The sequence below is a fragment of the Brassica napus genome, chromosome C6 (genome assembly GCF_020379485.1).
Source record: "Brassica napus cultivar Da-Ae chromosome C6, Da-Ae, whole genome shotgun sequence".
NCBI lineage: Eukaryota > Viridiplantae > Streptophyta > Magnoliopsida > Brassicales > Brassicaceae > Brassica > Brassica napus.
Window position 1 is genome coordinate 43105231 of NC_063449.1, and position 142012 is coordinate 43247242.

General features: G+C 34.8%; 16 protein-coding genes, 1 long non-coding RNA gene and 2 other non-coding genes across 19 annotated transcripts; 7 read left to right on the forward strand and 12 right to left on the reverse strand.

Annotated features, from left to right (window-relative positions):
- Positions 1–6912: 6912 nt before the first annotated feature.
- On the forward strand, positions 6913–7725 carry LOC106403352. Its single transcript, XM_013844192.2, has one exon. It carries the CDS (start codon positions 6913–6915, stop codon positions 7723–7725), a length of 813 nt encoding a protein of 270 aa, XP_013699646.2.
- Positions 7726–13105: 5380 nt separating this feature from the next.
- LOC125588548 lies at positions 13106–14766 on the forward strand. The gene is made up of 4 exons (XM_048759951.1): positions 13106–13314; positions 13399–14413; positions 14519–14689; positions 14752–14766. The coding sequence occupies exons 1-4, from the start codon at positions 13106–13108 to the stop codon at positions 14764–14766; spliced, it is 1410 nt and encodes a 469-aa protein (XP_048615908.1).
- A 2573-nt stretch (positions 14767–17339) lies between these two features.
- Positions 17340–20568, forward strand: LOC106405846 (auxin efflux carrier component 3). The gene is made up of 6 exons (XM_013846397.3): positions 17340–18667; positions 18744–19053; positions 19146–19231; positions 19632–19789; positions 19914–19990; positions 20082–20568. Exons 1-6 carry the CDS (start codon positions 17455–17457, stop codon positions 20146–20148), a joined length of 1911 nt encoding a protein of 636 aa, XP_013701851.1. The 5' UTR covers positions 17340–17454; the 3' UTR covers positions 20149–20568.
- Positions 20569–30878: 10310 nt separating this feature from the next.
- On the forward strand, positions 30879–33488 carry LOC106402435 (protein WVD2-like 7). The gene is made up of 8 exons (XM_013843168.3): positions 30879–31048; positions 31198–31833; positions 31913–32112; positions 32213–32302; positions 32392–32488; positions 32589–32660; positions 32746–32853; positions 33127–33488. Exons 1-8 carry the CDS (start codon positions 30992–30994, stop codon positions 33259–33261), a joined length of 1395 nt encoding a protein of 464 aa, XP_013698622.2. The 5' UTR covers positions 30879–30991; the 3' UTR covers positions 33262–33488.
- Positions 33489–34238: 750 nt separating this feature from the next.
- LOC106404500 (postacrosomal sheath WW domain-binding protein) lies at positions 34239–35064 on the reverse strand. Its single transcript, XM_013845226.3, has one exon. It carries the CDS (start codon positions 34909–34911, stop codon positions 34480–34482), a length of 432 nt encoding a protein of 143 aa, XP_013700680.2. The 5' UTR covers positions 34912–35064; the 3' UTR covers positions 34239–34479.
- Positions 35065–43584: 8520 nt separating this feature from the next.
- On the reverse strand, positions 43585–44398 carry LOC106404654 (formin-like protein 20). Its single transcript, XM_013845356.3, is given in 3 exon segments — positions 43585–44179; positions 44182–44221; positions 44223–44398. Coding segments are annotated over 3 exon segments (597 nt in total). The 5' UTR covers positions 44373–44398; the 3' UTR covers positions 43585–43772.
- Positions 44399–45656: 1258 nt separating this feature from the next.
- On the reverse strand, positions 45657–47050 carry LOC106402821 (chaperone protein DnaJ). Its single transcript, XM_013843617.3, has 5 exons — positions 46753–47050; positions 46564–46651; positions 46401–46465; positions 46235–46291; positions 45657–46141 (listed from the first exon to the last, which is right to left on the reverse strand). The coding sequence occupies exons 1-5, from the start codon at positions 46852–46854 to the stop codon at positions 45947–45949; spliced, it is 507 nt and encodes a 168-aa protein (XP_013699071.2). The 5' UTR covers positions 46855–47050; the 3' UTR covers positions 45657–45946.
- Positions 47051–48127: 1077 nt separating this feature from the next.
- On the reverse strand, positions 48128–48709 carry LOC125588549. The gene has a single exon (XM_048759952.1). The coding sequence runs from the start codon at positions 48707–48709 to the stop codon at positions 48128–48130; it is 582 nt and encodes a 193-aa protein (XP_048615909.1).
- A 3821-nt stretch (positions 48710–52530) lies between these two features.
- Positions 52531–54642, reverse strand: LOC125589098. The gene is made up of 2 exons (XR_007325291.1): positions 54013–54642; positions 52531–52665 (listed from the first exon to the last, which is right to left on the reverse strand). It is a non-coding gene; the product is annotated as an uncharacterized LOC125589098 (long non-coding RNA).
- Positions 54643–77944: 23302 nt separating this feature from the next.
- Positions 77945–84927, forward strand: LOC106406032 (putative 1-phosphatidylinositol-3-phosphate 5-kinase FAB1C). The gene is made up of 9 exons (XM_013846615.3): positions 77945–79103; positions 79327–80016; positions 80085–80571; positions 80661–81655; positions 81741–81867; positions 82318–82482; positions 82559–83812; positions 84055–84312; positions 84399–84927. Exons 1-9 carry the CDS (start codon positions 78721–78723, stop codon positions 84651–84653), a joined length of 4614 nt encoding a protein of 1537 aa, XP_013702069.2. The 5' UTR covers positions 77945–78720; the 3' UTR covers positions 84654–84927.
- Positions 84928–85456: 529 nt separating this feature from the next.
- BNAC06G32160D (uncharacterized protein At1g66480) lies at positions 85457–86462 on the reverse strand. The gene is made up of 2 exons (XM_013845474.3): positions 86063–86462; positions 85457–85983 (listed from the first exon to the last, which is right to left on the reverse strand). Exons 1-2 carry the CDS (start codon positions 86287–86289, stop codon positions 85623–85625), a joined length of 588 nt encoding a protein of 195 aa, XP_013700928.1. The 5' UTR covers positions 86290–86462; the 3' UTR covers positions 85457–85622.
- Positions 86463–87263: 801 nt separating this feature from the next.
- Positions 87264–90434, reverse strand: LOC125589099 (U-box domain-containing protein 10-like). The gene is made up of 3 exons (XM_048761336.1): positions 89998–90434; positions 89007–89123; positions 87264–88908 (listed from the first exon to the last, which is right to left on the reverse strand). Exons 1-3 carry the CDS (start codon positions 90298–90300, stop codon positions 87469–87471), a joined length of 1860 nt encoding a protein of 619 aa, XP_048617293.1. The 5' UTR covers positions 90301–90434; the 3' UTR covers positions 87264–87468.
- Positions 90435–97839: 7405 nt separating this feature from the next.
- LOC125589536 lies at positions 97840–97946 on the forward strand. Its single transcript, XR_007325718.1, has one exon. It is a non-coding gene; the product is annotated as a small nucleolar RNA R71 (small nucleolar RNA).
- Positions 97947–102403: 4457 nt separating this feature from the next.
- On the reverse strand, positions 102404–103724 carry LOC106402499 (myb-related protein 308). The gene is made up of 3 exons (XM_013843251.3): positions 103359–103724; positions 103068–103191; positions 102404–102933 (listed from the first exon to the last, which is right to left on the reverse strand). The coding sequence occupies exons 1-3, from the start codon at positions 103396–103398 to the stop codon at positions 102507–102509; spliced, it is 591 nt and encodes a 196-aa protein (XP_013698705.1). The 5' UTR covers positions 103399–103724; the 3' UTR covers positions 102404–102506.
- A 3572-nt stretch (positions 103725–107296) lies between these two features.
- Positions 107297–110146, reverse strand: LOC106405848 (multicopper oxidase LPR2). Its single transcript, XM_013846401.3, has 3 exons — positions 109764–110146; positions 107609–109063; positions 107297–107523 (listed from the first exon to the last, which is right to left on the reverse strand). The coding sequence occupies exons 1-3, from the start codon at positions 110004–110006 to the stop codon at positions 107470–107472; spliced, it is 1752 nt and encodes a 583-aa protein (XP_013701855.1). The 5' UTR covers positions 110007–110146; the 3' UTR covers positions 107297–107469.
- Positions 110147–117866: 7720 nt separating this feature from the next.
- On the reverse strand, positions 117867–119217 carry LOC106404831 (heavy metal-associated isoprenylated plant protein 20). Its single transcript, XM_013845495.3, has 3 exons — positions 118783–119217; positions 118601–118676; positions 117867–118441 (listed from the first exon to the last, which is right to left on the reverse strand). The coding sequence occupies exons 1-3, from the start codon at positions 118864–118866 to the stop codon at positions 118149–118151; spliced, it is 453 nt and encodes a 150-aa protein (XP_013700949.1). The 5' UTR covers positions 118867–119217; the 3' UTR covers positions 117867–118148.
- Positions 119218–127837: 8620 nt separating this feature from the next.
- LOC125589335 lies at positions 127838–127944 on the forward strand. Its single transcript, XR_007325523.1, has one exon. It is a non-coding gene; the product is annotated as a small nucleolar RNA R71 (small nucleolar RNA).
- Positions 127945–133054: 5110 nt separating this feature from the next.
- On the reverse strand, positions 133055–135070 carry LOC106406180 (beta-glucuronosyltransferase GlcAT14A). The gene is made up of 4 exons (XM_013846793.3): positions 134342–135070; positions 134043–134118; positions 133847–133962; positions 133055–133781 (listed from the first exon to the last, which is right to left on the reverse strand). Exons 1-4 carry the CDS (start codon positions 134823–134825, stop codon positions 133264–133266), a joined length of 1194 nt encoding a protein of 397 aa, XP_013702247.1. The 5' UTR covers positions 134826–135070; the 3' UTR covers positions 133055–133263.
- A 115-nt stretch (positions 135071–135185) lies between these two features.
- LOC106406181 (ELL-associated factor 1) lies at positions 135186–137189 on the reverse strand. Its single transcript, XM_013846794.3, has 4 exons — positions 136928–137189; positions 136471–136847; positions 136277–136319; positions 135186–135787 (listed from the first exon to the last, which is right to left on the reverse strand). Exons 1-4 carry the CDS (start codon positions 137043–137045, stop codon positions 135309–135311), a joined length of 1017 nt encoding a protein of 338 aa, XP_013702248.1. The 5' UTR covers positions 137046–137189; the 3' UTR covers positions 135186–135308.
- Positions 137190–142012: the final 4823 nt, after the last annotated feature.

Consider the following 142012-nt stretch of genomic DNA (forward strand, 5'->3'; position numbering starts at 1 on the left):
ACACTACGAAGTGTTATTGCCTATTAGCTATTCTTTTTTTTCTTTTGTGAAAATGCCTATTAGCTATTCTTTCATTTATTTTAGAAAACATATTATGTATTTTGAAAACTATTTTTGTTTTCCTGCTGAGATTTGGCATAATCCATGTTTGCTTAAAGAAGTGATTAACATCTTTAGTATGGGCAGGTCGTTCAGGAGAAAACCTGTAGAATCGCGGGTTTCAGTCCTTGACATTATAAACCGTTTCCAATCTTATTTTCACAAAAAAATTATTTGACATAGTGTTATATGTACTATAGTTTAGAATGTCATTCCCACAATTCAAGCTATATACATGCTAAAAAAAAAATTGTGTTTCGTGTCCTACAAATAAGAAAACATGTTACATATGCAAATACCCAAAGTTTATTTCTGAGACAACTCAGTGTGCCAGAGGAATGTGTGTTCGAATTACTGAATTAGGAAGATTTCCCATGTGCTTTTACGTGAGTTGATTATGGACAATGGACATGACGCGTGCATATCAAATGTCCCACCACTTTTTACCATGCTTTCTGACAATGTCCAAGTGTACTCGTCTCATTGGTCAGAGAATCAATATTATCGTTGATGCATTTTCTGGTGAAGAACAAAAAAAATTGTTAATGAGAAAATAGGTAGATGTGTAATGTGTTGCCGTGTGTTGAAAAAGGTCTAATGTGTTGCGGACCTCATTGACATAAATGATCGTAAATGTCTGAATTAGATTTTCTAAAACTGAAGGCATGTTGATAAGCATATTGGGATGGGACTCCTAACCCATAATTTTGAATTTTGTATCAAAATTTATTATTGCATATTTAATTAAATTAGAATAACAAAACATATAAACTTTTTTTTTATAACTTTGATGCGATCCCAAAGGCTTTCTAGACCTCCTGTTCGGGAACGCGCTAGGCGCTAGTCGGACGGTCGGATTGGGTCTAGCGCCTAAAGAGAAAATGCGGGCGGAATTTTTAGATTGTTTACTATGTTAAAAAACATGTTAATCTTTAATTGTGTATAACATTAATACATTTTCATGTTTAAGATTGTATAAAACACACAAATAGAATATATAAACTTAATATAGTGTATTTTTTGTCAAAATTATGAATATAAATTATATTTATAAAATTTTCGATCAAATAAATAAATAAAAATATTATTAAAAATAAAATAAAATTAAAAACAAAAAAAGACTAGATTAGGCGGCCGCCTAGGCGGCTAGGCGGTCTAGGCGGAAAAAATCGGATATCCGATTTTTTAAACCGATTTGGCATAAATCGGGACGGAAAAGTGACGCGTAGCGTCCAGGCGACCGATTTTTAGAACAAGGTCTAGACCCAATGACTAATCGCCAAGAGGCCCATAGAAATCCAGATTTTTTTGCCACTTAGAACGTCTATGGGTGGCCAAGGAAAATCGAACCCATGACGAAAGCTCTAGATGAAACATTTTTACCATTACGCCACTACCACTTGGTTCAAAACATATAAACCTAACTGAACTTAATATATTTTATACAAATAAACCAACTAAATGTAACATGTTGCGAAATATGTAACACAAAGATGTTCAACAAAATATTCAGTTGATTTTTAAATATACAGTGGTTATAGTAAATAATTTGTGTATAATTATTTTATATATTTATAATTATTACAAAAATTATTATGTTAATTTTTATGTGGAGCTTCAAAAACATCAAGACTGCCTCTGGAGATTAAAAAGTCTCAATCATGTAACCCAAAAAAAAAGATCAATCAATCTTGTACGTTATAACATGTGCAGTTGATGTTCACAACTCACCCATCTGTCACTCTTTTTGCCATTTGTTAGTGAACTTTTAGTCTTTGTCCCAGATTATTCATCAATAATTGACGATCAATGCCTTTTACTGTTCAATCCTTTGAGTGTCGATTTAAAAAGTATATGATAATTTCACCCTCTTTTTTTCAGTGTTTAAGTCACCAGTAGCCATCACTGATCACTTTCAGAATTACCTAAATCGCTTCAACTTCTTATTTAAGAGCTGGAACAAATACTGAAGGATTAGTAGATTTTACGGAATTAAAAAACAAAACTACACAACTGATTTGCATCAGTAAATGTTAAATTTCGACGAATGATTTAATCGTGAGTATAAATGTTTATGTTACGAAATTCGAAACACAACTTGCGACTAATATTATGAAAGACTAAAACTTAGTAAAATGTCAACTCTCTCTTTCTGACCCGATTCCCAATGTCGAATCCTTGGGCCTCTGGCCACCGTGCTTACACCTTGTTTCTGTCGTCTCTCGCCGTCGGTGAAGAGCAAAGCCATATCCTTCCCCTCCCACCCGACCCTCCGGACCCTGCAACCCATCTTTCCCTTTCCCAATACTCGCCTCTCTCCCCCAATCACCCAACTGCTCGATCCTTAACTGTTACTGCTAAGGCTCGTTCTAACCTCCCTGTTACTACTGTCCCTCCTGAGACTACCTCCTCAACTGGCATAGAGATGGTCATTGCAGAACCCTCTTGTCTAGTCCCACCTACTAGTTCTGAGATTCTTAGATCTGAAAGTACTGTTGTTGAAAACCCTCAATCTGAAAACTTTTATGTTCTCCCTCCGAAGAACTCCTCCCCCCTTCACACTAACAAAGCCTCATCCCCCCCCCCCCCCCCCCCCCCCCCCCCCCCCACCTAACCAACATCCCATAACCCAAACTGCTGGTGACGCTACACTGCTGCTTCTGTTGGCTACTGAAGACACAATTGAGGTGCTCCCCCTGTGTAGTTCCAGTACACGGCAAGCAAAGTCTTCCTACTGAGCCATCTCTGGTGGAAAAGATCCGAAGATTTGAAGACAAAACACTAAAACGGCTAGCACCAGTTACCATCTCTGCTTATGGTCGCCCTTCAGTTCTCATCATTGATGATGTGTTCCAAAAAGGTGCAGATCTTCATAAGGACTTCATTGTCTGTTGTTTCAATGGACGACCTCCTCCCTACAGCCAAATACAAAGTGTGTTGAATCATATGTGGAGAAAAGGTAGAAAACTGGAAATACACAACAATCGTGCTCAAAGAACAGTTTTGGTGAGGATTCAAAGTGTCTACCTCATGCAAAAGATCTTGGAAAAAGGATACTGGTACGTCGGAGACTCGATGTTCTATGTCGTTCAATGGACGTCTCTCCACTCTGCTCAATCCCTAACTCCAAAGTCCATCCAGCTCTGGGCACATCTTACTGGAGTTCCTCTTGATTTGCGCCATCAACAAGGACTAAGCTTGGTCGCCGGCCTCGTTGGTGAGCCAAAAGAGACAGACGACTTTACCAAGAACTTAGTGAGCTTAACTTTATCACATGTCAAAGTGGAGTTGGACTTGACAAAGCCAGCGCCTGATGTGGTGGAGTTTACTCGGGAATCAGGATAGGTTGTGGAAGTCTTAGTGACATATCCATGGCTGCCTCCTACCTGTTCTCACTGTAAGGAGCTCGGCCATATCACTAAAAACTGTCTTTTGATCCCTCTCCCTCAAAAAGCCCCGCCCCATCAAACTAAAAAACTCCCCACCCCTAGCCCAACTACCAAAACCTATGTGCCCAAACATCCGAAAAACTCCACTCCTAACTCTACACCTTCAACCTCTTCACCACCAACTAATTCCACTCCTTCCATCCCACCTCCAACCAACTCTGCTCCCTCTACCTCAACCTTTACTCCCTTACCTGCAGCCACTTCAGTCTCCCTCCCTCCACCTGTCCAAGAAAAAGCAATTACATTATCAACCAAATTCCTTCATCTTCCTTCTACTACCCGGGTTTTTATTGCTACCATCTCTGATTTTAATACAGAAAAAAGCCCTCCCAATTCTAGACTTCGACAATCCCTAAAGCGATCTCGCTCTGATCCTACCTTATCCCCACCCAACTCTTCTTTTTTGCCACCAGCTCATGTTGCCAAAGCCACAAATATTAACCGTCCTCTTGTTGCGCCTCTTCTCTTGACCCTACCATCTCTATCTGACCATAACCCCTACTCTCTTTTGGCTACTGACTCCTCCTTATTCCAAGGGGAGTTACCCTATTTATCTTAGATGTGTACAAAACTATTTTTTTGGAACGTCTGCGGTCTGAATGACTCGGATAAGCATACCCCTTTTTGTAATTGGCTAAAAACCCATCAACCTATTTTCGGTACTATCTTAGAATCTCATATAAAAGATCAGAATCTGGCCCAGATCATGACTTCTCTCTGTCGTGGCTGGAATTATGTTTCAAACCATCTCTAAGATGAAGATGGTAGAATAATTGTCATTTGGAAGGATCCAGTCAAATTCAAGTGCTGCATCAATCAACCCAACAACTCACTTGCGAAGTCCATCTCCTTGCAATTGCTCTTTTCATTTATACCGCAATCTATGCTTCAAACCAAAGAGTAGAGAGAGCTGGCTTGTGGGTTGAACATCTCCATCTACACCAACTACTGGACCTTGTGAACCTTCCCTGGATAATAGGAGGTGATTTAATCAGATAACACACCACTTTGAACATTCTCTCTTTGAGGGTAACTCAATTACACCTCAAATGACTGAATTCAGAGACACTCTCCACCAGATGGGAATGTTCGACCTTCACAATTGGTCTAACCACCAACCGGAGAGCCCCATTGCAAAGAAACTCGACCGTCTTCTTGTCAACTCGAACGTCATATCCCTTTTCCCAAACAGTGTCGCTACTTTCCTCCCCTCTGAAATGTCAAACCACTGTCCTTGTCTCCTAGACCTTGCCCACCAATTACCCTTAGCCGGAACTAAGCCCTTTAGGTTCTTCAACTACCTTACTAAGCACCTGCTCTTTCACCAGACGGTACTTGAGGCCTTGAACCAAGCCGGAAGCATGGCATTCACTCTCACAAATCTCTGTTGGAAGCAAAAAAATGTTAAAGGAGTGTTAAAAAATTTAACAGAGAGAACTTTTCTAATATTCAAGTGAGGGTTTTGGAAACTAACAGTTTGCTTCAAGATGTGCAGGTACATGCCTTGCAAACCCCTTCTACCCATCTGTTTGAAGAAGAACGACAACTCCATCAAAAGTGGTTGTTCCTGCGGCAAATAGAGGAATGTTACTTTCGACAATTGTCAAGAGTTAACTGGATGAATGAAGGAGATCATAACACATCTTACTTTTTCAGGATCTTTCAAACAAGGGCTAGTTATAACACTATCTGATCCTTCTTGCTTCCTTCTGGTGTGTTGTTGACTGACCCCCTCCAAATGAGTCTCCATGCAATAACCCACTTCCGCAACCTCCTTGGACCAGACCTGTTGTACCCACCAATCATACAATCTGGTCATAGCTGGTTTGCTGAACTGTCGGGATTCAGTCCATCAGAGGCCCACGTTACTGCAATGACCTCGCTGCCAACTGCGGAGGAGATTCAGAAACTAATATTCAAGCTCAACCCCAACAAGGCGCCTGGAACTGATGGACTCACTTCTGATTTCTACAAGTCATTGAGCATTCTAGGGATAGAGATGGTCTCAGCGATCGCGCACTTCTTTCACTACTCTTTCCTGCCTGCTTCAACAAACTCTACAATTCTTGCTCTTGTCCCAAAGCGCCCTGGAGCTTCAAGCATATCTGATTTCCGGCCAATAAGCTGCCTCAACACCCTTTGTAAGGTCATAGCTAGACTACTTGTCAGGAGGATCAAACTCATACTTCCAGAGCTTATTGTCCCTAACCAGACAACCTTCATAAAAGGGAGATTAATAGTGGAGAACACGGTGCTTGCAGGAGAACTTGTAAATGGCTACCACCGCAAGACAAGCCCTAAAAGGATAACTATTAAAGTGGATATAGCGAAGGCCTTCGACACTCTCTCCTGGGAATTTCTTTTCAGCTGCCTTGAAGGTCTCCAAATGCCGCCACTTCTCCTCAGCTGGCTGAGAGCCTGCATATGTACTCCCAACTTCATCATCGGTTACAATGGTAGAGTACATGGTTACTTTGAAGGAAAGCAAGGACTAAGACAGGAAGATCCCCTTTCTCCCTATCTCTTTGTCATCGCAATGAACATGCTCTCGCTAATGTTGAACGAAGATGCATCCGACTACAAGATCAAATACCACCATAAATGTAGTAAGTCCAAGCTCACTCACTTGTGCTTCGCTGACGACTTGCTGATATTTACGGATGGTTCCCTAAGCTCTGTTCAGCATGTTCTTCAAGTTCTAAAGGAGTTCGAACTGCGGTCTGGTCTCGCTGTAAGTGTACAGAAGTCTTCGTTCTATGCTTCGGGACTGTCTCAGCAGGAAATATATGTCATCAAGGCCTCTACAGGAATGCCAAATGGTACTCTGCCAGTGCGCTATCTTGGTGTACCGCTCTGCACAAAGAAGTTAACAATAGCAAACTGTGAGGCTCTCATACAACAAGTTAAATCAAAGTTCACTTCTTAGAGTGTTAAGACACTGTCGTTTGCTGGGAGACTACTCTTAATCAAGACGGTCATTGGTGGCATTACAAATTTCTGGTGTTCAACGTTCATCCTTCCTAAGGCCTGTGTAAAAAGAATAAACTCTCTTTGTGGTTTATTTCTGTGGAAAGGAAGACTCAATGCTAATCATTCGGCCAAGGTCTCATGGGAGGTGGTGACTAAAGAGAAGTCTAGTGGTGGTTTGGGGATAAAGGACTTGTTAACTTGGAATAAGTCGTGCTGTATAAAACTGATATGGTTACTGTTCTTTCAGGCGGGATCAATATGGGTGGGATGGTTTAAGAAAGAAGTTCTAAGAGGTTATCTATCTAACTTCTGGACTATGAAACCTTCTACTACAAACTAGTGGCTTGTAAACAAGATTTTCAAGCTAATAGATGAGGTTTATACTTAGATCAAGATGAAGGTTGGCAATGGAGAATCATGTCGATTCTGGTCGGATATCTGGTCGCCTTTTGGAAAGCTGTTTGAGTATCTACTCCCAAACCAAAGACCTGGAATGGGTATAAGACCATCAACGACTCTTGCGGACCTTTTTTTCAATGGTAGCTGGAGACTCCCTCCTCCACGCTCTGAGGGTATGGTGCAACTGCATATATTTTTGACAACCTTAAGTCTGACTGGGATGGAGGATGATTACGAATGGGTGGCCAATGAGAAACCGTCAACGAGACACAACACAAGTGGGATCTATAGGAAGCTGAGAGATAGCAAAGAGGAGGTACCTTGGGCGCCAATCATTTGGACTGCAGGAGGAATTCCACGCCACAACTTTCTAACTTGGCTATTTGTGCTTGATGATTGCCCTACTAGGGATCAAATCATAAGCTGGGGACTCCAGTCATACTCGGTTTGCCTTCTCTATAATCACGCGGCAGAATCAAGGGACCACTTGTTCTATCTCTGCCCCTACAGTTGGTCAATTTGGTTAGAAATTTCTAGAAGATGTCAACTACAACCGAACAAACACTGGGATCAATCTGTGATTCAATTGCAGTCTCTCCAAGGAAACAAAACAATGAAGCGTCTCACTTTGCTTTGTTGGAAATCGGCAATATACTGGATATGGCAAGAGAGAAATAAGAGGCTCCACAACAATCAATTCCGCGCCCCGGATGCGATCATTCGCCTTATCACTTGCCAGATCACGGATCGTATAAGCAGCTACCGACTCAAATCTCCGATCGCGTCATCGAGGTACATGCAGTTTTAGCTCTCGACAGAAACATAATTGTGAAAGTCGTTTGATTTCCTCACTTCTTTTGGGTTCTGGGCCTATCTGATCTTTTATGTTATGGGTTCAACTATGGGTTTTTTACTGATGTGGGACTATAGCCATGAATATATCCATGGGCTTGTAAAACATTTGCTTTCTTTATATATATTATGCAAGCCTTCAGTCAAAAAAAAAAAAAAAACTTGCGACTGATGTAGTATAGTTAAGCAGTTGAATACGAGTAGCAAGTATCAATTAAGCTCGGTTAGGATTATATTGCATTTTGTTGAATTTGCAACATCTAGAGGGTGTTATTGGTTTATGTATTTTAATGGATTTCAAAATTTAAACTAAATTCAGTGTTATTGGTTCTATGATTTTAAAATACACTGTTATTGGTTTTATGATTTTGAAACATATTTTAAAATCAAGTGTTATTCAATGGCAAGTATTTATTTAAAGATTTGATTTAGAATTGGAATTGAGTGGATTTTAAAGTGTTATTAGGGTGAAAATACAAAGGAACAAATATCAAATTGAACCTTGTTATTTTGATTGGATTTGTATTATTAGGGTTTCTCTGTTTTTACGTGGTTCCCCTTCGGTTACATCATGACACCATCACATGGGTGGTGAGATACCAATCGGTTCTCTGCTAAACGTTTGTGGGAAGCTATTAGGCCAAGACAAGGTCTACTCGTAGGGGCTTTAGATTGTTTGGCACAGTGCTGTCATTCCTAAGCATTTTTTCAAATGCTTGGTTGTTTCTTTTAAATAGGAATTCAACATTACTGAAAGTAAAAGCTTGGAATCAAGATACTGATAGAAAAAGTATTTGTCTACTTTGTGGTCTCTGGGATGAATACAAAAATCAATTGGAGATGCTGGACTAGTGTGTGTGCCAAAATCCGGATTTCAAGTGATACCAAGGGTCTGGGATCAGGCTGTGCAATGGTTACTCTCTCTGCCGCGAAACAGTCTTGCAATTGTTGCTATTATCCAGGTTTGGACATCGATAGGTTCATTTACAAGGTATGGAAAGAACGTAATAGACGTCGTCTACATGATAGGATGACTTGTCCTGAGACAGTAGTGACTCGGACTATCATCTGCTTAGTTAAGGACAAGGCCTACTTCTCTTGCTAACACATGATATTCTCTTGGAGATGATCTTCAATTCTTTTGGTCTTCCAGACTGTAACTTATGTGCAACAATGCTTCAGTGTTGTTTATGTCTTTCTTTCACTCAGATTTGTAATTCTTCCTACGTCATGTGTAAACGGCTTCAAACTTAAGCATGTTTCCTCCTCGTTTTAGTTAAAAATTCATTTGAGTGATTTATAACAATTCATTTATTTTGATTCTAAAATTCATACTATAGTAATTCTCAAATCCACTTATTTGGTTTGAAAATCATTGAATTTATCAAAGATTTCTAAATCTAAAGAGAATTTGTAAATCCATTGAAGTAGTAGAACCAATAACCCTTACTTAGGTTGTCAAAGTACATCATTAAGTCAATGGTCCAAGCATATCATCATCAAAAAATTAATATGATCGTTAATGCTCCTCCACCAACACCGTTCTTTTTTTTTCTCCCTCCTGTTGTGTGGTTGTTCGTGTGTCCTTTCTATCCTGTAACAGTTGATAAGTACATATCTCAAACATATTTGGAAGCATCAGTCATATATTAATCTAATCTCGTTATCGTTCCTAAAATTCCGTATATCAACGACGAAAACTTAGTTAGAGTTTGACTTGGAATCTAATTATTTGATGCATGAACAGAATTTTAATAAGCAAATATTATTAGTTATAATAATATTAAAGAGAGCATTTTCAATATTAAAACATGCGTACTTTAGTTTCTTTTTCTTCAAACTTACTTCTCTGTATATTAAGTTTACTACATTGGATACAAAAGGTGTGACATCTATTTTTGAGCCAAAAAATAGTGACATCTTTATGAAAAAATAGAATTTCAAAATATTTAGATAATAGAACAACATGAAACGATTTTTCTTGATCTGATGGTGAATTGGTGTTTTCTGATATAAAAATTGAGCAATTAGGGTAAAGTGTATATTTTTTTTTTTTGAAAAGAAAAAGTTAAACCCGGATCTATTAAAGACACAGACCTAATCTCCCGGTAGAAGGTGCAGCCCACGAATAGACCCCCTCCCGGGTATTCAAATGGGCCGAAAAGCAGTAGTCCATATCCGTGTAGGTGACCAGAAAAATGCGACTTAGTTTCGCATAGCAGGTGGATCGAACCTGAAATATGGTGACATCCCAGACTTTTTCCCTTACCATTTCACCACAAGCTATCAGTCAAAGTGTATATTTTTTTTAAATTAAAATATATTAATTCAACCTTTTTAAGGGCAATCGGAAAACTGACAACCCTAACGCGGAGGTTCCCCGGAGAAACATCAGAGATCTAGGTTACGGGTAAAGTGTATTTAAAAAGTATTGAATATTGTTAAAAAATATTATGAGGTTTGTAAAAAGATGTATTATGAGGAGTAATGGTCTGGGAACCAGGGTCGTTTGGACCTGACTGTTTAAGATAGGTAGGTGTGATAGACGCCACTTTTACCGGTTAGACTCTAGGACCTGCCGTTTGTTAGTTATTCTGAAAAACTTAATAGTTTACGTACTTTTACTGATCTTTCTGATGCAGCTCTTCTGGTAAAGCATGTACAAGTAGGGCTGGATAAATTGTCCGTAAATTTTGGTTCGATTTGTTATTCATTTCGATTCGAACCGATAAATCTAGATATTTGTAACTATACAAAATAAAGCAAATATTAATATGCAATATTTATAAAAACCGAAATAAATCACAAATACTAATATTTTTAGGTACAAATATCCGATCCGGTCCGATCGTGCCCACCCCTATGTATAAGTACATTGATCAAATGAGCTTATTCTTAAGGACATCTCCAATCCTACTCCTTTTTTTATTCCAAACTTCATTTTGGAGTAAAATCGTCTCCAACCTCGCTTCATATTCAACTCCAAAATGGAGTAATGACTAGGGTTACTAAATGGAGTAATCTTACTCATTACTCAATTTTGGAGTTGAACTTTTTTTATTTATGAAATGGTGCTTTTAATCTTGAATATTTTTATTTCATACTTATATAATATTTAAAATAATACAATAACATGATAATAAATAAAATACTCCACAAAATATTATTTGATGGTTTTACATAAAAGATGCATAAACTAATAAAAATCAAAACTAAACATAAATATTTTATAATTTTATATAATATAATATAATATAATACAAATAAGTGATTTAACAATTCTGTAAACTGTTTTTGGAATCGGTGAAGTATCATTCAATAGGAATAGATGTGTTTGTTTATCTTGTGGGTCAACATTTCGATTGATAATATTTGTACTTGTTAAACTTAATATATGCACAAACATCTGGATCAAGTACATAATTTAAATTTAAAAACAAAACTTTGTTTTCTTCTTTTTGTTCTTTTAATGCATTATTTTGTTTTTGAATTATAAAAATTGCATATGATAAAAATTACACCAATTGAAGTTGGAAGAAAATCTCTAACTGTATTTTTATTAATAAATATTTAATTTAAATAAAATATATTTTTATGAAAGTTTTGTAAATATAAAATAGTTAGGTTAATTGTTAAATTATTATAAGTTGAAGATAGTACTAACAATTATTAACTAAATAAAAAAGAAATCATTTGTGAATATTTTTTTGGAGTAAACAATTGAGTAATATATTGGAGTAAAATCCAACTCCAAAATGGAATTACATCATTTTGGAGTAAAAATTGGAATAATACATTAGAGATGCTCTAAGTAACTAAAAACCACTAACTTACCCCCAAAAAATACTGGAAAACTGCTTGCAATAATATATACCTATATATCTATATATATAAAAATATGTTTGCCTCTCTCCTAAGCTATCCACGTGGAAAGTCACTCTCTGACAGACCGACACATGTCCGTCTTCTGTGAAACGCGGTGCATCACTTGAGCTTATCGGTACTGGGTTTTATTTCTTTGGTTGGGCTTGAGTTTAACTTTGGGCTTATACTATGAACAATTGACATGACTTTTTACTCTTTAATATTATTGATGAATGTGTTAATTATTTTTTAATACATAGTCGATAAAAAAATACACATTTTTAATACATAGTTGTACATTGATGAATGTGTTAATTATTTTTTAATACATTGTGACAAAAAAAAAAAACAACAACAACCACGTACAACTAAACCCGATGAATGTCCCAACCTCAAAAGAAAGATTGTATAAGATCAAAAATCTCAAGACATGACATATAGTTTTGTACTAACAGCTTACCAACCAATTTAATTTACATAGTTCGTTCAACAGTAATCAAAGCAAATATTGGTAGCTTCATAGTCTATTTAGTATTCAAATACATTAACATGTACAATATTTAACTAATATGTATATTTTTATATGATACAAATTTATATTAAACATTCATTCTAACTGTTTAAATTGTTTTTAAATTTTTAACCCGCCCGTAGGGCGGACCGGCCCTAGTATCACAGATAATAGATACACTTTGTTTATAAGACGTCGTTTTCGTAATTATTTGTTTAGTAGTATTACTTTTTTCTTGTATATCTTTTTGTACTAGCTTGAAAGACTGAATATATTTCTAGTTAATGAAAATGGTAGCGCTGACATATGAATTGCTTCCAAAAGTTCCCTAAATCTTATGCCCATATTTAGGATTATTCAATTGGTTATTTGAAGCCAATTATTTAATATATGTATAGATTGATTCGATATAAGAAACGTACTTGAATAATTAACGACGACTGTGTATAATTTGGTTTTGTAAGGACGACATAATTTATTTATCACAAATCGTAATTAATCATTCGTGTTTGGACTTATTCGAGGAAGTTGTGTCCAGTCATGATTTATGCAACCAGAAAGATACAAACACACTAAGTCACAAGAAGGTCACGACATTCTTTGTCTCAGCCATTTATTCAAATGGGACTTTAGCTGTGTTTACCTATTAGGAAATTAGGATAATTTCCATTACTTAGAGATATTGCCAAATCATTCTAGGATATGTTCCAATTCTGTTTCAGGAATATTGTCCAAAACTCTTGTATAAATATGATGCACGATACATTGTTTATCATAAGAAAGTCTTTTGATAATCTTGTGGTGCAAGAGTTACATGGTATCAGAGCAGAAAATACTGAGACCTAATTTGTCTTGAGTTCAAGTTCAACGTCGTGTTCCTGGAGTTCGAAGTTCGAGTTTCCAGCAGTTTGTTAGTTTGTTGAAGTATTGGATCGTGTTCGTTGTGTGACGACTTTCGATCATGGTTGCAACAGAAGAGCCAGAGACGATGTCTCAAACCGGAGTCTCCGAAGGAAAATATGCTGAAGTTAAAACACCGTACTCTATCTATGCCTCCGAAAATCTTGGAGCTATGATTACATCGGTGGTGTTGAAGGGAGAGAACTACAATGAATGGTCTAGTGAGATGACGAATGCACTCAGAGCAAAGCGAAAATTGGGTTTCATCGAGTGAACAATACCTAAGCCCTCGCCGAATGATCCAAACTTAGAGATGTGGCATTCAGTTAACTCGATGATTGTTGGATGGATTAGAACATCGATTGAGCCTCGTGTTAGGTCCACGGTCACGTTCATTCAAGATGCACACAAGTTGTGGGAGAATCTTAGAAAACGGTTCTCAGTTGGGAACAAGGTGAGAATTCATCATCTTAAAGAGCAACTAGCAGTTTGCAGACAGGAAGGACATGCAGTTATCGATTACTTTGGGTGTTTGTCGAAGCTGTGGGAAGAACTGGACATGTATAAGCCACTTCCATCGTGTACCTGCAGTGCGATTGCAGAGTTTGAGAAGGATAGAGAAGAGAAGAAGATACATCAGTTTGTTATGGGTTTAGATCAAACTCGATTTGGGGGAATGTGTCAAGGAATCATCTCATCTGACTCGACACTTGACATTGGTGAAATTTACTCCAAAGTTGTTAGAGAAGAACAACGCCTCAACTCGATTAGAGAACACGAAACACAACAGAATGCTGTAGGCTTTGTGGCCAAGAAGGAGCTCGGATCAACCAATGGAGATCAGACGACGCCACATACAGATTCTGGAAGAAGAGATCGTGTTACTCAGTGTGCTCATTGCGGTCGCAGTGGTCATGACAAGGCAAACTGTTGGCAGTTAGTCGGTTTCCCGGACTGGTGGGAAGATCGAGCAAACAGAAGAGACAGAGGAAGTAACAGAGGTGGCGCCAGAGGTGGACGTGGACGAGGTGCATTCCCGTCCGATAGGAAAAGGAGCAGTGGAGCCAAGGCGCATGCTACCACATCTAACTCTTCGTCGTTCCCAGAGTTCACACAGGAACAATGGAGAGCACTGTCACAATTGCTTTCCGAGAACGCAAACTCTTCTTCCGACAAACTCTCTGGTAAGAGTAAGTTTGGTGATCTTATTCTGGATACGGGAGCTTCGCATCACATGACCGGTGAAATCTCGTTCCTAGAAAATGTCGAGAGCATAGCTCCGTGTCCGGTGGGCTTTGCAGATGCCAATAAGACTTTTGCCACGCATGTTGGAAGTTTTAAACTTTCAGATCGAATTGTACTCGATCAGGTGCTATTTGTGCCAAATCTGAACTGCTCTCTTATATCAGTTTCGAAGTTACTGAAACAAACAAACTGTTTTGCATTACTGACTGATACTTTATGTGTCTTACAGGATCGTTTCTCGAGGACCCTGATTGGAGCCGGTAGAGAGCGAGATGGGGTGTATTACTTTAAGGACGTCATAGCTGCAAGGGTTCATCGCATGGCTACTCCAGTTGTCAGTGCAGTGGATCAGTTACGGTGGCACCAGAGGCTCGGACATCCTTCATCTTCAGTTTTATCGGTTTTACCCATGTTTTCTTCAAAGAAACTTACTACCCTTGGTCCTTGTGACACATGTTTTAGGGCAAAGCAAACTAGAGAAGTATTTTTTGACAGTCTTAATAAAACGAATGAGTGTTTTGCTTTGATTCACTGCGATGTTTGGGGACCATATCGCACTCGTGCCTCCTGTGGAGCCGTTTATTTTTTAACCATTGTTGATGACCATTCACGTGCTGTCTGGACTTATCTGCTACTCGAAAAGTCAGAAGTACGAACAGTCCTTTCAAGCTTCTGCGAGATGATTGAGAAACAATTTAATAAAGCTGTTAAGATCGTACGTTCAGACAATGGAACAGAGTTTATGTGTCTCTCTCGATTCTTTCGTGAGAATGGGATCCTTCACCAAACATCGTGTGTTGGAACACCACAACAGAATGGACGTGTCGAAAGGAAACATCGACATATTCTAAACGTTTCTCGAGCACTCTTGTTTCAGAGTAGTCTACCAGTAAAGTTTTGGGGCGAGGCAGTAATGACTGCGACCCATATACACCTAGAGGTAAACGCATATACACTTCTTCCTCAAGATCACCATAAAGAAATGTGTTATGAACGTCCATTTGGTGAACTTCCCACTTCTTAGCCGCAGCAATGCGGAGAAGCATACAAACCGAGCCCATTTTGATAATTGGGGCAAATGTTTCTTCAAAAGTCTTATTGCCATACACGATCTCGTGTTTCAAAAGAAAAAAAGATTTAGTTGTCTACTTAAAAGGTAGTTTCATATAGGAATATAAAATAAAAATAAGACATCTATTCTATTAAAAGAGAAGTCATGACTTAATTCATGTGTGATTTTTTAATTTGGACCACCCTTTAGAAAGTTGTTAAAATTAATTTTTGTATAAATATTTAAATTATTTGAATTATTCTAAGACAAACAAATCAAATAGATATTCCAATATTTACTCTAAAATTATATCTGAATAAATTTTTTTTATATCTTTTTATTTACAATATAAATATATATATATATATATATATATATATATATATATATATATATATATATATATATATCATTTTTTATTAAAATAAACCTTTTAAATATTTAAGTAATTTTGTGTTTGTTTAACATAAATGTATATTCGTTTTTCACTTAAACAAAACTTTTAAATATTTAGTTAATGTCGTGTTTATTTTAAAATTAAATTTATATTTATTTTAACTAAAACGAAATTTTAAAATATCTAACTAATTTTCTAATTATAACTAAACACATGTACATTTTTGTATTAATCTACGATATTAATTTAATATAATATTTTTAATAGGTTTTTTGATTTTTTAGTAGTAAAATTTTTCAATTTAGAATTTTGTATCACATGATTTAAAATATGAAAAATTTAAAAAAAATAAATTAAATTATTGGATGTGAACTATAAAATTGTTGTGTATTAAAATGTTATATTAAACAATTAGTAATATGGTAAATATTACAATTAATCATGTAAAACAAATAATTATGTGTGTAAAAATAAAATAATCACCCGCACGGTTGTGCGGGTCAAGATCTAGTTTTAGTCTTATAATAAGGGGAATTAGATGACAATTTAACTAAATCAAAACGGTAATTCTTAATTCCTTATATCATAAAAGTTCAGATTTGAGTTTATCTGGAAAAAATAGATGACAAGCGACGTGTGTAATGAAGCGGAATTAGACCGTATCTTAGTGGTGAGACTAGGCTGAAGATTATGTTCCTGTAAGGAGTAATTGATTGTTGCCTACTTCAGTGGACAAATGAGTAAACCTAACAACATCATATAGAGACACTCGACGCCATTAACCAAATTCCATTTGAGCCATCTAATCCCTTGGTGGATCTTCTTTGTTTCCAGCCCATCTTGTCTGCATAATTTTTTAATGATTGATTTCTTTACTTTTTTTTGTTGAACACCAAAAAATTATGGGAATTTCGAATTTTATTTTCATATCCAGCTATTATTTTTTTATTATTGGCTAGGGTTTATTCGCTATTCTTCATATTACGAAAATGGATTCGTTCGAGATTGTGAAAGAAAAGTAAATTAAAATATACAAAAGCAAAGAGGAGGGGACAAAAGAAAAAAGGTATGTCTGTAATGCCCATCTCCATAAGTTGAATGCCACATGCAGACCTTCTTTTAAAGATCTAACTTAGATGCTATATCTGTACAAGTAAAACTGTTGCAGACTTCAGTTTTACAACTAACTTGCATTAGTATTTGAGGGATACAATTCTAGTGACTAGTTATGATAATGTTATATATTTGCATTTTATATCACGTTATTTTATCACCTAACACGTTGTGTTCTATATGTACAGCTAAAAAAATGTAATCAAGTGTTTATAATTACTGAGCCATACAGCAACAACTATCAGCGAATAAGAATAATATTTGCGCTAAACGATTCAATGTAACAGGTTACCTTTAGTCATTTACATAAATGAAACACTAAAGTCACTTAGCATATTTACCCAAATACACTTGTATGATTGTTCTCAGACGAGAGCAACTATATAAAAATGATGATAACTTTTACAAAAAATAAGAACTTAAAATATAATAAAATAAATAATTGCGTAAAAAGAAACTTTGGGTTGTCAAGTATTTGCTGTATAAAGAGGTGTAAAGTGGCCATCCTTCCTTAAATTATATACTCAAAGCCAAAGTTGCTCACTCCTTCACACACACACATAACAGCTCCAAGTCCCCTCTTTAGTCCACCGGAAGGAAGAAGATGATCTCATGGCACGACCTCTATACGGTCCTCACGGCCGTGATTCCCCTCTACGTCGCTATGATCCTCGCCTACGGCTCTGTACGGTGGTGGAAAATCTTCTCCCCCGACCAATGCTCCGGAATAAACCGTTTCGTCGCCATCTTCGCCGTCCCTCTCCTCTCTTTCCACTTCATCTCCACCAACAACCCTTACGCCATGAACCTCCGTTTCATCGCAGCAGACACCCTCCAAAAAATCCTCATGCTCGCCCTCTTGGTCCTCTGGGCTAACTTCACCCGCTCCGGTAGCCTCGAGTGGAGCATCACAATCTTCTCCCTCTCCACGCTCCCCAACACGCTCGTCATGGGGATCCCTCTCCTGATCGCCATGTACGGCGAGTACGCCGGATCGCTCATGGTCCAAGTCGTCGTCCTCCAGTGTATCATATGGTACACGCTTCTCCTTTTCCTCTTCGAGTTTCGCGGCGCCAAGATGCTCATCATGGAGCAGTTCCCCGAGACGGCCGCTTCCATCGTTTCGTTCAAGGTCGAATCCGACGTCGTTTCACTCGACGGGCACGATTTTCTTGAGACGGACGCGGAGATAGGAGACGACGGGAAGCTCCACGTCACCGTGAGGAAGTCAAACGCCTCACGCCGCTCTTTCTGTGGACCTAACATGACTCCACGGCCCTCGAATCTCACCGGAGCTGAGATTTACAGCTTAAGCACCACTCCTAGAGGCTCAAACTTCAACAACTCAGATTTTTACTCGATGATGGGCTTCCCCGGCGGCCGTTTATCCAACTTCGGCCCAGCGGATATGTACTCCGTGCAGTCTTCTAGAGGCCCCACTCCAAGACCTTCGAACTTCGAGGAGAATAGCGCTATGGCTTCCTCCCCGAGGTTCGGGTATTATCCAGGAGGAGGAGGAGGCGGGTCTTACCCGGCTCCGAATCCTGAGTTCTCTTCAACAACCGCCACATCTATTGCCAGTAAAGCCGTCAGTAAAAATCTTACGAATCCTCAAACGGGCGGCAAGGCGAACAATCATGACGCGAGCGCCAAGGAACTACACATGTTCGTGTGGAGCTCAAACGGGTCACCCGTTTCGGACCGGGCGGGTCTTAACGTATCCGATGGAGCTCCTGGTTCGGGATCAAACAACGAACAAGGTGCCAAAGAGATCCGAATGTTAGTCCCTGAGCAATCTCAGAACGGAGAGAGCAAAGGTTAGAAAAAAACAGTTTCAGTAATGTCCAAAACTCCACGTGTCACTTCTAACTTCGGTTTTGTTATGTGTTATAGCTTTAGCTCGTCCGGCGAGTGGAGACTTCGGAGGTGAACGGTTTAGCTTCGCTGGAAGAGAAGAAGAAGGAGAGAGAGCAAAAGACGCCGAGAACGGATTGAACAAACATGCTCCTAGTTCCTCGGCGGAGCTACAATCAAAAACAGGACTGGGAGCCGCCGGAGGAGGCGAAGGGAGTCACGTGAAACATATGCCGCCGGCGAGTGTGATGACGAGGCTGATACTGATCATGGTGTGGAGGAAGCTGATCAGAAACCCTAACACTTACTCTAGCCTCATTGGCCTCATTTGGGCGCTTGTTGCTTTCCGGTTAGTAAATTAATAAAAAAGATTATAATTATATTTCTTGAGTTTGAACCGACCGGTTATCGGAGAAGTTTATTCCGGTTTTCAATATGAAGGTGGCACGTGGCAATGCCCAAAATCATTCAACAATCTATCTCCATTCTATCTGATGCTGGTCTTGGAATGGCTATGTTCAGTTTGGGTAATTCATCTTCCTACTCTGTTTTATTCCTTAAAAAAAAGCTAAAAGGTTGAAATTCCTTAATTTTGCATATTTTCGTTGACATATTTACCCGTTTACACGATAAAAGAATCAAATTACGTTAGTCCATAAAATTTATTATGATGTTTTGTCATTTTGAAGAAATATTAAAAGTGGAAATTAAAACTAAATAAAAAGTGTGGGGGATGGACCATCCAACATGTGGGGCAATGGAGTGAGCATCTTATTATAAATTGTAATGGTGGACGACATGGTCTCGTGTCGTTAATAGTCGTCATGGTCCCCATTTTAATGGGAGTTGATTGGATTTATAGAGATATATTAAATTTATTTATCGACTAATTTTGAAATTATAAACTGTATGTGAAAAATCGTGAAGGGTTGTTCATGGCGTTGCAACCCAAATTAATCGCTTGTGGGAACTCAGTGGCAACATTTGCGATGGCCGTTAGGTTCCTCACTGGTCCGGCCGTCATGGCGGTTGCCTCTATAGCCATTGGATTGCATGGTGATTTACTACGTGTCGCCATTGTTCAGGTAAAAACTATATCTTACACTTTAATAATGTGATTTAGTAAATGAATAAACATTATTTGTTACTAATTTTTTGGGTTGTTGCAAGTAAAATAAAATACTTCATGTTTTTGTATGACTTTTTAAGGCTGCACTGCCTCAAGGGATTGTACCCTTTGTGTTTGCAAAGGAGTACAATGTTCATCCTGCTATTTTAAGTACAGGGTAAGTCATGGACTTTATGGTTAATATTGAAAAGATTACTAATGTCAATTTTAAAAAGAAATTAACATTGATAAATCGAATGAATTTGCAGGGTAATATTCGGAATGCTTATAGCGCTTCCGATCACGCTGGTTTACTACATTCTACTAGGGTTATAAGCTTTGGTTATGTGAACCCTTTAATGGATCAAATGTAGAGGGAGAAGGAAGACAAGAGAATGTTTCAACTTGTGTGTGGAGCAAACTAAAGCTTAGAGTATATAAGTAAAACTAGGGAGTAGCATGATTTAAGAATGATGATGCCAACATTACAAGCCAAGAAACCCTTACACATATAATATTGGGAGATAATAAGAGTGAGACGATTTGACGCAGATAATGAGGAGCAAAACATGGGGCAACGAGACAAAACAAATGTTAAATAAAAGATTAGAGGAAGAAGACAACTTGTTATTTTTGTAACTTTATTTGTTTTACACAAGTCCCTTTCTGTTATGTGTGTTCTTTGCTTAGATTTCGGGTAACGATTATTTGATTGCTGTGTAGTTTTTTTTAGTGAAGAAAAGTGTGGTTTGAATCTTCACTGGTTCAAGTTTCAGATAAGCAAAATAACGCTTTTGAAGTTTTCTTTTTTTGCTAAATTTTGATCTTTTGAAGTAATATTAATCGTGCTAAATTGCTAAGATTTTAATAATTTTGTAATAGTGGATGGATTTACTGATCCTTGTCCGCTGTGATAATGAGAGTGGTAGTGGAAGAAATGAGTTAGGCTCTTTGGCACTAAAAGCATTCGTGTTATCATTAGTTTAAACTGATGAGCGATATATTTATAGTCCATGTGTAGTGTGCGGGGATGATGAAAAATTATTAAAGAAGGCAAAGAAAAAACTGAAAGATAACTAAAGCTCAAAAGCTTATATAAAAAAGTTTGATAAAAGATACCTTTTCTTTCCTTTTATTTATTTGTTTTCTTTTGAGTTTTTATTTATTTACTAACAAAGTGGAGTACGTTTTCTTTTCCTTTTGTCAACAAAGTAGAAAATGCATATATAAAGTTAAAATTATAATGGATGAAACCCAATTTACAAATCTATACTGATGTTCAGGGCCGTGCTTGAGTTTTCCAAGATTAGAAGCTGTAAAAAAAATTGACTCCAAAAATAGTATTAAACTGGTTTGAACTTATGACCTTAACATTTGAAACAGCTTATTCAGCCACTGAACCAACAAAATTTTTGTCAAATTGATCTCTAAAATTGCTTATAAAAATATTGGCCTCAAGCCCCTACTTGACCAGCTTGTGGTCAAGTCCGGCCCTGCTATGTTGCATTTTTGAATTAAAAATTAATACTCCATCTAAAACTAAAAAGTTAATATACCATCACTGAGTATGTATAATCCCAGTTATAAATCTTATAACTTGCAATACTTTAAAATGGTAGAACACATTTAGTAGGCTCGATTGATTATAAATAAAATCGTATATGATTTGGAAGTATCAGTGTTAAGATTGTCACTCCAATAAAAGTTTTGCATGTATTTATCAGAAAATTAAAAAAATTCAAGCCCTTTTTCAATTTTTTTTTTTTTAAAATTCCAACTTGCATGTCGTTTTTGTTTCGAAACCAGTAATTCAGACGTGAAAACGATGGCAGTAATCACTATTCAAGGATTAATAAGTGATTAATCAAGTAATTAGTGGAAAAAACGTTGATTGGCCTCCGAGTATAATTGAATGTGTTGTCGCATTGGATGGGAACATAATGGGACGCAAATCGAAATAAGTCTGTAAGCAGTTGATCCACCGTCACGGCTTATAAACTGGTCGGCTAATTTATAATTAAATTAATTATCAAGATTAGCAGTGTCTGCATTTTAAAAGTCTAATTGGACCAACATGCGTCGCACAAAAGCTGTAATGGGCTCCGTGCACCTCCATTTTAATAGTATAACTAGATATTGACCCGCCCTCGAGAGGGTGGGTATATTTTTTGTTTTTAAATTTTTTACCTAATATAATTTATATGTTTGTGTGTTTGTATAATCATATTTTTGTATGATATGAATTTAATAGAACAGATAATTTTTGTAAATATATTAGATTAATCAAGTTTCATAAGTATATAATTGTGTATTTTTTGTACCATATATGTATTTTTTGTAATCATATTTGTGTTTTTATCTGTGATCATATTTTGCGTTTTTTTAAATGATTAGTAAAGTATTTTGATAATTGTATTAAATTCGCTGACAAAAAAAAGAGTTGTATTAAATTTATTATATTGTTAAACTATACACCATAGCCTTTTAACACATTAATATGGTACTTAATTTTTAAACAGTATTTTTTTAAACGTAACAAACCCTTTATATAGTTTTGTTTAGTAATCTATACTATTATTTGAGAAGTGATTTTGCTTAGTTATCTTTTTCTCCATAATTTTAGGTAATTTTGATTATTTGTCATTGTTTATTGTTTATTTGTCTTATTTTTCATAATTTTAGAAACTTTACTTATTCTTTATGTTTTAATAATTTTATTTTTTTCTTATTTGTCATGCTCTTCACAGTTTAATTATATATATATATATATATATATATATATATATATATATTTCATATTCTTAGTAATTTTAATTCATAATTTTATTTATTTATAATAAATAATTCTATGTGAGATTTTGCTTACTTGTCATATATTCCATAATTTTAGGTAATTTTGATTATTTGTCATTTTTTACTGCTTATGTATCTTATTTACCATAATTTTAGGTAATTTACTTATTTGTTATGTTTTGATAATTTTAATTTTGCTTCTTTATTATGCTTTTCATATTTAAATTAACTCATTTATTTGTCACATTTTTAATAATTATATTTGATAAATTTATTTATTTGTCATATATAATTTTAGGTGATAATTTTTTTTTTAAATTTATCATGTTCTATATGATTTTAAGATATTTTTATTATATTTTATGTTTTATTATTTTGAAAAACTTAAACGTCATATTTCATGATTTAGGTTGTTTAATTATATATACTATTATTTGAGAAGTGATTTTGTTTAGTTGTCATCTTCTCCATAATTTTAGGTAATTTTGATTATTTGTCATTGTTTATTGTTTATTTGTATTATTTTTCACAATTTTAAGAAATTTACTTATTCTTTATGTTTTAATATTTTTTTTATTTGTCATGCTCTCCACAGTTTAAATTATATATATATATTTCATATTCTTAGTAATTTTAATTCATAATTTTATATATTTATAATAAATAATTCTTAGTGAGATTTTTCCATATTTTGCCATAATTTTAATTCATAATTTAATTATTTTGAAAAACTTATTTGTCATATTTCGTGATTTAGGCTGAGTCATTATTTTTAATAAATAATTTTTAACTTTTTATTTTTAAAACATTTTTAGTGATTATTTAATAAATATTCACATTATATTCAGGGATAATTATGATTAACGAATATTATCAAACTTTAGCAATAATTTTATAGTTTTCATCTTATGTTTATTTTAGTTATATAAAATCAGTTGATGTTTGTATTAATTGTTTTTAAATGACGTTTGTTTCTAATTTATATCATCGAATTATCTTACCAATCAAAAATATGAGTCTAAAGAATGCAATCTTTTGCTGTTATTTTTTTTTTACAAAACAGCTTTTATTAGACATATATAATTATTATTTTTAATTTATAAAATTTTAGTTAAATAGAAATATGTTTTTAATCATTGTAGATTTTGTTAATATGTGTCACTATAAACTCCGATAAAAGGAAATTCATATAAAATGCGAATAAATTTTTAATGAAGAGGGGATAGGTTTTATAGATTTATCTTTTATGTTAGTTTACAGTATTAATAAAATTTTATTATATTATTATGACGATGATACTTTTATATGTGTGGTTTGGTGATAGAATAAATGAAAATTTTTGTAAGTATCAAAACATTTTATCTATGTTGTGTTGTAGTAAATAAAGTAAATTATATCTTCTACTTAATTTAATATTTAAAATTAATTAAAAAATCAAAAAAAAATTAAAAATTATGTTAAAATTTGATTTATTTGGGTATATATTAGTCCGCACAAGTGTGCGGGTCATCATCTAGTAAAACAGTAATTAAACAGACTGATTAAATAACTGCAATTTTTTTTTTCATAAATTGGAATTACTTAATTTTGTATATAATTATAATTACATCATTATTACACATTATATTACACATAATAATTTGTATAGAAATTATAAATGGGTTAGGTAAATCAAAATCCGTGGTCCAATTTTAATGGGTTTTGTAACTGTTTCCCTGTTCTTTCAATATTTATAAGAGGATGGCGATAAAAATGATTGTGGGGAAGGAAAAAGTTTTTAGTTTAAAAAATTGTTGGAAAATATGAGGGCATATTTTACGGGATTAAGGAGTTAGATGACCAAATTTCGAAATTGATTTTAGAATAATTGATTTGATTCCTGGAATGTTCTTCTTTTATTGGATAAATAATTAAAAAAAAATAGATATGCTCCATATTATTAAGATACAATCGATTATTAACTATGGTATTAAGGTTACATATTATTAGCTATCGATAATATGGTGTTAAAGTCCAGAAAAATATATTAGTTGCTAATTTAACTGATAGTAAATAATGGTCCTGATTAGTAGGAAAAAAATTGTAAAAAAAGGAAATTAGATATAAATAGAGGTTCCCTATATTATCGCTGTGATTATGATGTGGGGGTTACTTTAGTTTGTTAGCCGTGTGAAGGATAAACTAAAGCTATTAAGGAATAGTGGTTACGTTGGAAAATTATATAAATGGGTGGTTATGTTCGAAAATGATGGATGCATGTATTGTTGCCATTAATTGTTGGATCCAACTTTTATCAATGGGTCACACAGGTGTTTTAATAGAAAAGATATTAGATCTCTTTATTTTTAGCCTATAGTATTTCTTGTTCTTATCGAAAATTCGCCACGGAATCAGAAACATTCATCGGTATCTTCGTCATACATTTTGGACTTTGGATGGAAGGGGCTCGTCTCGATGATAGTAGTAATAGATTAGTACCATAACTACGAACGAGGCATATTAACTGAACCTCCCATAAAATGTAACACACTTTTCTTATTATTATTTGAGGTAGAGCTAGGTACATGTCCATATGTGTGTAGTTTGTGGACTATAAGCCAAATGATTAGAATATAAGAAATTTTTCATACGACTTTAGTAGTACCCGAATTCATAAAAATCATAACTTAGTTAGAGAAAATGTTTTGATCATCTTATTCCAAATGAAAAAAAAAATCGGTTGATGATAAGCTAACTACTAAACAAAATGTATTCGAATATAATTCTAAAACTAGATGATAACCCGCACAAGCGCGGAGTCAGTTTTTTTAATAATGTTTGTTTATGAAATGATTTAAACATTTTGCAACACTAAATTTTTTATCGATTATAAAATGATGAATACAAATGTTGGTCTCTAAAATATATCATCGTTGTTGAAGAGTTAACTTATTACATCTCATTTTAATTATTTTTAAGACTTCATATGCACAAAAATAAATTAAGTTTTGTGGCTGACACAAATCACCAAAACCAAATAGGCAACATCGATTGTATAATGACGAAAAGGGATTAGGTTTTCTGCTCTCGATTTGTTTACTATTGACTCTCCATAAGTGATTTCATTTTTTACCTCTATAGAATTGTGTTTTCGTTCTCGTCTTTGCTTCATTGATATGAGTTAAGTTTTTTTTTAACTTCTTTTATGAATTCAGTGAATTACTTAAGTGTCAATTAAAAAAATTGGACATCTGTAAAAATTAGCTTCACTACATATACATATCTAAGAATTAAAAATTTGATCTAGTATATATTCACCAGCTCGGTCTAAAAATCATCTAATTACAACAACAAAACAAATTACTTATTTCATCAGTTCAGGTAATATCTGAATCCGAACGGGTAATATCCGAACCCGAATGGATATCCAAAGATAACCAAACATAAGTATAGTTAACTCTATATTTCTAGTTTATTTTTCTCATTTTATTCAAAATATTTATATTAATGATTCTTATTACTCAAAATTAGATAATATACATATAATTATGGATAAAATCATTTGCTACTCACTTAAAATACATATCAAGTTCTTGTTTCTTGCATTAACAAAAGTTGCATCTAAAATTTCAAAACAACAACTAAATTAGTGTCTTTCTATTTTTAAAGTTTTATCTCCAAACCTATTAATAGTTTAATTTTTTAAAAATTAAAAAACAGTTAAGTTAAAATATATTTTAAATACAAAAACTTAAACAATAAATAAATTTTTTTTCTTCAAAATTTAAATATGTACCCGACCCAAAATATCTGAATCCAAACATAAAATACCCGAATCAGAACATAAAATACCCGAACCCGACTCAAAGTGTAGAAATACCCGAACGGGTTCTATACCTTTATACTGAAATATCCGATACAAACCCGAACGTGTATCTGAACGCCCACCCGTATGATATATGATCATTTGTATCTTGTTTGAACAAAAAAAAAAGTTAAACCATTGATCACAATTTTTTTAATGTGGGACTTTTACCATTTTTAATAATTTATAGTCGTTTTAAAAAATTCAAAATATAACATATAAGAAAAAATCTAATTATTTTATTATATGCTTAATGTGATTGTTTAATTTTTTTAATAGTATAAAATTAAACAAAAAAATAAAGAGGTTAGAATTTTTTTATCAAATATGTATTATTCATAATCATTAATTGTCATATATATGTTAACCATATAAGGTAATTTCGTAGTTTTTATTTAAGGAAAGAAAAAATATTCTTTTGTACACTATTAATTAATTTAATAGTTAGTTTAATAAAAAACATAGTATATGTTTATATGGACCAACTTATTTTTCTAACAATTCTAAGAATCATTTCTGTGATGACACGTGGCTACGAAAACATGTTGTAATGTTTCAGGATTAATATATAGGAGATGTAAATATGTACACACAATCACAGCACTATCATTTTATTCAGTCAATACAAGTCAAGGTTTTCAAATACTCTTACTCTCATCTTCCTACGTTCGAAGCGCTATTAAAATAATTAAATTGTCGATCATTTTTATTTAGGTTTAAAGCTCAACACATGAACTTAGAAACATATATATTTGATGTAAATTTGATTTCTCTAAATGCAATCAGTGGGTAAGATTTTTTTTTTTAAAATTAATCTATATGTTTATTTTAATCTGTACATCTATTTAAAAGTCAAATCATTTTGGAATTATAAAATTAACAACAATTATTCTCTCACTTTTTACCAACATTTACTAAACTAAACACGATTTGAAAAGCTAAATTGATGATATAAAATCAACATAAATCATAGCTTAAATAATTATTCTCTTACTTAAAAAATATACTCCTTGCGTTGTAAAAACGTCATAATGCGCTTAAAACAACAACTCTATTATTATTTTTTCAAAAAAAAAAAAAAAACAACAACTCTATTATTTTCCGAGAAGGCGCTAATATGTAACTTATGATTAGTGTACGTTTAGACAAAAAGTAAATAAATTCTTTTTTTTTAATTATGTATGTTTCTTTCTTGTTTGCTTTCTCTTCTACTCGTGCGGGCTGTCTCTATGCTATTATTAACTATGCCCACTCCTCTCATGTGCTCACAAATTCCCCTCATTGGCACCTTCTGTTACGTTTATCTCCTTTGGATTTTTGCCATCGGTTTCAGTGATTTGATCAAATCAGGCCATGCCAAGGGTCTTGGCATAAACCGGACCGTCCAGCCTACAACACGATGGACAAAGGGTAAGGTAGGGACGTGAAACACAAATGCACGATCCGTTAGTTGAACGAACAAACCATTGAAGATGATTAATGAAACTAGAGTGAAAATGGACGTGCAGTAGATAAGAGAGCCTTTGTATTATATAATTGAATGCAATGACATTGAATTGAAGTAACAAGAGAAAGGACCCAATGTAAGAAGGAAAAGAACAATTGTGACTTAGTTGTCCCAGTTATGTTGAAGGCAATGGATCGAGTCACATTATACCTGTCGAAGAAGAAGAAAGAAAATATGTGGATCACAATTTGCGAACGCAGAGCCAAATAGTCTTTCTGTCCCTACACTTTTGAAACTGATCATCCCAACCCCCCTTACCATAAATGTGCAATTTTCTTTTTAGAACAAATGTGCATATTATTATTGTTAGAATATGATATACATATATATTGATGGGTCGGAAGGGATAAGAAATTGGTACGTAACTGGAACAAAGATATATAAGAAAACTCAAAATCATAAAAAGATAAAAACTCTAAAATCATCTGGTTGTCGGTAAAACATTATATTAATTAAAGATATTGGAAAGATTATTCAAATATCTTGCTACATCGTATATGGTACAGAGATAAATTATATTAGGGTTAATAATCTTACAACAGCATATTTCATTTTGTTCGACCAAATCTATATAGATTCTGAGTAACTATCAGTTTCTAGTTTGGACAAGTGTTTTTACGCGAACAAGGTACACAAGAAATGAAAAGAAGTTTATGATTGGGAAAGCTATGAGAGGATATGGTGGTGTCCTCGTGTGCGTGGCTGCATTCTCGTGGCAGACCATCACACTACTAATAATTGAATTCCACAATATATAATTTATTTAAAAAAGGCAAAAAGAGAAAAAGGAAACGTGAACAGATTGAGAGAGAGAAGGACAGGTGAAGGTGGGTGTCGGCCGGAGCACAGACACCGGTCGGAGTCTCAAGACAAAGGAAGCTTTGCGTCCGGGGACCATTCACACTCCCTCAACATGCACATGCCAACTCCAACTCTCCAACTCAAGTCTTCGTTTTAATTTTTGTTAACAGCAAAGAAATAAATTAAAACCATATAATGAATTTTAGTGTAACATCTAATTTGTGGTATATAATGAATCTTATTACCATGCCTCTTTTATGTGAAAGGAGATGATTCTTCGACTTTACTACCGAGAGTTTGCTTCAACTTACTCACCGGTTTGCCACCTTGTATAGCGGTCTGTACGGGGTCAGAAGGTGCAATCGAGACTACTTCGGTTTTTTTCGTTGGTGAGGGTTGTTGGCTTTCAACGTCACAACATAAGGTGACTAAATCTCAGCTGTCGGACTTTGTCTTACATGTTTCCTCGACGCATTCAAGTTTTGTCTTGAATTCGCTGTCATCTTTTGATGAAGAATTATCATGTTTAATCTTAATTGCTGTTGTAGTTTATGTTTATTTTTCAAGAGGATGTCTAATTCTCTCTTGCTATTGTAGTTCTTCGAGTTGATTTAATGAAAGAAAGTTTGTGTTAAAAAAAAAGCTATATATATCACTTATTTATCTTTTTGTAACTTGTTCAAAAAAAATCAATCAAATATGATTAAAGTGACATAGTGTAATGATGAATAATCTATCAGTAAGTGATTTGTGACGTCATGTGAGTGAAACCAAATAACAAAAAATGATTGCAAGATGTGTAAAAATCTTTCAAATCTTCGAAAAATTAATGCACCGAACATCATACGGAATAGGGCCTACAAACCTAATGAGGAGGTGTGGGATGGGAAGCCAATTAACCCTGAACGGTCATGGTTACATTTAGCTTAAGTGTTTTTTTTTTTCTTTCAAGAAGTCTTTTGGTAATGAATCCAGTTAGCTTAAGTTTCTTCTCGATTTGGTGATATAATATTTTTTAATCGTTTTGTACGGAGTGAATCTGGATACACTTTCGAAAGGTAGATTTTCTTGATGGTTACTGTGTGGTTAGTTGTTGTCAAAAGAAAAAGTGTGTGTTGTGGTATTCAAAAACAGAATTATTAAGGAAAAAGAAGGGATTGTAAAGTTTAAAAGGAAAAAAACAAAGGAAAGTAAAGGCAAAAATACAAGTGTATCCTGGCATTAGTTTGGTTTGGTGTACTTCTTCTTGTGTTTCATGTTCTTTGGCTGATTTTCTATGCATTATTTTCAGTTCCCTACACTTCTTTTTCAGTATACGTACTGATCTATTTTTGATAGATTTACTAGTGTAATGTGAATTCTTAAGTGGGTTGACTTTACTATGGACGACATGTTGGAGGAGAAGCTACCAGATGAAAGAGATCGCACAGAACAAAATTCAAACTACCAAAGAATCTTAAGATGATAGAAGACCTTGTCATTTGCTTAACCCATTTATGTTTGACTCCATACAAAATTCTAAGGGTAATGCTTTTGTAGTTCATACCCGTAAACAATGAAAGAAATTCATTCGCTACTAAACTCGGTTTTTGCTTTGAGCTCAAAGTACAAATGCACATGGTCTCCATAATGTTTTGAACTCTTATTTTGTGACCCAATATTAACAATAATATCAAATTAAAATTAGGGCCTTTTATCGATATTACACATGACCCAACATATCTTTAAATAAGCCTTTTGATTATTTACAACTACGGCCTAAGCCCAGTGAAACTATAAGCCCACTTTGGAAATACATCGTAATACAGTCTACACGGTGTGGACCACACCTAGTAGAATTTGAAATTTTCAACGTAAAATCTTTACGGGCTCGAGGAAAATTCTTATCTAGATCCCCCAAATTTTAAATTATAAAAACTGGCAAAAAATATATTTAGTGGAGTTTTATCACGTGGCGTAACCCTGCCACTTATCAAATCTGCCGTCAGTAGAAGAAAACCGCCGTTTACACTTTAAAACAAAGCATATGGACCGTTGATCGTGTTAACTCAAACCCGAAATAAACGGGCGTGATAACGGAGAACGTGACCATCCAACATCTATCGAGAAGAAGACAAAAAAGAAAACAAAAGCACATGACATGATTCTTTCACCCTTTCGTCTACCAATCTCGATCCCTCTTTCTCTTCTTCATCTTCTCTACTTCAATAGTTGAACATGAACATTTTCATTGAATGAGAGATACAATGGCAGGAAGCGAGATTCAAGAACCCATTAGCCTTGGTTTTCAGGTAACTTCTTCTTCTATCATGCTTCTTGTTACTTGTATAGCACCCTACTGTTCTTGCCTTGTTTGGTCTTGACGTTATGTCGTGGAACTTGTGGTCTTAAATAGAACTTGTTAGGATTGGTCTTTATTGGTTGATGAATCTTGATGCAGGAGAGTTCTATCCACTCTGGATCGATATCGTTTGGGAGATTCGAGGAAGAAGGGTTATCATGGGAGAAGAGATCATCATTTTCACACAATAGGTATCTTGAAGAAGTTGACAAGTGCTCTAAACCTGGCTCTGTTACTGAGATGAAAGCTCATTTCGAAGCTCATTTCAAGAAGAGAGGGATGCGACTTCCGTCTTCTATTGAATCTCAGACTTGGGGAGTTCGGCAAACAGGTGATGATGCAACTGAAAGTTTCGAGGATTATCGGTCTGATGGGAGTTTCTCGGATAACACGAGTCGATCACAGAGTCCTTGTAACTACATACTTGACCAAGGAAAGAGTCAGTGTGAGTATGTTGAGGAAAGTGATCTTTGTGTGAGCTATGATGAGATTGTTGTGAACTCGGATGATGTGATCGAGCTTGATGAAGAAGGCGGTGCAACTCTTTATGTTCCTTTGGACAATGATGAAGTAGTTCCAGTGGAGTGCATATCTATTAAAGAAGTTAGATGTGAGGTTCTTGGACAACAAGAGATGCCTCTAGAGATTGAGGTTCGAGATGATGATGAGGATAAAGAGCATTGCGCTGAAGTTCAAGAAACAGAATCAAGACTCGTTGAACATGTTCCAGAAAAGGTGAGAGTTCTTGTTGTTGAGTTTTTTTTTAAACACATTAAGACATCTAAACTTAATGTGTTTCTTGGTCAACAAATAGGCATCTGATGTTACGGAAAGATCCTCCTCTGCATGTGAACCAAAGTCTCTGCCAAATGTAAAACCTATTATTCCTAAAGTTGTGAATGTGACTAAAGCTTCTATTAAGAGACATGATGTAACTCCAAAAGCTGTTTCCGGGAGGACAAAGGGTTCCTATTTAAGTGCTAATTCTAAAACAAACGTTGATGATGCCAAGAGGTATTTTTACTTTTCTTTCCATTTGAGAAAATGTTGTAACCTAAAACAAATGTTAATGCCAAGAGGTACATTTTTGTAAGACCTATTGGTTTTGTGGCAGCCAAAAGGAACTACGACCGAAGAAAACTGTTGAATCTCGACCTTCAACATCTAAGAAAATAGAGACTCGAACTCCTCTTGCCACAAACAGGTTTAATAGTGTACTAAGACCACTCTAATGTTTTTTTTTTTTTTTTGATAACTACCACTCTAATGTTTTCTTGAGATTGCCACGTGCAGGCCAAAGACTGGTTCTTATTCTGCTAAGCTGGAGATGAGTACAGGTGCTACCAGTTTCCGTTTCAAATGTAGCGAACGAGCTGAGAAGAGAAAAGAGGTTTTCTGTCTCTTCAAGAAAACTTAGCATTTATTATTCATTCAATTGGCAAAAGATGTGTTGTGAGGATCTTATGAAACCTTCTTTTTTTTTGTTTTAGTTCTATATGAAACTGGAAGAGAAAATACATGCTAAAAAGACAGAGACAAACCAGGTTCAAGCGAAAACACAGGTATCATCATCATCATCATCTCCATGTCTCTTTGAAATTTAGACATGCCATGTCAAAATCTAATTGGAATGGTTCAACATTGCAGCAAAAGGCAGAAGCTGAGATGAAGCAATTCAGAAAAAGCCTCAACTTCAAGGCAACACCAATGCCTTCATTCTACAACACCGTTACTAGACCGGTGTCTCGTTACAAGGTACGGTTACAATCTTTGTCTGAAACAAGAATAAGGTACATTTCAAGTGTCCATCAACTAGTCTAGTTTTAGTTAGAACCTTGATTTTACAAAATCCCATACGGGAAGTTGGAATCTCAAATAATATAAAATGCATTATCAAGTAATCCACTAATTGAGAATTGGTTTTGAGTTAGAAGTCCATCTAATTTAATAGCATATACTAATAGACCAAGAAAGTAGAAATGCAAACAACTTAATACTTTAAACTTGCGTTCTTTAAAACGTTTTCAGACCGAGCCATCTAAAGTGGCACCGTCAAGACCACGAAGCACGACCTCAGCCTCAAGTACGAACAGGAGGGTCTCAAGAGTTGGTGATAAACATGGTACTGAAGAAGGTAAGATGGTAAAAGGCAACGGTGGGTAATAGAAAACCGAGTGCAGCTAAAGATTCGGGTTTGCAAAAGGGTAACTTTATGGCCGTTGAAACAAAACAGAAGGTTGGTAAGAGCGGGAACTAAACGGACATGTGGTAGTTGGAATACTGCGTCGTCTTCTGTTACCATCTATTATCATCCTATGCTTTTATCATTCTCTTAAGCTTAAACTTGTAACTTAAGTACGTGTTATCCAATAAGAAAACTCTGCATAGTATTATTTTAAATCCTGACATAAAACAATGAATCTTGTCTAAGTAAATGGATAATAATTAGATAAATTTAAATGAGTTTGCAAGTTTTTCTATCTAACAATGTTTTATTAGTTAAGTTACAAAACAAAAATAAAAAATAAAAAATATAATTATGATCATGTCGACTGGATTATCTATGCCTCCTCCATAGACATAATTTTTATTAGTTATGTTCATTTTGAACTGACCTATTGAAGTTTACAAAACAGGTAGTCCCTTTGAACAAAGACCAACCATTTTTTTAAAAGTGTACAAGTTGAAGAGGGATGATAACTTGGCAAGTTCTGAAGCATGTTTAGTGATAGGAGAAAAAACACAATAATCAAGATTCGAAGATACTACATAGTATGTTTTTTAAATCATCAGTACAATCTTTAATTTTCAAGAATTCCGGAAGATGTAGTTACTAAAATTCTAGGAAGGAGTTTCAAATGATTTAGTAATTTTACTAAACTTTTAAAAACAGTTGTGAACCTTAAAATTTATGATGGTTCTAATTATTGTTTACAAAGTGGAGGTAGTTTTTAAAATCAGAAGTTTTGTGTGGTGTTTGTGTTATTTTAGAATGTTTATACATATAAAGAAAAGTCTTAAGGTGAATTAAGTGCAATAGTCCATTCCATAACACCCACCTACAAAGTCACACCAACCGAAAGTGACGTTCTCCACATTGGTTGTATTGCACTTAATCCTAATGTAAGACATCGCGACAATAACAACATGAAGTAATTTTCTTTTAAAAAAACTACATTTAATTAAACATAACAATAATGCAAAAGCAAAAGTAGGATCGAATAAAGTTCTAATAATAAGCCTATAGGTTTAAACCCTTTCTCCAATTTGTTGATTCATCTTTACACTAACAAAAGCATATCATTTAGCATCAGCGCACTTCTTATATAGTAATGAAGTAACATAAAGTTTCATCTAGGGAAAATTATTTTAACTTATAAACTAGACGTTAACCAAAAGCAACGCAAGAACACTTGCCACCGTTACAATCTTGACGGTTGATCCCACAGAAACAGATGAAGATGATGACTGATCCGTCTGATGAGGAGGCTTTCTGTAGTAGAACGGGAAGTAAGGCAAGATAGGATCCGGCGGTGGAGGAACGTAATATCCGCCACCGGAATCACCTCCGACGTACGGTGGAGAAGGGTAATTCGGTACATTTCCAGTTGGAGGAGGGTAATAACCGGTTGGAGGAGGATAATAACCGGTTGGAGGAGGGTAATAACCGGCCGGTTGAGTTGAGCCACCTCCAGTTGGAGGATGGTAACAAGGGTACGGACACGGCGTCTCCGATATGGTTACGAACGGGAAGCTCAGAAGAGTAGAGACGAACAGTAGACTTAAGAGGTGACTGCAACGTTTACTCATCATGGCTATCGTTTTCTTTTTTTATGAAAGACTTTTTTAATGATAAGCAAACAAATGTTTTTAGTAAGAGAAAAGAGAGAAGTAGGAGATTATTTTTCTCTCTCTTACTTGTTGTGTGATTGAGTCTGAGTGGAAACCATTAGGCCTAGAAACCATTAAGTGAAGGGGCTTTTTTAAGAAAAAAGTTTGGTTACATTGTTTAAAAAAAACATATATTCTTTTTTTTTTTTTGAACAAATTAAAAAAAAAACATATATTCATTTAAGTGATTTAAGACAAGTCACAAAAGACAAGTGATGAAAATGTTGGATAGTGACGACTAACAATGTCAATGAGGTCTAACGTGTATTGTGGCTCCGATACACTTGTTGTCTTGTAAATTATGATACTTGGCTGTATGATTTTGTCCTTCGTCGAGGAATTCATGAATGATCCAAGTCACCGCTTGATATGCATAATGAAAATGAATTCAGAAAACAATACTATTTAACTGTTAAACTGCATACATATTGGCGGGTTATTATCATATTAGTATACTAGATTAAGACCCGCACCTTGCGCGGAATAAAAATTATATATAAAAATTATTTTATGTATTATATGTTCTTACATATTATGAAATAATAAATATATATTGAATAATTAAAAGTCAGTAACTATTACATATATAATTAAATTGGTGCGAACGTATAAATCAATTTTATTAATCCAAACAATTTTTTAAAAAAATTTGATAGGATATGTAATTAAATTTAAATGATATTAACATATATAGTATATTTTTAATATTAATGTCTATATATTTTTTTTTTAAATGATGCTTTCTACTCATATATTTTTTTGATCATTTGTATCTTTAATAGCAAAAACTTTAAATTACTGATAACGAAATTTTCATTGTGGGATTAATAATTTTAGTAATTGATAATTTTAAAAAAATTTATCAATGTTAGTTCAAAACTTTTATCAAAAAAAAATTATTCAAAGTAAATTTTGAAACTAAAATATTTATTTATTCAATATGGCTTATAGTTTAATTTAGAATGATATATATACATATATATTTTAAATCTTAATGATTAATTAAATTAGAATTTTACTTATATGATTTTGTAATTATTTGTATTTTGTCATAACAAAAATTTTAAACCATGGATCGCAAAATTTGAATGTGAGACTTTTAACAGTTTTAGTAATTTAAAGTCATTTTTTTAAAATTCAAAATATAAAATATACAGAAAAATCTAAATTTTTATAATATGGTTATTGTGTTTTTTTAAAAGTTATTTTAATAGTTTTAAATTAAACAAATTTGATAGAAGATACATTTTTTTTATCAGATCTTTATTATTCAAAATCATTAATTGTCATATATACTTTATCCACATTAGGCAATTCCGTAACCTTTATTTAAGGAAATAATAAATGACATTAATAATGAATTTATGGTTAGTTTAATAAAAAATTTATTATATAATTAGATGGATCAACCTATTTCTCTAGTAATTCTAAGAATCATTTTAGTGATGACATGTGGGTACAAAAAGAAGTTGTAATGTTTCACAAATAATATATAGGGGATATGCAACGTCAAACTTCTCGAATCCCCTATATATTAATTGAGAAACATTTGAAAAGATGTAACCTCAATTTTGTATTAATTAAAATAAGCCCCAATGCATAGATGACACTCAATTAGGTAGTCAATTACATTCAATTGAAAAATAAGTAGGTCCACATTCGATTTTTATATGTTGTTAGATACATAAGTTGGTCAAACTATATGATATAATGATATGATATGCTATTTTCTTTCCTTAAATAAAACCTACGGAATTACCATAAATGACTAATATATATATGACAATTAATGATTTTAATAATAAAGATTTGATAACAATTTATATCTCCTCCATCATTTTTTGTTTAATTTTATATTATTAAAATAAATTAAACAATCAAATTAGCTATAAAAGTAAAATTTAGATTTTTTCGTATATGTTATATTTTGAATTTTTAAAAACGACAATAAATGACTAAAACTATTAAAATTATTATGTTAAAAATTAATGATCAATGGTTTAACATTTTATTATAAGAAGATACACATGATTTTAAAACCATATGAGTAAAAAATATCATTTAATAATAAAATAAATATATATATATATAGATTAAACACTATATACCATAAGATTACATAAATATATTAATATTAAAACTTTCAATGAATTTTCAAGAACATTTATAAATTATAAACTTATTAAAGATTTCAGATTGAAAATTTTGTTATCGATGATTTAAATATTTTGTTATAAAATGATATGAATGATCATAGAACCGTATGATTATAAATTCTTATTTAATAAATAACTATAGAAAATATACTATTCTTAAAAAAATAGGTTGGTCCATCTTAACTTATATTACACTTTTTATTAAACTAACTATCGAATTGATAAATAATGTACCAAAAAATGTTTTGCACTTTCCTTAAATAAAAGCTACGAAATTACCTAATATGATTAACATATATGTGAAAATTAATTATTATGAATAATAAATATTTGATAACAAATTTTGTATCTTAGTTCTTTTTAAAATTTTATATTATTAAAAGATATTAAAAATCACATTAAATATATAATAAAAAACATTTATATTTTTTATATGTTATATTTTGAATTTTTCAAAACGTCTATAAATTATTAGAAATTTGAAGATCCCACTCTTAAAATTTTGTGATCAATAGATTATTATTTTTTTGTCATAATAAGTTACAAATGATCATAAAATTGTATTAATATGAACTTTTATTTAATATTATAAGAAGATACATATGATTTTAAAACCATATGAGTAAAAAATATCATTTAATAATAAAACATATATATATATATAGATTAAACTATATACCATAAGATTACATAAATATTTAATATTAAAACTTTCAATGAATTTTCAAAAAAAATTATAAATTATAAACTTATTAAAGATTTCACATTGAAAATTTTGTTATCGATGATTTAAATATTCAGTTATAAAACGATATGAATGATCATAGAACCGTATGATTATAAATTCTTATTTAATAAATAACTATAGAAAATATACTATTCTTAAAAAAATAGGTTGGTCCATCTTAACTTATATTACACTTTTTATTAAACTAACTATCGAATTGATAAATAATGTACCAAAAAATGTTTTGCACTTTCCTTAAATAAAAGCTACGAAATTACCTAATATGATTAACATATATGTGAAAATTAATTATTATGAATAATAAATATTTGATAACAAATTTTGTATCTTAGTTCTTTTTAAAATTTTATATTATTAAAAGATATTAAAAATCACATTAAATATATAATAAAAAACATTTATATTTTTTATATGTTATATTTTGAATTTTTCAAAACGTCTATAAATTATTAGAAATTTGAAGATCCTCACTCTTAAAATTTTGTGATCAATAGATTATTATTTTTGTCATAATAAGTTACAAATGATCATAAAATTGTATTAATATGAACTTTTATTTAATATTATAAGAAGATACATATGATTTTAAAACCATATGAGTAAAAAATATCATTTAATAATAAAACATATATATATATATAGATTAAACTATATACCATAAGATTACATAAATATTTAATATTAAAACTTTCAATGAATTTTCAAAAAAAATTATAAATTATAAACTTATTAAAGATTTCACATTGAAAATTTTGTTATCGATGATTTAAATATTCAGTTATAAAACGATATGAATGATCATAGAACCGTATGATTATAAATTCTTATTTAATAAATAACTATAGAAAATATACTATTCTTAAAAAAATAGGTTGGTCCATCTTAACTTATATTACACTTTTTATTAAACTAACTATCGAATTGATAAATAATGTACCAAAAAATGTTTTGCACTTTCCTTAAATAAAAGCTACGAAATTACCTAATATGATTAACATATATGTGAAAATTAATTATTATGAATAATAAATATTTGATAACAAATTTTGTATCTTAGTTCTTTTTAAAATTTTATATTATTAAAAGATATTAAAAATCACATTAAATATATAATAAAAAACATTTATATTTTTTATATGTTATATTTTGAATTTTTCAAAACGTCTATAAATTATTAGAAATTTGAAGATCCTCACTCTTAAAATTTTGTGATCAATAGATTATTATTTTTGTCATAATAAGTTACAAATGATCATAAAATTGTATTAATATGAACTTTTATTTAATATTATAAGAAGATACATATGATTTTAAAACCATATGAGTAAAAAATATCATTTAATAATAAAACATATATATATATATATAGATTAAACTATATACCATAAGATTACATAAATATTTAATATTAAAACTTTCAATGAATTTTCAAAAAAATTTATAAATTATAAACTTATTAAAGATTTCACATTGAAAATTTTGTTATCGATGATTTAAATATTCAGTTATAAAACGATATGAATGATCATAGAACTGTATGATTATAAATTCTCATTTAATAAATGACTATATAAAATATACTATTCTTAAAACAATAGGTTGGTACATCTTAACTTACATTATATTTTTTATTAAACTAACTATCGAATATTCGAATTGATAAATAATCTACCAAATTTTGTTTTTGCACTTTCCTTAATTAGAAGCTACGAAATTACCTAATATGATTAACGTATATATGAAAATTAATTATTATGAATAATAAATATTTGATAACAATTTTGGTATCTTAGTTCTTTTTTAAAATTTTATATTATTAAAAGATATTAAAAATCACATTAAATATATAATAAAAATATTTATATTTTTTCTTATATGTTATATTTTGAATTTTTCAAAACGTCTATATATTATTAGAAATTTGAAGATTCTCACTCTGAAAATTTTGTGATCAATAGATTTTTTTTTTTGTTATAATAAGTTACAAATGATCATAAAATATAACGCATATGAATTTTTATTTAATAAATATTCAAACTAAATAATATATATATATATATAAATACTAATGATTTAAAGCAACAAGATTGGCTGATCAATTTAGTTGTCCAGTTGAAATCTTTCAAAAGTATGTGAAAGATTAAAGTCAAAGTATATATGGATTTAGAATAGTAGTTATATTTTACTAACCAAAATACCGAAAAAAACCGAACCGAACCGAAACCAATCTGATATCTGGATTGAACACCCCTAATCCAAATGACGCCAAACTATTGTTTCATTCTCCAAAATATAATAAAAATAATAACTTAATTCTGCGCAAGGCGCGGGTCTTATCCTAGTATAATATATATGTGAAACGTTTCAACTTTACGTTACACGTTAGTGATAGAAAATACGAGTTGCTCGCTTTTTGTTAGGGAGTTTCTTGCTTGTGGCTATAACAGAGGAGGGAAGAAAATATAGAGACTTTTTTTGTTCAAACCATACTTCATTCATTGCAATCAAAATAAGACAAGAGTTACTCCACAGTGGGAGAGTTCATACAAGAGCGGAGGGCAGACCTAGCTAGCCCATCAGCCAAAACATTCTCTGAACGAGAAATGAAACAAAATGAGATAGATGTAAGAGAACTACTCAACACGCGGATGTCGTGGAGGATCCCTTGAAGCTCAACAATAGACGAGTTCGTTGTGAGCATTAACACTAGACTACGAGAGTCGGATAAACACCTTAGGTCGTTGAGACCCAGCTGAGATGCCGCTTCGAGAGCAGCTTTGATGGCCAGAGCCTCCGCCATTAAGGCCGAGTTGATATACCTCTTTGCGCATGCCCCTTGCAGTTTAAAATCACCTGCATTATCCTTAAAACACCATCCCATTCCACCAGATTTTGACAGCGCATCCCAAGCTCCATCTGTATAGCAAGTAACAGTTGAAGAGGAAGTGTGGCAAGGTGGAGGAGACGATGTCTTGGCTGTTTTGAAAATATAGAGACTAATTTCTCTTTCTCAAGAAATAAAGAAGAAATCTAATTTTTGTTATTAACATAGAGATGGATTTAGACGAAACTTTATTTTTACATTCAATATGTGATAACTAAAATCAAGTAAACGTTTTCGTGTGTAAGAGGTACCAAAATGCTTATCCTTTTTTTTTTGTAATGGAGTTGAGGACCACTTGGAGAATATTAATACACACGGCATGAAAAAAACCACGACATTTATCATATGCATGTGTATCACTCGCTATAGATGATAAGAGTTAATAATTAAGCCCAGGCTGTGATTTGCTCTATTATTTCCCACCTTATCAAATTATACAATGGGAAAGCCTTTGAAAAAACAAACGAAAGAGGGGGGGGGGGGGGGGGGGGGGGGGCTAATCTGTTTTTTTTTTTTGAAACACAACTAACTTTCATTCATCAACTTTCTTGAATACAAATACTAGAGGGAATTATCCATCCTCTTTGATAAAAAGCATAAGATACAATAACAAACCAAATTAAGAAAGATAGATATTCATGACAACGAATTCAAGACAAAGCTTGGATGCGTCGATGGAGCATACCCGACAGAGTCGGACAACTGAGACTTAGTCACATAATGTGACGTTGAGGGACAACCCTCACCTGCGAGACAACACATGGTAATCTCGGTTGCATCTTCTGGCCCCGTACAGACCGCTACGCAAGATAACAAACCGGTGATAAAGCTGAAGCCGAAGCTCGGCAGCGAAGCCGAAAAATCATCTTCTTCCATGGGAAGAAGGTATGGTGGATAAGTCCTCTCTTCAAAAGACGAGGAAGATTGAAACGGAAACTGTCTCGGTGAATCCACCGATAAACTCTTCTTAACATGATAATATGCCATTATACGCAAAAGTAAGGTCCCGGTGAACCCACCGGAAATCCTTATCAAACAAGTCAATACCAAAACCACAGTTTGCAATAAAATCAGTACAGTCGGTACCTTCAAAAGCAGTACCGTATTTCTTGGTTTTGTGTAACTGGTTTGTGGGCTATAACAATAAGGGAAATTAGCAGTCCAGGCCCAATTAGTGATCACCCTTGGCCCAACCCAAGACGATTGATTGAGTGACGGGAAGGAGTGGATACAGACGTCAGGGATGGAAACTCCGGCGGCGATGGATACTCGGCCGTCTATCAAGGGATGGTGCGCTTCAGCGAGCGGCGAGCTTGGAACACCGGAGAAGATGGGCCTTACAAACAGACATAGAGGAAGAGCGGCACAGTGGATCTCCTCGGAATCCCGGAGAGGACCGTCAACTTCTGCGTTTGTCAAGCTGGATCTGGTGGGAGAGGTTCGGAAGTGGCTCGTCCTTATCAGGTAGCACGATATCGGTACTGAATCCTTGGAAAACAGTGGAACCCCACATACACAAGGGTATAGATTACCGCGACCGGGCACTAGATGTGGTAGAGAAGGTGGAAATGGCCGACGACACTGTCGAAGAGGCGTAGATCTAAAGGTTTGGGGGTGACTGAAGCTGACCGGCATGATGGAGAAGCGGGGAGACCCCCAGAAGGTCACGGATCCGGTGTCCCAGACTCCGAAACGAAGACACGAGCGGCGGAAACGTTTAGAACATGGTGGTGAGCGATCTGAAGACGATGAGTAGCAGGAGACAGAGCATAGGGCCCGACGCCGGCGGCCAGAGGCCTCACCGGCGTCGAGAGATGATGTTTGTCGGCTTTTCGATTTTCGGGTCCGAGAGAGTTTCCTTTCAATATTATCTATTTGAAAAAAAACAATTACTTGATTGGAGCCTAATCTGTTTATTCTTGTTTTTTTCTTCTCTTCCATCCTTTGTTATCTATATTCTCTTTATATGTTTATAAGAAAGCAACATATGAGGTGGAGTGGGCCAAGAATATACACACAAACGGTGGATATTTTTCCATTTAAGCAAAGTGATTTAACCGTTCTACCTATAAAGTTCTTCTATTTTAGCTCCTCATTCACTAGACACGCTTTAAAATGATTTTTTCTTAGTATCTGTTTACAGCGTTTAGGCAATATTTTGGATTCGGTTTGCAAATTGTTAGGCTATAAAAAAGTACATGCATCGTAAACTTATTAATCGATTGAGAATTTGAAAGTTGAAATGAAAATTTCTTGGCTTGGCATCTTATGTTAAATGTTAGTTCTTTCCACCTACGTTTCCGTGAAGCCTCCCAAATGGAATTAATTGTTCCTCTAATTCTCTCTAGCTCTCAAATATATTTATTAAAATTCATTTATTTACGCATGAATTCTGATGATGACAACAACATTTGACTTTTCTTGAAAGTTTTATCAAATGTACCTTTTATTTCTTATCATACGAAAATTCTCTACGTTTTCTTTTGCTCATAGCTTAAAAAAATTAATTCTTTTTTTTAACAGAGACTTACTTTCATTATTCAATCTTGTTCAATACGATAACAAGAGGGAATTATCCATCCTCTTTGACAATAAGCATAAACTACAACTATTAAATAAGCTAAGCAAGATAGGTTTTCAACCAAAAATGACAGCGGATTCGAAACGATGCGGTATCGGAAAGCTATCAGGACAAAATCAGACACCAGGAGAATAGTCACATAGTGTGACCTTGGGATCCAGACTTCATCTACGCACATAATTACTTAAATTGCATTTTTAACTCTAACTACACCTACTTTGTAACCTTAAGAAAAAACATTTTATTTAACCATTCAACAAACATTCCATTTTGAGGATATATCACATACTTCTAGAATAAATACCTCTGTAAACACAAAATAAATAAATAAGCATATTCATTAGAATTGTTGGTATATGAATATTCTGGTATAGCGAAAAATAAAGATGAACTAACGATGGAAAATCCATTAAGTCATGTGCTCATCAAGAAACTCATAACTCCAAACGCGATCAGACCAGAGACCTTCACGACCCTAAAGCTCTTTGCAGCAGCCGCTCCAAACTGTTGGTCAACGGGATACAACTCTCCTGGTGGACCCGTCATGTATATGTAAGTTGACGGAGGAGGCGGACAGTAAGACGTCTTCGGGGGAGTAGGAGGCCGTGGTGGAGGAGGACAAGAAGGAGACGGTGGTGGAGGTGACGGAGGAGGAGGAGACTTTTGGAGACAAGGCGTGCATTTTATTGGTTCCTCGTCGAGTTTTCTTGCGGATGAAGAATCCAATGCGTTGATCATCATCGGAAACGCGAGCGCCATGAAGATAGTGACAGCGAGAGGTTTTGAGCGGCGAGAAGCTTCCGGCATGTTGAGAACTGTTTTAAGAATCGAATAAAGAGAGTCTTGGGTGATTTTTTAATTTGCTTATACGTAAAAATGTTTATGAAGGTGGTCTTGTTTGCTAAGAGGATGCATGGGACTGATATACTTCTTCAAGACTGTATACTTTTGTCCAATTTTTCGTTTTTTTCTATTGATAGCTAAAGATGAAAATACTATAATAATACTTTGCATTTGCTATGAAATTAATGAAGAAGAAAATACATTGTATTGTGAAATCGTCGGCTATCACATGTGAGTTGGAGCTTGAATTAAGGGGCCCCACGTTTCAATTACTATCTAGCTTTAATTAAAATTTTAACAATGTGGAATTATTAGCATATGATCCACCGTCCACCAGAAAATAAATTATACTGTTTAATAAAATATATAGCCCAAAGGTTTCCAATTATTTGTGACCAAGGTTTTGATCACACAACGATTGATAGTAATCTGGTTTTAAAAGTTAAAAGCGTATTCGAATGACTGTGTAGTGTGTAATTATTGTTGCCAAAGCGGAAATGGTCGCTGTTTCTAATAATATCATGAAAAGTAGGATTAGAAAATATACATTCTTTTAGTGTTAGTGGATTGTATTTAATAATCGTATACCTTATCATCTCTTAGTGGTTCTACTCATCAATCCATCAACGAGTTCTCAGTTTCTTATTTCACGTACAATTAAAGATTACTTAAGATCATTCGTCTATCAACCAAGTTCATCCTAATAAAATATTAAAAAATAAAAAGTGATGAAAAAAAAGAAAGTAAAAGAGAAGGAAAAGACAGTCTTCTCATCTGAAAATTTTAAAAAATTCTCGAGTTTCATTTTTTTGTTTTTTTTGGTCTATCATTTTTTCGTTTTTTGGTCTATCATATTGTGAGAAATGCTTGTTAAGAGCTTCATGGATATATGTTTAGTGCTCTAGGATTGAATCCATCCTCTATAGATTTCAAAAAAAAAAACTAGATATAAATAAAAAAAAAAAAAAAAAAAAAAAAAAAAAAAAAAAAAAAAAAAAAAAAAAAAAAAAAAAAAACATACAAAAAGAAGAAGAATGTTAGAAGAATAGTGTTGTGTGACTTCTATTCAAGAATTTTTTAAATAGTCGACGTCGTCATGCTGTTAAAAAATTACTAGGATACAGATCGGTCAGCCCAAGTTCATGTACCGAGGAAAAAAGGCACACGTAATATTGGTTTGACATAATTGAGAAATAATTCGGGAAAGACTATAGAGCAGACCTTTCATACTGTATACCAAAGAAATGTTTGGTAGCTTTTGCGGATGCAGCTAGAATAAATGGACTGGCTTAGGTACTAGTACTTTTTAAGATGATTAGGTTTTGATTTATATAAGATTGTACTCTGCGCTCAACGTTTTGCTTTAGACAAGAACTTGGGCCGGGATAGGACTTGAGCCCTCCCACCCCCCCCCCCCCCCCCCCCCCCCTCCTCACTAAAGTTGGCAAGAGACAATTGGGCTAAGATATACCGTTTTTAACTTCTCTGCTCGGTACAAAAACACTAGAAAAACGCAATTACAGACCGATTTCTAAAGAAAACATTATTCACAACCCTGACAACATTTCGAGTGTCAGCTGTCAACAACAGTAAAACGTGAAAACTCCCAGAGCAATTTCTTGCCCCACAAGTAAAAAAAAAACTGTAGACTGTCACTCAAGCATGAGATTCTAAGGCCAAGGACCGTGGTTCTTAGCTTATGAATCCGTAAGATCAAAATTTAAAATCAGACTAAGAGTGTTGATCTAGTTACAGTAGCTGCTCTGAGGACAGAACTCGAAGCTTGAAACCGGTAGAGACATATGAGAGGACCAGTCTGCCGGTTGGTTCAGGTCGAATTTCATTTCCGTTGGATGGTGTTGGAATAACGGTTCTGTTTGGAACTCATAGACCATATCATCGATCATTGTCTGCAACTCCTCCAAGCTGTATTGCTTTTCCTGCACGCAACCATTATCACACCGTTAACGTGTGTATGAAAGAAAAGAAAGGATTAAGAGTAAAAAGTTAAGCTACAAGAAAAAGAGCTCTACCTCTCTTCTCGTCTGAGCCATAAGTGAAACCATCTCTTCAACAAAATCATAGTATCCCTACATTAGTAAGAGAAACAAATCAGCTACTTGTAATCAACAAAACATTCTATAATACCTTCAAAACATTCTATAATATCCTTAAATCGCAATTAACATTATTTAATACCTCATCTTCTTGAGTATCATAGAGTCCCACATCGTACATACTTCGTTTCTTCTGATCCGACAACACTAAACAAAATCAAGTTGTTACCACACACAACAACGTCAGTCTCATAGATACAACAACAGAACAACCTCAAATCAAAAAAGTTTGAGCAGATCAGTACCTGAATAAGCTTCTTGAATCTGCTGAAACCTTCGTTTTGCTTCTCCAGACCTAAATGAATCTTTCGTCCATCGATCAGGGTGCCATTTCTTCACAGAAGTAAAAAAAAAACAAACAAAAATGTAAGAACTGTTATCATGCTTTCATCTATACAGAGATTTCAAGCACACAAGAAGCAACGATGACGCACCATAGCCAGTTTGCGATAAGCTCGCCTTATCTCCTCCGCCGAGGAATTAACGGAGACGCCAAGAATCTCATAATAAGACGTTGCCTTAAAACCACCTTCCATTTTGTTACAACTTATATATATGTGATATAATTAATCTCTAACACATTACATAGAACGGGAAAAATTATGAAGTTCTCGAGGCCTTATATAAAGTAAGGAGGTGACATCAATGGCGGTTATGTAGAAGAAGAATCCTACAACAGAATTTCTAGAACTTTTTGGGTGTCCAGAAAATATCTCGTCTCAAGAACGTTCCGGAACATGGTATCAACATTTTGTGGCTTTAGATATTTTTGGAATGGACGGCTACGATTGAATGGACGGTCATGTCATATCTAAAAATGACACGCGGGTTTAAATGCGGTATTGTGAGATATCTATGGGTTTCACTTTACTTGTCCGAAGCGGACAAGTCATGCTTCGGCGCACGCAAAGCTGCGGTGAACAGCACTAATATTTGTTTTTTCCTCTAATTTATACAAAACGTTTTTAGAATTTTTTTTTTTTTTACGTTAAAGTTTTATTAATGGAACTAGTTCCAACACACGGAACAAGACAAAAAAGCAAAAAAAAACTAACAAAAACCCAACATACGGGCCCAAAATATTAACAACTTGCGGCCTTCGACCCACAAGAAATAAACTATCGAGAAAGCAAACCACAACACGTCATCTTCCACGTGTACGATCGCTTGGCGATCAATGAACACGGATCAAGATGAGGAGCCGCTTCCTTCCACCGGAACCAGAAAAAGGACGCGACGGAGCTCCGCCGACGGCGAGGAAGAAACTAATATTCACAATGGCTCGAACCGAAGAGCCAATACTGGTGGATCTACGAATCGGAGAAAGAACGTTGATGCCTACCATCGATCCTACCCCTTCAACTATCTTGCATGTATAGATCCGGCATCTTTATAGATAAAGGTAAACTTGAAGATGCAAAAACCAAATCGATTGAGATGGAGAATTGTCGGAGAATCAGAACGAGAGGCAGTCGGACAAGGAAAAACAGATCCGGAGATCGAGCGGTGCCGGCGAAAGCGAGTTCGAAAAGTTTTGTGTTTCAAAAGATATTTACTCGTTTTTTTTTTTTGTAACACTTGCTCTTTAAATTAGAAAATGGCCCAAAGTGGGTTTTTAGCCCATGGATGGGTCGCATACACGAGAAGGAAATAGAGAGAGTTTTCCTAAACGATCCGCTTCCACATTCAGCGATCGGGAGAGATGAGAGAAAGATATCTCGACAAAAGCAGATGAGATCCTTTGGATATCTTTGACAATACCAAAGATCTCTTTTACCTGCATGTCGTTGTTGATGGTTCTGATGAGCGTTAGGTTGTCAGAGAAAGCTTTGAGCTTTTGGTGCTCAAGTTCCAATGCAGAGAGGAGACCAGATCGGAGCGCAATTGCTTCGCTACTAGTGGTGTGGTGATCGATTCAAGCGTAGCTGAACCATGGCTGAGGTGAGTTCCGTTTCCATTAGAGAAGATCCAAGCGATTCCTGCCCGTTTTGATCTCTTATCGTATGCCGCATCTGATCTACATGTCGTGTAGGTGCCGCTTTCACCATTGTTTCCTGTCGATCTTCTTAATGTAAGTATCACTTTCTTCACCGATTGAATCTGTTGTTGTGCATTGTTCCATTCTCTTCCTAGATTCAGAGCTTTTGTCGCTGTTTCCATAGGTGATAGAATCCGATTCTCAAAGACATGCAAGTTTCGAGTCGACCAAATTGCCCAAAGGACCCAAGGGAAGGCCGTCGTTGCAATCCCTGATGGAGGCAAACAGACTGCGGTCCTGAATTCAACTAGAGCTTGCTTGAAGTTTATGTTCGTAGCTAGGTGAACTACTTGTCTTAGAGGGATTAGCTTCCAGACTTCTTGGGCAAAAGAGCAAGAGAAAAAGGTGTGCATCACCGTTCCAAGAGCTATTTACTCGTTTATAAAACAAATATCACCGTTACAACTTTCTTTTTGTTGGAGGGCAGGTTTAGAAATTTGATAATATCTCAAACTTAATCATATATGATCTCTGTCCTATATTACTCATTTTCATTTTCTCGTCATCGTTACTTTAATTATATTATAAAACTACCCATTTATAAAACGGATGAATGATATAATTTGGGCATAAAAATCAGCATAACCGTCATAACCAACATCACATTAGAGAAGTGATGGTCACTTTTTTAACCAATTGGAGAACATCTCACCAGCAGAGACGGTGTCTACCGACCGCTCTCAAACCTTTTTTGTGTATATGGACACCGCTTTAACGAATAACAGTTTTAGGAATCCAATGAAGTTTCTCTACGGGTTCCACCTTTTAACGCATCTTTTTTTTGTCAACCCCTTTTAACGTATCTATTCCTCCGTTTTGCTGTTATGATATTTCCTAATTTTATTCCCGTTGAGTTTACCTCCTATGGTAAGCGTCAAAGCCCATGTTTTAACTTAATATAAGCAATAGTTGTCGAGGAAAAAAAATGAACTTACTATTTATTTTATGTGTAGTACTTATAGTTGGGCCAGTGGGCTTTGCCGACGGAGCCTACCTAACTTCATCAAAGAAGAAGCATTTGAGAAAAGGTATTGTTAGTTGAAAGTTGACACCGACGGCAAACACACATTGGTAGCTGCATTGTTTTTTCTTTTACTTCTCTATTTCTTTATATAATCGAATAATCGATCACCTATTACACCAAACATCATTCACTTATTCTAAATTTAATGAATATAATGACTTTATTCAGGCATGCATTAGAATCATGCAACAAAATGTCGTGTACCATATTACCATCAGCGACTACGGAGTATTTTCAGAAAATAGTCTCTTTTTATAACAATACATTCTGTGTTTTTTTAGTGGAGGACAGAAACATTTAGCATTGAAGGTAGGACTTGGTTTGGCTATGGAACTCCATCAATTTTATTGGAAGTGATTCAAATATCATACACCTAGCTCCCACGACTTATTCTTGGCTTTTTACCGTCTAGGGTGACCTAGGTTCAACAACCGATACGATTTCATTATTTCAAATTCGATATTTTTTAGAACAGGAAATAAAATATTGTCAAGTTATATTATGTTTTTAAAATAAATAAAAAGTAAAAAAAAAATATACAAAAATAGTAGTTACAGAAAAAAAATTAAAACAATATTTTTAACGTCGTCAGCAAAACCCTAAATCCTAATCCTTAAACCCTTGGGTAAACCCTAAACCCTTGGATAAATCCTAAAATCTAAATCAAAAATACTAAACACTAAAACACTAAACCCTAAACCCTAAATCCTAAACATTAAACCCTAAACCCTTGAGTGTTTTAGTGTTTTGTTTTTTTTGATTTAGAGTTTAGAATTTATCCAAGGGTTTAAGGTTTACCAAAGGGTTTAGAGTTTATGATTTTTGGTTCAGTGTTTTGCTGATGACGTTAAATTTTCTTTTGTAATTACTACTATTTTTTATTTATTTCTTTTTACTTTTTTATTTATTTTAAAAACATAATATAATTAATTTGACAATATTTTGTTTTTTTTTTTAAGATTTTTTTTTTTAAGATATCAAATATAAAATTACACAATCTATTGGTTGGTGAACCTAGAGGTTCATCTTAGGGGGTGAACCCAAGAATAAGTCAGCTTCCACGTCCCTTTTTCCTTTTCCACTAAGAGCATCTCCAAAAGACATTCTATAACTTCAAATATAAAGTTTTTTGCTCTAAAAAAAAAAAACTTCAAAACTTTAAATTTGAAGTTTTGAATAGTGAAACTCTATATTTGAAGTTTCACTACACAAAACTTCAAATTTGAAGTTTCATATTTTTATTTGCATTGTGGTCCCTACAATCACACATCATCTTTATGATTCATAAATATTTTCTCGTTTATTATTTTAATCCTTAAAAAAATTATATCTCATAAATATTTTAAATTTTGTTTACAGATTTTAAATTTTACACATAAAATTAAATAAAACTTTAAAATAAGATTTAAAATATTTTAAACTAGATTTAGACAACAATAATATACAAAAGAAATTTAACAAAAAGATTTTAAAAATTTACATGAAGACATAACTATTACAGAAATTTAAATATTACAACAACACTAATAATCATGTAAGTTTGATCTGGAACCTTCAAAATTTTTAAATATTGTCCAATTTTTTTTGTGTAAGTGAAGATGGTTGTTGTTGTTGTTTTTGATGTTTTTTTCTTACAATTCTTTCTTTTTCATATTGAATATATTCACGAGTATTAATATCATCGGAAAAAAATTAATCTTTTACCAATATTTTATGTTTCTTTCTTACTTTCTTGTTATGATTTAATGCATTTAAAACTATCAATATCATCTGATTTCAACAACTTTTAGCTCGTAATCTATAAAGTAAAAATGAGGAGAGCCATTTTTACTTCGAAATGCACTAATAGATCATATATGCGTTACGAAAATCATTTTATGGAATATTATGGTATTTTGTTTGAAGTTTAATATTAATTAAGTTATTTTTTTATATATATTTTAATAGAATATTTATTAATTAATATTGTTGTAATATGTTTATATATGTGCTAGTTATTTATAATTTTTTTATGAATTCAAATTAGCTATGACAAATATAAGAACCATATTATAAAATATAAATAGTTTTGAAGTTAAGTTTGAAGTTTTGCTTTTGGAAAAAAACACTTTTAAACTTTAAATATAGAGTTTTGGAAACTTCAAAATAGAGTTCAGTTTTGGAGATGGTCTGAACTAAAGTGGTTTTACTAGATCTTATACAAGTAATTAATAGGGAGAATTTCAATTTTACCAAAATATACTGAACTACAATTATTTCTTGAATAAGATAGTTCGCTGCATCCTGTTCAAATATTAAATATATAAAAAGCTGAAATTGAAAGGCTTCATTCATACACTGACCATTCCAAATTAGTATTGCTCGGCTAATATGTGTTTGTGGTTCAATCAGTTTTAGTTAGTATAATTTAGAATACCTTTCATGACTTAAATGTTTAATCGAAACCCTTTTACGTGTAGTAAACTAATTAAAATTATCATTCCTAATTTCATGTTAGCCTAAATTTTTCCTTTTATTATATATCCGGTGATGAGTTTTTCGTTTCGTTTCAAAAACTGTTATGCATGAGACGCATGTGAAATGTGGAACATGGGAAACTTGGTTTCAGACTTCTTGGTACATGCACATATTTGGATATACCTTAAGATGTTGTCCCAGCTTGCTAGTGTTTGATTTTTCTATTTAACGATAACATACTATTGTTCTCAAGTCATTTACTATCTCTATCATGATCCAAAAAAATTAGATCCGCCTCACATTCTATTAATCCAAATCATAAAAGGGGAGAAAGAAGTATAAACTAAATCAAGTTTTTGTTTCCAAACTAGCACTCAAGGTCAAAAGTCACAAAAATAGCACTTAATGTTTTATTAAAAGTCACAAACTTAGGGTTTAGAGTTAAAGGGTGGGGTTTAGGATTTAGGGTTTAGGGTTTAGGGTTTAAATTTTAGAGTTTAGGGTTTAGAGTTTAGGGTTTAGGGTTTAGAGTTGAGAAATGAGGTTTTGGGGATAAGATTTCAAATTTTGAAAAATAAAAAAATTAAAATTTTCAAAGGATAAACTCAGAAAGGTGCTATTATGGTCATTTTAGTTTTTGAGTGCTATTTTTGTGATATAAATTTAGAAATGTGCTATTTTGGAGATTTGCCCTATTATAAATAGCAGTGATCTATTTTAATTACTGGTCAACATTGAACCCCATGATAAAACTAATGTTTACTTAAAAAACTAAATATAATTTGCATGCATAACATCTTTCAATGGACAAAGGGGTAGTTCCTGAACCTGCCACATCAAGATTCGTTAAAAAGAGTCTACATTTAAATATAGATACGAAAAATTAATGTAAAAGGAACGGTGGGAAGACATGAATCACGCGTCGAAGACACACCTACCCGGAGGGTTAGAGAGGAAACAAAGAGACAAACAAAGAGATGTGAGTTTGGTTTGGTTTTGGGTTTTTAAGGGGTTGGTAGGGTTTGAGGTCCATATGCCTCGATCTTTCTCTTTTTTTTTTTTCTTTTAATCTTTATTACAAAATTCGTCTAATTAAATCCACTCCATGATCCATCGAACCATGCATACATAGTAACATATATATATATCTATAGTCCTAGCGAAGTTGTTGGATTCAGTGCAAACACTTGTCAAAGGAGCAGTCCCGATCTGATTCCATCTTATTTTCGTTGTCTATTCGACCTTGGCTTTGGCTTTTACCATCACATATACAACTCTTTAAATAAAAATAGTTTTTAATCTCATATATCTTAGCTCTACGGTCAGAATAGACACCAGATACAAACTTTCGATTCCTCTGGAAGTAACGACGACTCTTAGCATACTTTGTTCTATGTACAAGTTGTGAGAAATACCCATCGTCAGATAATTAGAAACACTATTGACAGGCTTAATTAAACTATCAATAAATACGGTAACTTTTTCACCTCGTGATACACGTAGGTTCTGTATATGCATATACATTATTAACAGTCATGCATATACTTATGGTTTTGCGTATGTGGGGATTTAACAAACATGCTTATAAGCTATATGGAACTCTCTCACGTCAATATGTATATTAATATGCTTTGCATATACACATATCATACACAATAGGTAACCATTTCCCTCAAACCGGATTAGCCAAATTCTTAATTTAACACGAATGTTTCTATATATATTTAGGTCTTTCATGTCATTAGTTTCTATAGACAGTTGTTTCTTCATATCGAATGTAAAACTTTATACAAAACTAAGAAAGAAAATCTCTATCTATATCCGACCATATAAATTTTGTACATATGTTGAGAAAAAATAAGACTTATAAGCATACATACGTTCAATCCGATATATATATTTACTATTGTATGATATATATATATACGCAATACGTCTGTGCCTGTGATAAAGGTATTTATGTTAAACCATAATTAAAAGAAGCTAAACCTCAGAAGCTAAATGTTTATATCGTCATCCAGATCAGTCACAACTCGAAACCATGTAGTAGTTGATGATAAGAAGGATGCATGAATGAAATAATCGATAAGGGTTATAATTTAGGGTTCGAGGACAGATCGAGGCCAAGGTCGAACAGACAACGAAACAAAGATGAGAACAAATAAGATTGCTCACTTTGACAAGCCTAGCATCGAACCCAACCACTTTTGATCATCATCATCTCCGTCTTCTCTTCTGATATCTACCATGTATTTTTTATTTTTTTTAGTCTCAATATTATTCTTAAGAGCTTATAAGAAAAATAGGATATTTTTGTGAAGGAGGACTGAGGAACCCTAGATACTTTATAGAAGAAGATATACAGTGGAGGTGGAGGATCCACGCAGCCAACGGTGACTTTATATAAGGAATACGACGAGGCTTGATAAAACATCTGGAGTAGAGAGCCTCGCACGTGTCAACCAATCACACAAACCATTTGGTTTGTTGACTCACGGGTGGTTCGTGTGCATGCGTTTTCAATTCTATTTCGACCGTGCGACATATACATACACCACACACATTTTATACAGTTTTACACATAGACACTGTACCGTACCTACCAACGTCTCACATGAACAAAATAAAAATAAGAAGTGTACTAGATTGATCGTGATGTGGAGATTCGAGGCCACATATGCGTAGTTATAACTAGATTTCCTATGTTGAAACTTGATACAAGTCTGATCAGTAATAACCAAATTACATGTTTCACCAAACTATCTCAATTTTAAGACTAGTATGCGTTTTTAACATATGAAATCTAGTTATAACTACGCACATGGGTCATGTATGGGTCGTGTCGAATCTTTTATATCGATAATGACCACACGAAAAATCAGCTATAACCCCATATTATATGTTTCAACTAATATTGATCTCTAATATATATAACAAAAGTACACGAAGCATTATCATTGTTTTATAATATTCATAGATTTCGTGAATATGTGCTTTGAAAATCTTATCAATTATTTCATTTTTGTGTGTGTAGTAGACTTCAATTTATTTCAAAAAGAGCATCAGTGTACCATGTTTCAGCTTTATTTGGAACGTTACTGTTGTGCCGTTAGTGATAGTACAATGATGAACCTCAATTATTCTGAGACGAGTTAATTCATGTGCTTGGTAATCCAATTTTTCTTCGGTATCTTGTTTGTCTTTTGTTTTATATACGCTTGTGTATTCCTTTTTCACTATTAAAAGGTGTTTGTAACGAGCACATCAGCTCTAAATAACGAGAAATACAATTTAAATATTTTTTGAAAACTAAAAAGAAAGAACTGCTTACAAGTTCGATAAGTATTTTCTCATGCCGACTTAAATTAAATTTTCAACAATATCGATTTATTTATAAATAATTTACAAATTAATCTCATCCGAAATTTCCACCAAACCTTGTTGCTGAAGAAGACTCAAGTTTTCCCCACCTACCAATTGCGCAAGCTTCCATAAACCTTCCACGTCATATTAAAATCCAGCCTATATTTTCATGATACTTATTACTATTAAAGTTCCCTCTTACATAAAGTTTGTACCCAGTGACTTTTATTGTCTTCAAAATCTACCATCTGTCATATTTTTACAAAAAAAACGAAAAATTCGAAATTCATGATAGTGTTGTATAATTCCGGGCGTGTAACCAGTTTCAACTATCATCTAGGGTCAATATGCAGTATTATCCTTTCAGTTATCATATATGAAAAAGCCGAACTAAAGCAAGATTTAAGTGATTACCGAATTCATCACATGCCTAGTGTTGAGAAAGTATCATCTGATTAATATTTACCCTATTAACTTTTATATAATTGTAAACTAAATTTATAGTAGGTTTTAAATGTTAGCAATTATTGGTCCTTAAAATCTGGATGGGATCTATTCGAATAATAGTAACTACTGGGCCTCTAAATGTGATACCCAAGTTAAGCCCACCACCAGTGACAAGTACAAGCATACTAAATTACTAAGTTTTTTTCAGGAAACTATATACTATAATGTTACCGTTTTTTGTTCCAGATCCATTCAATTTTTAATGTTTTATTTGTTAGAGGATATAAACAAATTAAATATTCAAGAGAATAGGTGAAAAAGTTGGTGAAACCATTGATTTTTTACAGCTTTTGGGCACTCGATAGATGATCAATCGAAGAGTTAATGTGTCCCTCTCTGACTTTAGAGTTAAAAGTAAAATTGAAATGTTGGGTCAAATTACCGACGCGTCGTAATAGACCTTCTGGTGTTTTTATTTTCTACGAACATAACAGCTTTAATTGACTGACTTCAGACTATCAATTGCTTAGAAAATTGTCCCATTCTTTTTTTTAAGAAATAAATTCATTTTATTTTCCGTTTATAGTAAATTTTTTAATGTGTGCAACATGAATTTATGCATTATTTTATAACTGCAGTATAAACTCAATAAATTAATAAAAATAACAAAGTAATGAAGTCTAGTTTCAGATCGGAACAAAATAAATATAACGGATAAAATGATAAGATGTCATTTTCATTATACTAGGTAGCTACATCCAGCGCTTGCGCGGAGGTTGGTGTGTTCTTTATTATCAATAATAGTGAGTGCGATCTTTTGGATGTTATTGTTTTAGTATCACTTTGTCTATTTTGTTTGTCTATTTAGTCTCGTATTAAGATTATATCCATTAACTGTCAATTTTATTTGTAAAATTATAACTATTTATTGTTTCCTGTTAATTTTGTTGATTTTCTCCTTTCTTATCTAATATCATGGATTTTCATAATTGACGCCCCTCTCAAATGAAAGGTGTTGGTTATTGTCATTGTTAATTGTACATTTGTAATCAATCACTTGGTTACAACTATCAATTGTCTTCAACGTGTAGGTGTTTTCTATTGCTCTTGTTGTTGAACGCTATCTTCATGTTTGTTATTTATGTTTTTGCCTCCGTTCTATTGTGACTTTACGTGCAGGAAGACCATATTATATACACGTATTAAACTTGTATTTTGTATGTTTTACAGTATTTGTGATTTGGTGGGTTAAGTGACCGCTAGAAAAACATTATCGAGATAGTTTAATACCAATTGATTAGTAGTCTATCCTACCTGTCATTATGCTTGTGTTTTCCAGCATATTTCTTCATTTGTTTGATCTTAACTCATACATGGTCTCAAACATCTCGAAAAATAAATATGCCTTTTATACTCACATTTTATGGAACCAGCACTGGCCAATAGTAATGCGAGAAGGTTAAATCCGAACTTCCTAAACAAAAAACCTCATTTGCAAATCCAACATATATCACATGATTCAGTTACTATGTTGAATAATTGAAAGAAGTAACATGTAAAAATATTGTACTTTTATATTTGCTTGGTGATGGATATGACTCGAGTAAAGAGTTCATGTTGTTATCAAAAGCAACAACCTGTTAAGAACAATAGATTATGATCAATGGCTTGTAGCTTTATTATTAGTAGATCACAAAGTGTCAATCAAGGAGACTGGAACCAGCATCAGAAATCGCAACATATTTTTTTGCATCCTCTACTATGAATAAAGTCAAGAAATTCATCGGAATGTTTGTTTTTACCTCCACATATATAATATAACTATAATCTGGAAAGAAAAAAATACACGTTAAGAGAGAAAAAAAAGACTAAATATATCAAGCAAAATTCAATATTGTATAATACCTTTGATATAAACCTAAATCATCAGTCTGAAATTCATCAGTCTTGACAAAGATGACACCCAAACCAAGGAAGAAAAAATAAGGTCAGGCTAAATCATCATCATGAATAAGTATCATCAAACTGGGGAAAGATATAAACTGATATGACTAAAACATAATAATCTGAAACTGAAAATGACAAAGTAAACCGACACAAAATTTAAACACAATACGATGAAAAAGTAAGGAACCTAATAGAGAACCTTAAAAGCAACCAATAAAACTGAAAAAAAAACAGAGTCCAAAACTGAAAAAAAAACAGAGAGATAGAATTCTGTGTACCTTATACAACGCATGGCATTGCATCTAAAGTCTGTGTTGTTCTTGGTCAACAATCTCCAGCGTTCACTTAAATAGATAAATCTTATTCAAAAGCATTTTGGACATCATAAAATTACGGTACCAAATTCCTAATATCAAAAGGAAAGAATTAAACATACGAAAGGTTTTGTTGAATGTTGACATTTCTATTACGTGAAAATTTTATTTGGTTATGACGATAACGTTACGCTGAGACCCCACCATTCAAGAATCGCTATCGGAGATCTGAAGGTTCTCCATTGATCCACATCTTGTGTTCCTCCTCACTTGCTATCTTTGCTGAAAATTTTTCCGAGCTATACAAATATACAATTGAGTAAACAAAAATCTTAAAATTAGATTACTGGCTTTAAAATATGAGTCGGTGAGTGTGATCCAGAGATAGCTAGAAAAATCTAGGAGTTTGGATATGAGAAGCTAAACTGAAATACACTAACAAAAGAAGGAAGAAAGTAATGGTGGCAATAAACTCAACGATGTGCATCAACGATTTGCTTTAAACTTTCTATCTTTATTTATCAGTAACGTTTTTATATTGAAACACAATTGATCTGAACTAATATAAATGTATCTTACCGAAGTATTTGGTTTTCCTCGAACAATCTGAAAACGTGTTTACGATCAAGGTATGACAGTGTTCAATATCTCCTTTACCATTATCAAGCATTCTCCCAGATGCATCACTTGGATCAATCTTTAATTCTCTGTCTATAACCGTGAAGACGGATGTGTGAATGTTACTGGTCTTGCGTACATGATGCAGCTGCATTGGTAGCTTTGCTGGAATCAGGAGACAATGAAATCAAATGAGAAATAGCTGCAGCTGCTATGGTGATGGCAAAGAAAACCTATTAAAAAAATAAACAAAACAGATTATCCTTTAGAAGGGTTAAGACAAGAACCGTTTAAATTTTCTGAAATTTGTTTTGGTGTGTTACCTTGAAAATCATAATCGAGTGTTGCTTTTCCATTATCATTGCACCTGCATATAAACTGTCGGTGTAAGAAGCGAAGAGGATGAAGAAAGAATCTAAGAAAGCGATATCGCGATACCTCTAACGATTCATTTTTCCATCAGATTTATTCTTATCTACTTTCATCACTTTCACCTCTGCGCAGAATATAGCAAGCGTTCTTATGCTCCCGACCGCCTCGTTGGCTACTTGGCTTGATATACACTCTCACCTGACAGTGACAACTTTGTACTAAAAGTTACTCCAAAAGTGGACATAAGTAGGATATTTGATATCGTCACCTTTGCATCTGCGCTACGACGACCATGAACTTCTTGTAGATATAACCACAAAGCCCGATTACGGAAGCATATAAAACAATGAAATCTAACTGCTAGCTCGCCACTAACGGGATGACCACATCAGCCGTGACAAACGCATGATTATTTTAGGTTTGATCCAAATACATCTCCGGCTAAACCACGAACCGTAGTATCATCAAAAGAGAGCTTGGCTCCAATAGCAACACTTGAATTCTAATTCTCATCGACTGATCCAATTTCCACGTGAACCCCTTTCTCATCGGCTGCAGAAGTTTACATCTGACAATAGAGAGAAATATTGTTTGTGTCGGGTAGACCACCATTGAAACTACATCGAGAAGAATGTAGATCGATAGCCTAAAATATTGTATCGGGTTTTAATTGGTCACATGATTTGACAAATGATTCTGTCACGGTAGAGATTAGAATCTCAGAAGTTGTTGCTAGATGTAACGGTGGATGATTGGCTTCCTTTAATATAAAATAAGGGATACACTGAAGCGTCGATTGGATTGAGGAGAGGTAGAGAAAGAAGAGGCCGATGAGTAGGAAAAAAATATATTAAAATGCCGGAAGGGGAATCGCAAGCGACGAAGGAGATGGTGGAGATGTCGATTAACCTAATCTCAGACTGGGCCAGACACTAAGCTCAATAAAGTGAAAATCAATTAGCCCAATCTTTTCTCGAAGCCCATGCGTTACCATCTATTTTTACACAAACAGACACACGGCGCAACTCTATAACTCAAACTTATCTGAGACAATGATGAAAAGAATCCTAATTCATGTTAAACGAAGACAGTTTACAATATGGAAAAACTATAATTGTTGTTTTTTCATATGACGTGATGAACCTCATTTAAAAATGAAACTCATAATACACTTGTAGGCCCGACCCACAGAAAAAACTTAAGAAGCAAAGGTTTCCGATTTTCAATGTACAAAGTATCTTTTAGTTTAGTAGTATAAATGTTGGTGTTTGTATCTCAATAACCCGGGTTCGAGCAACAGGCTTGACATTTTTTTCATACTTTTTAAAAGTGGGACCCACCAAAATACTGACGTGTCGGTTCAGGAATGAGTCAACTGCCTCATTATATTATAGATTTACATTCTATGTTGTATATTTTTTATAAATAAAATATATGAAATAATCTACATAATAGATAAAATTCAGATATATAAAATTTATTAATATAATTCTATGAAATCAAACATTTTTTTATTTGAAACATAAATATATTTAAAATATATAAAAAAATGTTTTAAAATTAAATATTATGATAAATTAATAAAATATTACAACTTATATTATTTATTTTTAAAGTTTTCACTGCACATATTAATTTTGTATATATCTAAAATTTATAACATTCGGAGGACTCTATGGATTACAAGATTAGGCGCGAGGCCTATAGCTATGAAACTGTTTTATCAATCGATGTATTTTCCAAAAATGATATTTTCCACTTTTTTTTGTTTGGTCATTTCCAGTTCTAATTCAAATTCTGTGTGTTCCGCTTTTCTCCACGTTTACACTTTATAAGATCATGGTCGGCTTATGATTTACTAAGGACTAGTGTTTGAGCCCGTACTACGTACGGGAAAATAATTCTAGAAATTGTGGATAGTAAATCTAGAAAAACTAACAGCAATAATAAACTAAACTACCTGTATTTACCATATTACCTTAATCTCGTCACACACAACATCACAATATGCCATCTTCACGTTTATCAATGGCAAGGTTAGTTAGTTTTACTTTGTCATATATCCATGATAAAATGAAAAGTTCACCCAACTTGATAACATTAAAAAAGTTAACAATAAGATTAGAACTTTCCATGTAAACAAAAAGAGATGTGTTAAATATTTACCTTTAGTATTCTGTAGTCTGATTTTTAGATATATTTGTGTAGTGTTGTTGCTCATTCCTCTTCTTTTAAATAATCCATAAGAAACACTTCAAACAGAATCAAACCTTTTTTTAACGACTAAACCAAACACAATCATACAAAAATAATAGTAGTATTACTCTGAGAAGTAGAGAAAGATAACTTTGACTGAAAAAAGAAAGCATAAGGCTATGTCGAGTCTTGATGCTACACTCAACCAAAAAAAAAGAAACAATTGGAGATTAAGAGAAAGATTACAAAAAAGGATGAAAACAGAGAGATTCGGAGAAGATAGAAAAAGAAATAGAGTTAATTATTTGATTTTTTCTGAGGATAATTAGTTTGAAATCATGCCATGAGAATAGGGAACGTGGAAGAATTCTTTATAGAGATAGTTATTTTATACAGTTATTTGATTTTGTAATGGATTTAAATTTTAATTATTATGTTGATGATTAATTAACTTTTATTGAATTAAAAAAAACCATTTTACATGTGTCACAATAGGATTGGTTGAGTGACTTGTACTTTAATATATAGAGGATACGAATGGTAACTTGCGCGACATATTCAGAACATTGTGATATGGTTTTATTAGTAACAAAAAATATTGATATATACTATTAGTTGCGATGCAGTACGGATGCGGTCTGTAACATTCACATAGGAATCTTAAGTTTAAAATAATCCGCAAAACCTAGCACTGCACATTCCATTTCGCTCCTTTTATAATATACTACTAGATTTTGATCTGCGCTTAAAAAACGTGAATACTATTATGTTGTTTTATCTACAAATGGATCGATAAGTCTTTTGTTTTGATTACATAAAATGTCACATGATCAAATTTCAATTATGCAGGTCTATTATTGGTTACTTAATTATATAAAAAGTGCGGATATATGAATTATTGATTATTTCTATAAATTAAACATAAGTCATATGATTTGATTATATAGAATAATAAATTTTATAGTGTGTACAATATAAAGAAATATTTATTTTATAATGTAACCGTTTTATGTTTGTAAATACGTTAAACAATAGTTGTATTTCTAAACATATAAAGTGGCCCAATTTTTTTAGTTTTGTGATAAAGTCTTAAAATCATTTAGTTAGAAAATTTCAATATCTAATATTACTTTTTAAAATTATTGCTGATTTTAATTTATTTGTTATTATAAAAAACGTTTATGGGCTATGAAATGGATTATATATAAACATAACCTATTTAATTAATTAACAGATTTGGGTCATATCTAATTTATTTCACAAATATAGGCTAAAATAAGAAAATCTGCAATCCAACGTAAAACTAATTATTCCGGGAAAAGCCAACCACTTTTTACCTAGTCGAAGGTTCTTTGTCGGTGATCAAAAAATCTCATCATCTTCTCTGTTCTTCAATACTCACCGAAAGAAGTTTACAAACTTCAATAGCAAATCAAGAAACGCAGAACATATAGGTTGCATGTCTATCAAACCGTTGTTCTACTTCTTCATCTGTCGATTTTACATTCAAGGTTAGTTAATCAATTACTTTTTTGTTATGTTAAAAGTTGAGATGATATAATATTTAAGGATTTTCATGGTGAAATTTTCATTTTGTATTGATCTGCTGTCAGATCTCAAGTCTCAATGCATATATCAGCCGTATATTTCCTATATTTAGAGATGGATTCAAAAGTCAGACTCATGTGTTTTGACAGCAAAAACGTTGCTTTGGTCTCGGCAGGGAAGTATATACCTTTTAAAAGAAAAATTATTTTTATTCTGGTAACTGATCAACTTGCTGCTGTAATTGTTTTCCAAAAAAATCTTGTTTTCAGATGTTACTTCATGTCTCTATATAAAGTAATCTCCATTAATAGAAAAAGCATATGATTGATGAAAGTTCTTGACAGCTGAATTAGACATTACTAAGGAGAAGATGAACCAGTGGTCGAAGATAATTGGAGAACTTCGGTGAACTGTAGTAGGTTTATTTTTCCAGAGAGAAAAAAGAAGATTTCCTCGCATATAATAGTAATGTAACGAACAATGTGATACAAAATAAAACAAACGGAGGATGTAATGTATGATAGGTCAGTATTAAAATTTAATTTTTGTACAACATCAAGTCCATTTAAAAAGTCCATTTAGTTTGTTGCAAAAAAAAAAGTCAATTTAAATATAATGACAGGTCCAAAAACTAAAAGACAATAATGTCATTAATGAAAATTTTAGTTTGTTCATAAAATTAAGGACAATTTTGAAAAACTGAAATATTTCATTAAAGATATAAAATAGAAATGATCCATTTTTAATGGTATTGATTAGGTAATAATTCGTGCTACGCGTGAAATGAAATATTTTATACAATATTTATTAAATAAATATGTTTTAAAGTACTTTTAAATAACAACGAAAAATATTTAAATATACTTTAATGATTTGGTTAATTGAAAAATTCAATTTAATTTAAGTATAATATTGTTGCTAAAATTTGAAATTAAGAATATATTGATTTTAAAAATGTTATATAATTTAATTTAAATGATATTAAGATATATGTATATATATATACATTTATAATTTAAAAATCTATTAAATTAGGTTTCATACTCATATGGTTTGTGATCATTTATATGTTTTTATACAAAATATTTTGAATTATTGATCACAAAATTTTAGTGTGAGACTTTTAACAGTTTTAGTAATTTTTAATCATTTTTATAAACTTTAAATGTAATACATACAAAATTTTAAAAATTATATGGTTAATGTGATTGTTTAATTTGTTTTAGCAATAATACAATAAACAAAAATGATGGACGATATAAATTTTTTTTATCATATTTTATTATTAAGTATTATTAACTATCATATATATTTTAAATCACATTTAATGTGCTATGTAAGAATCCATATATGAAGACATGTTAGCATTTTTATGAGAAGCATTACGGTTACTACATGTCGACTTTTTTTGAGAAATACTCTGGTGACGACACTTCATCATTTCACTCTCAAAATGCTTCTCAAATAACATGCAAGACATGTATACAGTTAAAACTATGATATCTCCGATTTTCACTTTTTCATTCATTTTGTACTTTTTATTTATAATTTTACCAAAAGATATTTTTTCCGATCTTTTTCTAAAACCTTTTGTCCGCCGCTAATTTTGATTTCGCCTTTTTAGTTCTCAGCATCTTTTCGCCGGAGCTGTAAGAGGTTAAATCCTTTTTTTTCTCCGTAATTCGTCTACGGATTTAGTGATGTCTTTCGAACAGACGGTTTGGCGAATCTAAGACTTATTTCATCTCAGCTTTGTATATATGGTGGTAGTGTTGTTGTGCTCTTGTATGTCCGGTTTCAATTAAACACATCCATTTCTGCTCGTAAATGTTGGAAGTCTTTTATATCGATCTTTTATTGGTGAAGAGGCTGAAAGAATGCGAGGATAAAGAGATTTAGATGAAGAACATTGAAGAACAAAGAGAGAGAGAAAGTAGATCTGAGAAAAACTCTATTCCCTTGATACTCTAATTGTGGATCTGAATACAAGAATTTAAAAACCAAGTTGTATCAGTACATAATACAATAAAATATTGATTGATTAAAAAAGATCTTCAGGTCACTTTCTCTCTTCTTCTTCTTTTTATTTGCTTCTCAAGTCTGGTGCTTCTGATTCTATACTCAAATCTGGTGTTTTACTCAAATCTGGTGATTCTTATAAAATCTTATAAAACCTTATAAAAGCTTATAAGTGTTTTCAAGTCTGGCAGCTTAATTCTCAAGTTTAGCAGCTTAATTCTGCTTCATGTCAACACTCCCCTTCAAGCTTGACCATGTGGAACAAGTCAAGTTTGGAAGCCATGAAAGTCAAGTTTGGAAGCCATGAAGTATTCCCTCATTAAAAAACTCAACTAGGTAAAACCCTTTGGGAGAAAACCCAAATCAAGTAAAAAGAGTAGAACACTTCATGAAGGAGAGATCATTGACATGATAGGTATATGAGTCCCAATCTTGGATGAATGGACTCACATACCTTAGTGCTTGCTGCCTTGGTGAAGATATCAGCTAGCTAATCTTCACTCCTTGTGTAGCACGACAATATGATCTTCTGCTCCACAGCTTGTCTCACTTTGTGGCAGTCTACCTCTATATGTTTGGTCCTTTCATGGAAGACTGAGTTGCTAGCAATGTGTATAGCAGCCTGTTTATCACAATGCATCGTGATTGGCGTTGTAACTTCAATTCCCAAGTCCTTAAGAAGTCCCTTGATCCAAATCAACTCGCTTGTGAACTTCCTCATAGCTCTATATTCTACCTCAGCACTTGAACAAGACACCACCTTCTGCTTCTTGCTCTTCCAAGTTACCAAATTGCCTCCAATGAAGGTACAATATCCAGTAGTTGATCTCCTATCAACTCGATCTCCTGCCCAATCCGCATCACAATACCCAACAATCTCAGTGCTTCTATTGCATCTCATCCATACTCCTTGACCTGGTGCCTCTCTTAGGTACCTGAGAATCCTCTCAACCATGCTCCAGTGGTGTACCTTGGGAGCTTGCATGTGTTGGCTTACTTGGTTTACTGCAAAGCATACATCTGGTCGGGTAATGGTAAGATAAATGAGGTTTCCCACCATTCTCCTATAGTGCTTTACATCTTCATATGAATTGTTTTCAATCTCCCCCTCACGCATCACTTTGTATCCTTCCTCTAAAGGTGTTTTGGCAGCTCTTCCACCAAGATTTCCAGCCTCCTGGAGTAAGTCAAGGGTGTATTTCCTTTGAGATAGAAACAACCCTTCCTTAGACCTACACATCTCGATCCCTAGGAAGTATTTGAGCTCTCCCAAGTCTTTGATATCAAATAACGCCTTAAGGAACGCTTTGGTCGAGATGATCCCTTCTTCCTCACTGTCCGTGATGATAATGTGATCAACATAGACGAGAATGACAATGATTCCTCGCTGGCTAGTGAGAGTGAATAGGGTATGATCAGCTTCAGACTTGACAAAACCTCTTCCATTGAGTGTGGTGCTTAGTTTGTGGTACCACGCTCTTGGTGATTGTTTCAAGCCATAGATGGATTTCTTCAGCCTCAATACATTTCCTGGTTTGGTAAGGTGTTCCATACCAGGTGGTGGTCTCATGTAGACCTCATCTTCTAACTCTCCTTGTAGAAAAGCATATTTGACATCTTTTTGCCACAGATCCCATTCTAAGTTAACAGCCAATGAGAGTACAATCCGTTTCGTGTGAAGCTTAGCTACTGGTGCAAAGGTGTCAAGGTAATCTTCACCATAGACTTGAGTGTAGCCTCTTGCAACAAGTCTGGTCTTTTTCCTTTATGGTTGCCCATTCGCCAAGTACTTGATAGTGAATAGTAACATGCTTGTTACGGCCTTATTGCCTTTGGGAAGCTCACTCTCAAATCAAGTTCTATTTCGGATCATGGCACTAACCTCATCATCTACTGAGTCTCTCCATTCCTTTATCTCCATTGTCTCCTCATAGGTCCTCAGAATATACTCTTGATCTATGTTGGTGATGAAGGCTTGATGATCTCTTGGATAGCAAGCAATGGAGCAAGTTGCTTGAGTGGGATGGGCTACTGCTTGACTGTTGAAATACTTCCAATTTGATGGACGCTTTCTCACCCTTATGCTTCTCCTAAGCGGCTGGACCTCTCCAACAATCTCAGCTTCAACTTCATTTTGTTGATCTGATTCCTTTTGCTGTTGGCTTTCATCCTGATCATGAACCTCTTGCTCTTGATCAGTAGTCTGCGGATCCTCTTGACCCATGTGTGGTTCCTCTTGACCAGTAGACGAATCTTCTTGATTCCCCCCTTCAGGATTAGGATGAGAAGCCTCTTCAGCCACATCCATACCATTGCCTTGATCTAAACTATTTGCTGAACCAGTAGTTCCTTCATTCGGTGTCATGATGATACCTAGGCTCTCCATGATAATCCGTAGGTTGTTTGCCCTATCTGAGGCCCCTTGAGATAGATCCTTGAGATTTTCCCAACTCTTCTCCTCATAATAGCCTCTAGATTCCACAAACTTGACCTCTCTGGATACTAAGACTCTTCTTGTCTCTGGAGAGTAGCATTTGTAACCTTTTTGAGTGGTAGAATACCCAATGAACACTGTCTTTGTGCTTCTGGCCTCAAGTTTGTTCCTATGATCACCTGTTTAAAATACATAGCACAAGCACCCAAATACCCGTAAATGGTCAATAGATGGTTTTCTTTTGTTCAATACCTCATAAGGTGTGGCATCATCAAGGACTCTTGTTGGAGTTCGGTTGATGAGATAGCATGCTGTCATGACTGCATCACTCCAGAACCTCTTAGGCATGTTGGTGTAGAACATCATGGACCTGGCCACTTCCATCAGATGTCGGTTTTTACTTTCAGCTACACCATTTTGTTGTGGAGTGTAAGGGCAGCTGGTTTGATGGCTTATTCCATGCTTGGCCAAGTGGGATTTAAAAGCTGTGCTTGTATATTCCCTTCCATTATCTGACCTGAATACTTAACATTAAACTGATTAGTTATGTAGTTATGGAAGTTTATAAATGCATCTAGGACTCTATCTTTAGATGGTATCATAGTCAGCCATGTATATTTAGATTTATGGTCTATGAAGGTGATAAAATATCTATGCTTTTCCCTAGAAGTGCATGGTGCAGTCCAGACATCAGAGTGTATAAGATCAAAGCAGTTCTCATAGATAGTACATGACTTGGGAAACACATTCTTGCAATGTTTGCCAAGAATACATGCTTCACAACCATCATTTTTGAAATAAACATTAGGCAATAACAGGTTTAGTGCTCTAGAATGGGGATGACCTAACCTAGCATGCCACAATACATCATTTTCTAAGACAGGGATTGAACTAAAAGCATAAGGTAAACATGATCTAGTCTTGGTGTCTTCAAGCAGGTACAAGTCCCCTTTAGTAACACCCTTTCCGATCATCTTAAGAGTCTCAATATCCTGAAACACAACATCATTAGGACTAAAAATAACCTTGCAGTAAAGATCAGTAGCAACCTTCTTGACAGATAATAGATTAGATGCAAAAGATGGCATATAAAATGCTTTAGTATATTTCTCAAATAGTTTCAAGTTTCCTACACCTTTTATTGGTATGCTGTCGCCATTTGCAATCATAACATTACCTAAGGCAGGCTTAACATTACTGATTAACCTAACATCACTAATCATGTGGTGAGAAGCTCCTGAATCTATAACTACTGGCTTAAGGCTATCAGATGCATTCAAGGTTGTAACAAGAGCATTGGGCAGTTTATAAGAGGCATTTAAGGATAAACCAAGTGTGTTACCAGAGTTCTCCTTGAGGGCTTTGATGAGAGCATCACAGTCAGACCTCTTGATTGTCTCATCTTGGGTAGTCCTCATGATAGAACAACCACTGAATCCCAAGGTCTTCCCTTCTCCAGCCGCAACCAAGTTCATGGGACGAGGAGTAGATGGCTCGCCCATTTCACCAGAGAAATTCCCCCTTGCATCAGAGTAAGGTGTCCTGAACTTTTGAGGCTTGAGGTGTGGGTGAAGGATCCAACATTTGTCTTTGTCGTGACCTTTTTTCTTGCAATGGTCACACACCCACACTTTCTTGTCTTCTGGCTTGTAATACCCCTTGTTAGCTATGCCCTCATGTTTGTGCTCATTTCCTTCAGCCTTGTTGGTTATGATGAGGCCTCCTTTGCCACCAAAGAGTCCCACTGAGCCTTGCTCTTTTTGAATCTGAGAACAAAGCTACTCAAGTGATGGAAGCTTCTCACTTCTTAGAATGTGTTTGATTAGATCACTATAACCCGGGTTGAGAGTGAACAGCAAAGCAAAGACCTTGTCTTGCTTCTTCCTCTCATTAAGTACATTCGGATCAAGACTGGCCGGTCTTAGCATCTCTAACTCGGCCCACAATGATCTGAATTTCCCAAAATGCTTGGAAAATTCAGTGTCCTCTTGACTGAGAGTGTAGATAGCCCTCTTGACTTCAAACACCCTACTGATGTTAGATATATTGCCATATACCTTCTGAAGAGTATCCCACAACTCCTTGGAAGTTTCACAATAGGAGCAAGCTTCCAAGATAGAGGTTTCAAGACTATTCTGAATGATGGAAAGGACCATGAGATCCTTCTGACTTCTCTTCCCACCTCCTTCAGCCGCAACAACAACTTCTTTACCATCCTCTCCTAGGATGATCTTCTTGGTGTCTTCGCCGTCAACAACATACTCCCAAAGACCTCTGCCTCCAAGAGCGATTTTGACAAGTCTAGACCAAAGTAAGTAGTTGGTTCCCTTGAGGGTAACCGGAATAGACACGTATTTAAAGACATCAGTGTAGGAGTTTTCCATTTTTTTTTTCTGGGAATGAAGAACAGCTCAAAAACAGGAAGAACTTTACCAAAAATAGAAAAGGAAAATCAGAGATTTGCGGAAGTAAAGAGAATAGAGTAGAGACGAATGAATCTCAGGAGCTTATTTGCTCTGATACCATGAAAGAATGTGAGGATAAAGAGATTTAGATGAAGAACATTGAAGAACAAAGAGAGAGAGAAAAAGTAGATCTGAGAGAAACTCTATTCCCTTGATACTCTAATTGTGGATTTGAATACAAGAATTTAAAGACCAAGTTGTATCAGTACATAATACAATAAAATACTGATTGTTTAAAAAGGATCTTCAACGGTCACTTTCTCTCTTCTTCTTCTTTTTCTTTGCTTCTCAAGTCTGGTGCTTCTGATTCTATACTCAAGTCTGGTGTTTTACTCAAATCTGGTGCTTTACTCAAATCTGGTGATCCTTATAAAATCTTATAAAACCTTATAAAAGCTTATAAGTGTTTTTAAGTCTGGCAGCTTAATTCTGAAGTCTAGCAGCTTAATTCTGCTTCATGTCAACAGGGGAACATAGAACTGGTAGGTACGTGTAGTTGTGAGTAGAGGTTGGAGGAGTTTGAACTGCTAGTCCCCAAGAATGATTGATGTTGTGAAAGCAACAACGAATGCGTGAAAAAGTTCTCTGACAGATGTTGATTATGGTTATAGTCTCGGCTCAGACTCTTTTTCTTCTTTTGGTGGCTATTTCGTTTGTGTGCTTTTGTGTTTCGTCCTTCTGAACTCGTCTTTTTTTTTTTTTTTGCGGTGGCTCGACGATGTCGTTAGTCATAGCATACATGTTTTTCGGCAGAGGTCTCGCATTCGAATAGGCAGTTAGAAACTTTGAGTGTTTTTTTGCTTTAGACTTTTATGAACTAATTATTTTCTATGTCTTATCTATCTGAACCTATTGGGAGATTGTAATTGTGTCACTTCTAATTTTATTTCTTGTCTTTTTCTTTTTGTAATACATTTTCTGCAATTCTATTTGTAAACAACAAATTTCAGAAATATTCTGATTAAGAAAGTCTATAAAAAATATTTTAAAAACTTTTAGTTTACAAAAGCTGATTTTTTTGAAAAAAATATAGAGTTGTAATTAATTTCGAATATTTTTTCTTGTATACATACGCGTACAAATACAAAAAGAATATAGACTCTTTACATTCACGTCTGTTAAAAAGCATGACACGATCCAATGCCACACCATTTATTCCCATCTTTGTTTATTTTTAAATTACATATATAATTCATTATTTCAAATCGTTTTTCTTTAGGCAATTCAAACAGTACAATTTGTTTTCCTGTGTTAACATTCAGTTTGCGTTATCGGAACCGACGAAGATGGGAATTATATCAGAGCAATTTGTAATATTTTATGGTTAGAGATGCTAATTCATATATATTCCAAATCGTATATTTTTTTTTCTTTTTTCCTTTGTCAACATTCAGTTTGCGTTTATCGGAACCGACGAAGATGGGAATTATATCAGAGCAGTTTGGAATATTTTATGGATAGAGCTGCTCTATATTATATAAAATGTACCATGTATGATGTAACATACCTATCCATCTTAACGAAGATTGAATAATAATAGACTTCAACAAGCTGACGAGGTTCCACGTAGTCAATTTGTCAAATCCTGTTACTTATATAGAAAATTTTATATATAAAATAAAAGCTTGTAAAGTATGACCGTTCGAATTTATGTTATTTCCCATATAAATTTACTTTTCTTCGTTGGTGTCCTTTTCTGTATTTATATTATGATGAATATATAGATTTCATAGTAGTGCACATGAAAAAGAGAGAATCTCCATTTAGAGAAAATAAAGGAAAAAGTGAAATGCACGGTGAGATGCATGAATCATTGTTAAATGGACTTGAAACAAGCGCAAAAACCGTGGATAATGACATTAAATAATTAATATTCGAATAAATCCGCGAGTTCATAATTATTTGGTAGAAAAATAAAATGTGTATCGTCAAAACTTTTTTTTTAATGACCTCATACAGTGATTAGCTAATGTGCCCACTCAACCACTCATAAGTGAAATAAAATCTGTTTTAAATTAAATATAAGAACTCAAAGTTTTTTTTTTGAAAGAAGAACTCAAAGTTGTTTAACCTTTGGCTGTTCGATGCGATTATGGTGAGAAAAAGTAATAATTTTTATCAGACCGATCACTCTCTCGTGCACAATGGCATCAGTGGAATGTAACACCACATGCGATCACGCCTCAGTTTCTATTCCCCTAAGAACCATGTTGCCATTGACAGTGTTGTGATGACTAGTTTGCCAATATATTATATCAGCAAATGGGAAAAGGAATAGTTCTCATTAGCATATTTGACAATAAAATGTGTGTTGTGCAAGAAATGTATCTCATCAAATATTATTTGTTTTATATAAATGATTTACAATCTCCATTGAAGATTGAGATATTTAATTTTTCATATCTAAATAGCCAAATATACTTTTTGATTAGTCATGAAATGTAGACATAATCTTGCCCTTTCAGGATATAATAATACTCACCACCTCCCATAGACAAAAACGAGCAATTAAACATAATTTTGTAACATATGCATCATCTTATACATGTAAGCAGTTTGGTTTATACAATAATGATGGATGATTTCTGAATAATACTTAACACACAATTAAATAACAATCAGGCAGTTTAGTCCGTAGAAAAACCGAAGTTATAATTGAACGAAGGCAGAGTTGGAGAGGTAACCCCAGAGTGGGTCCTTTGCACCCTGAAATTGACGCAGACATCATTTCGAAAGATCGGTTAAACCGAAAGTGCGAAGTGATGATATATTTTGCAACCATATAAACTTAATAATTCTATAAAAATTATGCAACCATTTGGGTCAGTTTAACCATGTTCTTTCTTTCTTTTTATGAAATACAAAATTTTAGTACAATTATAAATTCATACCGTTCACACTTTTAAGGTTCATCAAACAATTACATTTTGTGTAAATTGTTTATCGGAGAACTCAAAGATAGATTTTGGGTGAATCGACTATGTTATCGGATTAATTTTATTTGCTAATTGATGTCTTGGCTCACATCTTTTTCTATTTTCTTTGGTTTGGAAATCGTGAGTCTATAACATAGTCGTGAAGGTTCTTGAAAATTTTCAGACATGAATAAAAAAAATTAACGTGACTGATCGAAGAAAAAAATCTAACCCGAAGAAAATGCATAAGTTTAGTTTTGGGGTTGATTTGGAAGTGACCATGGGATCAATATAATGGTTTATTAAAATAAACTTACAAGAGATTATATAAAGTAGATGTGAGTTCCTGGAAGAGGGTTAGAACTCTCAAACAAGCAAATATGGATTGTTAAAAAAAAAGCAAATCTGCTGAATTGAAGAGAGTTCTTCGCAACTTGGGATTTAGGTTAAAAGTGAACGGAAGGGAGATGTCATCTATGACTGTGAAGTGTTTGTATTTCACAGTGATTTTATTTTGTTATTATTCGGTTATTAAAACATAAAAGAGAATTTTTATTAAGAACAATTTATCCATGTATTTATGAAGAACAATTTAGCTATGTATTAGGATTATATTTTTGAGTAGTCCAGTTGGTCGTTTACCTAATAACATAGCACTAAGAACTAGTTTATAAATGTGTAGATTTACTTGACTGATGATACTAATATGTAGTTTTTAGCACATGTATCACTAGTTTTTTCTTTTTTTTTTTTTTAAAAACTCACTAATTTTTTTTTGGACAAAAAAGACTCATTAGTTATATAATTGTTCGGACAAGATTTTGGATCACTCGTGTGGTAATGCTGTGTCCCAAGATTCAATATTTTTGTTGTTGTTGTTTTGGTATTTCAAGAGAAAGGAAAGTTGTACTCAACGAACGAGATGAATAGTGGATATGTTTTGGTTTGATCCCTTTCTCTTTTCTCACGAATAGATTATTTACAGAGAGTATATGCTGTCATTTTAGCTCTTAAACAGATTCAGAAGACTACTGATATGTCTAGTATCATATTTTAATATTTATACAGTATATTGGTTTTTTATTATATATTAATTTTTATTTATTGAAATAATACCAGTACCAAAATAACTGTTTTAACGATTATTAATCTAGTACTGATCTTATCTCGTCGGCCCTATTAAGTTCAAACCAATAATCATTCTCATAAAAAGTTAAGAAAATACAAGAACCTCCAAAAACTAAAACGGGATAGTGACTTCTCAGTCTCACCAACCTTTATGTTCAAAGAAAATAACTTACTTTTCCTGTTTCCGAAACAACATTGCTCTAGTGTTTAACTATAAGATATTAAAAATCCTCATCAAGTTTTTAAATTAAAAATTTAAATCATACAATTTATCTTGCCCAAAAAGGCATATCATATGTTATCAATTGGGTATTCATATATTATAATTTCAAATATGTAGGTTAGATCGTCTATTAAAATTTCATATATTACGAATTCAATATTTTATATATAGTTATTAGATACACTACTATTAAGAATATATCCAACTTCACTTTATAATTTACTGCAAAATAAAGTAATGAAAAAATTAAAAAAATAATTATTCCATAAATAGAGTGATTCTTTTTGTTGATCGTCACTCTATTTTTAAAATTATAGGCACTGATTGATAACACGGGTATTAAAATTGAGTTGCAGTATGATTTGTAAATCGATGTAACCTGCAGTTAAAATTATGTGGTACAAACTGTAAGTCCATGTGGTAAGTTTGCACTAAAAATAAACTTTATTATTTTATTAAAACTTATGACTGATAAACTTTTTGGTATATAAATTACAGTATCTGTTAATAATAAAATAATTGAACAAATAAACCTATAAATTTTGAAAATATTTATTGAAAACAAATGAACCATTAAACTATTTAATTTTTTTTTTAAATAGTCTAAAAATTTGAAAAACAAATTTCAGTATATATTGTTTTATAAATATTATAATCACTAATAATACTATTTATTCTAATATCAATAATGAAATAATAATAATAGGATGAACTGTAAAATAAAAATCTAAAATAGCAAAAAATATAAACATTCATTCCAAATCATGGTTGCAATTTCAAACAAAATGAAATCTACTAACAAACGTACGTAACATACGTAAGTTTTGAAAACTCACTATTTCATTTCTATTTTTGGACAAAAACAATCAAATAAATTTATAACTCAACTTATAAAACATAGAATTTTGGTTGATGTTAGTTGTTGTTTTGAGTTAACAAATTTACAAAGGATCTAAGTCAAAGTTGTAACTCAACTACAACATATGTCAAATCAAATTTAAAATAAAAAAAAATTAAATATAATACATAATTGGTAACATTTTTGAATTATTAACGATTTACATTCTAACTCAAACTAAATCAACCACACCACATGTCACCAATTAAAGCCATAGAGTGAGAATAGAGATGTCATAAATGATGTAAAAATACCGCCGTGACTCTATATTTAGAAATTTTCAGTTTCTTTTGTATTCTAAAATGTTTGAATATAATTATCTCATATGCTTGAAAATAATTGTCTCATATGCTTACCAGCACTAATAAGGCATTAATCATATGCTTGATAAAAAAAGAAACAAGAAATTTATTTGCATTTTGCAATATATCACTTTTAGTTTTGACACTAATTTTTTTCAATAGCGATGATGAAAAATAAACACTCGTGAAAATACGTTCCAATGTGAATATAATGTTATTAATTACTTTTCCAAATATTCTACTTAAAAATCACCATATATTTCTACACATATACATAGGAATTCAACGGCAAATATTTTAAAAAATTGTTAACCTATAACTTTCGAAATAATTTAAGAATTAAAAATTTCATCAGCAGTTGCAATAGTTAGATTTTCGGGTACTTTTTTTTTCAACATATCTTTAAAATATTTGTTATATGATTATATCTGAAGAGATACAAAAATACGAAAAAGAGATGAAATTTGATTTGGGGATCGATCACCTATAAAAGCTACACAAACGGATGGTTATACTTTACTTCTAGTGAAATTGCACTCTATATACATAGCTTTATGCGTAATTAGTGCAATACCATTCGAAACTATTAAGAAATGTTATGTGAATTATAAAGACAGTTATATCCCTATCAAATCAATCTTTGTTATACGCTCTAAAAGATTATGCAATCCGTAGGTGAAGATATTTTAAGATTTGCGTATCCTCCCATATTTCCGTGTCAGATGATGTGAATCTTGGAAAATATTATCTTTTACAGATCTTCGGTTCAAATTCGAAATCATGTATTAGGGTTTTATCTATCTTTATGTATAACTCCTTTTCACTTCTTGGAAAACTCCTTTTCACTTCTTCGAAAGCTCCTGTTCAAATTCCAAATCTTGGAAAGCTACTTTTCATTTCTTTCTTTATGTTTCTTAATAACCCAGGGTTTGTGTTTATGGCTCTGCAAATGACTTTCTGGTTACCCCTTTTATACAGTCTAAGACAACGAAGCTTAACCCTCTCTCCTGCTTATAATTTTTTGTATGTAAAGTCGGGAAATTTCAAGAGTGGATACGTTATCTGATGCGCCGTTTTCGTCAGGAAATATATGGTCCATATTTTCCTTTCTATGATACGTTCTCTGTTGCACAGCCTCGGTTAACGAAGAAAATCTAAACAAATATTTACCAAATCTATCTAAAATCTATGAAATACACCTTACAGATCCTAGAGGGCTATAACAATATTTTCCTCTGACATTTGCAAAAGGGCACAAACGTATATTTGGTCCATCACGATTCACTATTAGGCCCAATTAATTTTGTTCATGGCATATACCTAATTTGTGGATTCTTTATGTATTTTGGTCCAATTTACTCTTTATTCTATTACCTTTTGTCAACGGCGTGTGTTTTATATGTTTAAGACACCAGCGCGTGACTACGAAGTATAGATCTCGAAAAAAATCATTTTATTACATACCATTGGAATGTCATTTTCTCTCGTATATTTATTTTCTTATTTCTTATTTCTAAACAAAATAAAGATTTAATTCATTAAATAATATAGTAAAAATTCTATAAAGCAATACTCGATAAATTAATAAAAACCATAAATCAATAAATTTCTCCGATTCCAAATTGGTCGGGCTCAAAATATGACATGTCATTTTTCCTCGTATATTTGTTTTTTATTTATAAACAAAATAAAGATTTAATTCATTACATAATGTAGTCAAAACCCTATAAATTAATAAAAAAATTTGATTTCAAGTTGTATAGGTTCAAAATATGACACAAATCAATAAAATAATAAAATAATAATTTTTCAGAAAATCATATGTAAATATTTGGTACCATTAAAATTATAAATTAATAATTTATATGTATATGCATTTTATATAATTACAAATCAACCATTGTTTTATATTCACAATAGAATTATTTTTATAATTTTTAATATTTAATTTCTTGTGATGAGATTTAGTAAAATTATATATAAAACACATTTAAATTCTATAAACATATTTTATATACACCAGATAATATAATAAAATTAATATAAATATCTAATTTTAATCAATGTATATACACTAAAATTAAATATTTTTAAAAAAATATATCTTAAAATTAAAATAATCTAGAAAATAAATTTTTTTATAAATCTATAAATTAGTAAAATATAAAGTCCCAACATTATTAATTTATAAAGTTTTTATTGTAAATACACACTCCCTTTAAAAGAAAGAAAAAAACACAACAATTCCGTATTAGCCCCCACCACTAACGGACAACTGTCTAAAGTTGTTAACTAATTAGTCAAGTTAATTAATTACACACATAAATAATCAAAACTCTTCTGCTAATTAGCCTATTAAATGGAACAGATACTAGTCAAAGCTAGTACACAAATGTATTCTTAATACACATTTTACATTTTCCCGTACAAGCTTTTATAACTAGTATACACAGTTATATAATGAGATCGTCGTTATCTTCTCATTCTCCAATTATATGTGTTTATTTGGCTGAAAAGCGTATCTGTAATCATTGCTATTTGTCATTTGATTCATAATAATATTGTAATCCTTTCCACATGTATATTGTCTATTTATATAGATACATAACAATTATGTAGAATTTTGACTAATAGCTTTTCGATTTAGACCAGATTCACACGTTTATTGCTCAATTAAAAGTTTAGGAATGCTATGAGAGATATTTTGTACTACTTAATAACTTAATATGACCATTAGAAGAGATAAATATTTTTTTTTTCTCGTGTCAAATTTTTTTGTCGTGTCAAATTTTTTTTTTTGAACACCCTGTCGTGTCAAATAAAAGTAAAAAAACGACTTTGAGGAGGGTCTTTGTCATGTTTTTAATTTTCTAAGTCCCTTAAACAAAAGCATAAAAACTTAATTAATAAATTAAAAATTGGAATAAACCCTAGTTGGAATTAAAAAAAAAAGAGAGAGAGAAAGAGGCAAGGGAAGGGAAGAGAGAGAAAAAGGAGGGAACAGTTAATGGCGGAGCAGTATAAGGAATCGCGTCTCTCTAGAAATCTGCCATAGCTGTAAAAACTGTTGAAAGAAAGAAAGAAAAAAAGCAGAGAAAGAAAGAAGAAGATAGTGTTGCTGTTGTTGTTAGTGAAGAGGAAGAAGAAGAAGAGAGATTAAAAAAAATAAAATCTGTAAATGAGAGCTAGAAAAGGAACCTTCTCTGTACTTCTCCTTTTAATTCTCATTCTCCCCAGTCTTTAATCTTTTTTTCTCTCTATTTTACTTTCCCTTTTCTTCTTCTTCAATTTCACTCTTTATTGATCCTTAAAAGCTGTGATCGAGTCAAAGGTCTTAGTTTGTTTTTTGGTGGGTTGTTGTCTTGTTGATATTGGATCTGTTTCTTGGTCCAAGATTGAAATCTTGAGGGGTTCTTGATTTTGATATATCTATATCTGAAATTGATGTAGAACTTTGTTTTTAATTAGAAAAATAAAATAAAAAAAGAATCTGTTTCACATCCAAATCTACCCACCATTTTTGTTGTGGGAGGTTTTTTAAAAACTTCATATTCATACTAAAAAAAAATCAAAGTTAATTTTTTTCTTAATCTTCCATTCAAAAATCTGAGGGGAGAGAATAGAGAATAGAGAATAGAGAAAGAGAGTTTTTTTTTTCTTCTTCTTCTTATAATTAGGAGTATTTTGATAGTTTATGGGAATACCTGATGCTTCACTGCTAGATCTACTCAAGTCTTGGATAACTTCAGATTCAAACCAATCTCCTTTGTGCTACTTTGAAACAACCATGCCTATCCTTTCCAAAACCTGCAATGACTGTGGAACCAACCTCCACTGTGGCTACTGCTGCCTGGCCTGTGGCCATTCCTGGTGCAAGAGCTGCTACTCTGATTCTGACTCAGAGGAGAGACCAGAAGATCTCAAGAAGCTGTGCAGAGAATGTGATGGTGAGGTTCTTGAGCTGAGAGGGAAGAGCTATGATAAGGTTCATCCTGGTGATAGCCCTGAAAGTGAGAACTCTAGCCTTGAAATCAGAGATTGCAGGAACATCGCCTCTATTCGTTGCTATCCTAGCAGGTATTGCTCAAATTCTTGATAAAGTTTCGACCAGTGTTCTCTAAAAATCGGTTTAGGCAACGTCTAGGGGTTTGAATGAAACTATTATTTCAAAAATATAAAATATCTTTCTTTAAAAAATCTGTCTAGGCGTCCGCTTAAACAATAATGGCGCCTAACCACCTCCTAGCGAGTTCTTGAACATTGGTTTTGACCTTTTAATAAGTGTGGATTATGTTTGCAGGGGAGAGGAGGAAGAAGAAGGTAGAAACTGTGGTAAAAGCCCTTTGAGTGAATACTATCAAGACAGTTCAGATGTAGAGTCTGCTAGTGTTAGTGCTAGTAGACATGAGCATTTTAGTTGTAAGTCTTCTGCTGGGTCCAGTCCTCACGACAGTCCATTAAGGAACAATTTTAGTCCTCTTGGGCGCTTTGTACAGCACGCCAAAGACCTCAGTCCTACTAAGCCAGATCAGAGCCAGGAGGAGGATACGTTGCAAGAACCGTTGGATTTTGAGAACAACGGACGCATCTGGTATCCTCCCCCTCCTGAAGACGAGAACGATGATGCTGAGAGTAACTACTTCGCATATGATGAAGACGACGATGATGATGATGTTGGGGAGACTGCTACCGAGTTTTCATTGAGTAGTAGCTTTGCTAGCCACGCCCCTAAACTAGGAGACAACAGTAATGAGCCTCTTCGGACAGTGGTGCATGACCATTTCCGAGCTCTAGTTGCAGAGTTATTACGCGGAGAGGAGCTTACTCCTTGTGATGACGAGGGCAGTGCTGGTGACTGGCTGGATATAGTCACTGCTTTAGCGTGGCAGGCCGCCACTTTCGTAAAGCCGGATACTCGTGCAGGTGGCAGTATGGATCCTGGGAGCTATGTTAAAATCAAATGTGTAGCATCAGGAAACCAAAACGAAAGGTATAGTAACCTTCTTTTAGATTCATTAGTGTTGTCCTCTTGCTGATAGTTTACCTTCTTTAATGCAGCATCCTCATCAGAGGGATAGTGTGCAGCAAGAACATAACGCACAAGCGAATGACGTCTCAATACAAACATCCAAGGCTTCTGCTATTAGCCGGGTCTCTAGAGTATCAACGAGTTGAAGGACAGTTAGCGTCATTTAACACGTTGCTCCAACAGGAAAACGATCATCTCAAGGCGATTATAGCGAAAATAGACTCCCTTCATCCCAATGTTCTCTTGGTAGAGAAAAGCGTATCTTCGTATGCTCAGCAGTACCTTCTAGAGAAGGATATTTCGTTGGTGCTCAATGTGAAAAGGTCGTTGCTGGATCAAATAGCCCGTTGCACCGGTGCTGTTGTTTGCCCTTCTGTAGATAGGATCTCTACAGCTAAGTTGGGGCACTGTGAGGTGTTTAGGACTGAGAAAGTGCTGGAGCAACATGAAGCTGGGAGAAAACCTTCGAGGACATTGATGTACTTTGAAGGTTGTCCTAAGCGTCTAGGTTGCACGGTATGCTCTCATTCAAAGTTATTAAGTTCTTGTTTGTTGAGTGTTTTCTCACTAGTAATCAATCTCTGATAATACTTAACTTGTGCTAGGTTGTGCTTAAGGGTAGTTGTCGTGAAGAGCTAAAGAAGGTGAAGCATGTTATTCAGTATGCTGTGTTTGCAGCTTACCACTTATCATTGGAGACATCGTTCCTTGCGGATGAAGGTGCTTCTCTTCCTAAGATTAGACTGAAGCAGCAACCAGGGATGGTGCGGTCGGCTTCAGATAGGAGAATGATTGATGATGGCATCTCCTTAGTAACTCATTCTCCTACAGAAAAAGATCTTCAAGCTTTGATTGATACAGCTGGACAGGAGGAAGATGAAAACACAACACTGGTGCCAGAGAATGAGGACTTTGATCCCACTCTATTATTCTCATCTATGAAATCTTGTGAAGCTGACACTGAGCAATGTGATGCCCTGAATGGAGATTTACCTGACAGTTTGGTAATAAGATCATATTCCTCAACTGATTTGCATGGAGAAGTCACTCAACAGTTGAGAGGTGAAGAGGAGAATCTCGATGAAGATGACATGTCCAGTGAATATTTCTCTGCAGCAGACTCTCACCAGAGCATACTAGTCTCGTTTTCAAGCCGTTGCGTTCTGAAAGGATCAGTATGCGAACGGTCAAGACTCTTGCGGATCAAGTTCTACGGATCCTTTGATAAACCTCTCGGAAAATACTTGAAAGATGATCTCTTCGATCAGACTTCAAGCTGTAGAACGTGCAAGGAGCTGGTTGACGCTCATGTCCTCTGCTACTCTCACCAGAATGGGAATCTTACTATAAACGTTAGACGTCACTCGTCCATGAAGCTTCCTGGTGAACAAGATGGGAAGATATGGATGTGGCATCGGTGCTTAAGATGTGCACATGTAGATGGAGTCCCGCCTGCTACTCGTAGAGTAGTTATGTCTGATGCTGCATGGGGACTCTCCTTTGGGAAGTTTCTTGAACTTAGCTTTTCGAATCATGCTACTGCTAATCGTGTTGCGTCATGTGGTCATTCACTTCAGAGAGACTGCCTTCGTTTCTATGGGTAAACTCTTCAATATACAATCTCATTCTCTAGAGTTATTATCTCAATGTTGTTAAAGTACTAATAGTATATTATGGTTTTGCAGATTCGGAAACATGGTTGCTTTCTTTAGATACTCTCCTATCAATATACTTACTGTCTTCCTTCCCCCATCAATGCTTGAATTCAACAGCCACCCTCAACCGGAGTGGATACGCACAGAAGCAGCAGAGGTAGATTTTATGAAACATCTTAAGGCCTTTTGCATCAGATTTTGGCAGTTTTCTAAAAATGACAGCAAATTTGACATAAACGAAACGATTTTTCTATAATTTTTTAAAAGTCATTCTAGGCGTTCAAAAAAATCGGTCTAGGCACCCACCTAATCAATAATCCCTTATAAAACGACTAATTAGTGCCAAGCGGTTTTTTAAACATTGGATTTTGGTATATGGAGATGGTTTATAGCTCATATACTAATTTTTGTAAAACTGATTTTTTGGCAGTTTCTAAAAAAGACGGAAAATTGGACATAAACAAAACAAATTTTCTATAATGATTTTGTTTTCTTAAATCGGTCTAGATACCCACCTAATCAGTGCCTAGCTAATTTTTGAACATTGTCATTTTGGTATATGGAAATGGTAAAAGCTCATATACTAATTTTTGTGTGACTTCTACAGCTTATGGGTAAGATGCGGACTATGTACGAGGAGGTATCTGGTATGATCAAACGCATGGAAGAGAAGAGCAGTTTACTTGCACCTGAACAGCCTGGAGCCTCTGAACTTCAGAGTCGCATCATGGGATTAAAAGATCAACTCGTAAAAGAAAAAGATGAATACGATGTGAGTGAGCATCACTTAACTGAAAAAATCTTGTTTGAAATTTGTATTTGATGGAACCTTTCCTCATCTTGAACAGGACGCCCTGCAACCCATTTTTGAAGAGAGTCTTCGAAACCAAGGGAGTTTGGATATCTTAGAGCTGAATAGACTGAGACGTGCGCTCATGATTGGTTCTCACGCTTGGGATCATCAGCTTTACTTGCTAAGCTCTCAACTCAAAAAAGCAAGCGATGGCCAAAGACTAGAGATGCAGGAGCCTCCAAAGACTGACCAGGAAGGTGCGGATGAAGTGGAAGGGAGAGCTCACTCTGATGGAGAAGCTAACGGTGATGATAACAAACTCTCTCCTGGCTCTTCTCTCTCAGAGAGGATAGATTCAGCGTGGCTAGGCTCGTTTCAGACGGATTCTTCAGCTGTTAGTTCTCCACTCCGGAGGCTGGCAAAGCCAATAAGAGTCCAGTCATTCGACTCAGCGATGCGGTTTCAAGAAAGGATCCAAAAGGGCTTGCCGCCATCTTCTCTGTATCTCTCAGGCATCAGATCTTTCCACGCGTCCGGCGAGTACAGGAACATGGTGAGGGACCCTGTCTCCAACGTGATGAGGACTTACTCCCAGATGTTACCTCTAGAAGTGCAGAAGCTGGATCTCATCGTGGGCTCAGCTCCTACGTACATCTCCTCAGCGTCTCAGATGGCTGATGGGGCTCGGATGTTGATTCCTCAACGTGGCCTCAACGACATTGTGGTTCCTGTGTATGATGATGATCCCGCAAGCGTTGTGTCATATGCTCTCAACTCCAAGGAGTATAAAGAGTGGGTTGTTAACAGAGGCATTGCTAATAGTAGTAGTAGTAGTAACAAAGAGTCTGAGCCTTCTACGTTCTCCACGTGGCGTTCTCTAGGGTCGATGGATGTTGATTACATTCATCATGCTGTGTATGGATCTTCTCAAGATGATAAGAAGTCTCCTCATTTGACTATTTCCTTCAGCGACCGCTCTTCCTCTTCCTCTGGTGCAAATGAAGGGAAGGTGAAGTTCTCTGTGACGTGTTATTTCGCGAAGCAGTTCGACGCTCTGAGAAAGACGTGCTGTCCGACGGAGGTGGACTTTGTGAGGTCGTTGAGCCGGTGTCAGAGATGGTGTGCCCAGGGAGGGAAAAGCAATGTTTACTTCGCCAAGTCATTGGACGAGAGGTTTATTATAAAACAAGTCGTCAAAACGGAGCTTGATTCTTTTGAGGATTTTGCAACTGAATACTTCAAGTATATGAAGGAGTCTCTCAGTTCAGGGAGCCCCACTTGTCTAGCTAAGATCCTCGGTATCTATCAGGTTAGTTACAAGTCAATGTTAAAGAAATGTGGGTAGGCGTCTTATAGAAGATTATTGTTTATATGGGCGTTTAGACCCATTTTTTTTTAAAAAAATCGGTTTGAAAAAGTCGTTTCATGTACGATTAGTGACCGCCTAAACCGATTTTTAGAACACTTGTTACAATATAGGGAGTGTAGTCTATGGTTTGAAATGGAATGGTTAAGCATGTGATTGATTGATTTGAATGCTATGGCGTGCAGGTCTCTATTAAACACTCAAAAGGTGGAAAAGAAACGAAAATGGATCTTATGGTGATGGAGAATCTCTTCTACAACAGGAGAATATCAAGAATCTATGATCTCAAGGGATCTGCACGGTCACGGTACAATCCAAACACATCTGGAGTTTTGCTTGACATGAATCTTCTTGAGGCACTACGGACAGAACCAATATTCTTGGGAAGCAAGGCAAAGAGAAGCTTGGAGAGAGCTATATGGAACGACACAAGCTTCTTAGCTGTAAGTGTTTTTCACTAACCCAACTCCCAAGTCACTTTTGTTGTTTTAAATTTTTGATTAATCCGTTTTCTCGTTTTTTGAATTAGACTGTGGATGTAATGGACTATTCATTGCTGGTTGGGTTCGACGAAGACCGTAAGGAGCTGGTTCTTGGAATCATAGACTTCATGAGACAGTACACATGGGACAAGCACCTTGAGACTTGGGTGAAAGCTTCAGGGATTCTGGGTGGACCCAAAAACGCTGCTCCGACCATAATCTCGCCAAAACAGTACAAGAAGAGGTTTCGAAAGGCCATGACCACTTATTTTCTAACGGTTCCTGAGCCATGGAACTCCTGATTGAGTAAAAGAAAGAACACTATTTTTCATCATTCTTTTGTTTTACTGATCTTGATTTTTTCTTTTACAGTAATAAAAAAAAGAAATTGGTTTAAGTAGACGGAACATATATACATGTTGGGACCTGACTTGATTGAATTTATCCTTTTTTTGTTTGTTTGTTTGTTTGGTGTCTGTTGGTTTCTCTGAGTCTGGAGAATTGTATATTGTAATTATTGGCTAAACTTATGCCCCTCAGATTGAAAAAAAATACTAATGATTTTCCTTTTTCTTATTGATCTTCCCTTTGCGTTAATTTGTTGTTATTGTTAATTTTATTTATCATGAATTGCCAATTAAACTCCAATTAGGAGTGACTAGTTTCTTTATATATTAGTACTAGTTTAAAAATAAAATTCCATGTGAGATCTCAACATATTTAAAAAAAATAATAATAGTTACTATCGACTCATTTCAAGCTAAATCCTATTTTAAAACTGCTAATTAATTTTTTTTCTAGACCATCATATTAGACTAACAAACGAGGCTATATTATATTAATTTTAGTTTATCATAGAATTTCAATTCAATTCAATTGATAATAAGTAAATTAGTCCAAGTACCTTAGATAGTGTTGGTCATTGGAACATTTCAATGTGAGATCTCTAACATTTACTTTCAGATCTTTTACACATGACATATCTAAGGTTATGTACTAGAGACAAGATGTGTAATAAATGTAGAAGATAAAGAAGCTCAGCATCTCTCGTCCGAGTTATGTTTTGTATATTCAGGCTTACGTCATATAATATTATCTAGCTGGATAGAGGATACATTTTTTATACTAAGAAAAGACTAGAAGTTTGTTACACACAAGTTGGAGCACATCCGTTTGCTAGTGGCAATTTTAGTAATTAGAGGATGCAAGAAACGTGGCTCGAGAAACGGATCAGTGTTTCTTTTTCTAACAAGCAAGAAAGAAACAAAACCCTAAAAAGAATTGATCACCTCTTGTGCTTTGACACAACCTTCTTCATCTCCAATCCCAAAGCTTCTTCCTCCATTATGAAGCAAACGTTGTCTCTGAATGTTGAGGAGACAAAGAGCTGTGATCTTGTCTGAGAAATCAGAGCCACTCTCACTCTCTTTCCTCAGTTTCTCCACTTTCCACTTCGGTAACCTCAACTTGACGCTAGTCATCACTTCTCTCTCTTCTTCATCAACCTCCTTGTTCTTCATTACCGAGAGATCAGAAGATGATCTACGAGACAGCTTCAGATTCTCTAGCCTCTCCTTTGCACTCATCTGGATTCCTGACCGAACCCTTCTCGGTGCTCTCTCCTTCCATGTTCTGACCACGTGAGTTTCAATGATTAGATTTCAACTTCGAAAACATATATAAAAACCAAAAGATGAAACTGAGGTCTTACCTAGGAAGTTCCACCATGAAATAAAGCCTTTTGGATTCCAAGTTCTGGTTAGGATCCAAAGGCTTTGCTCTGATTCCAAAATGCTTCACGGATTCAGATTCCAAGAGAACGTGGCCGGGAAAGTCTTTAACAACCGTACCAGCTCTCACAGGAGTTTGCATCTTGAAACTCTCGCCAGTGATCTTCATGATCTTGGCAGTTTTCTTGCTTCCCAAGCTATTACCCATTATAGAAAGATGAGCTTCTAGGTTTACTAATAATGTGTGAGCTTTTGAAATCCAAAAAAGAGTTATCTCTATGTAAGAAACTCAGTAGCTCAAGGTGGGTGGTGCGTTAGATCAGATGATTATAGATTATGGATTTATGGTTGGTTGCTGATGATAGTGAACCATTTTTTTAGGTCAACAAAATGCCAAATCTTCAATAATATATAGAAATGGGAAGACAAAAGTACGTCAAATTTCGCTATCGATCATTTGAAAAACCAATAACAACCCAAAAACTATGTCTAATCATATATATAATTTAAATGATTAATTTAAACTGAAAATATGTACTGTTCTTCACTTAGACCACAGTTTTGAGTATTTTGGTGACCTTTGTTTCCGGGAAAATGACTTACGTAAATCACTCCGATTAATCAGGAAAGTTTTCGTTGGAGAAACATTTCTTCCGGAAGGCATGTGAATATTGATTTGACTTTTTAACCAATTGGAAAACGAAAAGCTAGTTTTACTACTCTTTCAATGAACAGTAGCTAATGCACGTGAACCAATCCCGTGAAGCTAAAACCGATGGCCTTATTTTTTTATTTTGCCGACAGCTTTTGTTCATTTTGCCAAAGGGAAAGAGATAATAAACAAATGTTGACCCAAATACAGTTCTCCCAAACCAAACACACACGACCAAGCTGTTATTTTTGAAGACATGTATAACAAATAAATAACAAGAAAATGTGGCTTTTTCTTGGGTATTAATCTCACTACCGCTTACATCTTGATCTTCACCACCAATCTGTGATTCATCTCAAGCTATTGCTTTACTAAATTCATCCCGAAGTAATCAAATTAATCTAATTATCATCTAGTTTTCTCTTGAGAAACTTTAACTCTCTAATAATTGACACTTATTTTTTTTTTTTAAATGGTCTAACAAACGACCTTATTAATAACACAATCTTTGTTATTACAAAATCAATAAATAAATAGAAAAGGTGAGTAAAAGAGATCGATTCTCGCTACTCTTTTGACTATACCACCTTCACAAATAATATTAGTGTTCAAACAAAACTCAAAAATCATCACAGAACATAAACATCCAACCAAATTAAACTAAAAATTAAACCAGAGAGCTTTCTCTGGTAATGAAGTTAATTTTCAAATCTTTTTTATTCATTAAAGAGCTATTTAGCATAATTTTTGAGATGAATTGCGGAGCAGCTCAAGCAAAGAATTAGCTTTCCTCTTAGCTCTCTCCGTACCATCTCTCGATAGTTCCATCAACGGAACAACAGCTCCAAGTTTACCAATCAAGATCAGCTTCTCCTTATCTCTCTTGCAAATAGCAAACAATATCGCCGCCGCGTTCTCCCGGTTCCTAGGCTGATCCTTCTGTAGCAACGCTATCAAAGTTGGTACCGCATTGGCTCTCAAAATCGCGGTTTTAGCGTCTTTGTTACCGGCTAGAACCGAGAGTATAGTCAAAGCTTCGGTGACCATCCTGTGACTCGAGGTATCACTCAGCATTTTCACCAACGGGTTCACAACACCGGCTCTAACCGCTCTTCCTTTGTTCCCTTCGTATATACACAAGTTGAACAGAGCAGTCGCGGCGTCTTTCTTCCCTCTCACGCTACCGTTCTCAAGGAGATTCACTAAAGCAGGTATCGCACCAGATGCACCAATGATAATCTTGTTCTCATCAGCCATCGAGAGGCTAAAGAGTGTAGCCGCAGCGTTTTCTTTAGCTTCCTCGGTTCCAGCTCTCAGGACTTGCACTATAGACGTGACCGCACCTGCCAGCATGATCAGCTCCTTGTTGCTCTCGTAAATCGAGAGGTTAAGAACGCAAGTGACAGCCTTCTCCTGCGTCTCGACGTCTTCTGACGTCAGAAGTTTCACTAAAACAGGGATGGCTCCAGCTTCAGCAATGAGGATTCTGTTGTCCGAGCTCCGTTTTGACAGAGACCGGATCTCAGAAAGCGCGGTCCTTCGGTCTTGTAGGGACCGTGTCGAGAGCTTCCGAACCAATGCTCGTATTGCTGACACTTCGCCTTCACAGTTTTTGGTGTAGCCACCTGGCTGCTCGATGTTGTGTTTAGTGCACCACTGAGAGATGAGGCTTCTGAGGACGTAGTTCGGAGTGAGAGCAAAGTTTCCGAGTTTCTGCTGAGTCTTGGGGCATCTCAGGTTCCCGCAGTCTATCCATCTTTGTATGTAAGACCTCTCGTATGTCTGTCCTGTGGAGACAATGACAGGATCCTTCATCAGCTCCAGAGAGATTGGACAAAGAAAATCCTCAGGGATCGTCAGGTTGTCTGATTTTTTCGAGTTATCATCATTGGTCTTTGTGATTACTTTCTCTAACCTCTCGATATCAGCGTCTTTTGATAAGAAGAAAGCTAAGGAAGCTGAAGAGCTCTTCCTTCGCGGTGGTGATTCTAACTTCTTTTCATCTGATGAAGGGATGTTGGAGTGTATTGTTTCTGGAATACACTCCAACTTCTCAGTGACTTTGCTCGATGAATCTTTCTCCATTGGCTCGGCTAGAGCAGTGGAGAATTTCTTTGAGTTCAGAGATCCGTATCTCTGCATTGCTCTTCTCAGCTGCAATCTTGCTAGTTCCACCTGATTACAAGCCAATATATATATAAACCTTAGAAACAGCTTTGACATCAAGAACGACGACATAGGTCTGCGTACTCATGAATGAATGAACTTTTTACATGTTCGCGGACTTCGTCAGAGATGTCATAACGGTCATAAGGCAAGTTTCCTAATGCTTTCTCTAGCTTCCATGTAACACATTGGAACTGGAATGATATTCTCTTCGCAGCACCCTCCTTCACAATCAAGACACATCGAATTTCAGAGACTTGCTCATCAAGAAACGCTCGTGACAACACGAATGATAACAAAGAAAAACTCTTTGGTAGAGAGTAAGCCGGACATTTTATCAGAAACCAAAAACTCAAACTGTACAAAACCAAACCAAAACCATGACTCATAAATACATGATCAGTTCCTATTTTTCTATCCGAAAAATCGGAAGGAAACCGGAAGCTAACCAAAAACCAAATGGATACGTTAATACCCATCGAAACCGAACCGAAAGCTAACCAAAAACAGAAAGGATACCTGAATATCCAGAATACAATTTAAAAACTAAAAAAAAAAATTGTGTTCATAAATATCTAATATTACAAAAGGGTTTAATTATCCAAAAATGAATTACCTGAATATTTTTTTCAGAATTATAAAAAATTATCCAAATTATCAGATATTTTATCTAAAAAAAATCTCAGTTATCTGATATTTTTGAATTATTCAAAATTACCCAAAACTCTGCTGAAGCATACCCAAACTCAATCCATTTTTTTTCTAAACATTAGCAGGTTCCTAATATTTTAAACCGAACTGAAAACAAACCAATTTTATAGAAACCTCTATACCCAAAAAAGAGACCTATAACTGAAATACTGAACCAAAATGGAACTGGAAACCAGATGTTCAGGCCTGCTATGATAAAAACCAATGAATGGATCTTACGAATTGAGCAGCCTAGTAGTACATAAAAAAAAAAAAAAAAAAAAAAAAAAAAGGATTGTTCATCCAATCTGAGAATCAGGTAGTGATATACAAACTTGAACCTGAGCACTGAATACCAAAACGTGCAAAACCTTCGTGAATTCGATAACACTCGTTGAGAATGCTTACAGATGATTCGCGAGCCTGGAAACAAGTTGCTGCGGATAAAAGACGCTTCGCGGCTTGAAGCCCCACCACAAGATCAGACCACCAATCACATTCACAAGAAACCAAAGAAGACGAAGCATCAGATTCCTCCTCCGTCGGCGTCTGCGGAGAATCCCGAATCTCCTCAACCAAATGCGTCAAGAGACAAACTCTCCTCGCGAGATCGGCGCAGTCCTTCTTAAACACCCCAGTGTTTGCCGAAATCTCTGCGATCTCAGCGATGACGTCGAGCAGAGAAGCGGGAGAGACGGCTACTCCAGCCATTACGACGTCGCATGTGGATTTGAACTCTCGCTCTGACTCAGACGTGCCTGTAACGCTTTTTATGTATCCAACGAGGCCATGTTGCAAAAAAGAGGAGAAGTCGTTACTACGACACCGTTTTTTATGTATAGTTTTTTTTTTATCCTTTTTGATTAATGCAGTACATTAAAATAATATAACATTACAAATTAGATAATTGAGAGCGAGATTCGCGGTGCAAGTTGTCACTTTTTCAATAATTACGATTTGTATTGCAACCAGACTTATATAGTGGAAACAAACCACATTTCAAGAAAGAAACATCTTTTTTTATTTATATGAAGGAATGGTTTATTGTGTGCTTGGCTGTGAATATGACTTTATATAAATATTCTAATGGGTAGTAAGGAATAAAGGAAGAAAATCAGACCAATATGTGTCATATAAGTCTTTAATGGTAATAAAAAGTCAAATTTAGTTATTTTTCTCTATGAGAAAGCAAGTAAGATAGATAACATTTCACTTGTGATTCATGAATCATTTGGTAAGTAATATGCTAGATGCATTGTATTGACCATGTATTACACTAAACCAAAAGGTGAAACAAAATCTGTGCCTTTGTAATTATAGCTATCCTTCTTTTCTTAAATAACTTCTTATGTGTAATTATAAGTTATTTTATCATTGATTTGTTACTTTTTCTGGCTTACACTAAGTCAAAAGGTGAAACAATACTCATCTGTTTTTTTATTGTAAATAGTTTAAGTAAAATTTGTTTGTTTCAAAATATAAGTAGTTTTCATAATTTTAAATAATTTTTACTTTTATTTAATATAGTGTGACCAATCAAATAATATATACTTATTTATCATTGGTTTAACTACGCCTAATTTATATATCAAATATTACTTTTGAAAAAATTAATAACTTTTTTAATATTTGTGCATTCACCGAAAATTACCTACATAAAAAAACATTGGAAATATATATTTTCTTCGTGATTGTAGATATCCTTCTTTTCTTAAATGATTTCTTATGTGTAATTATACATATTTTATCATTGATTCGTTACTTTTAGAAATCTTTTTCTGTCTTTTAACACTTTTTAGGAAAAATATCTATTGTAAAAGTGCTTTTGTGATTTTCCAGGGCCGCATTATTAATAACTTTTAGATTTTCTTCGCAAGATCCAAGACAAACTCATTTGAGAGACATGATAGACACATACTACTAGAGATGTCAAACAATTTTACCCATTCCGTTCCGTCCCGTACCGCGGCGGGTTAGTCGTCGAGCGGATCACAGCGGGCCTGTCCCGCGCGGACTGCGATCTTCAAAATGCTGGCCCAAACTCGTACCGCAGAATATATAGGCCTTCGCGGACCGTCCCGCGGGACGCCTCTTTATCAAACCGCCTGCTACAGCTTCTTTCATGAATGTTCAAGTAGAAGAGTTGTGTAAGAGAGTTGAAGAGAGCTCACTAAGTTTTACTAAAGTTTTATCAAAATCAATGTCACAAAGCTCTGTTTGTGCTTGCGTTTTTGACTTAAAAGCTTTCTTTTATTATCAGCATAAGCTTTTGTTAAGTTTGAACCTGATTGAGTTGTTGTCTTTGTAATAATTTGGTTCAAGTGTTGTATGTCTTCATCAAACCATCTCTCTTTTTAATTATTTGGATTGCAAAAAAATTCGTGAATTACTTTGCCAAATTATACAAGTGACGTGATATACAACTAACTTTTCTCCTAAACAATACCATTGTAACCAAATTTAATTTAAGAAAATACCTTCACAGCATTGAAAACAAAACCAATCAACTTAAATAAGAAATATCACATTGTAATAAAGCAATTCATAGTTGTGAGTAATAAAAAGAGAAAACAAATCAAAACACCACCAGAGCTCGAGTCGTCATCGCCGGAGCTGGGGTCGTCATCGCCGGAGCTCGAATCATCATCACCGGAACTTCTTATGTGTTTTATGAAGAAAAAGTCACAAGAATCGCTTTCTTCTCACTCTCTCTCTCTCGTTTTTTTCGGGTAAAATAAGAAATGAAGAAAAAAATGCGGGTCTATGTAATCCCGCATGACCCGTTTTGGCCCATCCCGCAAAAGACCCAGTCCCGCAAAGACCCGTCCCGCGAGGCCCGCAAATTTGCGGGCCTAGAAAACCTCATCCCAATACCGTCCCGCGACAGTCCTTTATGGGCTAGGCCTGATGCAGGACTTTTCAAGGGTCCAAGATCAAATCAATGTAGTATAAAAGATTGCCGAACCAATCCTAGGTGATTCTAAAGCAAAGGGAATGCAAGTTCATGCTTAAGCTAAGTGCGATCCGGTTTTATAGATGGTATGAACTAAGAACTAATAAGCTAATGCAATAAAGTAATGATCTTTCTTTCTTAATTTGAAGCAAGAAGACTCATGGGGTTAGGCATTTGATCTCGAATGATGTAGATCCAATCTAAGGGTGGCAAGGTATCAATCAAACACTTTCCTTATACCTAGACACTAAGCTAAACAAGCTCTATCTCTAGATGAATGTTCTTTTGGTAAAGCAACTCAAGCATCTAATCTCTTAGGTTGAATGTTACTAAAGCAAACATGGAGAACAAGTCCAATAGCAATCTTAACTCCTTTAGCAACTAATCTCTTAGGTAAAGCAAGCTAAAAGCATTGAAGAGTTGGTTCAGGCATTTCATCATACACCTTGTGGGCAGGAAATGCCTAGAGATCTATTTTAGTATGATCAAGACTAAAGTAGCATTGAGAACCCTCAACAAGCAAGAAAACAAGTAAATCTAACACTAAACACTCTAGATCTTCTCTAAACACCCTTAATCACCCTAGTCCATGAATCCAAGATTAGTCTACTCACTAATAGACATGAATAACCCCAAAACCATGGATGATTCAAGGTTAAACATGATTAGAGAGCAAGATAATCAAGCAAAGATAAGAAATTATGATCAAGATTTGATCTTTCAACTCAAAGTTCTTTGTGATTAGATAGAAAATAAGATAAGATCCCAACTTTGGGATTACAAGAGTATTTATATGTCCTTGGAAAACCTAATGGTTTCCTTTAGAAAGTCTAAAATACCCTAAAAAGATGTCTAAAATCGCCAAAGTAAAATCCGCGACTCGGGTAGAAGTCATCAGTCGCAACCCGCGTCGTCCAACCCGCGTCAGCTCCTCGTCCAGCTTCTGGTGAGGCCGCCCGGGTAAGCTAACCCGAGTTGGTCCAACCCGCGTCAGGGTTGATATGCCTCCAGTAAATCGATCATAACTCCTCCAATACAGATCCAAATGACTTGAAACCACTTCCATTGGAAAGCTAACTCAATTTAATATGTCTTCCCAAAATATTAGCAACAGAAGAGATCTTTAAGACCTCCATCCATGATAATCTTTCACCCTTTTTCACCACAAATGTCTCTAAACACCTCCAAGAACTCCATAGCACACTCTAGCCTCTAATAAAGACTCATGTATGCAAAATGGACCCTAAAGATGCCTAATTCCTAATCTACATGATCATTATGTACAAGAAATGATGGTTAAAACCATGTAAATATGCAAGATATCAACTCCCCCAAACTAGTCATTTACTTGTCCTCAAGTAAACTTTTCAAAAACTCAAGAAGGAGAGATATAAAGATGGGAGCTTAGCCAAAAGAAACACTTTCTGGCCTTCAATATGACATCCCAAAGAAAACATAGCAAATAGCATGAGCAATTCCCTTATTATACTCTAGCTTCTCTAGGCCTATCCATACTCTTATGCCTCTACTCAAGTTGCAATACTCATCAACTAACAAGTTCCTTCAACCAGCTCTCACATTGATTCACACACACACACACATGGTGAATTCTCACAAATGGGCACATGATCTCAATCATTTGGCTAGGTAAGCAATGGTCTAATATGAATGAAAAGAATGATTCAAATGTTATTATTCCAAGGTGGTTATCACTCAAGAACATGGAACTTGATCATTATGCAAAATTTATCTAAGATTAGAAGCAACTTATGCATACATAGATTCATTCTCATCATTCTACCATTTTCCTAAGTGATTACAAGTTCTACCCTTTTATCATCATCTCAAAACCAAAATAAAACCCACTCACATCACTCGCCCAATGAACAACTCTCTTTTTCTTTTGACTCAACCAACTAGGGACTTTAATTCATTTTCTTTACAACACTTAACTCTAACTCTTTCTCATTTCCTTCCCCACTTTCTCTTTGATTCTTTTTCTTTTTTTTTTTTTTTTTTTAGGGGGATGGTTTTTTGTACATAACCTAGAGCTTCATATTTTCCTTTTGTCCCTAGAGTTTTCATTTCTAATGACACTCTTTTATTCATCTTTCTCATCTTTCTCACTCCCCAAACCCAAGATATTAACATTTAGAACACATAAAACCCCTCTCACCATCCCCAAATGCTAGCTCATTTTGCTAGTAAGAGATGAGAAAAAATCTATGTCTCCTCCAATACTCTCAAGATTTTGCACATGACAAGCTATCAAAAGAGGCCTCACTCATGTAATTCAATGTTTGGTCTCAAAGAATGGTTAGGGTTGTAGGGTATGGAGTGCCATTTGGGTTAACAAAGATTGGTATAATGGAATAAGATAACCCAAATGTGTATGAGATCCATGATCAAGTATGCAAGTGCCCATATGCAAGAGAGATTAAGTTTATTCAAGCCAAGTTCAGTTTGGAGCTGATTTTAAGAACAATGTCAATATCAAGCAAGCAAACAAGTTTCAAGAAGAGTTTTCAAGGCTCGAAGCTTACAAGTTTTTTCAAAAGATGCTTAAGCTACTTGATATGTTTAGCTAGGATGTCAAATTGAGTTCTAGACATGTGTTCTTTACAAGGTTTCTCCCAATGCATGAATGCAATCTAAATGCTTCTAGACTCAATCCTAAAGATGCAAATGATGCAACTAAATGCTTATTTTTGTGATTTTCGAAATTTTTCAATTTTTGTGGATTTTCTATGCAAATAATTATTCACAATGCAATGTATGAGACTTAATGACAAGTAGACAAAACAAAATACAATGTGAGATAGTAGACTTTCCCCCAAACTTACTTCACACAGTCCCTTGTGTGAGAATAAGCTCAAAGGAGAGATCTAAGGGAAATACATAAACATGATAACTAAGTATTTACAAAGGTAGAATGCACTTACTTGAAGTTGGCTGTCATAAGAGAAGGGAAATGAGGAGGGAGGACTTGCTGTCACCTTGGAATTTTCGACATGACCTTTGGGAATTTTTTAGAATTCCCCCAAACTTGTCCCTAAGCTTATTCAAACACACTAAAGCAAGAAAAAGATATATAAAGATATATACAAAGGATACCATGGAACTTCCTCCCAAGTGAGCTTGTTTTAAGTCTCTAGCTTGACTTTCCTTCCAATTGGCTAATGAAGAGGAGGATCTTTCCCACCTTCAAGAGTGATGTTGAGGACTTGAGAGAGAAGCTCTTAAAGCTTGATTGGATCATCTTGGAGCTGTGAAGTGATGATGGCCTTTGCACTTGAGAATGGTGTAGACTTTCTCTTGCATTTGATCTTGTACTCAATAGCTCCATCCTTGAACTTCATTGGGTGAAGAGTAAGAGTGTGTGGCATTATATCAAGAGGTGAAGGGTAATGTTCTTTCATCATCTTCTTTTTGCCATGAGCAGCCTTTGTCGCTCTACTCACCTCCTCCTTTGTAGCACTTTCCAAGTGCTCATCACACAGCTCTTTAGAGGACTCTCCAGCAAGACCTTCTTTCTTAATACCAACCCCTTCAGACTTGGTCTTCTCAATGGAGGATGCTCCACAAGTGATTGTTCCACAATACTCAGCAATCATCTTTGGTGATTGTAGTGGATAGGAGACATCTTTGTTCACATTTACGAGTGTGACCTTCTTGTTGGTAAAGTTTATGCAAGCTCCTCCTGTTGTACGGAATAGAGTGCCAAGGATCAATGGGACTCTCTTCTCAGTTGCCATCTTCAGAACAGTGAGGTCTATATGAATGGTGCATGCTCCAATCTTTAAAGGGAAGTCCTTGATGAGACTAATAGGAGTTGTAGAAGAGGAATCTCCAAACTGTAGGGAAGATGTGTTTGGCTCCATGCTCTCAATCCCTAGACTCTTCACCATCTCCATTGAGATCACATTCACACTTGCACCAGAATCAACAAGAGCATCATCAAAAGTGAGCTTACCAAGGTAGCAAGGCAAGGTGAACATTCCTTGAGACTCAAGCTTAGGGAGGGACTTTGGAGGGATTGGTGGATCAATCTTCGTAATGGAGATGTCCAAAAGCTCGGCCACTTCAGCTTGGTGGTCTAGAATGTCGTTGATGAGCATCATCTGGACATGAGCTTCATGCATACCCAAGATTTCTGGAAGCCTGACCCCAACATCACTAAGATCTTTCCTGAACTTGGAGAGCACCTTCTTCTGAGCTTTGGTGAAAACTCTTTGGGGGAAAGGGAGCTTATCATAGGGTGATAGCTCAACCTCAGTGGCTTCCTCTAGCTTAACCTTTTTCAGCTTGTTGTCAGCTCTCTTCTCAACTTGTTTCTCATCCTTGTGCTCAACTCTTTGCAGATTCGTTGCTTCAACCTTCCTGGCAGCGTCCTTCACAATCTGTGCTTCAGCTGTGGCCACAGCAAATCTCTCAACTTCCCCAAACTCAGTTCCAAATACCAGTCTTTCAATCTCATCCTCCTCATCTCATGATCACTCAGCTCAATCTCTGGAGAAGTAGTGGAGAAGACAACATTGCAAGACTCCTTGGGGTTCTTTTCTGGTTTCCCTGGTAGAGACCCCATTGGCTGCTTGGAGGATGAAGGCATAGAAGCAACTTGACTCTCCAAAGCCTTGAGATGAGAGGCAAGTTGCATGTACTTGTTGTTGAGGTCAGAATAGTTCCCATCAATCTTTGCATGGATGTTCTTGAACTCATAAATCATGGTCTTCTCATTTCTGGCCTGAAATTCCAAGAGTTGCTTGAACATAAAATTCACACTTGAATCTGGAGCTTGAGCTTGAGAAGAGCTTCCTTGAGTCTGAGGAGACTGGTTGGCTTGGTAACCTCCTTGCTGATTGTTGTAGAGTGGCCTTTGCTGATAATTGTTTTGGTACTGAAAGTTAGGCTCTTTCTTGTACCATGTGCCATGAGCATTGATGAAGCACAACTCCTCTTGGCCTTCTAAACCATCAACCTCATTGATCACTGGAGGTGCCTCTTGTTTCTGGTCACCAACAAAGTTCATCTTCTCCTGCTTAGCCTTTTCTGCAAGAAGTAGATCCAACTTGGCTTGGAGAGACTTCAGCTCTTTCCTGGTGTGCCGATCATCACCTCTGTTGCTTCTATCATACTCCTCACTGCAGACTGAGTCACTCTTAGCCATGTTCTCCACCAGCTCCTCTGCATCCTCTTCAGTTTTACCCAAGAAGAAACCATTGATGGCTGTGTCTAATCTGCTCCTGAACTCTGAAAGAGCACCTCTGTAAAAGGTACTGAGCAAACTCTCCTTGGTGAAGCCATGATGTGGGCATTGAGACCAATAGCCCTTGAACCTCTCCCAAGTTTCACTAAAGCTCTCTAGGTTCTTCTGCTGAAAGCTAGAGATCTCATTCCTGATCTTGGCCGTCCTTAAGATAGAGAAGAACTTCTCTAGGAAAGCCCTCTTGCACTCATTCCAAGTTGTGATAGAGTCACTTGGAAGAGTCTTCTCCCATTGGTGTGCTTTGTCTCCCAAAGAAAAGGGGAACATCTTGAGCTTGAAGGCATCTTCAGAAACACCATTGGTCTTGGACAAGCCACAATATTTATCAAACTTGTACAAGTGATCAAAAGGGTCTTCAGCAGCAAGGCCATGATACTTGTTGTTCTCTCTGGTGTTAAGCAGCCCTGACTTGATCTCAAAGTTGTTGTTCTCCACAGCTGGTGCTCTGATTTCCAACCTATGACCATGAATGTGAGGTTGATCATAGGCTCCAATGGCTCTAGCTTGGCGCTGTGGATGCTGTGGTCTAAGATGATCAACTCTTGGATCAATGCCCTTTAGGGCATCACCATCTTGAGGCGGATTCTCCATATCAAACCCCAACCTTTGCAAGCGAGCATGTTGCTCTACTTCTCTTCTCTGTCTTGCAATCTCCCTCTCAAGTGCTCTAATGTCTTCAACTCTTGGAACTAGGTTTGTTGGACCTTTGCTCCTTGTGTTCATACACCTGAAATGCAAAGGGAGAAGAACAAAGAGAAGCAATAACACAATTAAATAAAAATTGACTTAGTCTCAAGCAAATGACTAAATCCCAATGTAACAATCAACTTAGAAATTTGGCAACGGCGCCAATTTGATGCAGGACTTTTCAAGGGTCCAAGATCAAATCAATGTAGTATAAAAGATTGTCGAACCAATCCTAGGTGATTCTAAAGCAAAGGGAATGCAAGTTCATGCTTAAGCTAAGTGCGATCCGGTTTTAAAGATGGTATGAACTAAGAACTAATAAGCTAATGCAATAAAGTAATGATCTTTCTTTCTCAATTTGAAGCAAGAGGACTCATGGGGTTAGGCATTTGATATCGGGTGATGTAGATCCAATCTAAGGGTGGCAAGGTATCAATCAAACACTTTCCTTATGCCTAGACACTAAGCTAAACAAGCTCTATCTCTAGATGAATGTTCTTTTGGTAAAGCAACTCAAACATCTAATCTCTTAGGTTGAATGTTACTAAAGCAAAAATGGAGAACAAGTCCAATAGCAATCTTAACTCCTTTAGCAACTAATCTCTTAGGTAAAGCAAGCTAAAAGCATTGAAGAGTTGGTTCAGGCATTTCATCATACACCTTGTGGGCAGGAAATGCCTAGAGATCTATTTTAGTATGATCAAAACTAAAATAGCATTGAAAACCCTCAACAAGCAAGGAAACAAGTAAATCTAACATTAAACACCCTAGATCTTCTCTAATCACCCTTAATCACCCTAGTCCATGAATCCAAGATTAGTCTACTCACTAATAGACATGAATAACCCCAAAACCATGGATGATTCAAGGTTAAACATGATTAGAGAGCAAGATAATCAAACAAAGATAAGAAATTATGATCAAGATTAGATCTTTCAACTCAAAGTTCTTTGTGATTAGATAGAAAATAAGATAAGATCCCAACTTTGGGATTACAAGAGTATTTATATGTCCTTGGAAAACTTAATGGTTTTCTTTAGAAAGTCTAAAATACCCTAAAAAGATGTCTAAAATCGCCAAAGTAAAACCCGCGACTCGGGTAGAAGTCATCAGTCGCAACCCGCGTCGTCCAACCCGCGTCAGCTCCTCGTCCAGCTTTTGGTGAGGCCGCCCGGGTAAGCTAACCCGAGTTGGTCCAACCCGCGTCATGGTTGATATGCCTCCAGTAAATCGATCATAACTCCTCCAATACAGATCCAAATGACTTGAAACCACTTCCATTGGAAAGCTAACTCAATTTAATATGTCTTCCCAAAATATTAACAACAGAAGAGATCTTTAAGACCTCCATCCATGATAATCTTTCACCCTTTTTCACCACAAATGTCTCTAAACACCTCCAAGAACTCCATAGCACACTCTAGCCTCTAATAAAGACTCATGTATGCAAAATGGACCCTAAAGATGCCTAATTCCTAATCTACATGATCATTATGTACAAGAAATGATGGTTAAAACCATGTAAATATGCAAGATATCAAAGCCCGCGGTCCAGATCCATGATTGCCATCTCTACATACTATGACTACATTAAGCATTTCCTCACAAATATAATGCCACTAGGTAATAAATCCAACCATATCATAAATAAAAATGTTTACCAAATAAATTGATTGGTTCTGTACACGCTGCAGTTTGTTGTTTGTGATACTAGAGGAGCTTATGTGTGTCTCTAGAGTTTCCATGCTTAAGACATCAAGTATGTTGATTTGATATTTTATATCTTTAGTACGTATATAACTAATAATCAGAATATTGTGAGTGAATGAAAAAAAAACTAGAACTTTTGGTCATAGTGTTTTGACTTTTGAGGATCTATTATGATTCTTAATAATAAATTTATTATGTGGGCAACAATTGCTAATCGTTTATGCATATGGGAGGACTCTGATCAGTTCATCTAGATTGTGTTATGAGCAGCCAATTTTTGCGAGACTTGTAATCGTATCCTCTATATATTAATTGAGAAACATTATAACTTATTTTTGTAGCCACATGTTTAGTGATCACTAAGATGATTCTTAGAATCTTATCCATCTAATTATATAATAAGTTTTTTATTAAATTCATTATCAATGTTCTTTATTATTTCTTTAAATAAAAGTTACGGAATTGTCTAATGTGACTAAAATATATATGATAATTAATGATTTTGAATAATAAAGATTTGATAAAAAATAGTGTATCTTCTATCATATTGTTTAATTTTAAATTATTAAAATAAATTAAGTAACCACATTAACCATATAATAAAATTTATATTTTTCTGTATATGTTATATTTTGATTTTTTAAAAACAACTATAAATTACTAAGACTGTTAAAAATCTCACATTCAAATTTTGTGATCCATGGTTTAAAATATTTTTATGACAAAATACAAATGATTACAAACTAATATAACTAAAAATTCTAATTTAATTAATTATTAAGAATAAAAGATATATATATATATATATATATATATATCGTTTTAAATTAAACTATATACCATATAAAATACATAAATATTTTAATTTCAAAATTTACTTTGAACAATTTTTTTGATAAAAGTTTTGAACAAACATTAACAACTTAACTTTTTTAAAAAATATAAATTACTAAAACTATTAATCCCAGAATAAAAATTTTGTTATCAGTAATTTAAATTTTTGCTATAAATTATACAAATGATAAAAAAAACCATATGAGTAGAAAGCATCATTTAATACATTAATATTAAAAATATACTATGTATAATATCATTTAAATTTAATCATATATCCTATCAAATAGAAAAAAAAATATTTTTTGGATTAATAAAATTGATTGATATGTTTGCACCAATTTAATTATATATAATAGTTACCAACTTTTAATTATTCAATATATATTTATTATTTCATAATATGTACAAACATATAATACATAAATTAATTTATATATATAATGATCATCCTGCGCAAAGTACAGGTCTTAATCTAGTACTATATTTATTCACTGTGAATACAAACACTGTCGTCAAAAGACCTCTCTATCGTCTCATTTTATTTCCAGGTTTGGTCTAAATTTTTACCCAAAATTCTCTTGACACCAAAAAGAAACTGTTACCAGAGATGTGTTTCCTAATAGACACTCTACTTTTAGTGTGTTTAATTTGAAATGATAATTACGCACACTATTTTCGTTTGAAAACATGTAATTCTATTTCAGTTCTTCAACGCAAGAATACCTACGTGCTACATATATATTGCAAAAAAAAAAAAAAAATCAAATTAATCAAAATAATTAATTTATTTATTGGGTCAAGAAATACTTATTTGATACTCATAAAAACTATAATTAGGTTAATTAAAATAGTTACTTGGTTTTTATTTTAGGGTAAAGAATTAGTTAGTTGATCGAGCAATAGTCTATTGATTAAGGAATTAAAAACTCAATACTAGTAGTGATAGATTCCTTTTTTATTTGGTTTTAAGTTTCAAAAGATTCTAAAAATCTCGATAAAAGTACAACATATATTGTAAAAACATTTTATCTGAATAAATTTATACTTAGGAAAAAATTGTTTCCTTTTTGCTATGAGAGACTTAAATTGCTTTTGCATAAAGGGAAGTGTATTTTGGAAGAAGATGAACATACTTCTCCATTTCAAGTGAGTTAGTTCATTACTGGCGTGGAAAGCATCCATTCAACGTGCACCGCAATTTCTTATCTCTGATAGCTAATATCTTACGGCTTTATTGAACCGGTCACGGGTTATCAACGGTTTACTTATACCAATGGTTCCACACCAAAAGAAACCGGACATTTGATTAAGAGAATAGTTGATCAACGAGTCTGATGCAAATCAGCCGGTCCAACTCGGGATTAAATTTTTCAAAAATCATTTTATTATCAAGTGGTAGGTATATGTGAAGATGTGTACAAATACTTTGACTAAGAGTTTTCCTTGATCTCACAGTACATTTCTTCACCGGAAAAGAAGAAGTGTTTCTTGACTCGTTGAACCATGGTTAGAGGATTCGCTAGGTTCTTGAAGGGAGCAAACTGGCAAAGAAGTCACGGTTTTCATCGGGACGAGACCGATGTTGAGGTCAGGCAACCAGTTATGTCCGGCAGTAGCATTATCCTTAGAGAATTTGGTACTTGAAACGGGTAATAGTGTCATATTACATGATTCCGATACCGAAGAAGATTGATCACTAATAATATCGGTTTCATGTTTCTTATACGAGGCATTGATGTATCTTCTAGAAGTGTAGTTTGTGTGATGGTAGAGACGATGATTGGTTGGATCGATTCCCATTTTCATGAGTTTCTTCTCTAAGTAAGTTTCCCAATGGATCCTTACTTCGTTGTCGGTTCGTCCAGGCAATCTTCCCGCGATCAATGACCATCTGAAAGCGTACCATCAAAATCTTATTATTACAAACATTCACATTATTTTTTGCAAAAAAAAAAACAAACATTCACATTACGGTATATTTTTATAATAACGCTCGAAATTGAATTAAAGAAGAAGAATGAAAACCTATTGCCAAGAAGTGCATGAAGCTTGAGGATGAGATCGTCCTCGTCTTTTGAGAAGTTGCTTTGTTTAAGTTCTGGCTTTGCGTACTTTCTCCCTCTATACCTCTTGGCACGGTGCAGCATTCCTAAAACATGATTAGGGATTAAATTTCACAAAGTAAAACGACATTTGTTGCAAACTCACCCGTGCAAATGTACATATATGTAATCTATGACTTCTATACCGATCTTTAATTATGAAGAATTTGGTCATATGAAAGCAAATACAACAATATTGAACAAGAAACGTTACCGGAAGGCCGAGATAGAGCGCCGTGGCTAATTTTGTTCATGTCTTCTTCAAAGGAGAGACTGGTAGGTTTCTATTGTTAGTTGATTGATTGTGAGGTTGTTTACGAGAAGCAATTGATATATAGGGGATGATAGCTACATGGATAGAAGTTTGACTTGGACCGGTGGGTTGAGAGAAGCGTGCATGGTCAAATCAATAATAGTTGGACGAGGAAGAAGAAGCAGAACACATTTACCACACTTATTCAATTCTAATAGACATAACCACCACGGTGATGCTTCCACTGACCCGTGGAATCATAAATGTGGAAAGAGCTTGCATTTAATATGCCTTACCTACATCATTCCAATCCAAACCTCTCTCTAATCCATATTTTTAACAGGTACATACTTTCTGGCAAACTATATATGGTTTTGATAGTGTAGAAAAAAGATCTTTACCCAGACAGATAACTTTGTGAAATAGGAACTAGGGGTGGGCGTTCGGCTATCCGTTCGGGTTCGGGTCGGGTATTTCAGATTTTCGGATATTTCAGTTATAGAGGTGTAGAACCCGTTCGGGTATTTCTGTACTTCGGGTCGGGTTCGGATATTTTTAGTTCGGGTTCGGTTATTTCGGATCGAGTTCGGATATTTAGATTTTGAAAAAACAAAATTAAATTTTCATTTCTCAAATTTCTTGTATTTAAAAATATAACTTTCACTTAACTAATTTTTTTATTTTTAATAGATTGAATGGTTAATAGATTTCGACATAACATTTTGAAACTAAAAAGACATTAATTTGGTTATTGTTTTTAAATTTTTGATGTAAGTTTTTGTTAATTCTTGAAATAAAAAGCTTGAAATGCATTTTAAGTGAGTAGCAAATCATTTTTTCCGTAATTGTATGTATATCATATGAACTTAAAATATGTGTAGTATCAATATAAATATTCTATATAAATGAGAGATGTAAACTAGAAATATAAAGTTAATTATACGTATGTTCAGTTATTTTCGGATATCCATTCGGGTTTGGATATTACCCGTTCGGGTTCGGATATCCAATCTCTCCTAATTTAATACCCGTTCGGATATTCTGCTACTTCGGTTCGGATTTCGGTTCGAATTTTTCGGATCGGATTCGGATTCCGCTTCGGATATCGGGTAAAGTGCCCACCCCTACTAGGAACTTTACACCAATATAAATTTATTCAATCAGTTATCCGTTTTGAAAAAAAAAAATATTAATAACAATAAATATTAATACAAAATATCTGTTAAAATTATGAATTGATAAAAAAATTATACCCAGTGAATAAAAATTTATTATATAACAAAAAATAATTGTGAACTGGCAAAATAAATACAATTGGTAGAAATATATCCGGAATTACAAAATCAGTTCATTAGTCTCGTACATATTTTGTCCAATTATTTCAGCAACAAATAGGAAAAAAAAAGATATTTCAGCAAATAAAATAATGAATATAAGAAGATATTTTGTAAGTGGCTCAAAATTAATTGGGTATATAGATATCTGACTAATATCCGGAAGTTGAAGAGAAATACCAAATTATTGAGAGAGACGCGATAAATTGAAAGAAAGGGGCAAACTACAAAGTGTGGGTGCAGGAAACAGATAAGATCGAAGAAACATGAGCATTCAGTTGAATTGACTGGTGGTTAGAGTACGAGGGATTTTGTTTAATCATTCACCTCTTCTTCTCCTCTCTCACTTACCAGCTACCACCTACCCAATATCAACCGTATTAAATGTATTATAGGACCCGTCAAAGCCCATCGTTATTAGCCCAGTTACATAGTAAATTAATTAGTAATTAGATTCTTGTTTTACTTTTTGTGTGTTCTCAGCTCTGTAATAAACCGGAAATTGTAAAAACTGTAACATAACCGGTCTAAAACAGATAAAGAGCAGTAGCATCATGTAAACATCATCGGGGGAACCAAGTTCAGGTGTTCTTAGAAACTGATCAAATACAACAAAAGGAAGAAGACAAGCTTTTTTGTATTAAACGGATAACTCAGTCTGAGAGACGAGAATGCCATCAGTATCAGCATAAACCCATTCACCATCACAAATCCGAGTCCCTGCAACAATTCTTTAAGAACCACCTCCCCTTTGTCTAGCTCACCAGCAAATTTCCTCAAGAAAAGCTCCCAACATTCTCTATCAACTTTCCCGCTCTTAACAGCCATCGACACAATCTTAACCCCATCCTCTTCTTTCCCTGACTCCTGCAACCCCTCGAACAATATCAAGAACCTCGTTTTATTCGGAAAACAACCATTCTCCAGCATCTCTTTAAGACACCTTCCTTAACATTCCCCATCTTGCACAGGCCTTCGATCAGAACGTTATACGTGAAAGCATTCGGCTTACACTTCCTCTCAACCATGTCGTCCCATAACCGACCCGCCTCCGTCAGCTCTCCCTTCTCGCACATCCCAGAGATCAACGTGTTGTACGTCAAGAGACTAGGGATCGAGCCTTTCTCAAACTCGTCCAACAACTTCCTCGCTTCTGTAACTCTCCCGTCTCTGCAAAGCCAGTGGATGAGAGTGCTGAGAAGAGCGTTATCAGGCATGCAGTTGTTCTTCAACATCTTTCTCCACAGACTACAAGTCATCTACCTTGCGGTCTTCACATAACGCGTCGATAACTTTTAACTGAAAGTTTTTTAAAAAAAAAGAAACTTTTAACTGAAAGTTTTTACGTAAAAAAACTTTATAATGAGATTTGATTGTTAAGGTTTGATGTTGCTTGTCTCTTTAAAAAAAATCATTTTAGATACCAGACTAAGGGTTTAGTTATATTTTGTTCTCGGAGACAATTACATTTTTAATTAATATCTCCTATATATTATTTGAGAAGCATTATAATTTCTTTTTGTAGCCACATGTCATCACTAGAATGATTTTTAGAATCATTAGAGAAATATGTTGGTTCATCTAATTATATAATAAGTTTTTTATTAAACTAACAATAAATTCATCATTAATGTACTTTATTATTTCCTTAAATAAAATTTACGGAATTGCCTAATGTGGCTAAAGTATATATGACAATTAATGATTTTGAATAATAAAGATTTGATAAAAAATAGTGTATCTTCTATCATATTTGTTTAATTTTAAGCTATAAAATAAATTAAACAACCACAATAACCATATAATAAAAAATTAGATTTTTATGTATATGTTATATTTTGAATTTTACAAACGGCTATAAATTACTAAAACTGTTAAAAGTCTCACATTCAAATTTTATGATCCATCGTTTAAAATTTTTGTTATGACAAAATACAAATGATTACAAAAATTATATAAGTAAAAAGTCTAATTTAATTAATTATTAAGATTAAAATATATATCGTTTTAAATTAAACTATAAACCATATAAAATACAATATTTTAGTTTCAAAATTTACTTTTAACAATTTTTTTGATAAAAGTTTTGAACGATCATTGACAACTTATTTTTTAAAAAAATTATAAATTACTAAAACTATTAATCCCACAATGAAAATTTTGTTATCAGTAATTTAAATTTTTTTCTATAAAAGATACAAATGATCAAAAAAAACTATATGAGTAGAAATCATCATTTAATAGATATTAATATTAAAAATATACTAAAATATATTATCTATGTTAGTATCATTTAAATTTAATAACATATCCTATCAAATATAAAAAATAATATTTTTGTATTAATAAAATTGATTTATATGTTTGCACCAATTTAATTATATATTTAATAGTTACTGACTTTTAATTATTTAATATATATTTATTATTTCATAATATGTAAAAATATTTAATACATAAAATAATATATATATATATATATATATATATAATGTTGATTCCGCGCAAGGCGCGGATCTTAACCTAGTTGTTATTATATCACCACCAAAATATAAGTTCCACACGAAAACAATATTTTTGAGATTTTATTGAAGATATCTCGAAGATGCAGTCATTTATATCTTTCTTTGTGGAGTAAAACCTCCCTTACTGCACATATCACATTCCACAATTCTAAGTGGTTTTCTGTAGAATTACATAACCGTATGTATCCCCATCCATCTTCCTGAAAAATCGTATCACTTGACCACCGCAAAAGGTCTCATCATCATATTGTCTTCGTGATCCAATATCTACAAAATCAAAAATATATAATTAGCTTCCATAGAAAACGGATTAAGAAAACTAAACTATTTTAATTTTAATCAACTAACTTACATGGCAATGGTAGACGTAGCCTGGCTCTTGAGTGGCGTCGAAGGAGTAAGACTCGTTGGAGTGAACGTAAGAGAACCTAACGAGGATCTTCGTTACATGTCCCGGCATCATCTTGAACACGTTTTTCCATCCCCGCTCGTGTGCCGTCACCGCCGTCTTATTCCCACGTGCGTACTTGCTGATCTGGCACTTCACGGCGTCGTTTTTCTCCGTCATACAGTCAGTGAACTTCTCAGTCTCCACTAACGCCGTTTGCTCCAACACTCTGAACAGTCCCAAGTGAATGTGTAACGGATGGTTATCTTCCGTCAAATTAATCACTTCCCACACCTCGCTCGTGCCGATTTTTGGAGTTTCCGTTACAGGAGCGTTATAAGGCAAGCCGTTGATGTACAGATGTGTCGGCTCGTCAGCGCTCGACACGTACTCGAACATAGCTATGTAACGCGTTCGGACCGATTTTGACACGTCAGCGTGCGGGTATTGGACCAGCTTTGTCGGAATGGATGACGTGTCAGTTTCTGATTTGTGCTTGATTATGAACTTCATGACTTTGCTGTTCTCGTCTGTCACGGGGTCTCCCGATGGGTAAGGATAAGGTGCGTTGTTGGCTAGTATCGCCGTCTTCGACGTTGACTTGGAAAAGTCAACGGCGACGTCAACGATTTCAGACGGAGCGAGGAGAACCGATTTGGTCGAAACCGGTTTAGCTAGATAAGCCGAGTCCGAACCGATGACGATGAAATCGAGACCGTTGGAGAAGAAGAACCCGAAGAACCTAGCGTTACTAGCGTTTATGATTCTGAACCGGTACTTGCGGCGGCGGACGGTAAGTCTCGGCCAAGCTTTTCCGTTCACGACGATCGCGTCGCCGAAATACTCCGGCTGCCACTGCGGATGAATCGTCGGGTTGTTCCCGGTCGCGTTCATGTAAATCGAACCGTCTTTGCGGAAACTCCGGTCAAACACGATCAAAGGCCGGTCAAACTCGCGGCCAGTAGGTAACTTCAGAGGCGTTTCGACGGAGCTATGTCGGAGAATGTAAGCACCTAACAAACCGGCGAGAAGGTTGACTCTGGTCAAACCGGCAGCGTGGTCGTGGTACCACATGTTACCAGGCTGTTGCTTGTTGACGTAATGGTACGTCGGTTTAGTCCATTTGGTTCCGGTCTCTTTAAAACCGGCGGTGAACCAGGAATCAGCGTTACCGTCGCTGGAAGGTTCGTGGATTCCGCCGTGCAAGTGAACCACCGTGGGAATGCCGCCGCGTTTGGCGATGGCGGGGGAGATTGTTGGGTCCCAAGGGAGGATGTGAGATGAAGGGAGGTGATTTCGCCACGTCACGTAGGTGGAGACGCCATAAACGGCTTCGATTGTAGGTCCGGGGACTGTTGCCTTGTGCTTCGATACACCGTATGCGAACACTGGCGTGGCAGGCAAATCTCTGTGGAATTTCTGTTGTGTAAAAATATTCAAAATACAAATCATTTGACTGATTAGCAAACTAATTAAATAATTTAAAGTATGAGAGCATAATTAGCTAAGCATAAGTGGGAGAATGGTAATCATTATTCAATGGTTGGTTAGTGGGTTACTAAGTTGCTAAAGCTCTAATCAAAATACTATGCTAAAAGAAAAGAAGAAGAAGAACAAAGAATTTATTATTTGATGTTGGCCATAGTACAATTAATCAAGAACAAGTGTCAAGAGAGAACCTAGAATATTAAATCTGACTAGTCATAAAAGAAAGAGCATTGATTCGTCGGTACTAATAATTTCTTGGAGTATTAGATATTTTTCCAAGAGAACAAATAAGTGAGGACAAGAGTGAAACGAATCTATTCTACTTTATCAACGAAGAGCCGTATCCAACTAAAAAGTGATTAGCGTCACTAATCTCTATGATTTCCATGTTTTTAATTTTGTCGGTTCAAATTCAAAATAACTAGCCTTTTTCTTGCATGTAATACAGATGTTTATCACTGAATGGTGGATGTATATTCCATCTAAATAATTTGGCCATTATAGCCTCACGACATAAATGGAGATGATCTGGTTTCCCACGAAAGACTTGACAGTAAATCAAATTTAATAACAATACTAAAAATAGCGTCAGGAAAAACAAGAAAAAGGAAAGAAATAAAAAAGAAAATACCCATTTCTTGAAGAACATGCCGATTTGAAGAGATTTGGGTTTGAGGACGCCATTGACGATGTGGAAGCCATGAAGAGTGGGAATATGAGGAAGCTTATCCACGAACATCTCTAGCTTCTCAATATTGAACAGTCGTTCCTCTGGCTTCGTACCTCCTGCGTCTCCGGCCACGAACCAAGTCATTGTTACGATGAGCAGCAACATCACTCTGGTCATCGTTTTCCGAGAAAGCACAAACCCCATGTCTTTGTTTTTCTTCACTAGTTGTGTAAATATGTTGGAAGAAAAGTCTAAAAGTTGAGAAGAGAAGTTGAACAAGTCCTTTGGTATTTTGTGTATTTATACATTTGAAGGTGTGGTGTGTGATAGCTTTATTGCCCTTTGCTTTAAGACTCTTGAGTCTTCGAATTTGTTTTGTATATGTAAAGTCTAATGGGGTTTTTGGTATATATGTCATATATGTGTAACGAATATAACCACAATTAAAAACTTTCTCGGTTTATTTTGTGTATAATGATTTTAGATTTTTTTCCTTGTTTTCAAGACAGTTTGATTTTTTCAGATTCCTATGCAAAATTTAAAATAGATTTTTGTGGAAGAAGTTCAAAAGCTACAATGTGGTAAGTTTCAATTATACTAGTATCAGTAGTTAAAGATTATAGTCCCATTGTAAAATTTTGAATTTTTTTTGCTCTAATTTGATTAATCTTTTTTTTGGTAAAATGTTAAATTATTTGATTAAAATTGTATATAAATTTAGTACATGATTCTCATTCAAGTATATTAAGAAGACTCTGGATGACCGTTTGTATTATTCAAATAAAAAAATGACATTTGAATTATTCATATAAAGATGACCATTTGTATTATTCATTTTTATTTAATTAAATTAATTTTGGCTAAATATTAAATCATTTATCTTGAAGAATTTTGTCTGGGGATATTTTTCAAGAGAAATGGTGAAATAGAGTAAAGTTTCTTTCTGTTACAAAAAAAAAAGAGAGTAAAGTTTCTTTCAACCGAGTCTCATGTGTGGACGGGTGGCTAAATCTACTACTAATAGTCAGGATATGCAGGTTAAGGTTCTTTCGATTAACTCCACTAAGTTTTTCAGATTCGAATAGGCAGAATGTTTTATAGTAACGATCTGCTTAAGCGGATATGTTAATGTGGTTAGTGTATATTATAACGGCCGGGTGCTAAGTGGTAGGAGCATAATTAACTCTGGTCTCTTAGTCCGGATTCTTATTCATAATTTGACTTTTTTTTAATACATTTTTCGGTTAATAGACGGTTTTTATATCTCTTATTTAATAGACGATTTTTAGTTTTTCTAAGTTAAAATCTAAAAAAAGTTAATAACCGTCTCTTAGATGAATCTAAGAACCCCAGTTAAGATACTGAAGTTAATTATGGTCTAAGTACCAAAATTTGTAATTTTGAGTACTAGAACAATAATCTATTAGTTCTTCAGGAGAACTGAAACACTATAATAATACTATTTGTATTCTTCTAAGAGTGTTGAATATTTGTGTGTTCTAAAAGTATCAAAAAAAAAATTCTATAACTTTAAATATAGAGTTTTTTGCTTTCCAAAAAATAATTTTAAAACTTCAAATTTGAATCACTCCTCAAAACTCTAGATTTGAAATTTTATCTTTGTATTTGTATTTTGATCTTTATAATTAATTACATATTACATTTATGATTATTAAGTATTTTCTCATTTATCGTTTTAATCTTTAAAACTTTTGTATATCATAAATATTTAACTTTTATTTTTGTAAATACAAATTTTACATATAAAATTAAATAAGATTTATAATATTTTAAAACTAGAATTAGACAATGAAAATATTACAAAAAAAAATTAATAAACATTTTTTTTAAAGATACATGAAAAACTAATTATTAAATAAATTTAAATATTACAACAATACTAATAGTATAGTAAATATGCTCTGGAACCTCCAAAATCTTTAATATATTTTTCAAAACAATTTTGTGTAACCAAAGATGAAGCATTAAAGAAATAATTCTATGGAATAATGTGATATTTTGCTTGTAGTTTAATATTTAATTATCTATTTATATTTATAATTTTATATTTTAGTGTAAGATTTTATTAATTAATATTACTGTAATATTTTATGTATGTACTAGTTATTTATAAAAGTTTTATAGATTTATATTAATTATGATAAATATAAAAACCATAGTGTAAAATACAAATAATTTTGAAATTAATTTTGAAGTTTTGATTTTTGAAAAGAACACGATGAAACTTCGAATATAGAATTTTGAAAACTCTAAAATACAGAGTTTTTTTAGATGCCCTAAAATCAAGTTTTTTTTTTATTTTTCGTTAATTTTTTTATGAGAAATTGGATCCTAATACAACAAAAAAAACATAAATACACTGACTAACCAAAATTTCTCCCTCTCCTATCTTCTTTTATTATCTCTCTCTACTTTCTCTACCAAAATCTAATTTTCATTTTGTTTTGATTATATGGCAAATAAGCCCATTTTTTATTTTGTCATTCGAAGATTTCATTGATATTATGAAGTCTTGAGTTTCACAAAATCAGCAAAACTCAAGATTACTTTTGAGATAGAATATGCTACTTTATAAAACTTATGAATATTTCGAATACTTTTTGAATAATCGGATTATTTTATATAAATTTGAGAATTAAATAATTGAACCAAATCCAATTTTGTAAGTATTTGAACATTTGTCGGTTCTCAATATAAATATAACCAACAAATATGTAAACCATAACTGAAATATAAGAAGAACAAGAATTTTTTTTTTAATTTGGCTATCTTAGACTTTAGATTATTTAATATATTTTGCTATTTTGTTTTTTAATAGAAGAACTGTTTAATTGAGATGAAGTGTATTCTAATGTATTTTCTAAAATGACATTTTCTAACTATATAGTAGAAAACAAAGAATTGTTATTTCTTCCTCTATTTATAAAAAATAGCAATTTTTATTAAAATAAATAGAATTGTGTTAGAATAGATTTGTTTCTAAATGCTATCATAGAATTGCATAGATATGTTAGAGATATTTTATAATAGGTAGAATAAAATTTGACTGTTGTTACTTGTGTATAACAAAAGAATGCCCCGAGGTCATGCTGTCATGCTGTCATGCTGTCATGCTAGTCTACTACATTCTACTTTGTATGTTGGCCCAATAGAAAAGGACCAATACCAAAAATATCCAAACCAAACCAGAATTCTATGCAGCCAAAATAAGTAAACCAAATGAATAAAAACCATACATACACAAATGCAGTTAAACATACTAAAATCTGCAAATACTAATCATTTAGTTTTTCTTCTTTTGGTAAAAATATTAATCATTTTTTTTTATTACTAATAAAAATTTATAAACCTTGATATGAATCTGTACTCAATTGAAAATTTTCAAACTAGAACGAGAAATGAAATATAATCTGGCTATAGTTTGACTAGGGGTGGGCAAAAAAACCAAACCGAACTGATCCAAACCAAACCAACCGAAGTTAAACCGATCCAAACCAAACTGTGCTCTTTACATAACCCAATTGGTTCATGTTTTACTCAACCTGCATGGTTTGGTTTGGTTTGGGTTCAAACCGAACCAAACTGAACCAAACCAATAATCCAATATATATATATAGTAACATATTATAAATTTTAGTTAAAAGTTTCGTTTTCCATATTTTCTTAACTTCCTTATATTTTTAAAATAATCCAAATATGATTCAAATAATCCTAATATTGTACTGAAAACAAAACCTAAAAACTATAAGCATCTAAATCATAGCCATCTCGTTTCGTTCATCTTCTCCAATTTTCATTCGCTAAATTATGTAATAAAGTTATTATAGGATCAATAAAAACAAAAAAGTAGATGCAAATAGTCTTTTAGTTAATATGTTTTGGAGTGCTTACAAGTCTTTGTTACGCTAATTAGATTACAAATAGTCTGCTCTTTGCTTATTATATATTTCTTCCTTTGACGTGGTTAAGAGTTTTGTCATCGAGCTTTAAATTGTTTTTTGTTTCATAGATTTTTAAAGAACCAAACTAAATCTAAACCAAACCGAACCAAACTAAACCCAAACCGAACCCAAACCAAAGCTACTTTGGTTTTAATTGGGTTGAGTTTTATAAAACCCAAATTAACCAAACCAAACCGAACCCAAACCGAACCCGAAACTAAACCGATATGCCCACCCCTAAGTTTGACCCAATTTTCAATTCTGAAAAAAACACAAAAACTCGAAAGTAAACGAGCCAGAGAACGAATGCACATCCCTACTTGCCAGATATGTGCTCTCAATTTTTTTTTTTTTGACATCGGAAATAAAACTTATACGAAACTAGTTAGCAACCTCTTGGCCAGCGTCTGGAGCTAGCCAACTTGGTGCAAAACAGTTGATGAACGATGATCCGAAAACGCGTGATCTTCCCCCTTTGGCTAGAGAGTCTGCACGGATGTTCGCAGATCTTGGAATGTATGCTATGGAGAAGTCAATAAACTCAGCCGATAAAGCTTTGATCTCGTCTAGTTCAGATGCCATTGCAGGCCAATCTTCGTCATCCCTTATCAGCTTGATTAGTTGTTCACAATCAGACTCAAAACGTACCGCTCTGGTTCCTTGCCTCAGAACTTCCTGCATCGTCCACAGTAACCCTTCGGCTTCGGCGTGGAGTGGAGATACGGCGACACTTAGTCCATGTGCTCCAAATAGAATCGGTATGTCGTCCTCCAGCAGTACGAAGCCCATCCCGACTCTGTCTCTTTCGATTATCCAAGATGCATCAGTTTGACATCTCCATCTAGCTGCGGGAAGCTCTTGTATACTAGTACTGTGTCGTGTTCTTCGTTGTTCGTCCCTCTCACCCTCCGTGTCTTCCGGTATTCTCTGCGCTAGTGTCCAACTCTCTGCTTCTTTAACCGCGAGTTGCAGTGAGTCCAACGGCGTGATATTCTTGTCTTTGAAGATCTTCTCGTTACGCGCTTTCCAGATATATCAAGCGATCCATGGGAATGCGGCCAGTACCTCTGACCTCACTCCAGTTTCTTTAGCACGAAATAACAAGAAGTCTATGTTTGAGTATAGAGAGTTACTCGGGAACAGTCCCAGATAGAGCCCAACATTGTAGGGCCGGTGGGCACTCAAAGATTGTGTGATTGATAGATTCATTTTCATCACCGCATCGAACGCATATACTTTCATTAGCACAATGTCTCTCTTTAAGTTGCTTCGCCGTCGCTAGGTATCCTGTTGTAACTTGCCATAGAAAGTGTTTAAGTTTTCGTGGGGCTTTGAGCTTCAATCTAAGGGACGTAAATTTGTAAACTTTTGAAATCTGTTTTTCTCGGGATATTCGTTTAGAACATTCTAAGAATAAAACAAATGTTTGTTTTAAGTGAGGTACTAGATTTTGATATGCGCTTTGAAAGCGCATGATATTTTTCATTGAAAGTTTTATTAATCCATCTATTTGTTCACTAATATGTTTAGGCACGTGTTTTCAATTTTCAGTTCGACTGTAATTTGTTATTTTTTTTGTTTTCGGTTTCAGTTGTGATTTTGTTTATTTTCAAATTAAAAATATAGGGACCGTTCGATTATTTGTGAATTTGGGTTTGGTTTCGGATTAATTAGTTTAGTTCTCAGTTTGATTGGGATAAAAATATTAAAAACTCGATAAACTTTCGAGTTTAATTTGGTGTTGGTTCGGTACCTGTTATTTGGATAATACAGTTAAAAATCACATTTTTTTATTTTTAGAACAAAATCGGCTAAATTTAAATATTTAACATATAATATTCTTGTGATTTCGTTGTATTGAGAAATCCGTATCTTACATAGTAATATTTCTTATCTTTTATAAATCTATTTATATTGAAGTTGATTTTAATAATGAAAATAAATTATATTTAAAACTCTTACAATATATAATATAACTTCCCGAAAACTATCAAGATTTTTTATTTTAAAATTAACATTTATAATACAAAATAAGAACCATTTTAAAATTAATTCATAAAAATAACCATTTTTAATAAGAACAAAATTATCCATGTTTATGTTAACGAATATAAAAAAGTAAAATTGAGATTTAAACCCTATAGGATCAAAAATTACATGAAGGGTTGCTGGTAAATTGGGCTTACAAATCAACGACCAAATTTTGTTTTCTATAACCCAACCCAAAACGGGTTTAAGTATCCTAAAACCAACAAAAGAGAATGCTTAGGTTTTAGGAGAAACTTGGAGAGAAAGTTGGGGAATCTTCTCTTTATTATCGAATATCTCTATCTTTTAAGATTAGTATTCGAAAAATTCAGTTACCATGTCAAACATAATATATTCTCTGTGTGTTCATTAAGTTAATTTAGTTAAATCGGAAAATCTTATTTCTATATATTATCTTTTGAATTTATTGTATGTAGCAATTACGAAAATGGATGTTATAGAGAATATTCTTGAAATTTATTTGATTTGAATCCGAAAAGCTATGAGTTTCTATTTATTGCGTTTTATATTTATATTTATATACCAAATTTGGTAAATATAAATATTTAATTATTTAAATATTATTGGCTGTTTAAAAGGTCAATAACGTTGAAAACCAATGATTTTGAAATATGCTAACCCTATACTATTATAGTATAATTAATATTATTGAAAGATAATATTTAATATATTTCGGCAACTTCATATAAGAAAATTTTAAATAAGACATAGGCATTATAATAAACTACAATATATTTGGTATAGTTTTTTGGACAACGGGTTTTTGTTGGTGTTAATAGGGTTTGGATAGAGTTAGGGTTTGAATAGAGTTTTAGGGTATAGGGTTAGAACACAAACGAATATGAATGAGTTAATAAACATACACGAAATGAGCTTAAAAAACGATGGATAAATTGTTTAAATTATTGGGCTGTTTTGTTTAGCTGGACAGAAACATACTACTTTCTAATTTGTTGGGTTTTTAATTTCCGAAAACCATTAAAAACAATCGAAAAAGGTAAAGAAAATGTTTGTAATTAATTGGAAAAATCAGGGGCATATTAAAAAATATTATATTGAGCTAAATATGATAAAATTGTATTACATTGATAAATTTATATATTTTATTTTCATAATTATAAAATATTTATGTTAAAAAAATATATAATATGTTTGTAAGATGGATTAACATTAGTAGACGATATGATACATGTATAAAATCTTTGTAACTACTTTAATTAATCATGATATCTTTTCATTTTAAATATAAATCTTATATATTAAAACAGATGCCACAACTTTGATTCATGTGTGATTTTTTAAAAAATGGACCTAATGGACCTATTTCTATAAAGTCATGTTACATTTAATCTGTAATCTTATCAATTAAATTTTGGGCCTACCAGAAATTTTTATTGAGCTATCAATAATTGGATTTAAAGAATAGACGATTCATTGGATTTATAGATATAATTTAATGCTGTAATAATATATCTCCATATGTTAAATATTTAAATATTTGTCGATGTTAACTTTTAAAACTATAAAGATTTTTTTTTTAAATAACAAAAATCATATTATCTAACAATGATTAATCTTTACTACCTTAAACCAATGAAAACAAATTTTAAACTATATAGCTTATTTTAAAAATTAAACAAAACTAAATGTTTAATTATTTACTCGATAATATAAATCTATGAAGCGAAAAGTTTAATTTTTAAAAAACTTTCTAAATTTGTGAAATGTTACAATATCTTTGAATATGACAATAAAACAATATTTTACTAATCTTTATATATATAGTTACGATTTTAATAATGAAATAATAATTCGAAAATATATATATAGAAGAAGATACAAATACATGTGAATGTTTAAAACAATCTATTCAATGAAAAAAATATACCGTAAACAATCTATTTTAAAAATTGATAGACACATATATTATAATATATACTAATTTAAAATTAAAAACAAAATTTTTGTATAAAAATAAATAAAAACAAAAACTAGCGTGGTTGCGCGGATCGAGATCTACTTTAATATTATGATTCAGATTTCACAACATTAAACAGCAAAATTAATAAGGATTTTCGAAATTACCAATAATTTTTTAATTATTACTTATTATTACTTATTTTTATTTTAGTTAGAATAGCGTAACTGGTAAAAGAAAACTCTAAAACCTAATGATGACAGAAAAGGCAAACCAGAGCCCTAATGATACAACACAAAAATGAAAACACTACTTGCTTCTTCCTCTATGCATATTATTACCAGAAGAGAAAAAAGAAAAGAAGTAAAACGTTAAGTATGTGCGGTGGATAGTAATATTACAATGATACTTTATTTATTACATAACGGTGCAAGCGTTGGGGTTCTCGTCGCTAAAAAGAGACATGATCACGTCGTCTGGAGCTCCAGGCAACGGCTGAGACTGCTCAGACTTCCTCACATAACCGGCCGGAGCTTTTTTGTCGTAAACTCCGACTGCATATGGATATGCCACCACGTTGTAAGGAACGTACGGCCACATCTCCGCCTTTTTCCCTGTCCTTTCGACTCTCTTCAACACCTTCTTCGGCTCCACGTACCCACTCACCGTCACTTTGTGTATCTTCCTGTTCAGCTCCACCGTTTCAACCCCTACGCCATTATTAGATTCATTTCAATGGCTTGTTTTCATAAATTATATATAGAAATGGTTTTGGTGTTTAATTAGGTATTATGGAATTAAAGAATTAAATATGAAGGCAAATAAATTATTTATGATCTTCGGAGCTAGCAGGAGCTGGAAATTGGAACCTTTCATGGAGGAAACAGCGTTCTTGACTCTGCGTTCGCAGCCGTCGCAGTCCATCTTCACCTTTATATTCACCGTCTGCCACCAAAATAAGAAAATGTTAAGTAAAGCTAGAAAAAGTAAAATATTAGGCTTTGAATAGATAAGAAACATTTTGAGTAGCATCATTATAAACATATATGACCTGCTTGACTTTACGCTTCCTTCTTTTTCGGGAGACGTGGAAGTAGTCGGAGATGTATTCAGAGAGAGAATCAAGAGCTCCCATTTTCTCTCACAAGACTCAAGAGAGATCAGAGATGCATATATTATCGACTCAACGACCATATATATATAGTTGATGACTTAATGAGCAAGCAGTGTGCCGAAGATTTGTACATCAATGAGTTATAATTAAATGCATATTATTCCTAAAGTGTGATTATGGAGGTGTATATACCTAAGCGGTGGCCCTCTTAATGATGTGTTCCTCAACGAGGCCGTTGTTGGGGCTAGTTCACACGTCTCGGATAAAAGTATAATCTCTGTTTCATATTAGATGAAACAATTTAAATCTAAGTATGGAATAAACAAAAGGGTGATTATTAAATGGAGCATGTAGTTATTAGAATCTGTAACTAAATTAAGTGATAGTTTTCTTATGCTCACAATGTCATCTATCTTTCCGTTGCTGTGCCTGAGTCATAAAACAATATCACGGGATTAGAGGTCTTTTTCTATTCACATCACCTCACAGTTCACATGCGTCAAATTTAATGCATCGGTAATGGCAATTATTGTTGTCTCGATCTTTCTTTTGACCATCTTATAAACTTTTCTTTTGGTTTGTGTTAAAATGGGTCTAGAGATTACAAATTTGGTTATGATTATTAAACCCTATACCTATAGCTATGTCGGTATGTACTTCCCATAATATATGATATTTTTTTTGGTAAAAGTTAAATTTATTTGATCTTTGTAATCATTTAGTATACTGTATATTATACAATGTTTTATTTGTTATTTTTTACGTCTGTTTTATTTGTTAAATTATTTTCTACTACATTCCATTCATTTTATTCATGTCCTATGTTTTCTTAAACTTTTCACTTTTAAGCAAAATATTTGATAATTAGCGAAAAAAAGTTTTAAGTTTATGGGATAATTGTCATTGACTCATTGTTTATTGTAAACGACACAACCCTTTTAGTTTAGCTGTTTTGCTATTTTGGATTTATAGAAGATTTCGAATGGATGATAAATAGTGTTTAGAGATAAACTAATCAATCACACATTCAATCATAAAGTTTAGGTAGGAAACAGTACATGGGAATAGTAATGGAACTAATTAAAGAAGAAAGAAAGGAATGTATAGCGATTTAAGGGCAATGATTCCACGAGAAAATAGGGTATGTGGGGGTCCGATTTTAAGAAGTAGACAACTCAAGAAAACTATTCATGAAGTCTATATATAGTTTGAATAACAAGTTATAAGCCCCTCCACATCTTTTTATTGTTTGCATTAATATATACATTTTGCTTGTCTTTATACTTTCCAGTTTCCACCCTATAAACTTCGTTGGCATTTTCTTCTCTTACACCCTAATTATCACATTCTTAGTAGACCTCTTTTTCCTTTTCACAAAGTTATATTTTTCTATGTTTTCTCTTCCAACTATAATACCCATTTTTGGTGAGGAGGGAGGGTACAAGATACACTACAAGAAAACATCGGTATTCTGACGGACATTCCGACGGAAAATGAAATCCTCGGAATATCCCGATGAATTTTCGAGGAAATTCCGAGGAAACACAAAATTGAGTTTCCTCGGAATATACCGACGGAATTCCGAGGAAATATCATTCCGTCGGAATATTCCGAGGAAATTCCGAGGAAAAATGTGTTCTTCGGAAAAAACTGATGAATTCCGAGGAAATATTATAGCTGTTGGAGAGCCGTTGGGGGATTTTACAAAATTCCGAGGAAATTCCGACGAACTAGCCTTTTCCGTCGGAATTCCGTCGGAATTTCCTCGGTCTGTCGGCAGGATTTAAACTATAAATACAAGCACTCCTCTTCCTCTTCATTCACTTCATATCTTCATCCTCCCTCTTACTCTATTTACACACAAATTTGATTCATAAAAAATATGTCTTCTTCAAATTATTTTCGTTCTTGGATCGATCGACCTCATTTGGATCCGAACACGAGATTGCTTACGGAAGAATACCAACGAGGTATAACCGAATTCATGGGGTTAGTTCACCGACAACCGGAAGCAAAAACAGGTATGTTAAGATGTCCTTGCTCTAATTGTAAAAATAGAAAGGTTATTAAAGAGTGGGATGTTTGGACTCATCTATATTTGAGTGGGTTTACACGAAGTTACAAAATTTGGTATCATCATGGGGAAACTGATTATGAACATGGTAGTACTAGCGAACCTCAGGCAGCGGTTAGATTAGAAGAACCAATTAGAACGGATGTAGATTATGGTGTAGGTACTGAGCATATGGTAAATGATCATTTTAGAGGGGAAGATTTACCCAATGCACAAGCTAGGAGATTTTATGATATGTTGGATGCTGAAAAGCAACCATTGTACGAAGGTTGCAGAGATGGTCATTCAGCTCTATCATCTGCTACAAGATTGATGGGCATTAAAACAGATTATAATTTGGCTGAAGACTGTGTGGATGCGATTGCTGATTTTGTAAAAGGTATTCTACCCGAGGATAATGTAGCTCCTGGTTCATACTACGAGGTTCGGAAACTCGTAGCTGGTCTTGGTTTATCGTATCATGTAATAGATGTATGCAGTGACAACTGCATGATTTATTGGAGGGCGGATGAACAGAGTGTTACATGCAAATTTTGTGGAAAACCTCGTTATAAAGATACGAGTGGAAGAGTTCCAGTGCCATATAAAAGGATGTGGTATTTACCTTTGACGAAGAGGTTGTATCTGTCTGAACGCACAGCGCAACCAATGAGATGGCATGCATAGCACTCAACAGATGGTGAGATCAGACATCCTTCAGATGCAAAAGCGTGGAAGCATTTCCAATCAAAGTATCCCAACTTTGCGTATGAGAGAAGAAATGTGTACCTTGGATTATGTACTGATGGTTTCAGTCCGTTTGGCAAGAGTGGAAGACAATATTCTCTATGGCCCGTCATTCTTACACCATACAACCTACCCCCAAACTTGTGCTTGCGACGAGAGTTTTTGTTTCTCTCGATTCTCGTTCCTGGACCAGAGCATCCTAAGAGATCACTTGATGTGTTTCTTCAGCCACTAATATATGAGTTGCAACAACTATGGGCTCAAGGTGCTGAAACATACGATGTTTCGTGTAAAGAAAACTTTCAAATGTGGGCAGTACTAATGTGGACAATAAGTGATTTTCCAGCATATGGTATGTTATCTGGATGGACAACGCATGGAAGGCTATCATGTCCATATTGTCAAGATAACACTGATGCTTTCCAACTAAAACACGGAAGGAAAACGTGTTGGTTTGACTGTCACAGGAGATTCCTACCACCTGATCATCCATATCGTAGGAGTAGGAATTTGTTTACGAAGAACAAGAGGGTGTTTGACAGTCCACCTCCGGAAATTTGTGGGAAAGATTTGAAGATACAACTAAGAGATTTTGGTGCAGAAAGGACGCCAGACGTCGGTGGACATGAGTGTTTTCCGGTAGATGCTATTGGAGAACTACATAACTGGCACAAAAAAAAATATTTTCTGGGATCTGCCATACTAGGAGGATCATCTGCTAAGGCATAATTTAGATGTCATGCATATTGAGAAGAACTTTTTTGACAATCTCATGAACACGATCCTTAATGTTCAGGGTAAAACAAAGGATAATTTGAAGTCAAGACTGGATTTAGTCGATATATGTGCTCGTTCAGAACTTCATGTTGATGAGAATGGTAGGGCTCCTTTTCCCATACACCGACTTGATGCAGAGGGAAAAGATGCGTTCTTTGATTGGATTTCAAACGATGTGGAATTTCCAGACGGTTACGCATCAAATTTGCGTAACTGTATCGACAGAAAGGAATGATCAGCGCATGGACCAACCGTATGATGTACTCGGCCCTCGACAGGGGACATCAAACTTTCACTCACTTCCCTACCGACAAGCAGGTTCTGGGGTTTCGTCAGTTTGCAGTAAGTATTCTAATTTTTTACTTATATTTTTAATCTTTAATATAAATTTTCTACTAATTGTGTTTTTTTTCAGCAAGAGTTCAACTGGAATTCCGATGAGACGCTCTTTATCTATCACCACTTCGTCCATAAAGTTATGGACAACTATGGAAAGCAGATCCACGAGTGGAAGAAGAAGTGGGAAATCAATAAGGTTCGATTTAATTTATTAAACAATTTTTAATTTATTAAACTATTTTTTAATTTATTAAACTTTTTTTTTTTTTTTATTAAAGGTCCCAAAGTCGATGAACGACACGGTCTGGAAGGAGTTGTGTTGATGTTAGGAGTTTTCAAGGCTCCTAAGACAAATGTTGTAGTATAGTGATTGTCGAACCAGTTCTGAGAGATATCAAAGCACTGAGAATGCAAGTACTCACTTAATCTAAGTGCAATCAATGATTTAGATGGTTTTTTAAACTAATGATTAATGATAAATGAAATGACTTTCTTTACTAAGGAAAAAGAGAACTCATGGGTATAGGGATTAGACCTTGGGTGATCAAGTTTCGAACTAAGGATGGCAAATGATCAATCAAACTATCAACCTTAAGCCTAGACACAATTCTAAGCAAGCTCTATGTCTAGATGAATGCTCATTTGCTAACATATCTCAAACATCAAATGTCTTTGGTTGAATAATGTGAAAGCAATCATTACTAACAAGTCTATTAGCTATCTTAGCATCTTTAACAACAAATGTCTTTGGCAAAGTATACTAAAAGCCTAGGTGAGTTGTCTCAGGCATTTCATCAAACACCTTTTGGGTGGGAAATACCTATTGATCAACTTTTGAGTGGCCAACTCAGAAGATGCATTATGAATACTCTACTAGCAAGGAACAAGAATGATCTACACTAAAACATCCTAGAACTAACCTAATCACCCTTAATCTCCCTAACCCATGAATTCAAAAGGTGATTACTCACTAATCTCCATGATTCCTCTTAAACTCATATTGGATTTCAGATTAATCATGTAGAGGAATAGATAAGAAATCAAAAAGAACACAAGATCAAAGCAATGAAATCTCAAACAAAAGGAGTTTTACTAATCGTTCTCCAGAAAAAAGATTATCTGCCTGGTGGCTACCAAAGGTACTTAAAACATAGGTTTTCAGAAGAAAAAACGTGCATAATGAAATGACCAAAAGGCCCTTGAGAAATCATGAATTCGCCCAAACAAATAGACGCAGAGCGACCTCGGCACGTCGCTGCGAGAGGTCGCTCCCGGGTCGTTTCTTCGCGAGCGACCTAGCTGTGTCGCTCCGAAGACGTCGCTCCTGGGTCATCTCCTCGCGAGCGACCTGGCTGTGTCGCTCTGAAGACGTCGCTCCGGGGTCATCTCCTCGCGAGTGACCTGGTTGTGTCACTCTGAGGACGTCGCTCCGGGCTTCGTTGGGTGTCGTCTCGCCATGGAAACGCGAGCGACATCTCTACGTCGCTCTGGCAAGGTCGCTCCGGGATGTGTGCCATATCGACTTCATGCAGTCACTCCGGGAAGTCGCTGCAGGCAGTGCTCGTCCAAAGATCACTCTAATCACCTCCCTTGAGCTCAAAATGTATCCAAATGTCTCCAGGAACTCCATGTGGTACTTCAATACCTAATAGAGACATATGTATGCAAAATGCAACCTAGACATGGCTAAATCATAATCTTTATAATGAAAATGCACATGAATAAATGGATAAAACAATGTGAATATGCAAGATATCAACTCCCCCAAACTTATTCTTTTACTTGTCCTCAAATGAACTTTCTAGAACTCATAGGGAGAGAGGTTTGAAGGTGGGAGCTCATAGCCAAAAGAAACACACAAAGCACTCAAATCAACATCTAAATTCAGCATTAGTACACCCTCTCTTATTATACTCTAGCTTCTCTAGGCCTATTCAACTCTTTTCATTCCTACACTCATCATTATGCATTCACACATGCAAGTCAGCCAACTCTCAAGTTCATTAAGCATAGCATCAAGTGAATTCTTGCAAATGGTCAATCGGTCCAAATCATTTGGTTGAGTAAGGAAATTCTTTTATTCAAGTGGATCAAGAGGTTCAAAATCCATGATCTTTTAAAGTGGTTTACTCTTAAAACAAGTAGCCTTGACATTGCACATAATATATCTAAGAAAGGGACCAACTCATGCATACAATGCTCAATCTCCATTGTTCTACCCTTTTCCCAAACATACAGGTTACACAATCACTTCCCAATGTCAAACCCAACTCCCATCTCTCACCAAAAGATCCCAAGAATACTTTGCACATAAAACTCTTTTTCTTTGAAATCTATAAAGGATTTTCTCAACTTCTAAACAAATCTTAGCTCTAAACAACTTTGCTAGCCCCCTTTTTTTTTTTTTTTTTTTTCTTTTTTCGGGGGCCAAGACTTTTCATAAATTCGAGCTAGACGTTTATCTATTAATTCCAATAAGATTATCCATTTAAACACAAAGAGTATATTCTTTTCCTTCGAACGTTTCATGCTTCCAAACCATAGTCACCACACTCACCCCCATCCTATGGCTAGACAATAATGTGCCTAATCTAGCAAGAATGAAGATCAAGCATTGTCGTTCCCGATACTCTCAACATTATGCACATGTAAGGCTTTCCGAAAAAGGTCTCACTCATCAAATAATGAAAGCTCAAAAGGAGGAGAGGGTTTTGGGAATGGTGTACCACTCGAGTTTGTCAAAAAGATTGGCATAAAGGATGTGACAACTCAAGTGTGTATATCCATGACTCAGTACACAAGGGACCATGAGCAAGATGCATTAAGTTCGTTCAGTTCAAATAAGTTTGTAGTTGGCTTCAAAGACTGAGTTTCAGCAATCAACAAGTTTCAGGAAGAGTCTTCAAGGCTCGAAGCGTACAAGTGTTTTAGAGAGGTGCATAAGCTACTCAGGTGCAAAGTAATGTTCTTTACAAGGCATTTCAAATCATTGCTCCCAATGCAAGTAAATGCAACCTATATGCTCTAGACTCTCCTAGAAATGCAAATGGTGCAAACTAAATGATTTTTTTTTTTTAAATGCAAATATATATGTATAATGCAATGCATGAGACTCAAAATCATCAAAGCAAACGTGATCAAATACTTGGTACCTCCCCCACACTTAAATGACACAGTCTCTGTGTTGTGAAGGAGAGAGAGATACCCAAAAAGAGAAAAACTAATATGCAAAAACGAAATGGTATATACAAGGGAAAGTAGTGGGTTACCTTCTATGGGGAATGAGTAGAGGGAGATGCTCCCTCCTCGTTGTCCTCAGGTGGTAACTCTTCAAGGAGTTCATCAGCAGGAGTGCCCATCTGTTCAATATAGAAGGCTTGCCCGAACACAGTTGGTTTCTTCATTTTCTCCTTGATGTCAAAGTGGAGAACATGCTCTATACCCAAATGGAGATCAATCGTGCCCTCTTTCACCTTAACAAGTGCTCCTGCTGTAGCTAAGAATGGCCTTCCGAGAATCAGTGGGTCTTGAGCCTCCTCACCCATCTCAAGCACCACAAAATCTGTAGGTATCTCATACCTTCCAATCTTCACAGGTAGGTCCTCTAAGATGCCTACAGGGTACTTCACTGAACGATCAGCTAACACCAGAGAGAGTCTACACTTCTTGTACTGAGTGAATCCAAGCTTCTTTGCAACAGACAAAGGCATCACGCTGACACTAGCTCCCAAATCGCAGAGACATTTCTCAAATACCATAGGTCCAAGAGCACAAGGTAGTGTGAAGCATCCTGGATCCTCTAACTTCTCTGGAACATCAAGCCTTTGGATGATGGCACTGCACTCATGTGTAAGAATCATCATGCTTTCCATTTCCTTCTTCTTTGCAGCTACAACATCTTTCAGGAACTTGTTGTATTGAGGAATCAACATGAAAGCATCGATGATGGGCATTGCAACTTGGGCTTCACTCATTTGCTTCTCAAACAAAGCCTTGTACTTCTCTAGCAGCTGCCTCTTGAATCTACCCGGGAATGGTAGTTTGGGTTCATAGGGAGGAGGAACAAAAGAATTCTCACTTGCTGGAGCAAGAACTTCACCATCCTTCACTGTTTTCTTCTCTTCCCCAACTTTTCCTTTACCCTTGGCTTCCACAGTCTTCTCCAAGATTTCATCATTGATTTTCTCATCAACAATCACCACTTCATCATCTAAGTTGATGGCCACCTCCTCACCTAGTTTCTCAGCATCCCTGGTGAGGGTTGTAGGAGGTAACTGCTTACCACTCCTAAGGGTGATAGCTCTGGCCTCCTTGAGGTTTTGGTCAGATTTTCCAGGTAGAGATCCTTGCTGGCGAGTCTGGTGAGTGTTCATGGAAGCAAACTGATTCTCTAAATTCTTGACTGCAGAAGCAAGATGTGAGAACTTGTTGTTGAGCTCATTGTAGCTCCCATCAATCTTGGAATGAAGGTTCTTCAACTCATAACCAACATGCTTCTCACTTCTAGTCTGAGACTCCAAGATTTGTTTCAGCAAGGTATCAGTGCTGCTCTCTTGAGGAGTAGAGGAACCAGACGAGGGGTTTTGCTGAAACTGATAGCTGCCTTGGTGGTTGTTTCTAGGCGGATAACCACTCTGTTGGTTGTTGGGATAGGATTTCAGTTGGTAGTTGTTGTACTGAAAGTTGGGCTCCTTTTTGTACCAGCTACCATTGTTGTTGATGAAACACAGCTTTTCCTGACCTTCCAAACCCTCAACCTCATGGACAACAGGTGGTGTCTCTTGGCTTGGGTTACCAACAAAGTGCAGCTGCTCTTGTGTGGCTTTATCAGCAAGGAGGATGTCTATCTTATCCTGTAGAGCTTTCAACTCCTTCCTCGTCTGCTTATCATCTGTTCGACTGCTTCTGTCGTGGTCTCCACTGTAGATTGCATCACTCTTTACCATGTTGTCAACCAGCTCCTCTGCATCTTCCTCAGTTCTCCCCAAGAAGAACCCATTGCTAGCTGTATCCAGTCTGGCCCTGTACTTAGGAAGAGCACCACAGTAGAATGTGCTCAGCAAGCTCTCCTTAGAGAAACCATGGTGTGGGCATTGAGCTTGGTAGCCCTTGAATCTCTCCCAGGCTTCACTGAAGCCTTCTAGGTTCTTCTGTTGAAAGCTGGAAATCTCATTTCTCATCTTAGCAGTTCTTGAAATTGAGAAGAACTTCTCCAAGAATGCTCTCTTGCAATCATCCCAAGTGGTGATAGAGTCACTGGGTAGAGACTTCTCCCACTAACGTGCCTTATCCCCCAAAGAGAAAGGGAATAACTTCATCTTCAAGGCGTCCTCAGACACACCATTAGTTTTTGACAACCCACAGTAGCTGTCGAACCTATCCAAGTGATCAAATGGGTCCTCTAGAGCCAAGCCATGATACTTGTTGTTCTCGATCACGTTGAGGAGTCCTGACTTGACCTCAAAGTTGTTGGCTGCCACAGCCGGTGCTCGGATTCCCAGTCTATGACCATGAATGTTGGGCCGGTCATAAGTGCCAATGGGTCAAGCTGCTCGCTGTTGGTTGTGTGGAACGTTGTTGGCATCATTTTGAGGTATGTCTCCCATAGCAGTATCCAATTTCTGCAAGTGAGACTGTTGCTCTTCTTCTCTTCTAGCTCTAGCACACTCCCTCTCGAAAGCTCTGATGTCTGCTACTATTGGAACTAGGTTTGATGGACCCGTGCTCCTCAAGTTCATACACCTGTAAAGTAAAAGGTAGGTGAAGAAGAAGAATCAGCAACAAAACAAAATTAAAATGACTTAGTCTCAAGCAAGTGACTAAATCTCAATGTTTAAATCTACTCAGAATTTGGCAACGGCGCCAATTTGATGTTAGGATTTTTCAAGGCTCCTAAGACAAATGTTGTAGTATAGTGATTGTCGAACCAGTTCTGAGGGATATCAAAGCACTGAGAATGCAAGTACTCACTTAATCTAAGTGCAATCAATGATTTAGATGGTTTTTTAAACTAATGATTAATGATAAATGAAATGACTTTCTTTACTAAGGGAAAAGAGAACTCATGGGTATAGGGATTAGACCTTGGGTGATCAAGTTTCGAACTAAGGATGGTAAACGATCAATCAAACTATCAACCTTAAGCCTAGACACAATTCTAAGCAAGCTCTATGTCTAGATGAATGCTCATTTGCTAACATATCTCAAACATCAAATGTCTTTGGTTGAATAATGTGAAAGCAATCATTACTAACAAGTCTATTAGCTATCTTAGCATCTTTAACAACAAATGTCTTTGGCAAAGTATACTAAAAGCCTAGGAGAGTTGTCTCAGGCATTTCATCAAACACCTTTTGGGTGGGAAATGCCTATTGATCAACTTTTGAGTGGCCAACTCAGAAGATGCATTATGAATACTCTACTAGCAAGGAACAAGAATGATCTACACTAAAACATCCTAGAACTAACCTAATCACCCTTAATCCCCCTAACCCATGAATTCAAAAGGTGATTACTCACTAATCTCCATGATTCCTCTTAAACCCATATTGGATTTCAGATTAATCATGTAGAGGAATAGATAAGAAATCAACAAGAACACAAGATCAAAGCAATGAAATCTCAAACAAAAGGAGTTTTACTAATCGTTCTCCAGAAAAAGGATTATCTGCCTGGTGGCTACCAAAGGTACTTAAAACATAGGTTTTCAGAAGTAAAAACGTGCATAATAAAATCACCAAAAGGCCCTTGAGAAATCATGAATTCGCCCAAACAAATAGACGCGGAGCGACCTCAGCACGTCGCTGCGAGAGGTCGCTCCCGGGTCGTTTCTTCGCGAGCGACCTGGCTGTGTCGCTCCGAAGAGGTCGCTCCTGGGTCGTCTCCTCGCGAGCGACCTGGCTGTGTCGCTCTGAAGACGTCGCTCCGGTGTCATCTCCTCGCGAGCGACCTGGTTGTGTCGCTCTGAGGACGTCGCTCCGGGCTTCGTTGGGTGTCGTCTCGCCATGGAAACGCGAGCGACATCTCTACGTCGCTCTGGCAAGGTCGCTCCGGGATGTGTGCCATAGCGACTTCATGCAGTCGCTCCGGGAAGTCGCTGCAGGCAGTGCTCGTCCAAAGATCACTCTAATCACCTCCCTTGAGCTCAAAATGTATCCAAATGTCTCCAGGAACTCCATGTGGTACTTCAATACCTAATAGAGACATATGTATGCAAAATGCAACCTAGACATGGCTAAATCATAATCTTGATAATGAAAATGCACATGAATAAATGGATAAAACAATGTGAATATGCAAGATATCATGTGTGCGCATTGGGATAAGGAAGAGACGAAAGAAACTTCTTCCACCAACTCCACCAACCGCAGGAGCGACCGTAAAGGGAAGGGCATCTACAAGCATAACTTGGGTGCTCAATCTATTGCCACTCTGGGAGATCGCATGGTAAGTTCAACCACTTTTTCTTCAATTATTTGAGTTTCAGAATTTTAATTTATTGTGCATTTCTTCTAATTTCTAATGTTTCTTTAATTTATGTTTTTTTTCAAGGCGGAAGAAAATGATGGCGAGCCGGTTGATGATCTCGCCCTAATGAGGAGGGCGTATACCAACAAGAAGACCGGCCAGATTGATGACGGTCTTGTGAGGGACGTGGTCGACCTGGTCCAAACTCAGGTGGTAGACGAAGTGTCTCAGCTTCAAACCGAGGATGACGCTTCGACGGCTTCGACCAACTTGTCCCGGTTTTGAATCAACGAAATCGTTGAATCCGTAAGTTCTTTTTTTTAAAGTTCAATTCATTTATTTCTTGGTTTAAATTTGTAAATATGGCTATTTTCTATTCAGTCGGTTCCAAAGAAGAAGGGACGTTTGGTCGGTTTGGGTCGTCGCACCCGGTCGGTTCCTCCTTCTTCTGTACCACCGCCCTTTGTTGATCCAGAAGTACTTACGGCTCAGTTGAAGGAGAAGGATGATCGCATATCTTTGTTGGAGACCCAGATGGCGTCTCAACAGGCGGGCTATGAGGCACAGAGGAGGCTGAACCAGCAAATGATGGAGATGATGCAGAGGATGTACCCGAACGAGGTGTTCCCGGACGTGCCAGACCCGTAGTTTTTTTTTCCAAAAACTCGGAATGTTTTATTTTTATTTGTGAAACTTTGAATATTAATTAATATGATTTCAATTTTAATTTTAATTTTATATTTTCGAATTTAAATTTCAAAAATTTTATTTTTAAAAAAAAATTAATATTTTTTACATTCCGAGGAAATTAATTATATTTTTTACTTGATCGATCGATGCGTTTTTGGACATAAATCCATCGATCGATATGTTTATAAAAAAACGTTTGGAATATACCGAGGGACATGTTCCTCGGAATACCGAGGAACATGTCCCTCGGTATATTCCGATCGATCGATGGATATATGTCCAAAAACGCATCGATCGATGAACTTCCGAGGAAATATCTCGACGAAGTTCTCCCTCGGTATATTCCGAGGAGATTTCCGACAAACTAGTGATCCTCGGAATTTCCTCGGAAATTTGTTTCCTCGGAATTCCGTCGGAAAATTCCGACGGATTTCCGAAGAAAGAAGAAATTCCGAGGAATTATTTCCGAGGACTTGTTTTGTCGGTATGTCGTCGGAATAACGTTATTCCGACGAAATTCCGACGATTTTTTTCCTCAGTATTTTTGCTGTTTTCTTGTATTGATAGTTTGTTTACATCACAAAAAGTTGATTACAACTCTATTTTGTATAATTTGTATTAATCTAAAATGGAAATGGTTTGTCATCTCAGTGTTAGCACTCGATTGATGTCCCTTCATCTCAATAAGTTGAAATGGTTTGTCATCTCAATGTTAGCACTCGATTGATAATAAGAAGTTTCCCACAATCACACACGATATATAAAACATCGACTGAACCGAAGCTCAAGTGACCAAATATGGCGAATACGTAAAACTTTGCACACAGTGAAATTAAACCATCATGACTGTAACGAGTTTACGTACTGAGCCCTAGATCCAAATATACTTCTGTACCACCACGTGTGGGTTAATGTTACCTACTCAGCAGGGCCGGCTCAACATTGTAAAGGATTATAGGGCAATTTTTTTTTTTATCTTTTAAAATTTATATGCAGATAATTTTGTAATGAAAATAAAACTATATACATATCAAATAATTTTGGGTTTTTTTAATTTTATTTATTATATTTATAATTTTTTTGTGTATAAAAATATAGTTTTATAAAAAAAATTAAAACTCTTAATTATTATTATACGAAGGACACAGGCTTGGATCCGAGGCGGTCGCACTGCTTGTACCCCTTGTGAGCCGGCCCTTCTTATCGGTATATAAATTTGAGTAAAGGTCTTCCACATAGTCAAGAAGGCATCACATGATCTCCATGGTTTATGAAATTTTACCTTTTATTAAAGTATCATACAAGAATTTGACCCCCACCCAAAGAAAACAACAATATGCTTAAAACGAAGGTTACCGATATAAAGTTAATTCCAAAAAGGGTTATCCTGATATAGTCGATGAAAAAACATCTCAGCATCAACTAATTGACGGCTATTATATAGCACAAAATTGCATTTAGCATAGCCTGCCTTTTTAGTTATTTTTAATCAGGGAATTAAACATGATTTGATTTACTGGTAGTTTATCGCGACTGAACATGATACCAAATAGTAGACCACAAAACATTGTAACAAAGCTACATATACTAGAGTATAGAGAGTAGACATAGAAAGACCAAACCAAATCGATAACCAATTTTTTAAAATTGTCAAATCAAACTGAACTAAACGATTATCAAACCGAATTAATAACCAAAAACATTTTAAAAATTGTTGAGTTAAACCAAAACCAAACCTGAACCAGAACCGAAAAAATTATCTCCAAAAGAGAATCTACATGCTCTACAGCAGAGTCGCCAAGAGATATGTTCTCCTTTCAGGGTGAACCAGAAGAACCGAGAGAACAAGACCATTGTTTATGCAGAAGATAGCCATGTTCTTTTTGAAGTCGTTGCGGTTGGCGTCAGCGATTAAATTTGTTAATGATTTCCTTCTTCATCCATCGCGGGAGAAGAAATAATTAACGCAGCGGCTACTTTTATGGGTGTTGCCGGTGTTTATCCGATCGCTGAAAAACACAGCGTCAACTGAATTGGTTGTTACGGCTGTTTTTATGGCCGCTGCGTTTAATTTTCCGGTGTCGTTGACTTCCTCTCCACATACGTAGGGAAAAAGTAACCTATAATTTTTGACCCTGGCCGCTAAAGCTGCGTTCCTTAAAAGAACAGGGCTGATACTAATACAGATACAAGAAGGTAGACGACAACTAATGAAATCTACCAGCCGCTTTATAAATACAATCAGCCGTCAAAGAATGAAAACCATTACAGACATTAAAACAATGTAAACTCGTGTCGTGTCCGTGTGTATAACTGATTCCAACACTCCCCACCATTCTCCTTCTTCACTTGCACTGATTAGTTTCTGAACTCAAATCATCAAGAAAATTCGTTACCGTCTCATCCAGCTTCTTAGCCTGAGGTCCACCTTTAACAACGTTAACATCACCCCACTCCGAACACGGATCTGTCCACCAGCTACTATGCCTCCTCGCGCACCAAGCTCCAGGAGTCACCCTGAAACGTCCCCGTTTCAAGATCTCTCTGTCAACCATGTCCAAAACCGGATCGTCTTTCTTGAACTGCCTGGCGAAAGCTGCTCCGCTCTGAGCCATCTCATCGTAATCCGATACGCTGAGGAAGTGTGGCTCCATCTTTGGCGGACTGTCCCATATCATGTAACGCAAGTCACCGTTGACTGTCGTGTTACTAAACTCGGGAGCGTTGCAGATAACGGTGTGGAAGTAGCATTCTTCAGAGAGGATCACGTTGTTGAAGTACATGAGGAGGGTTCTTGGTAGATTGTCCCAACCGAAGATGCAATACTCCAAGAAAGATCTGCTCAGTACGATCCACGGCGAGCCTGCGTGATATATTATAAATTAGAATGAAGCATATAAAGGCCTATTAGGTACTGAATCTTTTAACCTGTAAAGACTTTGAAAGCATCTGGTGTTGGACGTTTCTCAGTAGCAGTGAAGAGCTGTGTTCTTCTGGCTAAGTATAGTGCTGGATCCACAACAATAGGCTTGATTCTCTGAGATCTAGAGAAAAATAAATAAAACTATTCATGAGTGTTAACATTGCAAGGGATTGAGAAAAAAGGAGAGTGTATGATACTTACTCTTTCCAAGAAAGATCACTAGTATGATCAATGAAGTTGATGCTTCTGTTCACCGAGGCAAACACATGAGACAGGTCTGAGAACAAACATGAGTGGAGAAAACGTTACTTTTGAAATCAAAGTCATATGGGGACAAACAGATGAAGTGAGTGGATGTAATAAATATCTAAAGCTTGTAAATTGCAATAAAGAGATCAGTGTCGTTATCAATAACACTAATCACATTTCAACTAAACATAACAACAAGCTCAAAAGAGATGTCAAAACAAAAGATCAAAGACTGAAAATGAATCACATACCGTCTTGAGTAATGAGGGGGTAATCCAACGCGCTAAGCTCAATGAACCAGTTCCAAGAGCGACCAAGCTTCAACAAGATAGACACGGCGTGGAGAGTGGAAGCCGTTTTAGAAGCACCGTTGTCAGAGAGACGATCAACTTTCCCCAACACATCAACATTCCCAAAGGCGTTCACTGCAGGAACAGTTTTCAAGCGGGAGAGAAGAGAGAGCCTCTCTGCTTCGGTAGCTTCAGCGCCGAGATGGAGAAGGTACCGGTTCCTAGGGTGGTAAACCGCGAGGAGCAACCGAAAGATCCGGTCGCCGTCTCCACAACCTCCGGTTATGTAGTAAGCGAAAGCTGGCGGGTGATGAGGGCCGTGACGGATAGGGGAAGGGAAAGGCTTAGAGGTGAAAGCAGAGAGAGAGTAGAGTAGTAAGAGGAGGAAGACGGAGAGGAAGACTACAGAGAAGAGAGTGAATAGCCATTTCTTCTCAGCTCCCATCTGTTTTCACCGATCAAGTCAGAAGCTTTTGAGCTCATAAGTCGATCTTGAGAAACGTGGAGGACGAGATCCGGAAGATTCAGACGCAGATGAGATCAGACAAAATGGAGAGATAGAGAGAGAGAGAAGGGTTAAAGATTCGGACTTGGGAGGCTGTGAAGAAGAAGACAACGATTCTCGATCTCCGGTTTTCAGTCTGTTGAACTCGCTTGTTAACAGTAATAGCACACTTTCTTACACCACTCACGGCCCGTTTAGCGCGTGTCATCCACGTTCCTTCCTCTAGACAAGATTTTCGCTACACGCGCCGATTATAGCGAGTAGAGTGGGGACAGCTTTAAGACACAAGTAGAAGCTGGATTTGCTATATGTCCGAACTGGACCATATCATTTATAAATCTGCTTTTAAGTGAAAGTTAACCTTTTGGATCTTCAAAGCCAATTATTCAGACACAATAAGTTTGGTAATATTGTTGTATTTTGTTACACGGAGTTGACTTCATCTTCATCGTCACTCCCTCCACTTCCTCCACGGCTACTGCTTCCGCTGCTACTCTGACCACTTCCGCTGCTCACGCTTTTGCTCCTACCATCACTGTCGCTCCCGCTGCTGCTCCCACTGCTACTGCTTGAGCTTGAGCTTTCGCGTTTTTGCTGCACCTCTGCGTTTACTTGCGCTCTAAGCGCTTCCGCTGCGTTCAGACCCTTCTCTCCTTCGCCGCCGCTGTCGTCGTCCACATCTGCAATCTCCTCTTCCGTGATGCTAAGCTGTTTGTTTAAAGTTTCCTCGTATTCTCCACCAACGTCAGCGTTGTCTTTCTCTGCGTTGTCCTTCTCTGGTGTAAATGAGCCGAATATGTCAACCAGATCAATGTCGTGATGCTCTTCTTCTCCGTCTTCGTTGTTGACATCATCAACTGGTGAGATCGAAGGTGTATTGTTTCTAGGGATGGCAGGTTCGGCTGCAATCAATTTTTGTCCGTTAGATACTATGACTACCACATTAGTTCTCACAGTTGAAAAAAAAAACAGACATAGCACATACATGTTTATAAAAAGTAATTTGGATTTGTAATCAACTTGAAACAACAGTTCAAAATTCCTGCTTAGTCTCAATTGACTATATACTTAAACCACTAGAGAAATAAATAGTCATAGCAGTAATGAGACCTATGATCAGACAGAAGAACCCAATTAATAAAGACTACTTTACAAGGTAGAGAACTTGAGTTTCTTTAGCAAATCAGACCTCTATGCATCAGCAACCAAGCTCAACCAGCAATATGTACATCAAAACCGCAGTTTACAAAGAACAGTGGATGAGAACTAAGACAGGTTTATCTCTTTTTCGTTCTATGCAGTGAACCTTATGATCCCAACAATCAAAGTCCGGTTCTGTAAAACTACATATCTAAAAGATAGGACTAAAAATGCTAAATCATATCGCTAACCTGAGTTCTCTCGCTTCCCAATTTCGATTCTTTCAACTTCAACCTGCAGGTAATACATGAAAAAAATGAGAGAATATAAACCAACACATAATAACATCATCAAACAACAAACCAAATCAATAACCTGAACAACATCCAATGTGTGTAGTAACCATTAACCAATAGACTTGGTCAAAAGACATTGAGAAACTCACAGGCATATCTGGGTGCAAGCTTCTATTAACATGAGGAGACTTAGCAGCACGACCAACAGGAGGAGACACCCGATGCTCCACAGGAGGAGCCACTGCAGACTGAGAAGAAGACCCCGCCGGCACCGCGGCAGCAGATTCACCAGGCGTCCTGAGATGCCTCAGCTGCTTCACAGCCCTATGCAGCCTCTCCAAACGAAACTTCTCCCCATCGAAAAACAGCACGGCGTCATTATCCTTATAATCCTCACTACTACCTTCAAACGTCACCTTAGGTTTACCAGGCTGGTTGTTCTGAAACTCAACGGAGACTCTGTTATCCTTCTTCTTGTGCAGAGTCCCTGACCTCTTCTTATCAATAGAAGCAGGTTTGAACTCATCTGAGCAATTAATTACATAAAACAAAATCATTATCCCCAATAAAGTGAGATCAATCAATCTAAAACCTATCGAAACTTACATCGCAAGGTGCAGAATTTATGAGAGGAGTCGTCTTTAGCGGAGGAGCCCAGGACGAGATCGTACCATTGATCTGTTTTCGGGGCGGTGCTTGGTTCGTCTCTGGAGTGATTCGACATCTTTTGGGAGAGCTCGACTAAACGATTGATTCAAGGCGAATCCATCAAAGAAAGGGATTGAAATCGAGGAGACGGACCCCTGGTGACGTAGGGTTTCTGTTTTGAGTTGAAGAAGCGGATCCGGGATCCGGATTTTTGGATCCGATTCATGCTTCCTATATTATTAACCAATTATAAAAGGACGCGTGTCGATAAGTCTTCGTATGTGTGCCCATGTGGTTCTGTTTGGTTTGTGTGGCAGCTATTTTATCCCCACGTGGGATAACTGATCAAAGATTTCCACCCAAATGTTCCAAATTTTAAGACTCCAAAACTTCATTCCGGTTTTATATTTTCTGTTCAAAATTCTGTTATTAATAATTCAAGTTTGGTGAGGAATAATTTCATTCTAGTAATCTCTGCAAAAAAAATGAGAAAAAATTAAAAAAATATATATTTTATATAAATTGTGTAATTTTATAGAAATAATAAAAAAATGAATGTTTATCCTCATTCATTTTGATCACCATTTAAAGCCGAAATGAAATATTTAATAAATAAACTTACAATATAAACTACCGTAAAAAAAAGAAATCGTCAATTTTTATGTTTATGGTGAATTCTATTTTATTCACATGTGGGATAACTGATCAAAGATTTTCACCCAAATTTTAAGACTCCGAACTTCATTCCGGTTTCATATTTTGGAAAAAAGTTTGTTAGCTACATGAGATTTACTATAATATGGTGAAAACCATCCAAAGTACAAGAATGTGTGAAAACTTACACGATGTTTATGTTAATGCATGCCACATATACGACGAAGTAACAATTAATATGGTGACAACATCATAAATGAATTAAATTGATTTTAACAAAAGATAATGAGGTCAATTCATGATTATCAAAAAATCAAATTTAAACCGATTAAATCAAACCCGAACCGACCTTTATATCCACCCGTGTTCGACTGAAGTAAACGTTCTTCTCTCGGAATCGAAAACTTTAGGGTTCATAAAAGAAAATTTGATTTGTAACAGAGAAATCTAAACAGAGAAAGAGAAATGAAACTGGGTGGAGGAAACAACAATAAGCAATGGGGCAAGGCAATTCAAGGCAATGTGCTTTGTTATTATCAAATAAAGGTGTCTTCTCCGAAATGTCTTTATAAGGTAACTTGTAACTCATCTTCCCCGGGATACTTTTCTGAACCATCATCTCCTTCGTTATACCTTCAAAGACTCCTATACCGTCAACCTCAAACTGCTCCAAAATTCAACTCTCCATCATCTTCAAGTTTGAATACTCCCGAATGAAAAAAATTAATTTTCACTGATATAGAATCACTGACATAAAAGAAATCATAAGTTCATGACAGCATAATCAGAAACAAACCAAAAAAAAAATTGAAAATAGAAAACCAATCCAATAATATACCTCATCGTGATTCCTCAAATCTTTGTCGTTCTCTTTCTCTCGATATCTCTCTCTCACGGTCTCTCACTCCATAGCTTTCTCTCTCGCTCTCTCGATCTCTCACTCCGTTGCTCTCTCTCTCTCTTTCTCTCTTGTTCTCTCGATCTCTCAATCCATCTCTTCTTCTATGTTTCTCTGTTTCTCTTAGAAAAATCCCCAAATTAGACAAACCCTAATTAGATTTCGGGTTATTACATAGGATGGGTCGGGTTATTACATAGGCTGGGTCGGGTTTTGGTTTAAATTTGATTTTTTGATTAATCACGAATTGACCCCATTATCTTTTCTTAAAATCAATTTAATCCGTGTACAATGTTGTCACCATATTAATTGTTACTTCGTATATGTGGCATGCATTAACATAAACATCGTGTAGATTTTGACTCATTCTCGTACTCTAGATGGTTTTCACCATATTATAGTAAACCTTGTGTAGCTGGCAAACTTTTTTCCTTATATTTTCTGGCAAAATTCTGTTATTAATAATTCAAGTTTACATTTTTTTTAATTGTGTATAAAATCTATTCTGCACTCATAATTAATTTAGATTCGGTTAATGATATTTCATTTAAATTTTTAACTGATCTGATCAGAACAAATACGAAGGATATAACTAGTGATCATTGTAGGAATACCAAGAATAAATAGAAAAAGAATAAAGATGAATCAAATAATAAGAATGAATGATCGTTCCTTCCTAAATTTTGGTGAGGAATAATTTTATTCTATTATTCTCTACAAAAAGAAAAGAGAAAGATTTTTTTTTTAATATTCCTTATATAAGTTGTGTAATTTTATAGGAATAATAAGGAAGTGAATGTTCCTCCTCATTCCTTTTGTCACTATTCAAAACCGAAGTAAATATTTAATAAATAAACTTACAATAAAATTTACCGTAAAAAAAAGAAATTGTCGTTTTTTTTGTTTATAGTGAATTTTATTTTTATGAATTTCCGTGAATCTGAAGTTGAAGCAGAGAAACTTGTTATCGTGACTGATGCAAAATGTACTCACAAGTATTCATATCGTTTTGATAAAGATACGACATAGAATTTACAATCTTATATGTCATAGTTAATGAGACAACACTAGTCCTTAGAATCCTTTCAAAAGAATTCTTTATATTAAAAAAGTGTTATTGAATTAATGAATTCAATAGAGTAATAAAATTCAAATTTAAAGTGAAATTCAACTGTTATTTGATTGGATGTTTGTTAGATAATATATAAAATGAATTAAAGTCACATGTTATTCAATTTTATATCGGATTCTGTTATAATTTAATTTCAGATATATTTAATCTACGATTTTCTTTGGATTTCAACGCTTTACGTTATTTAAGTTATGTGGGCTGAACATATCCGCATGGACGAACAATGTGAGCCACTTCTCGCGGTAAGATCATCTGGTGTTTTGCACAATTTTTGTTAATGGACTATGTAACACTTTATATGTGCATACGGTAAACGACATAATAATCCAAAAGGTTGAGCACTACACTCCAAAAGGTACTGGACTCTTATCTCTAATGAAATATAAGTGAATTTAGATTTTTTAGGCTTTAACTAGTAAAATATTTAGGAATTGATGGAATTAAAATTAATGGAATTGTAAAAATGAAATACAACAAAAAATAGAATGAAATTCGTTCCATTCATTCATAACCAAATTTATTGTGAAATAATTCTCTTCATATTTTATCTATTAGTTGTGGAATTGGTGGAATGAGTATTCCATTCCATTCTTTTCAACTGATATTTTTTTTCTGGAATTAATGGAATAAGTCATTCCACATAATTCCATTTTAAAAATCAACAATCAAGTTGTAGCCTTAATATTTTAGATTGTAAACTGATATGTTTAGATCTTTCGGTTTAGACTTATTTGCCAACCATACTTTTGATTTTTGAATTGTAAACCAAAACATTTTCTTGATAAATGTCTATTAAGAAAACAAATATTTATTATAAATTTTGAAAATTAATTTCAGATTTCAAAATCATCAAATATTTATTCTAATTCAGTTTTTAAGAGTTTTTTTAAAAGTGAATTATGAAGTTTTTGGATATTTGTTTGAATCGGATACATATATAATAAAATATATCTAAACTACTACTTTGTATCTTTACATCGTATTTGGTTCGTTGTGGGTTTAAGTTTCATCGTAGGTACAATTCCAACACTGAACCGTCAGTGAACCGGTCACAGACTGACTAATTATTACTCCATATGTTTCATATTAAATGTCATTTTAGCATTTTTTTCTTGTTGCATAAAAAATGTCATTCTACAATTATAATGCAATTTATATTTACTTTTAGCTCAATATTAATTGTAAAATGCATTGATTTTATTAGTTAATATATTTATCTAAAATATTATTGGTTAAATAGATGACATTAATAAAAACATAACTAAAAATAATAGCGAAAAGAAGGTCGTTCTCTCTCTCCCGTAAACTCAGAAGCCGCCTCCTTCAACCTGAAACCCTAGCTCCAGTCTGCCCTTGCGGTGGTGCCGGAGGCGAATCTCCCTCTCCTTTCCTTTTTTCCTTTTGCTCTTCTCCTTCTCAATCAATCCTAGCCGATATACTTGCTTCTCTGAACCAGTTAGAGCTTTAGCGGAGACGCGGTTTTGCTCGACGGTGACGATTCCCAACGTCCTTTGGAGAGGCGGTGAGGCTACCATGAGACTGAAGAGAGATGAGTCGGCGTTTAGGATCGAAGAACTTGTCAGATCTGGTTTTTACTTTTTTCAGATCTTCGACGAGAGCTTCATGATGACGGCGCGTGTACCGGTCTGACAACTTCTCTAGCTCGGATCTACTTTCTAGCGTGGAGGTGAGACAGAAGGAGAAGATTTTTACAGTGCGGTGGATGAAGGATTGTACCCTGGTCCTCAGGGACATCACGCTCCAAGATACAAGCTGATGGAGTAGTCAACCGGAGGTCTGGTTTTGGTCGGGAAGCGTGGCGAAGCTCTATTTCCCTGCACCGGTGTTTGGTCTGAGGTCATCCCGGTGGTATGAGTTTTGCACCTTCTGAAGCTGTGATACAAGGCACCGGTCATGGTAACCGCACGTCAAGGTCTGTCTTTCAGTCCGGATGTAACTGTCCGGTTTTTGGCTAAGGATCGAGTCAGTGGAAGAGTACGGGTATGAACTGAGGCTGAAATGCGCCTTTTAGGTGTTGAGGCGATTGATATTGAACTGAACTCGGATTATTGGAAGATCAATTGCTTGTTCTCTATATTATAAGTCAGTTTAAGTTTCATTGTCCGTTTGCTTTACACTATTTTCGCATCGTGTGGTCTAATTTAGGGTTTAAGAGACGGTTCATTCCGAGTAGTGGGATGATCTTGTTCTCGTAATGGTGAAAAATGCAATATCAGATTGATTCGGGTAGCGTAGGATCCTTCTAAGTGTACCTGGGTGTTACTAGATCCCGATATTGTATGTGGGGTGAAAATCTTGTAAGATTGTAATCTCGTTACCACGAATTGGTGAATGAAAG

Coding starts and splice junctions, on each gene's coding strand:
- LOC106402499 (XM_013843251.3), bottom strand. CDS start 103,398: ATGAACAAAATTAGCCACGGCGCTCTATCTCGGCCTTCCG. Junction 103,192..103,358: donor CGCTCTATCTCGGCCTTCCG/GTAACGTTTCTT, acceptor ATCATGTTTTAG/GAATGCTGCACCGTGCCAAG. Junction 102,934..103,067: donor CATGCACTTCTTGGCAATAG/GTTTTCATTCTT, acceptor GTACGCTTTCAG/ATGGTCATTGATCGCGGGAA.
- LOC106403352 (XM_013844192.2), top strand. CDS start 6,913: ATGAAGGTTGGCAATGGAGAATCATGTCGATTCTGGTCGGATATCTGG.
- LOC106406180 (XM_013846793.3), bottom strand. CDS start 134,825: ATGGGAGCTGAGAAGAAATGGCTATTCACTCTCTTCTCTGTAGTCTTC. Junction 133,963..134,042: donor AGTGATCTTTCTTGGAAAGA/GTAAGTATCATA, acceptor ATTTTTCTCTAG/ATCTCAGAGAATCAAGCCTA. Junction 133,782..133,846: donor TGCTTTCAAAGTCTTTACAG/GTTAAAAGATTC, acceptor TATATCACGCAG/GCTCGCCGTGGATCGTACTG.
- LOC106405848 (XM_013846401.3), bottom strand. CDS start 110,006: ATGGGGTTTGTGCTTTCTCGGAAAACGATGACCAGAGTGATGTTGCTG. Junction 109,064..109,763: donor GCATGTTCTTCAAGAAATGG/GTATTTTCTTTT, acceptor TTTACACAACAG/AAATTCCACAGAGATTTGCC. Junction 107,524..107,608: donor GCTACGTCTACCATTGCCAT/GTAAGTTAGTTG, acceptor TTGATTTTGTAG/ATATTGGATCACGAAGACAA.
- LOC106402821 (XM_013843617.3), bottom strand. CDS start 46,854: ATGGAAGGTGGTTTTAAGGCAACGTCTTATTATGAGATTCTTGGCGTC. Junction 46,292..46,400: donor ATGATACTCAAGAAGATGAG/GTATTAAATAAT, acceptor TTACTAATGTAG/GGATACTATGATTTTGTTGA. Junction 46,142..46,234: donor TGGCTCAGACGAGAAGAGAG/GTAGAGCTCTTT, acceptor GGTTGCGTGCAG/GAAAAGCAATACAGCTTGGA.
- LOC106406181 (XM_013846794.3), bottom strand. CDS start 137,045: ATGTCGAATCACTCCAGAGACGAACCAAGCACCGCCCCGAAAACAGAT. Junction 136,848..136,927: donor TAAATTCTGCACCTTGCGAT/GTAAGTTTCGAT, acceptor TTAATTGCTCAG/ATGAGTTCAAACCTGCTTCT. Junction 135,788..136,276: donor TGGGAAGCGAGAGAACTCAG/GTTAGCGATATG, acceptor AATTGATTGCAG/CCGAACCTGCCATCCCTAGA.
- BNAC06G32160D (XM_013845474.3), bottom strand. CDS start 86,289: ATGGGTAATAGCTTGGGAAGCAAGAAAACTGCCAAGATCATGAAGATC. Junction 85,984..86,062: donor TTCATGGTGGAACTTCCTAG/GTAAGACCTCAG, acceptor TCACGTGGTCAG/AACATGGAAGGAGAGAGCAC.
- LOC125588548 (XM_048759951.1), top strand. CDS start 13,106: ATGGTTGCAACAGAAGAGCCAGAGACGATGTCTCAAACCGGAGTCTCC. Junction 13,315..13,398: donor CGAAAATTGGGTTTCATCGA/GTGAACAATACC, acceptor TGGATGGATTAG/AACATCGATTGAGCCTCGTG. Junction 14,414..14,518: donor ATCGAATTGTACTCGATCAG/GTGCTATTTGTG, acceptor TGTGTCTTACAG/GATCGTTTCTCGAGGACCCT.
- LOC125588549 (XM_048759952.1), bottom strand. CDS start 48,709: ATGCACACCTTTTTCTCTTGCTCTTTTGCCCAAGAAGTCTGGAAGCTA.
- LOC106405846 (XM_013846397.3), top strand. CDS start 17,455: ATGATCTCATGGCACGACCTCTATACGGTCCTCACGGCCGTGATTCCC. Junction 19,054..19,145: donor TGGGCGCTTGTTGCTTTCCG/GTTAGTAAATTA, acceptor TTCAATATGAAG/GTGGCACGTGGCAATGCCCA. Junction 19,991..20,081: donor CCTGCTATTTTAAGTACAGG/GTAAGTCATGGA, acceptor ATGAATTTGCAG/GGTAATATTCGGAATGCTTA.
- LOC106404831 (XM_013845495.3), bottom strand. CDS start 118,866: ATGGGAGCTCTTGATTCTCTCTCTGAATACATCTCCGACTACTTCCAC. Junction 118,677..118,782: donor GGAAGCGTAAAGTCAAGCAG/GTCATATATGTT, acceptor TTTTGGTGGCAG/ACGGTGAATATAAAGGTGAA. Junction 118,442..118,600: donor CGCTGTTTCCTCCATGAAAG/GTTCCAATTTCC, acceptor ATAATGGCGTAG/GGGTTGAAACGGTGGAGCTG.
- LOC106402435 (XM_013843168.3), top strand. CDS start 30,992: ATGAGAGATACAATGGCAGGAAGCGAGATTCAAGAACCCATTAGCCTT. Junction 32,303..32,391: donor ACTCCTCTTGCCACAAACAG/GTTTAATAGTGT, acceptor TGCCACGTGCAG/GCCAAAGACTGGTTCTTATT. Junction 32,489..32,588: donor GAGCTGAGAAGAGAAAAGAG/GTTTTCTGTCTC, acceptor TTTTTGTTTTAG/TTCTATATGAAACTGGAAGA.
- LOC125589099 (XM_048761336.1), bottom strand. CDS start 90,300: ATGGCTGGAGTAGCCGTCTCTCCCGCTTCTCTGCTCGACGTCATCGCT. Junction 89,124..89,997: donor TCCAGGCTCGCGAATCATCT/GTAAGCATTCTC, acceptor TTGATTGTGAAG/GAGGGTGCTGCGAAGAGAAT. Junction 88,909..89,006: donor CTGACGAAGTCCGCGAACAT/GTAAAAAGTTCA, acceptor GCTTGTAATCAG/GTGGAACTAGCAAGATTGCA.
- LOC106404500 (XM_013845226.3), bottom strand. CDS start 34,911: ATGATGAGTAAACGTTGCAGTCACCTCTTAAGTCTACTGTTCGTCTCT.
- LOC106406032 (XM_013846615.3), top strand. CDS start 78,721: ATGGGAATACCTGATGCTTCACTGCTAGATCTACTCAAGTCTTGGATA. Junction 80,017..80,084: donor TCAGGAAACCAAAACGAAAG/GTATAGTAACCT, acceptor TCTTTAATGCAG/CATCCTCATCAGAGGGATAG. Junction 81,656..81,740: donor GACTGCCTTCGTTTCTATGG/GTAAACTCTTCA, acceptor ATGGTTTTGCAG/ATTCGGAAACATGGTTGCTT.